At 35.8% G+C, this 125,372-nt stretch overlaps 12 protein-coding genes and 1 pseudogene across 12 annotated transcripts; 5 read left to right on the forward strand and 8 right to left on the reverse strand.

Moving 5' to 3' along the window:
- Window positions 1-527: 527 nt before the first annotated feature.
- Window positions 528-7,706, forward strand: LOC120348578 (baculoviral IAP repeat-containing protein 7-B-like). Its single transcript, XM_039418737.2, has 11 exons — window positions 528-762; window positions 2,184-2,258; window positions 2,597-2,756; window positions 3,157-3,371; window positions 3,753-3,826; window positions 4,047-4,129; window positions 4,570-4,755; window positions 5,141-5,433; window positions 5,708-5,807; window positions 6,241-6,485; window positions 7,091-7,706. Exons 1-11 carry the CDS (start codon window positions 663-665, stop codon window positions 7,282-7,284), a joined length of 1,725 nt encoding a protein of 574 aa, XP_039274671.2. The 5' UTR covers window positions 528-662; the 3' UTR covers window positions 7,285-7,706.
- Window positions 7,707-9,612: 1,906 nt separating this feature from the next.
- Window positions 9,613-14,697, reverse strand: LOC120325406 (death-associated inhibitor of apoptosis 1-like). The gene is made up of 6 exons (XM_078112368.1): window positions 14,363-14,697; window positions 13,181-13,270; window positions 12,083-12,242; window positions 11,133-11,316; window positions 10,518-10,659; window positions 9,613-10,217 (listed from the first exon to the last, which is right to left on the reverse strand). The coding sequence occupies exons 1-6, from the start codon at window positions 14,367-14,369 to the stop codon at window positions 10,051-10,053; spliced, it is 750 nt and encodes a 249-aa protein (XP_077968494.1). The 5' UTR covers window positions 14,370-14,697; the 3' UTR covers window positions 9,613-10,050.
- Window positions 14,698-24,759: 10,062 nt separating this feature from the next.
- Window positions 24,760-28,878, reverse strand: LOC120348002 (uncharacterized). The gene is made up of 8 exons (XM_039418117.2): window positions 28,714-28,878; window positions 28,309-28,386; window positions 27,479-27,638; window positions 26,616-26,790; window positions 26,488-26,557; window positions 25,916-26,009; window positions 25,647-25,798; window positions 24,760-25,389 (listed from the first exon to the last, which is right to left on the reverse strand). Exons 1-8 carry the CDS (start codon window positions 28,766-28,768, stop codon window positions 25,220-25,222), a joined length of 954 nt encoding a protein of 317 aa, XP_039274051.2. The 5' UTR covers window positions 28,769-28,878; the 3' UTR covers window positions 24,760-25,219.
- Window positions 28,879-31,243: 2,365 nt separating this feature from the next.
- On the reverse strand, window positions 31,244-34,442 carry LOC120344556 (uncharacterized). Its single transcript, XM_039413841.2, has 6 exons — window positions 34,225-34,442; window positions 33,860-33,938; window positions 32,987-33,122; window positions 32,623-32,699; window positions 32,095-32,266; window positions 31,244-31,820 (listed from the first exon to the last, which is right to left on the reverse strand). Exons 1-6 carry the CDS (start codon window positions 34,305-34,307, stop codon window positions 31,744-31,746), a joined length of 624 nt encoding a protein of 207 aa, XP_039269775.2. The 5' UTR covers window positions 34,308-34,442; the 3' UTR covers window positions 31,244-31,743.
- Window positions 34,443-35,758: 1,316 nt separating this feature from the next.
- LOC120344543 (uncharacterized) lies at window positions 35,759-38,663 on the reverse strand. Its single transcript, XM_078112374.1, has 6 exons — window positions 38,533-38,663; window positions 38,203-38,281; window positions 37,882-38,017; window positions 37,331-37,407; window positions 36,382-36,580; window positions 35,759-35,898 (listed from the first exon to the last, which is right to left on the reverse strand). Exons 1-6 carry the CDS (start codon window positions 38,613-38,615, stop codon window positions 35,834-35,836), a joined length of 639 nt encoding a protein of 212 aa, XP_077968500.1. The 5' UTR covers window positions 38,616-38,663; the 3' UTR covers window positions 35,759-35,833.
- Window positions 38,664-45,949: 7,286 nt separating this feature from the next.
- LOC120339472 (baculoviral IAP repeat-containing protein 7-like) lies at window positions 45,950-60,801 on the forward strand. The gene is made up of 14 exons (XM_078112337.1): window positions 45,950-46,006; window positions 46,743-46,885; window positions 47,559-47,648; window positions 48,190-48,349; window positions 48,845-49,049; window positions 49,439-49,481; window positions 49,612-49,694; window positions 49,963-50,045; window positions 51,184-51,369; window positions 52,901-53,196; window positions 53,886-53,985; window positions 54,302-54,547; window positions 54,836-55,074; window positions 60,586-60,801. Exons 2-14 carry the CDS (start codon window positions 46,762-46,764, stop codon window positions 60,777-60,779), a joined length of 2,049 nt encoding a protein of 682 aa, XP_077968463.1. The 5' UTR covers window positions 45,950-46,006; window positions 46,743-46,761; the 3' UTR covers window positions 60,780-60,801.
- A 22,336-nt stretch (window positions 60,802-83,137) lies between these two features.
- On the reverse strand, window positions 83,138-85,105 carry LOC144425044 (uncharacterized). Its single transcript, XM_078114198.1, has 2 exons — window positions 84,970-85,105; window positions 83,138-84,039 (listed from the first exon to the last, which is right to left on the reverse strand). The coding sequence occupies exons 1-2, from the start codon at window positions 85,103-85,105 to the stop codon at window positions 83,138-83,140; spliced, it is 1,038 nt and encodes a 345-aa protein (XP_077970324.1).
- A 3,915-nt stretch (window positions 85,106-89,020) lies between these two features.
- On the forward strand, window positions 89,021-90,571 carry LOC144425591 (cell death protein 3-like). The gene has a single exon (XM_078114902.1). It carries the CDS (start codon window positions 89,047-89,049, stop codon window positions 90,232-90,234), a length of 1,188 nt encoding a protein of 395 aa, XP_077971028.1. The 5' UTR covers window positions 89,021-89,046; the 3' UTR covers window positions 90,235-90,571.
- Window positions 90,572-92,055: 1,484 nt separating this feature from the next.
- Window positions 92,056-92,189, forward strand: LOC144429707 (U1 spliceosomal RNA; annotated as a pseudogene).
- Window positions 92,190-93,676: 1,487 nt separating this feature from the next.
- Window positions 93,677-98,188, forward strand: LOC144425817 (uncharacterized). The gene is made up of 6 exons (XM_078115513.1): window positions 93,677-93,706; window positions 94,057-94,161; window positions 94,642-94,734; window positions 95,292-95,490; window positions 95,906-96,051; window positions 96,535-98,188. Exons 2-6 carry the CDS (start codon window positions 94,074-94,076, stop codon window positions 97,368-97,370), a joined length of 1,362 nt encoding a protein of 453 aa, XP_077971639.1. The 5' UTR covers window positions 93,677-93,706; window positions 94,057-94,073; the 3' UTR covers window positions 97,371-98,188.
- A 1,266-nt stretch (window positions 98,189-99,454) lies between these two features.
- LOC144425599 (caspase-7-like) lies at window positions 99,455-100,893 on the reverse strand. Its single transcript, XM_078114920.1, has one exon. The coding sequence runs from the start codon at window positions 100,852-100,854 to the stop codon at window positions 99,691-99,693; it is 1,164 nt and encodes a 387-aa protein (XP_077971046.1). The 5' UTR covers window positions 100,855-100,893; the 3' UTR covers window positions 99,455-99,690.
- Window positions 100,894-104,981: 4,088 nt separating this feature from the next.
- LOC144426632 (cell death protein 3-like) lies at window positions 104,982-106,097 on the reverse strand. The gene has a single exon (XM_078115760.1). The coding sequence runs from the start codon at window positions 105,992-105,994 to the stop codon at window positions 105,302-105,304; it is 693 nt and encodes a 230-aa protein (XP_077971886.1). The 5' UTR covers window positions 105,995-106,097; the 3' UTR covers window positions 104,982-105,301.
- A 5,701-nt stretch (window positions 106,098-111,798) lies between these two features.
- On the reverse strand, window positions 111,799-116,914 carry LOC120339544 (uncharacterized). The gene is made up of 6 exons (XM_078115763.1): window positions 116,571-116,914; window positions 115,823-115,863; window positions 114,181-114,303; window positions 113,725-113,829; window positions 113,066-113,164; window positions 111,799-112,998 (listed from the first exon to the last, which is right to left on the reverse strand). The coding sequence occupies exons 1-6, from the start codon at window positions 116,807-116,809 to the stop codon at window positions 112,841-112,843; spliced, it is 765 nt and encodes a 254-aa protein (XP_077971889.1). The 5' UTR covers window positions 116,810-116,914; the 3' UTR covers window positions 111,799-112,840.
- Window positions 116,915-125,372: the final 8,458 nt, after the last annotated feature.

Consider the following 125,372-nt stretch of genomic DNA (forward strand, 5'->3'; position numbering starts at 1 on the left):
AAACAATGCGCATGCCTTACAATACTATGGATCAATGATGAGTTTTAAGCAGCACAAGTTATCAAATTTTCAGGAAAAAAAAATGATATTTCAGGCAAAGACTTTTGTAACAAATGACCAGTCGAGATCAACTTAACCATAGCCTTACATGGGACTCGGTGTTTTTTTTTATGTATGAGCACAACAACGGCAATGTGTTGTATTCAATATGAGAAATAATGTACCACAGCACGGTGTTACAAATCAGACGTTTCCGGGAGTAATGGCGATGTTGCGCAATTTTTTTTTTCGGCGCCATCCCGCGAGGCACCATCCCGGGGAATTTACTGATAGATTTTCTGGTCTGTTTAAAATTTAAGAGAGAAAATATCGTTGCTATGTGATAATAAATGTTCTAGTCAAGAAGTAAACAGGCTTTTGCTAAATTGTAATTCACTGGCGAGGGAGCATATTTTAACGCATTCGGATAATATTTGTTTGTTTTTGTTATAAATTTCGTTACTTGATAATATTTTTACTTCTAGATGTTCAGTACTTCTTAGTTTGCCATAAATGTAAACTAAAGTATCAATAATCTCACTATTTTGTGAGGGTCGCGATCATTTGCGGCCACTGTGGAAAATTCATCACGTCGTTTGAAATAAGTTGTTCAAAAGGATACAATGCATCGCGTACCGAATGGTCACAGGGCCAATTCTACGGGCACATCACTTGATCGCCATGGAATCTCCGAGAGAATATCTGAAACATCACAAGAAAAAAGTAAGTTACGCAGTTGGTCTTTTCACGCCATATATGGCGCTCTCGCATCTCCGAGTGAATTCTCTCGTTTTGAAGACTTGCCGAGAAAGAAATGCCGAGCATTGTGTACCGGTATCTGTTACACGAATGAAATAACGAAATCACAGAGATAAAATAACATAATACAGAAGTGGAAGTCAAATAGCTTTTTATCGTTTGTGCGAGAATTTTTTACGGCCATGCTCATTTGGAGCGATAAGATTACTTTTGCAGCATTGTCGTTTTATGTCGATTTCAGAACATTACAAATTAGATATGCAAAACGTTTATCAGGAATTCGCCTGGTCGATCCGAAAATATCCAAAATGCTGAAAACGATTCTTTTTAAATCTTAAGCGATTTTTAAATGTTTTCATTATAAAAAAAAATATAAAGAGCATTGCGTATGGAAGTTTGTGATGAACGTCAGAGCGAATATAAATTAAACATAAATGCGGAAATCATCCAAACTAATGCGCTCATAATTAACACGAAGTTACAGTATATTTACAATTCGTTCTAGCCCTGTTTTGTCGTCATGGCGTACACTATTTTATTTTTTCAACAGAATTTGGTCGGCATAACAATCCCGATATATAAAACGCAACATTATGCTGCAGTCATAAAAGTTTTTAAACAACCGTAATCTAATATTACTCTAAACCTAACGGCGGGTTTCGTGAATATTTGATAAAAGTTTGTGCTTATTAAAATCAAACTATTCCGAGAATTTCGTCCACAGTTTTTGTAGATTTATAAAATTAGATGTTGCGGAATTTTTTTACAAGCATTCATCGTCATCTCAACATGTCGCAGTTTTTGTTTGTTTGAAAAATATCAATCTCACAAATTTCGTAATAATTGTTCAATTTACTAACGCATAACAAACACTCTAAGTGAGTTTAAAATAAATTTATCGACTCACCCCATGAGGTCCAAGAGGCAGATTCGTCATCGACTGCGGTCGCAGACATAATGGTCTCGAAAAATAAAAACATAGACTTATAAATAAAACATTGCTAAGTGCGGGTGTTACTAATATTGTGACGGAAGTCTTTCTGATACTTTTATCGAATTCATTAGTTTCCGCTTGAACAATAGAAATTAGCGTTCATTTCGAGAGATTCTTCCATAAAAAGAAAAAAGATCTTTTTTTCGCCTCTCGTTTTATCGTTTTAGGAAATAAGTCGAATGTATTGTGGCGAATAAGCGACACCGAGCGGGCGCTGTCTATTTCGGAATTTACTTCGAGACACCTTTGCGTAGAAGTGATTCTTCGTAATAAATAAAACAATATGTTTACTCATATTCATTGTTTAGCTTTAATATTTAAGATAATACAAATATAAAAAAATTGAAAATATACATTCAGATGGCATATAATATAAGTTGTATTTATTCAGATCGTCAATCAAAGAGGCAGCTGACAGCGATTGAAGCGGATGGAACTATCAACGCAAGGATAGGAGACGCACCAGGTAGACTACATTTACATATTGCATTGTACTTACTAGATTTTACTAGTAGTTTAGTTTTAGGTATTAGTAGTATGGTTTAAATCTTTCTAGTTAAAATATGAGATTTACCCTTGATTGATGGCGGTAACTGCAAGATTTTGATATTAAAAGGAAATCAATGATAATAATCACTAAATGCAAATTTTGGTAATGTTTCCATATCAAAGAGGTCATGCTGACACACTCCGAATGTTTTTCAATGATCCGGTGTAACTTAAACAATGTAGGCTATCCCACATTGTGTATATATTGCAGGGAATTGTCGAACGTTCATTCATTAATTTTTTCATTTCTTTCAGGTCAAAATTGCATCTACATTGTCTCTGGTCAGCACAATGAAGAATTCTATCGTTTAGGAACATTCGCACAATTTCCTCTAAACGTTCCAATCAAACCACCAGATTTGGCCGAAGCAGGATTTTATTTCACTGGCTTTAGAGATCGTGTAAAGTGTTTTAGGTAATTACTATTAACTACTTATTTTTTGGCATCGCATATGCTTATATGGGTTATATATAACAATAATAATACTGTAAGGCAAAAGTTTTGAAATATTAAAAAGACATGTTTTTAGGGTCCACACGTCGGGTGCAATCACTTCTATTCACAATGTAAATGGCGTTTCACAAATAAAATCATCATTTTTAGGCATTATCTGGTATATTAAATAATCGCATTTATCACAGCAAAAGTTAATGCAATCATTTAGTCAATGCGATGAAATTCAAAACATTTTTTTTTTTAACAAATTTCGGAATAGATATCAATACTTCATCCCTGGCTAATGTTACATTCATTTTGCCAATTGCTGTTGTATAACATGAACAGAACGCCATTCAATTTATACATTTTTACTTAGTTGTGGAATCGGCGTTGAAAACTGGATTATGGGTGATTACGGTCTCGATCAAAAATGGCACAAAGAAGATTGCAAAATGAAGTACGGACACGATACTACCAATATTCCAATCCCAAAGCCCAACTTCAGGAGTTTACTTCGACAATATTTGGGCGAACACAAACCTGTACAAGGAATCGATAGTCGTATATTGGGTCACAGAAATTATTCCCAAGGTAATTTTATCGTAGAACAAATGTTTCTGTAAATAAAAATTATTAAATCTTGTTATATTCTCATGATCTAATAAGGTTGTTTTAATATAACACGGATGAATGTTTCCTTTGCAAAAACTTGAAACTAATAATTGAAATTTTGTTATCCAATTAATCATACGACAAGCAAACTTCATAAAAAAATTCAAGAATTTTGTGGTTACTATGGTGTAATTTCAACACCCATCGTTAATATGTATAATCTTCAATGCCCATATTTTTAGTCAATAGAACTAGCTCAGAAAAGTAGCCAACGTCAGCTCTTCGGTATTTTGTCATCATTATGATTTTAATATTTTAATTATTTTTCTTCCATTTGTAAAATTTAATTTCGTTTTTCAGCATCGTCTTCAAATAACGACATTACGGATGTAACCTCGAATTTTAGAGGAATCGAAGTTGGTGGACATTACCCCGTAAGTAAAATTGTTGATTAATTGATAAGAATTTATACCTCATTTAATTTAATTTTTTGAGTAAGTTTAAGTATACAATGACGTGTGTTTTTAAAGAGTGAATAACGCTATCGCCTGCTAGAGAAATATATTTACTTCGAATATTTAATCATCCATGTTTACTACAATCAATTATAAGTAAGAATATGTTTCAGGTTTTAACTATCCATCTTTTTTTCAGTCACTCATTTTGGCCAATATTGTTGCGCCGGAACATAAAGAGTTCATAATGAGAATAAATTTGAAATGCGAAGCAGAACGAAGGTATGGTACATAAGTGGTATTTTATATTTGTTTCGACGATTTTAACTATACATTTTCAGATAAACGTATGATATTTTTTTTTTTAATTATCCATGACGCGTTTAAAATGTCTGTCGCGTTCTAGACTAGCGAATAATATGACCTTGAATATGTATAATTTTTCAAAAATATCAAAATTAATATTCGAATATTTAGTGTTTTCCAAAAACTGCCTACAATTCGCATTCAACGTGAATGAAAGAACAATATTCTTTTCAATATTAAACTTTTCTGAAGTTGTGGAATTGAGGTTATAACTAATAAGCTACATTTATGTGTTGATACTATTGCAATTTTTGTATTTAGTTTGTAAAAAATTTAAAATTAATGATAATATGTTTATAATTAGGTTAAGCCAAGTCACATGATTAGATATTCACAAAACTTTTTGTATTTCACAGACAAACTTTCGCGAAATGGCCGACATATCCCGCGCCTTTATTACCAAGTGAGTTAGCCAAGCAAGGATTGTTTTACTTGGGTAATTTAGACCGGGCTCAATGTTTTTCATGTTCCGGTGTATTGCGTAACTGGTCTCAAACTGATGACGTTTCTGAACAACACAGAAAACATTTCCCAGAATGCAGGTAAGCAGGGGCACATTGGATGAATGTTTAGTAGAGTAGTTTTTCAAATTTATCTGTTTCATGACCTGGTGATTATAAATCTATAACTACGCAAGAGTTTCCGACTGATTTTGAGGTATATAGTACAATTCGTATAAGTCGATAGATACTGCCTAGAAATCTCATTAGATCCTCCAAATCCTCATTCGAACTTGTTGCTTTATCTATTTTTTTACATATCGATACACTAATTCATATCCAATTTTTTTGAAATTCAGAATGGAATTTGGTGCTTGTATAAAGCCAGGTCGCAGCAAATCTTCAAAACTCCTCATTAGTAATTGCTACTTTATACTAGTTTCACAATATCGATACAACAATTCATTTACAATGTTTCGTAATTTAGAATGGTTCGACAAGTACCATCTGGCAACATACCAATGACAGATCAAGAGAGACGGGATGCCGATGAAGCCGACCAGAGAAGAATCGCTCAACTTGCTCCATCTAACCCTGTTGAACCGCCAGACCCATCCGAGGAGGAGCAAAGATACTTGGCCGAGCATTTTCCATGTCGCCATCCTGCGAACCCTCACATGAGAGAATACCAGTTCAGACTTTCTACATTTGATCAAAATTGGCCAAATAGAATCCGTGCAACCCCGGAACAAATAGCCAAAGCGGGATTCTTTTTCCTAGGTTTGTTAATAAAAATGATCAAATTTTTGTAAATCCGATTTATAAGTTAAATCTGCTTGGGCATAAGTTTGTTAAATATGTTTAAAAAATTACCAAAAACTTGGAATTTGCGAAAAGTACAATTTTGTGTTACTTATGTAAACGCCTCAAAATTAAGAAAAAAATGTTATTATATATTTTTCAAAAAATTTCTAGATCTAACATAAAAAAAAAATTTTTAATTGTAGGTGGTGATAGAACAAATATTCCAATATGTATTTTATGTTTTTACTAGGGGACAAAGACAGAACGAAATGTTTTTATTGCAACGGTGGTCTGCAAAACTGGGAAGAAAACGACGAGCCATTTACTGAACATGCAAGGTGGTTTCCAGGGTAAGATATAATGATTAATAATAATAAATTATTGAATAATACCGTATTATATATCCATAAATTGCTTATATGTTGGGGTTTTATTCGTATACAATATAAGACCAACGGTTCAAACCGATACGTGTACTGGTTTTAGTGTAGGCAATGAAGCGCCACCGGAGCCATACATTAGTCGCTTTGGTTTATAAGGAGCACGATCGATTTTTGAGAAAAAGTGGATTTGAATTGCGTCTCGTGGTCCGTAAAAAACAGTAATTGAATTTAATAAAATTTTAATGGTCAATACAAGAATTTAGATCAAACAAGTTATTTTTTTGGTAAAATCGTTAGATTTAATTACACCAAAAAAGTGAGAACTTCATAACTATGCTGCTAATTTATCTTAATCGTTTAATAGCAATGAACGAAAAATTTAAAATGGTCAATTTTCAAGATGTGAATTCGTCCTGAAAAAGAAAGGACATGAGTTTGTACGTCGAATAGCTGAACAAGATCCAAACTTAAACAGACCTACGATTAGAAATGCTGTTTCCTATGATATTCCACCAATGAGATGTGGAGCGATGTCAAACGTCGGAACAGCAAGCGGTCAACCAGTTATTCATGCGAAGCAGGGTGTTCCAATTGAACCAAATACTGTTTCGTCTACAAATGAAGCGAGTGCATCTTCACTTCCAGGTACATAATGTTTTTTTCTGATGTTACTATACATGTATTTACATAGGGGTATCGAACGGAATCCCTCGTTACAGAAAATATATGTACATACATAAGCTGCATTAGTATGAAACGTTATCCATAAATCTAAAACATAACTTTAAAAACACCAAATATAACTCTAGTCGCCAACTGCAGTGTACGTAACCCAACCTATCCTATCATTGGATATAAGGCATTCTTCAGGCAACCAATATACCCCATGATTGGGATAAATAAAATAAGTATAAATGTTTTTTTGTTTTCTCTTCTAAAATATCTTGACAATTTTTTCCAAACTGATCAATTTGCCAAACCCAAACAATTGTTCAAATACTTTGACAACAAAAACGACTTTTCGAATTAATAAATTAGGGGGGTTTTGTGTGTGTGTGTGTGTGTGTGTGTTTACTTTATGTCCATTAGTTCGACGTATTTTGCATTATATTTGAATGATATTTGTCCCAAAGTTTTTTAACAAGAAATGCTGATGATATATAATAATAATATTAAACATCTCACTTTAATAACCTATTTGTATCATCTTATTTTCAAATAAATGAAATATATATTATTTTAATTTTCAGGTGAGGACATTGCAAAGAATTTGCTGGAAATCAAGAAACAAAATCTTTGTCGAAAGTGCAAGACGAGGAATGCTGAAATTGTCATGCTACCGTGCGGTCATCTGTGTTCGTGTGAAGAGTGCGCAAAGAAATCAGAAAATTGTTTCATATGTCACAGACGTGTAACAGACATACTTAAAACGTATCGAGCATAAAGTTATGAGAATGTAATCGGTAGATGATGTGAGAGCGTGTGGTATAGTAAAGAGCGCTTTGCTCAAACTAGGTTTGGCATTGCAGGTTGGAAATATCGAATAGCATCGAAGGTTGTCCAACCCAGATATAACACCTCATTCGAGAATATACAATTGATTGATTGTGTTAAATGCGTCGATATATAAGCAATTAATAATTAATTAATGTCTATCGCTGAAAGATATTGATATATGCTTCGTAATTCAATGCATGCCAAGCATTTTGCTTCTAATCATACTACGTTTTATCAAACCAGATTCGTCAAGTACTGACACTGTGATACTTATTCATTTTAGCTAGCTATTGTATTTTTTTTATTACATTTGCGAAAAGGCAATTCAAGTAATATGGTATTAATTTGTAATTAAATGCATATACTGAATCTGGAATTTAATGACAGGGGGTAGTGAGATATATATATTTCAGCAACATAACAAACTCATGATAATTTGATTAAGGGTTGATTTTAAGTAGATTATATTCATGAAATAACAAGTGCTGTGCATTGTGCAGCTTGCAATGCTGCTGAGACAAAATAGGAAGCTTGTTTTTATGTCGACGTGAAAGCAAAATTTTAAACATAACTAAAAGGCTTATGAGAACCATGAGAACGCTTCTGTGGTAGAAATTTTGTGCGTTTCGTCAATATCTCTTATTTCCAAGATCTGAGTAGGCGTTACTCGTAACAGAACTAAAATAAGAAATAAATCGGAATAAAATTATTGCCTAACCCTAATACGAGAAATTCTGTTAAATAAATTCACCCTTCCATGCAACCTTATCATGTATCTATCACAATATTTTTGGATCAAAACCACAAAACTACTCAAGAGTTTGTCCGTTTTTCGACATGTAATCCAATAGATTTCCTTTGAATTCACTGAAATTATTTGCTTGAATTCGACAAATTAATAATAAAAGTTTAGGATCGCAGAAGTTGGTATTAATAGCGAGTTGCACTCTAAGACATATAGTAAATAAACACAGAGATCGGTTCAAAAACCGCCGCCCGCGTGGTAATTACGTCCCGCGTATCGATTCAATATGGCCCGCCAAACTAAGGTGGAAAAGAAACAATTCAATTATACCCTTACCTTTATTATACGTACAGGTATCGTCCCCTTGTTTGGGATCCTGGCTCCTGCCTTGCAAATATCACTTCGCTTTTCGGTCAATCAATTTTGGAAACCTGTTGTATAAATCAAGGCTGCCCAACCCGCGGCCCGCCCTATCAAGTTTGCGAGCTGACTTTTTAAATTTGTACCGTGTTATATAGGCTCGAGTATTTTGCGTGATTTTGCTGTGATTATTCTCGCCAGAAGCTGTAATAAGAATTGATAATGACTACAATGAGTACAGACCGATTTGTAAAGTAGTGAGAAAGGGCCGCGTTTTTCTCCAGACCTCTTCAATATCTACAGCAAAATGAATATACGGAACATAGAGCAGCATGAAGGTGTCAAAGTAGGTGGTCACAACCTAAACAATTTTAGATACGCGGATGACACAGTGCTAATTGCCGACTCGGAGGAAAATCTACAAAATATGCTTAGAGCAGTCACAACCGAAAGTCGAAAACGAAGGACTCTGAATGCAAAGAAGACTGAATGCAAAGAAGACTGAGTGCATGGTTATCTCAAATCAACCAGGCATGCCTGTTGTAACACATTATGCAAAAATGAGAGAATAAAATGAGTTACCACTTTTAAATACCAGGGGTTCACAATAACTCCCGACGCCCGATGCAAGACTGAAATCTGGAAGATAATCGCTTTTTCAAAAGATACATTTAACAATATGAAATCTATCTTTACCAACAGAAATATAAAAAACTCAATACTAAAACCAGCAAATTGCTATTCTAATATTCGAATATTTTGCTGGCTTTACTCAGTAACCAGTAAATAATTAATAATGTGATTGATTTCATGTTTTAAACTTGCCATCTATATAAATTATGTAAATTATACCGAAATCAGGACTTAGCTAGTATTGAAATTTGGTACAAACACTTGCGGCCAACAACGAATTTCGTCATGTGAATGTGGCCCGCGAGACAAAAAAGATTTGGCATGCCAGATATAGATGATAGGTCAATAGCCCTTTACAGAAGAGGTCATTCAAGCGGCGAATAAACCCTTATATTTAACCATAATCGTCTCTTGTTGATTCTATGCGCCCGAACTTGCAATAGTCATCAACATATCCTATTATAAACTTGCAATTCGTATTCTAATTGGATTTGCCTTTCTGAACATGCCCAACCCTCCATACAATGACTAGAGAAACACAGTTCATACTGAGACATCTTTTATCAAATGACATAACTTCCAAGACAGCGTAATTGAAATCGCAATACATTGAAAGAGTGAATATGAAAAAATATTCTATCGAGTTTTTTTAAAACGTAATGCTACAGCTATTCTATAATACAAAGTATCCACTATCGCGAGATAGAAGATACACGATGACATTAGTATTATCCAGGAAGACCACGTGGAGGTTGCCATCTCCTTCCCATCCTGTTTGTCTCACGACTACGCATTTAAAATTTCAAAGAAACCTATCAACATGCTACGCGAATACGCGAAACATTTTCAATGAAATTTTAGAAATCTAACGTAGCGTGAGACATGATTAATAATAAATCATATATTGATTAAAACTTTAAACTAAGTTAATTCCGACGATAGTTTTCATTATGCAATCTATTTGACCAGTTAACCCTAAATTCTAAACACGTTCATCGTGCTTTCCACTTTGCGGCCACAAGTTTTGCAGATGCCACTCTCAGCTGCACAGTCGTCACACAAGTCAATATGACCACATGGTAACGTAACAGCATTAGCTCGATTTCTCTCGCAATTTTTGCACAACTTATCCATAATAGATCCTGAAATAATGACGAAAAAATTGTTAAAAATACTATGGTAAAGGGTTTTCATTAATTTAACATTCAAAAACGTTCAAAAAATTATTCAAAATTCGAAAAGCATTTTCCGTGATCGTATTGACGTGGACGTCAGTTGTTATACTTGGTACTCACTAAGGCGTAATGTACCACTATAATTCTATTAGCTTGACACTTCAAAGGTCTCAAACATAATAACTTTTTCTTAACATTTGAGTGAGTGCCCACCGGCGACAAATTAGTATACGGTAGCTGTGTACACAAAGTAGTAAAATGACAAACCTTTTGGCGAATCCTTCTCCTTTGTAGATGCTCGATTGTAAAGTCTTTCTGCCAATTTTCTCTCTTCATTGGTGTTCGCAATTTCGCCGTTTCTCACTTTGCTTTCTTCCTTAACAGCTTCTTTACCTTTTCTTTCGGTCACCTAAAATATAATATTATATAAATGCGTTGTCAAAAATACCATCTCCTCGTAATGCACCAAGTATCCTAGAATAGATTATCAAATCAACCGTTCGACAGTACCGTTCATTCTAGGGGTGTGCAACAGGGGGTTCGCGGGCCACAGCCGGGCCCGCCAAGCCATTCAGTGTGACCCTTGTACACTCATATTTTTCCTTATCAAGCATAAAATCCTAATTTGACATTTTTTTTTGAAAAGTCGCTCACGTGAATCAAATACATATTGACTTCTGCTATTTCACTGCTTTAAATCTCTCTCCGTTTCGTCCGATGCTTTTATTACTGTAAAGTGTAAAGCAAACAGATAACCGCGTTCTCTTCTCTTGCGTTTAACGCTAAATTTTTTCTAGATACCGAAAGTTGGTTATATGGCCCGCCGATAAAGAAAAATATGAAATGTTGCACACCCATGGTTTACCAAAAGGCTTTTCTCACCTGGTCAGGTTTCCTCGTATTTTCCAAACTACTCAAGAAAGTCCGTTTAAGAGAATAGAAATTCCGCGTGGGTATAGGTATATTTCTAGAGGCGTGGCCAGTTACCATCTCGCAGTCTTCCTTGTGCCATTTCTTGTCGAAGACAGAGTCTTCTATTTGCCAATTTTCTGTTCCAATACCACAGCTGAAATATAAAAAATAATCGAACCGGGTTGAAAATAAACGAAACTAACTAACCGTATTGCAGGAGCATTGTAAATTGCATTGCTTCATTCCGTGTATATTATGAGCCGCTTAATTAGACTTTCGTTCCAAACAAACGTTTGAAACTTGACATAAACAATAGTTCGATTTACTTGACCATGTATCAAATATAAAATCCTAAGTCAGGGCTTCCCAACGCTGATGTCCAGGTAGACCCCTAGCGGTCGACAGCGAGTAGTAATACTTAGTACTATTAAGAACCAAGTGATTTACTTGATATATTTCCAATAAAAACTTGGGGGCCTATACAACTTTGAATAAAAGGGGTACACAGTGATTAAAGATTGGGAATCTCTGCACTAAGTCGTACCTAAACATGATATTCGAATAAAACAGCCAAGGTTTGCGAACAACTATTTCTAGTTACTATTTTCCGAATATAATGCTTCACATAGACAAAAAAGACTTCATTATCTGAATAAACTTTAAAACAAACCTCAGGTTTGCGATTAAATAGAGTTTCAGGTTTTTATATTTTCTTAGTCGATTTGAAAAATTTGCAAGATTGTAACTTTTTGTACCTATTTTATTTAATAAATAATTTTTTTTTTTTTTTCATAAAATCGTTTTGCTCAGTTACGAAAAGCGATGAATGTGAATAGGTGTACTTTTTTTTTTAAATATAATGTAATATAAACACCAAACTTGAAAATTTCTTTGACTTAGCAAAAAATCAGCAAACATACCCGAAGCATCTAGCACGGTCCTTGTACCCAGTGTAGTAACATCCCGCCGTTGCTAAATCCCATACTTTTACGGTACTATTAGATGGATATTTTGCAAATGTTGCAAGCCTATATACTTCCTCGCTGGTATCTCCAGGTGGAATATAAACACGGCGATCATCTTTAAAAGTAAAGATAATAAATTATTATGTGAAAAATGAAAAGAGAACTTACAAAAGCAGAAATTTATTCTTTGAAGTATAATATTTTGAGCTTTCAAATATTCAAATTGTAGAGGTTGATTTAGGAAGGTATAACCTTCGTTTACATCGTGTGACGAGCGACTCATTTCGAGTTTCTATTCAATAACAGCCTTGATTTTGTTCACTTGGGGAAACTTATACAACGCTACATTGTTGTGTCAACAACACCGCGAAAACATAGAATATAAAGGTACATCAATGGCGATAACTGCATCAAATAATCATCACTAACACTCAACAACAGATATCAGTCAACAGGGAAAGTAATTTTACGAAAGATATGTCTTCACATATAATAAATGCTGGAATCCGGAACAATAGACAACAATTTACAGTGGAAAGATCATATGACAAACAAGATTTTTCCAGCTGTACACACTTCTCATAACATTGTGAACCTCAAACAGGCATGGTAGGCGATGGTTACTCAAAATACCCAAGAATACGCTTGTATCATTGCTGAAGCTGGCTTTGTCTATTGGTTAATAAATAATAGTGTCAAATAACATTTTTCTCGTGAGATTTCATGACGATATCTGTGACGTATACAAGGACGTTTGGAGGGCGCCAAGAATACAAAAGCTTTATTTTAATTACAGCACATACAAAATGGCCGAACGGAGACGATTGTAATTCCTTGAATGTGCTGGTAGCGCTGTGTGTATATATCATCGATGTGACGCTGAAAGCGTTATGTGCAACGTCATAAAAGGTGGAGTTCTGTTGCAGTGATCCATTCAATATAATACTAATTACATATGTTCAATTTATATCAAAATTATCAAGAGACCAATTACACGCTATTCAATATTGTAAGAACATACTTAAGCAAATAAAGTTTTTGTTGATCATTTACCTGCTTCGCCCACGTTATAATCTATAACCGTTGTCACGGCTTCTCTTAACCCAAGATCGTCGTCATCGTCCGTCGGATTTGAAGTCTCTTCTGTGAAAATTTTAAAATAATGATTTGGAATAGGACATGACAAACAGTGTATCCAAATTTTATGGCAATTTGTCAATTTCGTGGTCAAAAACAGAGCAATTGTAGAGTATTTGATATAATAAACAAAAAGCAAAGTCTAAACACATATCCACAGATGTAACGGTAACGGTAGAGCTTGACTAAACACTGACTTAATAAATCGGCGTACAAGCTAAACGGAATAGCGTTCCCATTGCAATAGAAAGTTTTTCTATGACTTCAATTAAATGGCATAATTTTGGATTCCATCTGAATCAGGGGGAATTTGAAGAACTTATTTAATCTTTCAAATCAAAAAGTTAAAATAGCTTGATCTAAGAATTTTTGCCAATAGTAACAGCAACAACATTTTAGCAAAAGATACATATGGACACTTCTACCCAATAACACTAACGTATTTAAATGTTGAGCGCAAGATGACTGTGTTGGATGCAATGACTTATCATTACCGACATTAAGTATTTCGTTACTTTTTTATCATTTATTCATCAGTATATTTCTTTATTATAATTAATTTAAATCATTTAATAAAAACGTAGATGAACCCAAATATTTCAACCAAACAAAACATCATGATCCGGCGCAGCAACCCGATTTGAAATGGAAGGTACGTACGGCAACCAACCGAGACATATGAAACAATAATACAAGCATAGATTTTGAGGCCGTAAAAAGTGGCTTGAATATTAGGAAAATAATAATAATAATCAAGTAACGAAATACACGCTTCCATTAAATAAATATTCCGTATCCCCGCACCCGAGCCTGCGCGGACATCCAAGTCTGGTCATAAACGTCCGTAATGGGCCAAAACGTATGTTAGCCACATTAAACTATTTAAAATTGCACATTTATCGATACCACATATTGTTTTGGCCCTCACACATTTATTGAATGGAGTAAAAATACTTGAACAATTACTGATTGAAATTAAACAAACTTGATTAAGATATACTGAGAACTGACTTCATAACAATATATAGAGAATAATATAATGTATACCACATACATAATATTTTATGTTCTACTTATACTTAATTCTGTTATACTAACCTGACATTATCACTTCTCCTCTATTTTTTGAATTTTTGAAAGTCTTGTAATTTTTATATACGTATATATAGTACTTATAGACTTCTTAAATGAGAAAAAAAAGTATTGCCAAATAAGGAAAATATTTACAATTTGCTCACTTCACTCTGTCGGATATTTTTTTTTGTATTTTGGCCACAGAAAATATTGTAAGATTCTGTTCTAGGTCAAGATATTTTCTGATAGTAAGAGAAAATAAATTTTAGCGCATACTACGACCATCTATGATAACGTTATATACACGGCTGACTCTCTTGTACACACTGTACAAACGAAAATAGAACACGTTGTTGTTGTTGTTGATCCGTCAGTTTTACGACGGTAAATGAAGAGAAAACCGTGTACGTATGTTAAAAATAGCATAGAACTCTCTACTCTCCTTTTGTTCAAAAGCTCACGGGGGACACCACCAGGTCGATCTCTACCACGAGCAAAAAGCGTGATCATGTCGTGCTCTATTCATAGTGTTCACACAAAATCTGAATTTTGATGTAGGAACCATTATAATATCTTCCTATGTTATGATTTTAGTATTTTATTTTGTAGTAGTTTATGTTTACGTACTACAGTATATATATATTATATGAACCTGCGTCCAGAATAAGCATCAGGCGAATACTACGGGAACGTGAATCAAGAATTAGTAGACTGCAACGTGACGTAAACCCGAACCGACGTTTAAACATTGTATTCAAAGTCGTCGGCAAACTTTATTTACCTGCGGGTAGGGTTGGGCGTTTCGAAACACTGTTTCGAAACGGCTGTGTTTCGATTTTCGAAACGGGTATTATGACGTCATGTCAAAAAAATACCTCAAATTCGTCGATGTATCACGTTTGGACTTTAAATGAATTTGCTTGAACCTTTTCACTTATCGATCTTAAGATCGGTAGGTATGTTGATAGGTATTTGTCTGTTTGTTTGTTTGTTTGTTAGATACACGCGATATCTCACGGAAGCGAGGATGAATCCGCTCCAAATTTTGCATATGCATTCATCATATCTCGGATCATAAGCCTATTGATTTTGGATGAATTATGTCGTATAATTAGCGAGGTATAAAAAATTAGTGATGGGACACAAGGTGTCACTATGGAGTAAGAGCGCTGTTTTGAGGATCCCCTAACTTTCGATCGATAAGTCTTCGGTCTCTGACCGATATTCTCGTTTCTGATGTTGTTCGGTTATCAAGTAAATGACAGAACTGACTCTAAAAAAAAAAAAACAAGCGCTATACAACAGCACTTGTTATCACATGAATCAGTGTGGAGGCAATAATAAATTTAGGATCATTTTTTGTTTTATGTATTAAAAGTTAAGTTAAAGTTAAAAATTTATTCGCGGTCGCATTTGGCCCGCGGGCCGCAGTTTGCCGACCCCCTGTTGTATTTTTTCCCGTTCAATTTCGGACCTACAAATGATTCAAATCAGGGGACAGAAATGAAAAATGAAATGCATTATTATCAAAGAGATACGATGAAATGAAAAGCAGGACAAAAATAGAATGAATTTCGCGCAATGGTATCTCATATGAGTATCAAGATGTGCAGATATATTGATAAACCGTGACAGAATTATCGCCATCTCTATATTCTGGTCCAGATCTCTATTCGACATTCAAGTTTATCCACCTACAACACGACATGTTCAGTACATCCGTTTGTGATTTTTAATATATACTAATTTTCTGCGCCGGGCTGGCTAAAACAATTTAACGTATATTGACCATACTCAGGGTCGTGCCAAACTTTTTTGCTGCATGAGAGAGCTCCTGATAATGATGGCCCTCATACCTAACTACACAAAAAATTCGGGGTATAAACAGAAAATAGAGATGTTGTTATACATGAGAACAATCAGTCACACAAGAATTTTCACGTATTGTCAGTTTATACGTAAATAACAACACATCGAGAAAAACATTCGTAATGACGCAAGTTATACAGTTTGGATCTGCTGAATTTAAAAACTTTTTGCCTGGGACAAAACCCCGATCTAAGAAATTCATTGACGGTGAGTCTTATGGTCCGTAAAATACGCTAATCAACAACGTCTTGTTACGTTACTTTACGTTATTTCTGAGGGTGGCGTGTTTTTGTGATTATTTCATTCTAATAACTAAGAAGTCAGTAAAACGTTGCGACCTACCTCAAGCTATAAAAAAAGATCTGACTCCCGTTTGCAAAAATTTGCAATTTCATAAACATATTGTTCAATCTCTCTCTTGTCAAGCCACTTGTTGTAAAAGATGCACTAGATAGGCTACGTTAGAAAAATATAAGAGCTTTTTATAATGTATTGCGAAATATGACAATAAAGTTTTGTAAGTAATACAATAATAACGGCTGTCGGCGATAAACGGCTGTCGGCGTTTCTTTTCAGTTGATATATTGTGAACGCTGTTCTTCCTTTTGTTCCGACCGGCTAATTTTTATCGATAATTGCTTTTCTGTTTTCAGGCGTATTTCGCGGACTTTACTGCACCTGACGTGTCACGCATTGTTTTAATTGTTCATGTATTTTTATATTTCATTCTTATTAACTGCTCTCTAAATTTAGTTGCTCTTTTTATTCTAATAACGTTATCGTTCACGTTACCTGTCAGTTTCTTGTCGATTTAGGCCTTTGGAGCGTTATCATATGTAAGTTCATTTTCTATTAACTTTCTGTTTATGCATTTTCGTTCGGCCCTCATCTTGTGATTGTTTATTGATTATTTCATTTTATTAACAGTCAACCGTTTTACAATAAACGTGTATGACATAGAACATCTGTGTGCCTAAATCTGACAACGGTGACCAGGTACATTTGATGCAACAGAGAAATACAACATAAGTAAAAGTAATAGTGAAAGTTGGGCAGTTAAAGACATATATATACTTGTAAGGCGACTTTGCCAGAGGACCTTGGCGTCCCGATTCGTTAATGACTTTTGTTTCCGAATAAAAATTGCCACTTGCCGCTGACTTCATCGATATATACCGTGGCGTGAAGCTCTGAGCAATTTTCGCCGGGGCTGGTAGTGTCCGGAAAAACATGCTGAACCATGAATAGTGTTAGTCAGTCACTCAGTTCTATACAATATTGCCATTACATGTGTGGGAAGGTGAATTGTTTCGAATAATTTGCGATTACGTATTTTTTGTTCTGCTCCAAGGTAAGGCACTTCTAGATGTCATTGCTAATTCGTCATTGCAAAAACGAAACAATCGTTAACGATTAATCTTAGATCCCATGGGGCGAAGTTCATTTTAAAACTACACTCGATGCTGCCACAAATATTTGCAGATCAAATGCCACTCCCTAGCAGTCGCGCTAATCCAAATAGCAACTTCATGTTTTCGTGCCAACCCAGCGCCTAACCATTTTTGTTGTTGTCTATCCGCTGTCCTCGTGACACATTGGCGCGGCGGTGTGGCTCAACGGGCTAAGCGTTAGGAATACGCTCGCCACAGCACCTCTAATTACTCTGCGTGAGTTCGCAGGTTCGAATCCCATGCAGGGATGGTTATGTGCGAAAGGATTGCTGGACTTCTCTCCGTCGTTGGGTGGTTCACGTAACTGCTGGTCGGTTACGGCTTCCTCCACCACCAAGTCCATGCTTCCGAAAACAAACAATATAACTAATCCCATACCCGACTTGGAATGGTAACCGGACGAGAGGCCGTGGTTCGCCATATGGATAAGCCGTCTTATCGGCTTTTCTCTCCCCGGGATAAATATGTAAATCCCATCCTACATAGAATGAAACAAAAATATGGGAGTCGTTTCGAAGGCTTTGCGATTACACTCTTGAAGTATTTTTCTGCGCTAGTTTAACACGCCAGGCCCGCAATTTATCGCATGTTCAGCCAACATGCACATTCGTCATTGCAAATACAAATCAAGCGCTGGCGTTAATGGCTGTACTCATTCGGTACCTCGTGTGTTGTATACGTGTGCGTGTGTGTATACGTGTGCGTGTATAGTGGCGTGATGTGGCGCCCCTGGATCTTTGCGCGAAATGCCGCCCTCTCAACACCGTCGTAAAAGCTGAATAAAATTCCACACAACAGAGGAATTAAAACATTGAATAGTAAATTTTATCGAAAGTTCCAAATTCAATGTTTAGTTTTGATTGAAGCAAATTCAGAAATTATATCGTCAACGAATAATGTCTCGACTAAATCATTTTCAATGGACTGTATTGCTGGCATAGACAGCCTGCTTGCTCCCATAATCGATCTCAAGTAAAACTTTATCAACTTCGGTTTTGACTTCCTTATTCGCAGCTTGTGAAAGAGACGGCAACAGTGAGATAAAGCTTGAGACTCCTGAATAAATAAGGTGTTGATTCACATAAACGATTTTTGTCATTTTTAAATGTAAAATCACTTGATTGTACTAGTGCAGTGGTTCCAGGGGCTCCCTACGGGAGGCACGAAGCAGTTCGAGGGGGGCACAAGACTAATAATATATTATATAACGACTTCGTTCGCATACTTTTCACGGCAGTTTCATTACTTGAAATTATTATTATTTGCGATCACAGGGTGTATTCATTTTCTTAAGCGTGAATTGTTTGATCATAATAGAATTTAAAATCTACCAATGAACATAGTTCGCCGGTAAGCCGTCTGGTCTAACCCAGTGCCGCGGCGCACCGGTGTGCCGCGAGACGATGCTATAGACGTGCTGCACAGGAATTGCAACTTTTCTCTTCTTTTTACGAATTATTTTTTATTTATTTGCTAATTTTGCGTTAGTTTACTACTCTACTCTACTAACGTAAAGTTAACCTGCTTTTACGTTAGCTTGAGCGACGCCAATTCAAATTCCTGACACCCTCCACTGTGCATTTGTGACGTAACAAGGAGTAGGCCCATATGTCAAGCATGTATATTGTAAAACCATGGTAAAACCTATTGTCGAGGCTAAAACATAGCACGTGTAGTAATCGAATATAAATGAAGTGTGAGTTTGCAGAATCAGTGCCCAGTGGTCTTTGATTAAAAAAGTCAAGGAACGTTAAAGTTTAGCAAAATGGATACATTTTTAAAAAGAACATCTGATACTGAGCAACATATTGTACCTAGCACATGCAACGTGGAAAAAAAAATTGTCAAAAGGAAATACAGGGAAGATTACGTCAAATATGGATTTTCTTGCTGTGGTAACGGAGATGCTCCAAAACCAGTCTGGGTTATTTGGGGGGAGCAACTTTCAAATGAAGCAATGTTTCCGAGTAAACTTATGCGCCACTTAAATACGAAACATGCCGTTCATGCACGCAAGAATATAAATTATTTCCAGCGGTTGTTAAGTCAGAATAAGAAGCAAGAGTGCTCTGTGAAGTCGTCTTTTATAGTGTCCGAAAAGCATTGGAAGCTAGTTATCGTGTTGCGAAATTGATTGCGCGTCACGTAGTGATCGTAATATAGAGCGATTGTGTGTGTTCGGGTTTCTGTCGGAGCAAAAGCCAATTTTTATTATCACAAAAACACAATTTATAAACCGTCTTGATGTTGACATCCGTCTAGCTATAAAAAAAGACTGCGCATAATACGAGAAGCGTATCCTAAGCGCAAGATTCCCTTTGATTGTATACTGGAGAGCGTTTACTTTCTTGCCTGTGGTTTGCTCTTGCATTCCATAATAGGTCGTAAACACATAATACAATCCAACACGTTTCGTTTCTTGGAATGGCGAACACGGAGACCGCGAGTGCAAAAAAGCGCTGGAAGGGGGCCTCGAGCCATAAAACACCTGGTTTAGACGTGTATCTTGTGTAATTTTTTGGCTTCAGTGCCATATTAGGTCGTGTGTGACTGCCTTGGTTCATTTAAAACGTGTTTCCGCTTTGTTTATAAGGTTCTGCCACATTTTGAGGCCCTTCAGTAACGTGCCTCCCCTGGATTTATCCACAAGATCCAATGGGTAGTTACGCCACTGGTTGTATAGCTCGCTTTAGAACTACTCGTGTAGCCATAAATATCTCCCCACTGCCAAACGGCACTCCAAAATTGCTTCATTGCAATAGATAACTCAAATAAAAAGAGACGCCGAATTATACAATCACCGCAAGTAACCGAAATAACGGCCAATCGTTCTTCCTCGTAGAATGATGCAAAACAACAAAAGCTGCACGTAATTTAATGTGTATTGTGATCATACATTTAAGCTGGAACATTCGAGAAAAAACTGCTAAACATTCAAGGGTGCCACTCCGGTACGCGATCTCATTCTCATAAAACTACATTAGTGCGTGATCTCATGCCAAAGTGATACGAATTGTGAGGCTACTTTGTTATACGTTAAATCCAGGGGTTCTCAAACCTTTTTAGTCTCAGAGCCAAATTTCAAACCTCAAAGTTGTGAAGAGCCTCACCCAAACAACGCAAGTTAAAATAGCAACAAAACTTAGCACGTATTTAAAAACACCATGTCGTTGTAACAACAACACACGTAACAACTAGGGCTAGGCAATGTATTCGAATAACCAATCAAATAATAAAATATTCGAATGGAATTTACTATTTTAATATCTGGTACCACGTGACCAAGTCCTTGTCTTTGCGTTATGGTGTTATATGCTTTTTTTGCGCTTAACGTATCGTTTCAATTCTATATTTTTCGAAAACGTACCGACCGTTCCGTAAATTTAGAAACGTCAAACCAGATTAGTTATTCAAAATAAATTTTTCATATTTTAAACTCCGCATGCTTGGTGACATGTCATTAGCCATTTCTTGCATGATTCGAACATAAAATTGAATAAAAGCAAATGTTAAAATGACTTTTCGGCGTTTCATTGCGAAAAGGTCCATTGTAGATGGTCAGAAAACTCGAGTTATATAAATAGCATGGATTTAAAAATGACCAGTCAAAGTTTTTACAAAAGCTGGTATGAGTTACTTGTACATAGGTCCTGCACTGGAGGTAATTCAGACAATCTAATTTCAAAAGAATTACGAACGAGAATGAATGTGTGATATGGACATTTGTAAGCATGGGAGTTAAATTAGCCATTTCTTCAGTTAAAAGCCATCATGATTATCGTACCCAAAAGCCATCATGATCAAAGCACGAAAAGCATTAAATCGACATAACCTCAAACGATATTTATTTCTCGACGCCTGGAATTAATCAGAATAAACGCAGCGATATAAAAACATACAACAATATGCAATCTAATCACGAATCTTGTTTCATTTTTATCTTGAAAATACGGTGTCGTCCCACTTTTTAGCCGTTTCTTTGTATCTTTAATATAGAAATCAAAACATTGCGACAGTCACAAGACGCCACAAAGCGTGATTAGCGTTGCATTGCGTTTGTTTTGGTTTTACGTTGTAACCAGATAAGAAATATCAGGTCATACCCCCGTTAAAGCACTTTCTATTAGCTTTTTAGTGATCCCTTCCATCCTTGGCAAATCAGTCGTGAATTTTGTTGTAGCAATGCACACTGACTCGTTCAAGAACTGTTGCGCCTATTATCATCGAAAATGATTACAATTGGTAAATTTTGAAGCATTTGGGCAGTAATAATTAAGGCATGACATAATCAGAATCATTAAGTGGAGTTGCTGAATTGCAAATTTCGTAAATAAAATTTTAGCATTACTCAGTAAGGATTTTAGCTATAATAACCGTTAAGTTGTTGTTTTGTTGAAAAATATATTAAAACTTGAAAGAATTAGTTATAATTAGCGTCTGACCCTGGCACAAATGCCTTATACCACGTAGAAATGCCTTTATTGCCAATTTATTTAATCGCTATTTAAATCAGCATTCAGGATTCACGCAATCGCAGATTTGCGAGGTTTAACTATCTAATACTAGAATAACACGAACACCATAGAAAAGCATGAGAAACTCAATTATCAGTTAATAAATATCTGCATATCTGTTACCATGTACTTTAAACAGGCACGGCTAATTTACAGGCGGTGATATAAGTAAGATCAAGGCCAAGGCAGAGGATAAAACTCAGAATGAAATTAATTAGGTTTTGAAATCAGTCCTTAATGTCTTTTACAGCTGTCGCTGATGTGAGCGCACGGGTATACTAAAAATATAAAAGTTTGATATCCGGCGACCAATTATACTTGCAAGAAAGGGAAAGGGCGGGTATATAGATTACTATTAAGATATCGTCCCCGAAAAGATCGCGGTGACAAAAACAAGCAGCGATTATTACGAAATTAACCAGTAAAACACGCTTTATTGTCAACTTTTCAATGTTTATATTAATTTCTAAAGTGAGTATCGACCTCCGACGATCTGGATTCCTGTTGTGTATAAAACATATTCATCATTCGACTATTCAGTATTCGTTGAAAATATTCAAATTGATCGATTTGAGAAAATATTCGATTTTGCCCACCCCTAGACTATAACAGCCATTTAATTTGGCTTTGATTTCTAATAAGTCGTAATCGTGGGGGATGCAAGGTGCTTGAGATGATCGGCAGACTATTTTCGATTACTGAAACAAAATTAAAACTCTCCAGAAATTAAAATAATCATTGAGTTATTTGATTTATACATAATATTCGGAAATGCGACAAAAACTAAAAAATCCAGGAAAGCGAGCCAATGATTACAGCCTTGTCTAAAATCCAAGTGAAAAGTGTCCAAGCAGCTGCGAAAACGCTTACTGTTGCGTCACTATTGCACCCTGTGGATTAGTCAACGCTACGAAAATGAATACGGGGGAATCCACTCGACTACTAGACTTCAGTATTTTAATTTCAAGTCAATGATTAGTTTTTAATGGAAAATTTTCATGGAAAGTAATTAGTTTTTAAAGCATTAACTATAGTCGCAGGAAGGGTTGTTGCACCACACCATGTATCCAATGAATTCAAATCATTTGTAGACGAACATGGAGTTCAACATAAATCTACTACTCCATTGTGGCCACAAGCAAACGGAGGAGTGGAAAGACAAAACCGAAGTTTAATGAAAGCCATATAAATAGCCCAAGTAGAAGGTAAAGATTGGAAATTTGAATTAAACAAATTTCTACTTGCATACAATTCTACATGGCATATAACGACAGGAGTATCGTCCTATTATTTGATGTTTGGTCGAGAGATGAGAACAAAACTTCCAAAAAACCGGACCAAAATACAACATATTCGGCGAAAAACACAGATACAGAGACTGAAAAAATAAGCTGCAGGGGAAATTCTACTCCGATTGCAGCGAAGGGGCAATTTTACCAGATGCTGATGGTCGGGGATTCGGTGCACGTTAAGCAAGATAAAGTTGACAAGATGTCAATCAACTTCAATAAATCTCTGTGTGAAGTTGTCGAGAAGGAAGAGAAGTCACAGTCAGAGATGAAGAGGGAAAAGAATCCCGTCGCAATTCAACATTTGTAAAGAAGTACAAAGATGACACTCAAAATGAAATTGGCAAAATTGACAAAAATAACACAGTGTCCCAAATTGCTCCAAATTCGTCCAGGCCAATCAATTGCGAGAAAAAAACTATGAGCGTCTAAGGAGAGAACGAAAACTGCCTTCCAGATTCAAAGACTTAGTCATGAAATAAAAGTCTGATTTAACAACTGCTTATAACAAAAGGAGGGATGTTGTGTTCATGGTTCGATGGTCACTGATTGCATGAATATTTAGTCCTGCGCCATATAAATGCACAAGGATACATGCCAAGGAGAGCAGAAGGACCTCACCGATCCTTGACGGCGTAACTGATCGTGGTTCTAATCTGTTTTTATTCGCTGTTTAATTGTATTAGTTACTTTTGGCTTTTTGCGTGCATATATCATGTGTTGCTTTGGGAAGAGCATAGCAAGATAAGGAACTTTGGAGGTAGAAGCGAGACACTACAACTGGTTGCTATTTATCATTGTATGCATGTAATACTTGAAAAAATGACGGCACGTCTAAGATTCAGTATCCAGACATGTTTGCGACTTGAAACGGAAAGGCATAGCTTGCGTATTCGTATAAAATATATGGATCTCCAGAAGTATATTTAGTTCAGTATGGCAATTTTGGCAGACTGTGAATTGGTTCGCTTGGAAGATACGATTGCTTGGAAGATACGAAGAAATTTATGCGCCGTGATTCATTATTTTTACAAGGACTCCTACAGGGACAAATGACAGACATGGGGCAAGTGGGACAGGACAATTGCGGGACACCAACTTGGGGCGTCATGTGTTGTTTTAGAACTACTCGTCCGGCTACCGCAAATATATACCCACTGTCAAACGGCACTCCTAAATTGCTTTATTGTAGTAAGTAACCCAAATGAGACTTAGGTGTCGAATTACAATCCCCGTGCCTATAACCAGAGTAGTAGTGGCCTATTGTTTATCCTCGCAACACATAATAAGATGATGCAAAACAACAAAACAGATTTATATTTATTGTGATTACACTTTTATGCTCAAACAGTTGAGAAAAAAAACTACTAAACATTCAACTTTGACACTATTGTATGCGATCTCAGAGTCATAAAACTACTTCTATTTCAATATCAAAACGACATCATCCTAGAATTCAGTTCCTAATCCCAACTCTGACATCGTTGGGTTAATACTAAAATCACTAAGCTCACAAAACCACTGTGATCGCATACCAAAATATCTTTCTTTACACATTAACATAAATAATCGAATTTGCATTAAAAACTGCTTTGCCCTAACCATATTAATTACATAACAAATGCATGTATATATTATATACATTCCTAATGATTCTGTTTAAAATAAAACGCTACATTAAGATATATTTCAAAATTATACAAACTAAGCATTCCTATATATATCATAATCAGTTTTTCAAGACGTTAGTTAATTTCATTAAACGTTGTCCTCACTGGTTTTGCCCCAATCAGGGCACTGAGCTGAAGAATCATTGCAACCTGTACAACACGGAAAATGCCCGCAATCTAGAACAGTGTCAGGTTTGTAGTTCTTCTTACACTTTGGGCACACTCTTTCGCTTTTCTGCGATGTACCTGTTGCACTGCCTGTTAAAGGAAAAAAATATCCATGATCAATACTTTAGTACTGTTAAATCACTAAACTCAAGATAATTAAAATATGTTTTCGTGCCAGCCAAAAATACGCACGTTATGTCACAAGGTAACCGCTATCTCTAGAAAAAAAAATAGTTTTAGTTGTGAATGTATAGATAATTACGAGCCACAGATGACTATAATTTCCCGTGTCTTTTCTTTGCAAAACATAATATCTCTAAGTGACAAAATAAAGAAATTGAAATTACCATCTGTCGTTCCAGATCGATGTCTTTTTCGCGGGACTTTCTCATCCAAATCGTCTCCAGTGCGTATTCTATTGGACGGTGCACCAGTAGACGAACGGCGATTCACTGATGGATCCCCTCCAGCTTCGTTGCTTTCATCATTCCCACGAATGCTAGAATAATATATACATAGATATAAATATTCCCTTAAATATGGGATTTCTCATTTAACAGTGCCAGGCTAGTTTTTTTTGTAGCAATATATGATACCTTATTATTATGTTATATACCTGGCAGTCTCCGCCTCCGTGGCCAAGTCGTCGTCTTTTCCCGAGTTTGCAACATTTGTAGGAGTTAGGGGTGTGTTCCCCAGATCGCTCAAATCTAAATGGTTAACAGCGTGTTTGAGTCACCAAAATTAATACTCACGGGCACTATTGTATAATTTAATTAGGAAAGTATTTTGAACGAGGATAAAGTCACTTTTGGTTTTAAAATTCGTTGATTACAAAATTAATGACATTCAAGCAAACACTCCTCGCACTTATATTTGAATTTAATAAATTCTGAAATTAAGTTCCTCAAATCAATTGCCAGATGCCCGTTATGAATTTCTCTCAAGAAAGATATCAAGATTGCAATTGAACAACAATTCGAGATGAGTTAGTTGTTCATTGCCTGACCTGACATCAATGCTCTTCAACTTTAAAGTTAAAGGCATTGAATTGCACTGAGGCGCTCTGTGAAATATATTTTTGGTATGACCGGATCTCGATGATTCAGAGCTTTGTAAACGTCTATTCGGCAAAAATAGTTAAGTATCCCTAGTATAGCCTATCAATATAATAATCTCGACTCCTACCTTCTCTGATGGCATTCCTTGGCAAGCGTTGTATTCCTTCTTCAAGTTGGTGATTCTCAAATGATTGCAACTGTAAAAAGGTGTATTCTTAGGGATTTGATCTATGCATTTAGTAATGTAATGAATACCTGGTTTTGTTTAGGCTTGAACAGCTTAATTAACTCCATTAGTGTCTGACGAGATTTGTTTCGAAGAACGACGTTGTCACACAGTTGTCCAAGGGCCATCTTGCAATCGCTTAGGTGCCATAACGTGCTACATGGATCGTCCATGACAACCCAATTCTCTACCTTATTTCCACAACTGAAAATAAACAAAAAATCATATAAGTAACATATTGACTAAATTTTTGAACAGACTTGAAATCGAAAATTCATTTTCTCGAAACGTACACAACATCGTGAACTTGACAACTCGGCTGTGGCCTCAAGTACGCCTAGAAATCTCTCCTACAATTCAGAGAAGCTATGCAATTTGAGTAGCAATTTGAACCAAGGCTTAGGCTGCTTAACCAACTGTTACCCACAATTTCCAATAGTCAGCTTTTGATTAGTGATCTTATCCAGTGGCTCCCAAACCACGTTTTTGTGTTCTAGATACCGCCAATTGTTGCGGGCCCATAACAATTCAATGGTATCAGCCCCTTCAGCTTTTAATTTTGGTCTCCGGTCAATCAACTGATCAACCACTGATCTAAACCAAGGCCTATTTATGTCTACAATTTTGACTCTTTCAAATGACATGGCACAATAAGCAATTTGGACCACCATACACGTATCTATTGGCTTCATGAACCTAAAATAAACGTTACTTGGCTACCATGTTTTTTGTTTCTCCAATGGACGCCAATGGATTTATACGCAAAAAGTATACTTCCTTTTGAGACACCCTGCATATATATAACTGTCTATGCGTAGAATGGATTTTGTAAAAAGAATATTAGAGGTGCTATTCCCGTACATACCCTAGTTCTAGTGTAAATTACTCTTACCAATAGCATGTCACTCGATCTCTAAATCCCGTGTAGTAGAATCCACAACGTGCCAAGTCCCATACCTTAACCGGAGTCTCCGGCGGATATTTCAAGAATGTGGCCAACCTGTAATCTTCTTTCCAGTAATTACCAGAGAGAATGTACGCCCATACATGATCTAAGTAGTAAAATGAAAAACAAAACTATTAAGCTAAGTATAGGATACGCATACACCATTGGCGCGTGAGCAAACAAGAAAACAATGCTTAAACATACGAAGGCTAAAACGAAGTAGTGTACCGTACCTAGTCTCAGGTGCACCACCGGTATCGAATAACCCACAGACTTTCGCGGAGTCCGCAAAATCAAAACGGAAGACAGCCGCTACGGTTGGCGAACCGTGTTTCCATGAATGAAAAGTAATACTGCGAAATTTTGGATGACATATCAGATCTCAAAGAATATTTAGGAACGAGTGAATATAATAGCCTTCGAGCAAAATATAAAATCTATCGCTGAATATAATATTCAGACGGTAAGAATAAGAATACTGAAAGACACAAGGTCCATTTCGTATCTTATAAAAAGCGTAGAACACCTAGAAACGTAGGTCTATGACCTCTATCTCCTGTCAGGGTATTAACTGCGTCGAACATTATTGTTTTCAATTTAAAAGTGAGGTTTGATTATAAAATCGCTGTTCATTATTTTACGAATGCAAACTATTTAGTGTTTTGAAACTGTTTGTAAAACCACACTATGTATGTACCACGTTGCATGAAGAAAAATATGTTTTTGAAAATCTACAGGAATTTGTCGCATTGCGTATTACTACATAGCGAGCTTACCTGGTGATTCTTCCTGTAGCCCGCTAGCAACTTTTCCGTCAGATTCGACGACGTCATAGGTAGTCTTCTCCCTTAGGTCTGCAACAAAATAAGTTACCACGAGCTAAAACGATATATTATGAAATATAATTCATAACAGGAGTCCTTATGTATATTTTCACTTTCAAATATGTCGATATCGTTTCAAAAGCTACTTTTTTTAGATCTCGTCCTAATATAGTAAATGTATCCGTTGAAACTAACCCCGCTCTAAACCTTGAAATTAACAGCTCAAATGCATTTCGCCTTTAAAGATATTTTTGTTATTATTTCGCTAATGCCGCGTATTTGAATAGCTATCGTTAACTTTATAGCAATCTATTTTAGTTCAAATATTGTATGTATTCGATGAGAAAAAATATTTACCATTAGGTAATTGGCGTGGGATAAACCCTCTCCCTGTACTTCCAATCTTTCGCATTTTGTTTCTTTTTCTCACAGTAGATAATCTTGAGCAAAAATTTAACGGCCGGTCAGTGCCAGCCAAATATTACTTTGAACAAATACGAATAACTAAAAAGAAAAAACATTAATAATTTTTCAGTCATAAACAATGCCCAATTTATTAAATTCAATACTGTCAGTAATAACACCACATTTGTCGCACACCTTGTAAAAAGAGGTAACGCTTAGCGCCGCACGAGCCTTTCATATATGCGGAATGCGACTGTATTTTTTCTTAAAAAAAAAAATGTTCTTCAAAACCACGAATGCTTTAGGAAGGGGTGGAATATAGATAGACCAATCCAAAAGCGCCACGAACTCTATTACGTAATAGTAACTGTAAGTAAGTAAGTCTGTAGCTATATTAAGTCGCAATAGTTTTATTGAAATTTTAGTATAATTTTGAATCCGTCAAATGAATTTTGTTCCATTAAGTTCTAGCAAAAATATACTGCGAACCTTCCATTCTTAAAACCTGTTGCTTGTGTGCAGATCAGATTTATATGCACAGAATAATACATCCGCGTATGGCGAATAAAACCTCGGCATTACATTCTATAAATGACTATCTTTTCTTGCGCATTTTTATAGCAAATAATAAATTCTCTCTAAACTCTCTACCAGGTATTTCCCCAGGTTGCTTGTATCAGATCTTGTTTAAACTGGTTTAAGCCGGGAATGTCTGGTTCGTATGGAGTTAAACGAGAACTATATTTAGTACGATATTACATTCTGCGAAATGAAATAATTTCAGTTTGTTACACAAAAACGCGTCAATTGTCGCAAGTTGTTATGGTTGAGATTTTATTTACATTTTTATCTGCGATAAAATACTAGAGAATCAATGCTTAACTGTGCCAAAATCAGAACTATAAAATTTACCCAGATTCTTACACTTGCGTTTATCAAGTTTGGATAATTATGTTTGCTCTGATACCAGTGTTTACAAACTTTAGGGTTCATTTCCGCCCATACGAATTCCTGTTATTGTCCTGTTAATGCCTCACCACTAAGTCCTGTTTTTACTCTGTCTATCTTACGCAAGGTTAGAATATTGCCTCACCTTTTTTCGTTTGTCTTCTTAACTAACAGGTATGTATACTGGTTCCTATACAAATTTATTATTAGACATCTTTGGTATTAACTTTTTCACATTTTTGGGTAGCACATAAAATAAAAGGTTAATATCATTTATTCCAAAATGAGGTGAGAATTAAAAAAATTTTGATAACCCAGATTTTATTCTTGCTTTTATTGGCCAGCCATGATCACAGATTCTCTTTTTATCAACGGGTGACGTCAGAACTTTCCTTCTTTTCCATCTCTCGTTTTGGGGGCCCTGTAAAAGTGTAAAGTTACGCTTCAGTGCATAAGTCCATGTTCGTTTTCACGTAAGGTTGGTTGTTCCACCAGTCGTACAAGCTGCTCCGAGAGCGACTCCGAACTGACATTTATATAAAATTCTATATGTGTTTGTGCGGTTCATAACATAATTAATCGATAATTTGGATTTCGATAATCAGTACAGTACAAAACATAAGAAACTGTCAAGCAAAGGAACTGTAGCTTGTTTATGTGCTTTTCATGCAATTCAAAGCAGGCATATTTTATTGCGTGAATCTTTTGTACAAAGCCCCCGCCAATAAAAACACACCCACTCACGCTCGAAATAGGAGATTTAGTAATCATGCAGTTTGTGGTTAGGAATGCTGATTGCTGGGAATTTAAAATTTCATATAATTTCTAACCCTGACCCCAACTGGATAATTACCAATTTATTATTCTAAAACGTGACGAGTTGGTATTCTCAAATCTCGCATTTTTGCATTAGGGGCGGGGATACAAAATATCCAAGAGTATTACTAATCCATTAAATGACAAACTCTTGCTTTATGGTATACACTGTTACTAATAATCTCTACTCAAAATTTACTCGACCGCTTCCTAGGGTCTTATCCGCTTAAATACCAATCAGGGCATGCTGACAATACCGTCTGGTGATAAAAAGAATTCTATACCTTTACCGAACCGAGGGCATTTCCCTGGTTGTTAAGCGTTGAGAACTACCTTTTTGCTCGACTAAGCCTTGAAATAACAAGTATTTTGCCCTCTGGGATGAATATTGCTATATTGATTAAATAGGCCGGTAACACCCTTTATCCAGATTTACTAATATTTATTTATTCATTAATCCGGAAACGTTATACAGAATATAACCTGTACCATGTCGGATAGGCTTTGAATCGAGCAAGCAACATAACTTCAAGCGGATATTTCAACCACTGACTTGCCGTTAAATTTAAAAACACTGATAATTGATAAGGGGCCTAAAAAAACTTTTGAAACTTGTTAATATATTCAAATAGCTTTTTCTGGTCAATAAATAACATGTATACTCCTTCGCAATTCTGTCTAATCTAATCCTTTACATATGGCAAAAGGGTTAAAGTAATCAATGCTTTATTTTTATTTGAAAAAGGGCAGGCTAAACATGCTATTTTTTAAAAAAAAACTTTTGCAATATCCGAATCAAGCAAATTTTTTTTCCAAACGAAAAAGAAAATGCTTGGTAGAAAATATATACAATGAATGAATGAAGAATATACAAATAATTTATATTCATAACCTTGAAATGATTTTAATGATCTATCTTTCACTATACATGAAACCATATAAAATATGTGGAATGTTTAAAAGTTTTTAAATGCAGAAAATTTTTGTTGATCATGATTGCCAATTCTTTTAAATATAGCCCAAAAGCACACTGTTTTATTCTTTTCGTGTTTCACTTTCAAAACAACATAAAAGAGTTGAGAAGCCCCCAAGCACTGTCTCTGTCTCTATCATTTCTGAACATATTTTTTTGTTGTCCGATGCTCTAAAATTTAAATAGTTGCATAGAAGGACAACGTTATAAAAAATGTCAAATGAAAGCTTCGTGTGCTTGGGAGATTAAACCGTATTTTCTTCTATTGGTGATTGTTCTTGACGTCCGTTTGGTAAAAATGCCCTTCCTGCGCCCAGGTCATCTAAAAAAGTAAAATAATTAAAAATAGTGGCAATCGATACCGTATTCGCTTTATTAAGATTCTGAAACACGGATTAGTATCAGTAATAAAAAAAAAAAAGATTCATTTGCACAAATTAACAGAATTACCACAAATCCCAATTCATAAGGTGACACATACCATTTCTAAAAGTATATTTAAATTTAATTTATAATGGCGCAAATCAGTAGTCGGCAAACTGTTGCCCGCCGGTCAAAATTCTTATGGCCCTCTAACGGCCTTAGTTTTAACACACCTCTTGAATTCGGCGTCGAGTATTTAGGCAGATTCTCGGAACTGCTCTGGTGGAGATCACCGTCTGGATGGTTCGCTTTGTCACATCTTGTTGCAAGCCATATGCAAGTTACTGCAACTGACAATCCCACTCCCAGTACTAGAAAAGCCCCCATAATCAAGAAGCTGATATCCTAAAAAGAGCGAGTAAATAAGTCAGAATAATTGGGATGAAATATAAAACGAAAAATTCAATATTCAAAGATGTATTTCCCAATTTACATCAAAAGGTGCAATGTTTTGATCGGGAATTACTATCATTCGATCAAAAAACTTGTATTGAAAATACAGTATTTGTTTCTTACATTAACATATTGATGAAAAATGTAGTTAACCGTCCCCGTTGGGTCTTGCAGGCATTATGTTACAAAATCAAATGTTGTGATCATTATAATTTATCAGGTATCAGCGAGACTATAAATTCGATTTTTTTTTTTAATTTAGCAATGTTTCATTCAAATTTCGGAAATGAGAAATTAAATTCACTTACTGATCTGAAATAAAGGTCACTATTTACAGCACGTAGGCTTCGATTTTCAATCTCCAACTCTGAAATTCTCATCGTGTCTGAAATAAAATGACGATAAAAGTATATAGTTTTAGTTTGCTAAACCAGACAGAATGCATAAGCCAAGAGTACTAACAATAGATAGGCAATAAGTTTAAATTTATGTAATATTCCCATAATCTGAGAGAAAAAATATTTCTGATGGCGCATTATGTAAGAAAGCATTATTTGTGATCCCCAACGCGACGCACTCTGAACAGAATTGTAAATAAGGAAAGATATGTATTACTTTCACGAAGGCCAATTTATTTTCTAAACACCGTCTAGCATTCGCCACAATGTTTACCTCTGCACTGGGCCATACATGCAGGATTTCCTGAACATTTGTCATCACTGCAAATGAAGCATTCTTTTTGCTCTAGGTCGTATTTAGCATTAGGTCCCTTAGTTTCAATACAATTGCCGACCTTTTTAAGATGTTCCTGTTAAAGCAGAATATATATGACTTTCCATATACATCAACTACTAAAATAAATTGTTTTTAATTGTGATTTCTTTTGAGTATACGTCATACATTCATGTCCTTGAACTTATATTAAGTAAATAATGCCAGGCTTGATCGTGGTATTGTCATTACCAGTGGTATCCCCTAGAAAACACACTCTGAGATTTAACAGGTATAAATTGTCATGGAATGGAACAGAACATATATATCGAAAATAAGGTCAAATGTCAACCACGATGTCGTAAAATTCCAACCACATATGAACAGAATTATGCCCCGAATGTCATATGAAGTTGTGTATCAAATGCCATATAGAGGCGTCCTATAGATTACAAAAGACAGCTACTTGTGAAGTAAAATACCAGACACTGTATGGTTTAGTGCGAAGTGAATTGAATATAGAAACTTTTTATCGAATGTTTCCTTCTTTGTGTGTACAGGATTGCGAATTCATTGGCCCATCAGGGCGAAACCCGGCAACATGAAGAACAGCGACTATTTAGCAAAGCAATCTGTGGTGCACACTTCCAAAAACTATCAGTAATATAGGAATAATGACGGCAAGATTGACCACATTAAGTTAACCAAAACCCACACTATGCATACGCTTTGCCCAAATGAGCCTAACTAAAAAACAAATAAAGTTCAAATGGAAATCATAAAACAGCTTCAAATGATTCCGAAGCTTGATATTTGATAGATATTTTAGCTTACTTTTTCAGCCATGTAGTAATGATTTTTGAATTCATCTCCGGCTAAAACTTTCAAAACTTCTCTCTGAATATCGTCGACTCTGAAATGTTAAAAAATATATGAGTAATAAAACGACATATTTGCAATTAAATTTATATAATTTGTTTTCGTGGTCATAATTAGCAACATGACTCAAAATTCGTATAATACATTGGCCAACGTTTTTAAGTGTCCCTATATGAATGCAGAAAAAATAAGATACATTAAATGATGGGATAGGATACGCTGTTATTCTCTTCGTGAACACTCGAATTGTAGTGTTATGGAAAAGAACTACGATTGTTTATAAGTTCATTCATTTTCTAATTTAAAAGTAAAGCACGTACTTGATATTATCTTCATCCACGGTTTGGCAGATGACTACGGACATGCATGAAATTCCAAAAATGATGATCGCGTAGTGCTTCATTTTACGTCTAAGTTTATTCAATCTAATTAAATATATTTTGAAAAGATTTTTCCTGAAAATGAATAAATATGAATGATGAGTAGATATCGTTATATGCAGTCAATCTAGTACACATATGAAGCCAACTCAATGTACAACTATAATGCGTATACGTAAGCACAAATAATCAAATTGCTACAAAATGCCATGCATATATGTGACTTAAATACATTTGACGAACATTTGACTCAAATACATAGACAGATAATCAGTAGATTACAGTAGGCAGTGGGTCAAATAACATAATACCCTGTGTATATACCTTTATCTATCAGCAAAACAAATTTAGAGGTAACCGCAAGAAAAACAAAAAAACGCTGAGTCTCTCTATGGCACTTAGAATCGATTTTCTCAAAACTTAATCAACATAAAAACATACCGATAAATATAATAAACATATCTATAATACGACATTCTGAACCCGCTTTTTTAAGTCAAAAATTATTCAACGTAGACTATAATAAACACGAAGTCTATACTATTGCTACTAACCAACCCTTAGAACTCCGGTGGAATGAATGATACGTGGCGCACGACAGCTATATCATATTAGGCGTAAAACTGTAATTTTGAATAAAAGTAACCATGACCAATTTAAGGGTATTCACCCGTTGCTTTTTTGAAGTATATATTTCTCTCGCGATCGTGTAAACACCGGGTCATGTAAACCCAGACATGACACGTCGATGTACCTACCGTGTTCACCTCGGCGATTAACAAAGCATTACGCAATGTCTCGTGCTCTGCTTACTAGGTTTACATTTGAAGAGAATTTTAGGAAGCTTCACGTTAATAGTACTATAAGCAAAAATTTTTGAACACAGTTGAAACAAGACAAAAGTAAACACTCACAATGTTATAATTAATAAATAAATTATGTAATATTCACAAAATAACTGACTCATAGCGCATGGACTGAGTTATTTTGAACAATAATTTATGAGCATTGTAACGCGTTTTTGTCATAATTGGCGAACAAACAATTATAAATATGTACCATGCATACGTCACATCATTTCAAAGTATATCGTAGATTTATGAGATTAACAATATAATGTAACAAAGTATTGTTACAAAAATTTGATAGTTTTCGAATAATTTACGATTACTTTATTTACAATTTTTACAATTACTTATTTACAATTTTTTTATACTCGTTTTTAAACTTAACTCGTAAGCACTACATTAATATTTATACACGAGTACAATACTTGCAAGTTTACAGTGCGATATACCGGCATGTGTTACTAGCTGAGACATTTGATCTTGACAAATAATGATTAGAATAGCTATAAACTTTTCTTTATAAACATCATACAACAACACGTGAACATTCTCTTATAAAGCACATCGCAATAGGCACTTTGTAGTCCACTAGTAGTTCTAACAAAACGGCGATTAAACCGAGAAACACCCGATGTAGGTTGTTGGCATGGTTGAAACGCAATCGTGCGTCACCTCTTCACTCGCAGCGCCATTGAGTCGTATTACAATCCATAATCCACAGAGCGTCCTTCATCGTTTACTTCGGCTTCCACAAACACGCGATCTTCTGCAGAAAAAAGGCGGCAATTTAAACAAAACTAAACTGTAATTCGCATTTATCAATATTTACACTGTATTATCAGAGAAATTTTTATATTTTAGAGAAAATAAAAAAAACATTTTCTGGACAATGCTTGTTAAATGACTAATATGTAAATTATCGAACAAAATTGCGTTTTTTTAAAGATTTTTACTCTACTCTACGTCCCATCTTGTATACTTTATACCAAAGCTATACTCAACTATTTTTTACCGAAGGACCGCTTACAAAACTTCGAAATTACTGGGGTCAGGCTTATTAAGAAAATATATTGTGCATCTGAATATTTTTCAGTATCTCGTCTAAGTTAAAGAGGTATAATATAACAGAAGCAATTCGCTGAAAGACGTGCCTTCTGATCCTCGCTTGTGACCATTTTCTAATGACACCCCAGTCATTTTCGTATGTGTTAGCTATAAATATGAGCAAATTATAAAAAAAATCAAGCACCTTGTGGACTTGGAGCATTATGAGTGTTATCCTCACGAGAATTTCCTACTTCTTCTTCCTTTTGACTTATTAAATCAAATTCGAGTGGTTCTCTCTGGTCATATTTTGCTTTGCACCATTTAAAAAACAGTACGATTATCCGAATCCAGACAAAGAAAAAGGCGAAACAACCGAAAATACCAAAAACAATAGCCATGTTCTAAAATGCAAAAGATAAATATTAAAAATTTAATTAACATTACCACAAAGATCCATCTTGTGTTTTTCATATTTGAAATACGTGAGTTAACAATTCTTAGTGCCGGCAAGTCATTGCTTTTTATTTATACAAAGTTAAACTGCTCACAGAATTGAATACAAAATATATTGCAAAGCAGGGGAAAATTTTTGACTGTAGACAAAGAAAAGATTTTCCACTGACAACAACAAACTTTTAATTAGCCTATGGTATTCTTCTGGAAGACTTTACAAAATCAAGAAGTAGAGAGGAAATGCGAGTTGCCTAAAATAACTTTGATTTGAAAAGCGACCCCATAATTACGGCATTTCTTCTCAAGCATTTGTCTTTCCACAGTTTCTGAAGCATTACAAAAATCGCAAAGACAGCATTCCAATTTTAATTCAAAGCAGCGCTACTTTCAATATGTTTGACGTTTTCTAAAACCTTCACGTGGCTAGCATGGTTCGAGATTCTGTTTTAAGACTATTGACTCCGTTTAACTTTGATTGAAAGCTTTATACTTCCGTGCCAATATTTATTTTAAATTTTTAACACCTTTTCTCTTTGCCCACATGCACAGTTAAGGGACCGTCTTGACTTTCAGCTATACCTTCATATGTGGGCTGGTAGTATTTGTTGAACAGTCACATTAAGATTATTTTGCCAAACCAAGCAATCTTATCATAATAATATGTAAGATATTATATTAGATTATTTAAAAACACTTACAAATTTGCTGTAGAGGTCAGTTATTTGGTCGTCGCTTCTTTGTTGATTAGCTTCGAGTTGAGAAATTCTCAACAAATCTTAATCGAAAATAAAAAGAAAAGTTTTGAAATGTATACCAACCTGTTTTGAAATATTTTTTTTTCTAAAATAGTGAAAATTGCAGAGGTTCACAGTAAAATGCACGTTTTCAGAAAAGTGAGACGTTGATGGTGAAATAATATTAAAAAAGTAATAAACCAACAACTATGTATTGGTGTTTACTACCAGAAATTACAATAAGAATTGTTGAAGTGCGACAATAGATCGTTTTGCTGATTTTTTTTTATCAATTTCGAAATTTTGGTTGTTCTCTTGGCAGATATTGGACCGTTGAATTTAAATTTTTATTTCTCGAAAATTAATAAATCGCTCGAAAGGTCATACTTTTTACAATTATCGGGGAGGGGGGAACACTTTTTGTGAAATATAAACACACCAAAATAGTCGGCTGATGTTTTTAGAAAACTTATTTTACAAATAACAACATATTTCATTCTAAAAATCATTCATACATCTGCATTGTGCTGTGCAAACAATGTTGCCCGCGCATTTGCTAGGCACACATACAAAGCACGTTCTTCTGTCCATGTCGTAAGCTGCGTTTGGGCCATGAAGTTCGATGCATGTCCCGATTTTTTTCTGGAGCTCCTATTAAAATAACACAAAGTCGTAAGATTTCGGTAAAATAACTTTCTATTGTAAAAATTTATCTGAGCCGTCATTTCACTGCATGTGTTCTTTCAGTTCAAGTTTACCGTTTGTATTTGCTATATGCCGGATACTAAACGTACTGTCTTAAATTTCTATATTGCGTAATATATAACCATTCTTACCACTTCTTTTGATGAAACGATGTTGTCAAACTCATCGCTCGTCAGAAATTTTTGTAAGAGTTGTAACGTTTTTTGTTGCCTTTTTAATAAACATGGAAGAAAATAGCAGTTATTATATAATGACAACATTTGCACAGGATTTGATGAATGAATAAAAACATCAAGTGAACATGCTATCTCGATGGTACTTTTTAACACAGAATCGTGCCATAGAAAAATTGAAATCTAAAGTCTGTCTTAGTAAATTTCAACGGTAAAATTAATTGTTTATCCTCTGAAACTCCCCAACGGGCGAGCTGATAAGTGAACTCAAATAAAACCTATACTTACTGTTTATCATCCTGTGGCCGTGGTGAACAGTGTACAAATGTCAGGAATAAAGTTAGAAAAAAGCATTTCATATGGCATTCCATTGCACTGAGTTACGCTAAAGTTACAACTAAAGGGAAAATGGCTCTGAAATAAAAAAAATTATACGTTGAAATAATATTTTTTTTCTATTTCCATTAAATGCATCGGTAAGAGAAACACCCGGAAAAGAACCGGTATGTCATTAAACCTCTTTCTATTATATATAAAACCTACTCATATTGAATTTCCTTGCTATAAACTTACAATGGCTGAGAAGTTGATGATGAATTACTGTGACACCACCTAACTACCACAGAATGAGAATTTTCCAAGGCTAGAACTCGAGTGTTGTCAAAGTTGTTGCAGTTAAATATATCGTCTTTGACTATCAAAATAATATCCCCGATTTCGGTCGAAATTTTGTACTTCAGAAGTATGTGAACCAAGATGGCGGACACCGGAACGTAGCATGTGTACCAGGTTAGGGTTAAGCCATAATTTCAGATACAAATACTACGGGAGTCACTTGGCTTGTCCCCAAACTCGTAATAGAATTAAAACATGGAAACTTGGAATAAAATTATGGCCTAACCCTAACATGGTACACATACTACGTTTCTGTATCTGTCATATTAGTTCACATACTTCGGGAGCGCCCAAAATTCAACTCCGATTTTAGCGAGATTCCGCTACCGATTAAAATCGTGTCAGATAACCTATAAACGTATTCACCCATAAGGCGTTGCTAAAGAGCAAGTTTAGAAATTAAAAAAATTGCGCAATTGAGAAAGCGAATTGCATCATGGCCTCTCATAGAATAAGGTTAACCTTGAATTACGCTTCGGACGCACAGTTATAGTAGCAAGGCTATCCAACTATTTTTATCAAAGATTCGTATACAAAATTTAAAAATTATTGGGGTCTAGTCTTGCCAGCAATATATTTCGCATTACGCCTAAATATATAAACTAAATCTGCATATTCAAAGATATCAGACCGGGTTTTGCCGGATTAGCTGACTCTAAGTTTTACCTTGATGAATATATTCTCAAACTGCAGAAATCTTTCTCTTTTAATATTATCAATGAAGTAACTGGGTATCGGGAATTACACATTACGGAATCCACCTATGCCTGTCTGTTCTCGCGAAATGATGAAATATTCCGTACGTTGCTTTCAAATATTGTAATATTTGTTCCGAATCACAATTAAGGTTGAAATCTAAAATAAGATAACAAAAAGCCGCTTCCGAAGTATGTGCACCAAGATGGCTACCATCTGAACCCTAACCTGGCTGGTACACATACTATGTTCAGTTTGTGCGTAATAAAACGAAAAAGAATACTAGAAATCTATTATATTTTATAACTTCCATTTTAACAGAAATCACTATAAGAAACTACAAGTATTTATAATCATTGTCTAATTACTCAATAAATGTATGCAATGGCTAAACGATAAATTTATGGGTATGTCTTGGTAAAATATCTTGGCAACATTTCGCAATATACGAGTCGTGATATCGCTCTACCTCCGCTTCCACGAGGTTATTTCCCAGGTTTCGCGAACGAGGTGCTACGATACCGCATGCGCGTATATCGGCATACTGTACATTCGCGTCGGTTCTTTTGACTTTTCAGAGAAAAGTTCTCTTAATCAATTAATTCGTTTTTTAATAATTGGAACTATCGTGTATAAAATTACTAAACTAGTATAATACTATTAAACGAAAGCTCTATTCTGAAGTCTCTATTCCTTATTCTATCTACTCTATTCCCTATTAGGCATAAATGCTATACTGTATACCCGCGTCGGCTTACTTAATCTCATTCCAAGAAAAAAAATTTTAATCAAAAAGTTTTGTTTTCTTGTCATCTGGAACTATTGTGCATAGAATAAGTTAAACCGATTACAGACTATCGAACTAATACTCTATTTTAAAAAGTCTGTATTCTGGGAAAAATGTTATAGCTAACTAACCATTTCCTCTGTCATTTTTATTACTCTCTTAATCCAGGCTACAAATAACACTCATGCTTGTGCCGTGCTTGATACTTCAATGGCATCGCCTATCAAATGATAACAAATAGACTCATACATCGGAGGAAACAAGTATTATACACACAGTTCTCTCCTATACTACCAATCGCCAATCTAACTACACCCATCAAAGGGCTCGCGCGCTTATAAAAACCGCGTTAACGCCAAGCGCTTCACCTTGGTTTCCTAACCTGGGGATTTACTCAGGTCTAGCACAGGGTACAGCGCTCGCCGAGATATGTTGTAATCTTTAGCCACCTTGATGAAAACTTACAAAGTCAACCTATGATTCATGAGACCTGATTTGCTCTCTTTAAAATTACGGAATTATAACTTACAAAACATTGTAGAAAAAAATAGATTTTACCGGATGTTCGATGATATTCGTTTTGCATTATCAACATTCTCGAAAATAAAAGAATCGGATTTGTTTTGGCGAGCAAAGAAACATGTTGGTCAACTACAACAACTTTTCGGCGCTATTTCTATACACATCATCTTACGTGGGGATCAACGTAGAATTGTTTATAAATTAAATAACAACAATTTAGCCAAAGATAAGGAGATATTTTAAACTTGTAAGAGCCGGATTAGTTTTCATGATTTGTAACTCATGGTTTTTGGCAATAAGATACAAATGACGATTCGATTATTAAAAAAAGGGGAGCGAAAGACGCCAGTAAACTAATTGTCGCCCTTCGTCCCACCGTATCGAAATACAAATTTATCATTGAAGTCTGAAAATTTATAACTTCGGGACAAGGCACAGACGGTAATATTAGACGCCAAGCGCTTCACCTCGGTTGCCTCATCCCGGGATCCCCTTGGTCTAGCTAATCTGAGTAAAATGTTGAAATTGAAAGAGTTCTGTTGAAATACGCCGCCCTGTTGTCAATTATAACTGATACTCTTTTTGCAACTCGGCAAATTTTTTATTACACAAAGCGCGACTTTGCGTTGTATGAATGAATTTGGTATGAAATATTCTTTATACGAAATATCCTCAAACTCAAAGTTTGCTCACAAACATATTTTCATTTGAGACATGACTCAAAAAACTACCAATAAAATTGGATGACATCAGTAAGTTGGTCGACTTCAACAACATAACATCGATATTTCTAATACACAGTTACGCAATCACACTCAGAATATTTAACAATTGATGAACATAACCTTAATTATAGTGTACTCCCGTAGTATGTGTACCAGGTTAGAGTGAAGCCATAATTTTATTCGATTCTTCTTATTTTAGTTCTATTACGAGTTCGGGGAATATCCTTGTTAGCCAAGTGAATATACCCCGTGCGCATAGGTTTGCCCTCACACAACTTGATGTAGAGTAGCCGAACAAAATTAGTTACCAGGTTTAACGTTTATTCATTGGGGAATTCAATAACAACAATTTAGGTCAGTGTCAGAATGTATTTTAAATCATAAGAGTTTGGGTTATTGCCTCTTTCCGCTCCTACATTCAGCTTATAATATTACTGAAGTCATTGACATTTAATACATATGAACTTAATTGTAATCAGGTTTTAATATCAGACTCAAGGTCAATTGCTAACAATATTTAGTTTGAGGTCAGAATGTATTTCAAACCCATAATAAGAGTTCGATGGCTTTTTATGATTTTTGGCATATTCGATTCTTATAGCGATAGTCAATATATAGCACAGGAATTTATTGAATTGCCAAAAGGGCCAAAGGACGAATCTTCGCCCTCTGTATTGCCTTATTCAATATCTTTTTATTCGATTCAAATAGCACAATGACTCAGAGGAATTAAAATTGCGTATGTGGCGATAAGTAACACTGGGGGATCCACCAGGTTAGCGCTATGAAAGCTTAATTTCAGAGTCCGTGACTACCAGCACAAAGAACGGTTATGTTGTTTCCTGGTTTCAGTGGCCTACATGCTCCATACAAATTATTTTGAAGCCCAGTGAAACTATATGAATCGTTTTACTCTAAGTAAGTCGTTGTTTAAATGTGTCGGAATGAACATATCATATAACGATTTGGTTACATTATAATATTTCAGATGAATTTCAAATTTCGTTTTTATTTTTATAAGTTACAATGATGAAACATGGTACCTTATCGCGACATACCCATTTGTTATCTGTTGTATCAAAAATGAGAGTTTACAATCTAATTCTTGAGCTGTGATAGTAGCGTGTTGCACAATATTTCGCAAGACCCTGTCATTGAGTTAAAATTTGCCTCAGAAGACAAGAATGTAGCTTGATCACAAATTAAGTCGGTCCACAACAGAGTCACTGTCAGTGCTGGAAAATTCCTAATTTTTTCGTCACTTTTAGGTCATTTTAAACCATCATTCATTCAAAGCATACAGAATTGGTATTATATATATATATGTATATTTATGCCTGCTTCAGGGCTTCGTAAACTTCTTTTACTAAATTAGATCCGGAGATAACCTCACTATATGTACATCAATTTATTTATTTGTTAAATTCCAAGCAAGTGATGTAAATATGTTTATTCTATGACATTCATAAAATGAAATAATAGAAAGCTCCAAAGGTCATCCGATCTCCCTTTTGAGAAACATTGCTCGTCAGTTCCAATGAAATCAATCAGTAAACACAGAACCTGAGTATGGCGTTGCCTGGCACGCCAATTGTGCCATACTTTAAGTTTTAGGTTATTCACGTCGGCCTGAAGCATGTGAAAAACCAATATGTAAAGTCGATTCTCGGAAAATAATAAGTTATTCACTTAAACAGGCATAAAATACCGTTTCTCTTTCTTATACTAAAAATATATCAATCACGAAACACAATGTTCCAGCTATGTCTACCTTATAGGCTCTGAAAATTCCCGTAGTTTTTACTGTTTTCGAGTCACGCACAACATCGTCTTTCGCAACACATAGACAAAACGAAACAAATCTCATATATCACCTTATGAATTTATTGTTTTGCATCGCGCAGCTCACCCCCGCAACGGATAAAAATATACCAATCATGAAACGCAACGTCCCGGTTACTTCAAACCTATAGGATCTGAAAATTTCCGTAGTTTTTACTTTCACCGTTTTTAAGTCACGTTCTTCACAATAAGTCATCTTTCACGATAAATTATCAAAATGAGAAATAGACATTACAACATACGATGATAAATGATTTGCTATAAATGGAATCATACCCATCACGTATTGATCATCCACAATTTTTTTAAAAAACATATCCCATGCCTTACAAAAAGAATATGCGGTGAATAATCGCTCAAACGTTGAACGTTGTGTTTGTTGGGATATTCAGGTTGAATGTTTGAATAGAAAATGGGAAGATTATTAAGCGAAAATAGGGTTTTTAAAGTAATGTAGAGTAATATTGAGGTGGCCGGTATGTCAATTTGAAACACGTTCATATATTTTTGTTGATTTACATCTAGTAAAAAGCCAGAAGAAGAATAATTTACTAACATACAGCAAAGAAATCTACGACTAGGATTTAGCTTTGAAGTCGGAGGTTGTGATGTTAATACTAGTACTGTATTACAGTCGGATTCCTGTTTATTTTTGAATTTTCTCAATCCTTGAATGTCAAATACCTTAAAACTTACCTGATTAGAACTGTTAAGACGGATCAGAATTTGTTGAGTAAACATTACAAAAACGACTGAAAATCCTATATTTTTGTCATCCACATTTTGTTTTGAATAGAAATTCGAGTTGGAGACGAAGTCCAAATTATAGCCAACTTGATTAGACTCACAGATGGGTGATTTAGATTCCAGCACTAGAGTCAATAAAGTGAGATAGAATAAAAGCTACAAACCTAAAAAAGTGAAACAACTCACCCATGTCAAAACCTAGATACAAATACGTACCTTAATCTCAATCACACTAATAAAAAGCTAACGTAATATTGTATAATAAGGTTGTGTGTTGTCATATGAATGTTGAAACTCTTATGTAATAAATAAATATGTGTTTGGGGGAATAATCCAATGATAATTAACAGCAATCTTATTACCTACAGCTAAGTTCTCCATTCCCAATGTTAATAGGTAATATTACCATTTGGACATTTATAGATCACTAAGGTTTCCACAAAATTGCTTTACTTATTCTAATGTAATAAAAATTGAAAAAGTACCCCAGTTCCGTACGTCATATCATCCAATAAAGGAGTTTCAGTTATTTCTAATAATTCATGTATAACACTGAAAATCTTTGGGTAAATTTCCTCTTTGATTATAAACGTACATGTTAGGATGAATTTTATTTTCACCAGACTTCGCCGAGTTCAATTGTGTATAAATTTCTGTAACTTGGACAAAAAGGAAACAGGAAACTCTACTTACTCGAGCTTTATAATCGATATGACGTGCAGATGACTGATATAATGAATTCGCCGTTTCGGCGTGTTACCGCAATATTTTACAGTGATCATTGAAAACGCGAATTACGAAATATAAGTTGTATTTACTGAAGTTGTATTTATTGAATTACAAAACGTACAAAAAGTATGATTTCAAAATAAGGTGATATCAGGATATAATGATGATTTATGCATCGAAATTGGTTACCACGTAGCACTTTTAAAACGGCACGACACGATCACGCTTCCAGCTCGTGATTAAAACTGAGACCTGGTGATTCCCCTGGTACAGCTCGAAGGGAAGGAACTATGCGGTTATTTTGTACGGATGACGAGTCGTGGACACACAAAAAACGCATACTGCCTTTCATTTGTGGCGCTCTAACTCTTTTTATCATTTGGTGTGGAACAACCGTCGACGCTGGAACGTTTCACTGTAGTTTTTTGTAAAAATGAGATTGCCAGTTATTAGATAATACTGAAATACGTCACTGTGCTGTGGTGCTTTCTTTCGCCGTCACAAAACGTCACGAGCAAGATAGGTTGTAGTGCAGCAGTAATCAAATTAGTGTACATGATCATGCTTGATCAGTTCTCGTATTATTACAATGAGGTTTACAGCTGATCAATGATGATCAAGCATCAATTAGAAATAGAATGAAGAATTGGCAAACATTTATATAAACTATGGTATATGGTAAATTGATTAGAAGCTTTGACTGGAAATATAAATAATAAACGGATGGACTGGACATGTCGTATGTTAGGGTGGCATGTTAAATTCTGAATAAATATTTATTTTTCAATATACGAAGCTGTGGTGGAGCTGACACTTGTACTTTTTTCGTATTAAATATATTTATGACCTGTATGTGCAATCAGCAAACAATACTTGTATAATATATCCTTCTCCCGTATATGTCGAAAGATGTCTCTCTTATTAATAATGATTATAACGAATTAAAAAAACAATAAAAAACTGATTAACCTTACTTTATATTTTAAGATATTCATATAATATATAATAATAAAAAGAATTGAAGCGAAAAGAGTATAAGGTACCATAAAGTCTTCTTTGTTTCAACTAATATTTTCAATTCAATGATTACGTTGTGTAAATGCGTCTTATAATCATCGAGTCAAATTACAAAAAACACACTTTAAAATCAATAAATATTTTTAACAAACACAAATTAGAACTGAATTTTCAAGTAACCTAATTATCTTCTAATTTCTTGGTTTATTTTGATTTACGTCAATGCTACGAATAACAATATTTGCTGAAAATTACTTTTGTTCAAATCATCTGTTAAATAACTTGATCCTTACATTTTAGTCGCTTTGATTTGTTTTTTTAACAATTCTGTAATGAATTACTTTTGTCGTGACGTGTTATGCTGTCCTCTATTTACTAAATCAAACTTAATATAGGATGATTTACTCATGAAAAGTCCCACATAGATAAATTGGTACTCCGAAACAAGAGTAGCTAATTGGTATTTTTAATCGGACTTATTTTATTTTGGGTTCATTAATGGTAGTTACCTGTTTTCCTGGGTGTATTAAAAAGGGGGAGCAATGTTTTCGAATGCGATTCATAACCTTGTTACGGACAAAAAGTAATGTAATGTGTCCCATATGTACAGTGTGCTTATTGAGTATAAATAGGACAACCTAGTATATTGTGTATGCGGTTATAATTTGCTGCACTGCGTGTGAGCGCAGTTATTTTCCTCAATAAGCACAACGACATCCTTACTCGAAATATTTTCAAGTCGTAATTTTAAATTCAAGAGGAAAGACGGAAAGTACAATGTCAGAAGCAGAGTTCTTCTACACTGCGACGGAAACACCTAACGTAACAAACGAGAACTCCCCACCCTCCGCCCCTGCGTCGAGAAGCGATGTGGGGGCGGCTGGTTCGACAAAACCAGACAGTAAGTAAATCAAAAATATTTAAAAGTGGTTAATTTCAATTTCCATGCTGGTAATTTAACTATATGTAACGGGAAATATGTTTACTCCAATAAAAGCAAAGTGCGATAAAACGAACAACAATATCTTCCATTTTCCCCTGCGTCGCCTAGAAGCTTGTATTTCAACCAATAGGCTTCGACACACCCCATTGACGTAGCTTCAATTTTGAAATATGTTACCATACGAGGAAACGTTTGGTTTGAATCATAGCCCATAATAATATTATATCGTGCCATGTATGGGATAATGAAAATCTATAATAAAACGAGTGTATACATTCAAAATTTGAAAATTTTGTTCTCGATTGGTTCGTGTTAATCAGGAAGTTCGCAGACGCTCTCATATGGCGTTCTTCTTTTTTTTGTCTCTATTTCTCTCGAATTTATCTGGCTCGAATATGCTCAAAAAAAAGATGTTCATAAACTTTTGGTTTAAATACGACGCAGTAAAGTTTCTGTTCAATGTCTATGGTAGGCGCTGGCAAAATAGTGGAATTTACAAACCTAATTTTAAAAAACCATACCATATAATTTGATTTATCCCCCACAATTCCGATTTTAGCCGCCCTTAAAATTGCTCATATATTTTCTTATTTTACGTGAGCATTCTCCATGAATAATATTGTTTTTCTAGTTACTCGAAGATCTGGAGATCAAATTGGTAGTCTTGACGATGAAATAGAACTAGACGGAACAATAAACAGTGGAGCAAGAGATGCGCCTGGTACGTTCACTGATTTAAGCTAAGCTTGACATTAATTTGCCTATAATTTCCCCCGTGAATAAAACAAGAGAGCAATGCTCAAATATATGGACACGAAACGAAGTAGTACAGGTATCTAATTTTTCACTGGTACCGTAGTTGACCGCCATATCGCAATGATTGCGAACGTGGAACCGCCACGAGGGGCGCAATTTTTTAATATTGGTGACGTCATCACACAAAAAACGAATCCTACAGAAATTCTTGAAATAAATAAAATAGTCTTCTACCGACAACAATCTTTAACCACTGAACTTTTCGAGGGCAATTGCTCCTGTAATTAAACAGAAAAGCTATGTTTTCATAACAACAAGAAATACAAGCATAAGAATTCTAAGAACAACAGCAACAATTTTATACCAAAAAGATCTATCTGGACATTTCGAGCCCATAAGCCAGCTGAAGAAGAATATATCTTTTCTAGTGATAACAAGATTTAGGAAGAGAGCACTACGATTCTCTCTTTTATACATATTGTTAACATTATCCGTTTGTGTTCTAGGTCAAAGTTGTGTTTATATCCCATCTGGGCCTCATTTTGATGAATTTTATCGACTGTCAACATATTCAAAGTTTCCACTGAACGTACCGGTGAAAGTTGGCGATTTGGCGGCCGCCGGACTGTATTATACGGGATTTAGAGATAGAGTGAAGTGCTTCAGGTGGATTTTACTTGATATTTTATTTTAAAACCATATAGCGACTGCATTTGCACAGTAGTAGTTCGTCCGCCATCGGACACATGGGGTAATGAAGATAAAGCCGAAGTCTCTTCTAACTTTCGACACAGTTTTATTCAAAAAATTTAATTTTCACGATGCTTGAAATGGTGACCGTACATTTGAACCCACGTACATTTAAACCCATGTGTATATCCACGGGTTCAATCTATATGCGGGTGCTAAAACCCATGGGTTAGGGTTAGTATGAGTTCAACTATCCGAAAAACAAAAAAAATTCCATAGGTGCAATAGCATACAGGTGCAATCGTAATGGGTTCAAATGTACGTGGGTTCAAATGTAATGGAACCCTTGAAATATCATCTAATATCATGTCTTGTAACTCGTAGAAACCCAGGTGCACAAAGTATTCAAACTATGAAATATGCCATAGATCCTCTCCAACAATTAGTACATGACATATATTGTTTATTCAGTTGCGGAATGTCCGTAGAAAATTGGATGTTGGGCGACGATGGAATGGACAGAAAATGGCACAAATCGGATTGTGCAATGGCAAACGGTGGTAATTATTTAAATGTTGCATTACCGACACCAAATTTTCGAACTCTATTGCGAGTATTTAAAGGCCTTCCAAGTACATCGTCGGCGACGATTGGAGGGAGAAAAGACAACTATGCGGTAAGAATAGTATATCTTCATGTCCACGACGCTGAGTATGAGCAAATATAGAAAACTGATTGAAATGAGGCCATTTTGTGTTGAATTTATGTGTCGCAATTCCAATGAATTTTTAAACGATTTTTATGGTTTTTCAAAGAAGCTACCTAGGCAGCATTAATTTTTTTTTTTTTTGGAAAAAACTATGAAGCACCCTATACCAAAATTAATTTTGTCATATTCTAATGCTTTCAGAAAGTTCCTTTTTTCCATCAAATTGTCCGTATAGGCGTCCAAGCTGGAATCTAGCTTCGAGATGCCACCCGAGCTTTGGTTAATTAAAAGTAGTAAATGGATTAACTTTCGAGGTTTTGGTCGCTAAATTATAGCAATTTCAACTTCTTTTTCAGGCAGCACCAAAAAGAGGAAACCAATCGGCAAATATGTTACTGTGTAAGTTAAAATTTCACACACTTATGCATTCAACAATCTTCAGCTGGGTCTCACTGCTGGTTTTTGTACGACAATGCAACACTTTAATCAATTTGGCAACTTATCAATTTTTTTTATGATATTTTCACAGCAAATTCTTCTGCGGCACCTATGGATGTCACTGAAGTTACTTCTAATATGGGTCGAGTGAGATTAAATGAAACGACGCTACCTGTAAGTTATTAATACTTTTCAAACTGTTATAATTCAACTTGAATTTTCTTTTACTTTGATAAACTGACTGGAAAATGATATTTTAATAATCACGTTATCTCTTCTGAGAAATCATTAATGTCGATCCCAAAACGTTTTTGCTAGTTTTACAGTTTTTACAATTTTGACACCACACTATTTTCTTTTATTTCTTTATTTATAAATATCCATAACCTGAGCAATTGGATTCTATTGTTTTTGTTTTAACTTTGACTATATTGTCATACAGCAACTGGAATTTGCAAATATAGTATCTACGGAACATCGTGACATGTTATTAAGAATTAATTTGAAAAAAGAATCTGACAGAAGGTATTTTATTTCAAAAATCCAATTGTGTATTGTAACACTCTTCAACAAACAGGCAAATTTACGGAATAGAGCAGTAATAACTCGAATTTGGAACGACATAAATTTATTACAACCCAGTTCTTAGGTCAAGTAAAAATCTACAAAAAACGTGCTCTCTATCAATGTCTCGCGGATAAAAAAATGAATCACAATTCCGACACACATGCGCCATATAGCGGAACAATTTTTAACAATATATTAAATACGTATTCGAGGAATACCGTTAATAATTGTAGCTTGAATCATAAAACACGATTGATATTCTTTAATAATGTCTGCAGCATTAATTGATTTATCGAATAACAAATGTTATTATTATGGCGCTGTTTCCGTAATTTGATAAATAGAAAGTGGGAATTTATAATAGAAGTATAAGTGAATGAACTTGTTAAATTTTAAATGATTGAAGCATATTTGAAAATAGAATTACTGCCATTTGGAAAACATAGAAAAAGTGAACCTATATATTGTTTTGCCTATATATTGTTTTGTTTTTTGGTGTTGTAAGGGCTATTGTTGTGAAAATTTGCTCATTGATCAATCGATTTTACATTTTCAGTAGGCCTACTACTAATAGAGAATGGAGTCCTGTGGGACGCCATAATTCGTCCGAAATGTTTCTTTTTCCAATGAAAACAATGTTTTGGCATTTGAGTTTTTGTCATTACGTCATGCTAGACTACAGCCCCGTCACTAACTTGTTCATTGATCGTTCGCGTCTATACATTTTGAGCCTTGGTCTCTTGTTGGACACGTAGTGGACAATGGACATAACGATCGTTTCAATATTATGTTGTTGTTGTTGTTGTTGTTGTTGTTGTTGTTCTTGTTCTTGTTCTTTGACACGTTTTTAAAAAGTCGCTTTTCTCTTCGAATACTGGACCAATTGCTTTGAAATTTTCAGTGGTTGAAGATAAAAATTTTCTCCAGAAGGCTATTACTTTTTTTTCGCTATGACGTCATCAAAATTATGTGACTCTACGTGTCCATATATTTGAGCATAGCTCTCTTGTTTTATAATCAGAGAAGATGCCATAAAATATTATACAATTTTAAACAGATCTAGGATATAACGATCTAATCAATTCATTTTGTTCAGATCAACATTTACAAAATGGCCGTCATATCCTGCGCCATACTTACCAAGCGAGTTAGCAAAGGAAGGATTTTTCTACTTGGGAAACTTGGATCGCACCCAGTGTTTCTCCTGCTCAGGTGTCTTGCGTAATTGGACACATACTGACAATGTATTTGAACAGCATAGAAAGCATTTCCCAGAATGCAGGTAAGATTTGTATCATGGACAAGTCCATAAAAAATAATTGGGCACTCTTGAAGTATGAGCACTATTATGGAGATATCTAATTATGTTCGCCTATTTTACATCAGTTTGTGTGAATGGACGGAAACACAAAGGGACAAAGGGGATATTCACTTGGCTAATACTGACAGTCCCCGAGCTCGTAACATAAAAGAATTAATAAAACAAGGAAAATCGGGATGTAATTATGGCCTAACCCTAACTTAGTACACATACTTCGGGAGCAACGATAATTAACATTCAGAACTTTCATTTTGAGATGCATGCGCATGTAGTATGAAATTATATGTCTTCCATTGCTATATGCACGAAAATTCCTTTAAAAAAGCTTATGAGCTGGAATAATGTTCCAAAAATATCTGGCTATACTTTGACAACGTGTTTTTGACATTGATTTGGACTATGCTTATATTCCCGCAATCCGCTTTAACATGTTTACAAGTTGACAACTACGCTATTTAAACTTTTTGTGAAAACGAGTTGAACAAATTAAAAAAAATTGGAATTGCCCAAATCTGTGTAATTTTCTAAATATGAAAAATAAACAAATGGCACGTTTTTTGTTATCGATTTATACTATATATATCTAATCGATAGAAGTCAACCCGACAATCTAATCCGAAAAATTTTATCTGTTCCTAATTTCCAGGTAATACTACTATTACAAATCAAATATAAATTCAGATCCTTTGATTTTAATCTTGGAAATAAATTAAAGTAAATTTTGCTACCAATTGCATTGCATGCAAGAACTGCATTGGAAGCCGTGCGCATATGAGATGAGCAGATATCAGTGGATAACGTGTTGCAAGAGACTTGAAATAATTCAAACAATACTGCCGCAAAAATTGCCAAAAAAACAGTCAAATAAAAGAGAAATTTTTTTGACAATTTGACCCTCTGCTTCAAATTCAAACTGTTTGAATTTTGTGATTGATATCATGATATGATCATTCAATTTCAGGTGCAACATAATTAGTCTGCTTGGCAATTATTTGTACCGCAATCATTCTCAAGTTGAACCATTGCTTCTATAAAAGCAAAGAAGTGTTGCAAACTTTTCCGCTGTGCTAGTTCACATGAGAAGTAACACAAATGTCTGCTTTTTTCAATTCGTTGGGATTTTGGTCTCGATCATCACATGCACAAAGCACATTAATAAATTTAACGATGCAGCAAAGATATTGTCAAATCATTTATGGATTGAGGTCTTAATGAGTTGGAAAGCAGCAACAGTGATTTAAGAACCTTCAGAAACAAAAGAAAAATCTTGGAAGTTGATGGGCTGGTATTTTTTCTAAATGATTCAATCTAACATTTCAAAGTGTTTGTAAAAAAAGTTCTGGCAATTCAAAATTTCTAAAATATGATGGTTGGGTGGACCATTCCCAACTATCATAGCGGAAAAGTGGGGCTTACTTTTTAGCTTTGAATACCCCTGTCGCATCGTCAAGTGTTCAGAGACATATTTTAAATCCCTTTTTGTTATTCCTAGGATGGTACGAAAAGTAACTTCTGGAAATATTCCAATGGAAGAAAATGAAAGAAGGGAAGCCGATGAAACCGAACGGGCAAGATTAGCAAATCTTCTTCCATCTGGAAGTCCACAAGAACCTCAAGATCCATCTCCAGAGGAGCAGCGCCGTCTTGCGGAATTGTTTCCATGTCGTGCGCCAGTCAACCCACATATGCGAACCTTGCAAAATAGAATTGAAAGTTTTCAACGAAACTGGCCGAACAGAATTCTCGCCACTCCAAACCAAATTGCAAAAGCTGGATTTTTTTTTCTGGGTACACACATTATTTTGTTTCCTAAAACAAGGCAGAGATGGTCTATTCTAATGCGTGAGCTTATCAGGGCCAAATGCACAATAGTACAACTTAAAATTGCCCCGAGGTCACAGGAAGTACCTTACAGAATTTAAAATAATGGGCTCGTGAGATATTTTTTATCATCTTAGCTACTAAATTGCTGAGCCACAAAAACATTTTGAGGTGGGCCACAGACAAATTGCTAGTTTTATTTGTGTCGTCACAATAGTTGATTTTGATTGTAGCAGAAATGAATGACAGTGCTGTTTTCTGTTACTGAGTGGTATGTTTCATTCTAATTATTAACGTGAAAATGCACATTTTTGAGGAAAGATTTTTTTCTTGTAGTTTTGCACTTGCATAATAATGGGCCACACAATTTTCGTTAAACAAAAATGGGCTACGAAAGAAAAAAGATTGAGAACCACTGTACGAAACATTTAAAAAAAATGATTTGTTTGATAAAGAAGTTATGCAAATTTGAGTGCAAGTTTGCCATAACAGCATCGACAAAAACAGTTTTCAAGACGATTTTTATTAAGTCAGCTTCATGCCCTATAACTTAATGATGAGTTATTTTGCTTATCATTATATTAAATTCAAATTGTTTGTGGCTACTTGTCACTCAATCAAAAATATGAAATTTAAGACATTTTTTTTTTTTTCAGGTGAAAGCGATAAGACGAAGTGTTTTTATTGTAATGGAGGATTGCAAAATTGGGATGCAAATGATGAGCCGTGGACTGAGCATGCAAAGTGGTTTCCTGGGTAAGATGTTTGTATAGTTTGTGTTACTGCAATAAATTTCCTGAACCTCTTCCTGAAAAGTTCTAAGGTCAAAAAACTCTTCCAGGGTGTTAAACATGTTTTAACAACTTACCCTCAGTTCATCCTAATTCAATTTTCATCCTTCTTCGAAAGTAGAAATTAATTATTAAATGTTAGGTTAGTGTAGCCTACAAAAGCATGTAGTACAACCACCCCATCCCCTTATTAATTTAATTTTATTGGAGAATCTGTGTTTATGAACACAATTCTATATCATAGTAGGCATTACTTATTTTTCTCTTTATATTTGTGCCAGGTGCGAGTTTGTTATCAGACAAAAAGGAACTGAATTTGTCCGACAAATTGCCGATCAACATCCAAACTTGAACAGACCTCATATTCGTAATCCCGCATCTTACGATATTCCTCCAGAAATACGACACTCGACTTCTCCTCAACCTATGGACACTCGAAATCCAAACTCAAACAGTAGCAACATCAAGGTTGATGAGCTTATCAGTATGGGGTTTTTGAAAGAAAAAATTGAGCGCTTAATTAGAAGGTAAGCCGGTGGTCACTATTCTAGAAATCTCAGTTTCGGGTAAAATGTAATACTATCCGGAATTTTTTTTTGTTAATATAACACAAGTATGCGTTAAACTCTGCAGTTTAGAGGAGGGATAAATATTTCCCATTTCAGGTCTTGAGGAGGGAAATTAAACTATCAACTATTCCTTACAAACCCTAGATGAGGATCTTTGTTTGGCCAATTACATCAGCAAAATGTGTCCCAAATTCTGAACGAAAACTACAAAAAATGTCAGCAAACTAACTGGAAAACTTTGTTTAGAAAATCAAGCCAAGGCGGTTACGCAAACATTGAAGAAATCATACAAGATTTGCTGCAAGTCGAAGACAGTGAAGAAGCATCAGCAAGTCCTCAACCAACATTAACACCACTGGAAGGAGCAGTAAGCGCGCAACCTGTTCCGACAAATGCTGGAGTAAAACGCGGAGGTGTCATGGAAGCAAGCACGCAAGTGAAGAAAAACAGAACCTCTTCCCCGGCGACTTCAATAAACCCAGAAGGTGAGTGATAATATATTATTCATTGTTTGTGTCGAATAAAGTAGATAGACCTAGCGATACACAGTGTGATTCAGTTTATTTATGGAACTTGCAAAACATAATGCTACTGAGACAACAGAGGCAATTTAAGTTTCGTGTTGGGGGCAACAGCATTATAACTCCAGCTTGACACAACACGTCGAAATTGGCCAAGATGTACAGGATTGAGATTGAAGTCGGAAAAAACAAGTTCGATTCAAAGCTTGATTGCTATTTTGATTTTATATGTCAAAATTTTCTTGCTTTATGTATAATGAATGCTATTTAATGATTCGCTTCATTGGATCTTATAGACCTTATATGTCTTCCGCGAGTTCCCGACTTGGCCTGTAGTGGATTTCCTAGTTCAGTGATTAAAAAATGTAATTGCTGTAAAGTGTAAACTCTAGGGAAAGAATATACATAGTTTGTAACTTATATAAATATGTAAAAATAAAGTAAAATAATTTTAAATTGCTCTACCGCAGCATGTTTTCGTGTAAAGTTTATCGCTTCCGATTTTCTGGAAAATATTCAGATAATTTCAATTTTTGGATAATTTTATATTATCAATTGTAAAAGGCAAAGTTATTTGTCATTCTCCATTTGAATCTCATCTCTCTCAGCCGAAATGCTATTTCAACTTATATCTCGGTCTCTGATTCAAATTATTGGTAGTTTTCTTTTTTTATTTATCATGAAGCTGTCATTTGTGTGAATATGCCAATGGTTCTTAGTCGTATATCAATGGAATCCACTAACTATCGAGGTTCTCCTACGTCTGCATCAAATAAAAAACGACGTTTGGTACTTGCTGTCATATCAAAAAGAACATTGTGCCGTGGGCAATGGAATTTTTTTTGGATTTGAAAAAAAATAGAAATTTTATAGACACTTTACAAATTTTGGCAAGAGCTTTGGCAATTGCATTTTGGGATCATGTGCGGAAGGAGAAGTTTTGCGCATGTTGTGCGAGAGTTCCATGATGAATAAAGAGTTAGGTACCATTGGAATATAACCATGCATTTAATGCAATTCAGTCCTACAACGGATATATATATATATATATTATTTGTTTTTGTAATACTGTAATTCTAAATTATTGGCCCCAAAAGTTTACGATAACAGCCTTTTTCGAGAATGGACGTGGATACCGATGTTGACATCATCAGATTGAACCGTAAGTACGACCTCAGCAGATTTGCATTTTGAGCTAGAAGAAAATGATGGGTATCCTTCCAGTGGCGGCGCGTCAATAGGGCCATCCGGGGCAATGCCCCGGTTGTTTTTTCGGTATAATAAAAAATATTCGAAAAATACCTCAATATCGGTTGCACAGACTGTCTACACTAGCCATATTTTCCCGACATGGTTCATTTTTCGCTCGCAAAGCCTTCGCCGAACGTCGACGGGGCGACGCCGATTTTGCCCCGGTTGCTTATTGTATTCTCTCTTTTATCTTCCACTCGCCGCGTTTGTCTCGTTTGTTTTCTGTTTCTTTTACTAAATCATCGGGGCCGATCGGGGCTAGCCCAGAAATTATGACGACACAATGCCGACGTTTCTTACAACAACGTGTTGACATATTCACGCATTCCTTCTCGTTCGTTGGTTGCTTGAAGAGTTGATAGTTTCCCCGCCTTCGTTTTTGTCGCTTGTTTCGCTATTTGAATCAGTCAGAGACCTTTAGTCCATTTGCTTTCGATTTTCCACATTCCTTTTGAGCTCCTCACTTCTTTCCGGCTTCGCATTTCTTAGCCTTAGACCTCATAATGAATAAGGTTGATGCACTACTTCGCACTCCGTTTTCGCAGCTGCCGCTGGAACAAAAATTAGAGGTACAACGTCTTGGGCCTTATCAACCAAACAATTGTTCACTGGAACAATCCCATGACGGAGGAAAGCGTCGGCGTACATTCTGCGCAGGAACTTGGTATAAAAAACACGATTGGTTGTGTTACAGCGAGGACAAAAAAGCACTTTTTTGTTTTTATTGCCTACTTTTTGCTACCGCCCGTGACTCACGTTGGTGTAAATTTGGTTTTAGAGATCTTAAACATCTTTCCGAGCGTGCCAGGGATCATCAATCTTCTATGGAGCATCTGGACAATGCAGTAAAATACCGAACATTCGGAAATGTTAATATTGCAGCACAGTTGGATGAAGGACGCGCGGTTTCTATTCGTCGGCACAACCAAAACGTCGAGAAAAACCGCCATGTTCTCGGTCGATTGATAGATGTTTTGAAGTTCATTGGTTGTCACGAGCTGTCCCTCCGTGGGCACGATGAACGGGCTGGCTCTTCTAATAGAGGGGTATTTTTGGATATGGTGGAATACACCGCATCCCTAGATACAGTATTGAGAGATCATCTTGATGCCGCAACTGTTTCGAAAGGGACATCTAAGGATATCCAAAATGATTTGCTCGACTCAATGTATAAAATTTATTTACAACATTTGGCTCTGGAAATTGAGAATTGCCAGTTCCTTTCGATTTAGTCTGACGAGACAACTGACATCACGTGCGTTTCCCAACTGGCTGTGATTTTTAGGTTTGTGAAAGATGGTAAACCTACCGAGAGATTTCACAGCTTCGTACCAATCGTTGATCGCACGGCTTGCGGGATATCGGCTGTACTGAAAGAAGTGTTACAGCCTTACAACGCGAAGTCAAAATTGATAGCTCAAACTTATGTCGGCGCGGCAGTCATAAGTGGGTCGAAACATGGTGTTCAAGTTTATATAAAAAAGATTTTCCTCATGCGCATTTTTTACATTGTTATGCACAACAATTCAACCTCGTTATTAAAAATATGTGTCTTGATACCCCTCTCGTCCGTATATTTTTTGCAAATGTTCCGGGTTTTCTTCATTTTTTTCCGTTTCGCCGAAGCGCTCTGACCTTCTTCGCCAGATATGTAGCCGCCGTCTCCCAGCTTGTGCACCAACACGTTGGAACTTCCAATCACGCGTGGAGCAGGGCGTGTCCGAAATTAGGTCTGAGCTCATTGAGTGTTTCAATGGCATTCAGAGCTCTCCGGTTTGGGACGAACGCTCTGTGAGGGAGGCTGCAGGTCTAAAGCGTCTGCTAGAAGATGGTGAGTTTTCATTTTTTCTCGCTTTTTTCTCCATAATATTCTATCACGTGGATGTATTATACGGCGCATTGCAGTCAGGGCTAATGGATGGAGCGTCTGTGCAGTCGTGTATTTCAGACTTCTCAGATGCTTTATCTCGTATCCGGGAAACAATAAAATACGACGACACATGGAGTGCTTCTTTACGCCGCGGGCAAACAACGCAGCGTTTGATTTTGTCTGCAAAGGAATGCTGTGACATTCTGGTGAATCAAATAGGCGATCGTCTGAACACCTTGCCGCGTTCTCTTTGATGAACCCCAAAATTTTTTCAAAATTTGCACGTCAATTTCCCATCCATTTGTTGGCTACTGTCTTCAAATTTTATCCCATGATAAACGTGGGTAAATTGGAAAATGAATTGCGATGTATATACACCAATCAAACTTTTTTGAACATCACATCAACTTGCGCGCTATATGGGTTCCTCATAGATAACACTCTAGTAACTACCTTTGCGGCGTCTGCAAAATTTCTGGACATCATTTTGACGACGCCTATTTCTTCCGCCGACGCAGAGCAAACATTCAGCACGCTGAAGCGTATTAAAACGTATCTCAGAAACACAATGAAGCAAGATAGATTAAATTCCTTGGCTGTTTTATCCATTCACAGAGACGTTATTTCTGGGATGCATGACTTTAATCAGCGCGTTATTGAGCATTTTGCCTCCAAGAAACCGCGGCGTGTTGCATATATGTTCAAGCAGTAGAAGTCTAGCAGCATATATATCTATGAGTGAGCGACGCATGTCCTTATCTTTGCATTTTCTTTCCTTTCTTCATAGTAACGTTTTAAACCTTATTTTAGGTTTTGTCTGCTTTCCCGAAGTTTCTGTTAATATGACATTGTATTTATCTGGGTAAATATTGCCTTTCCTTTTGAAAGAGGTTTCAAAATAAACTATGTCTATATTTATTAATCCTTTGACTTGGACCGGTTTTAAAGACACTTTCTTATCGTTAAAAATTGTCGCTTTTGCCGATTGGTTGTTACCGATGGAATGTTTTTATACTCATAAAATGATGGGAGAACTTACAGCGCTCATCCTGTCCCCGTAGATGGGGGTGACTTGGTCCCGCAGTAGCTTGCCCCGGTTGTCAAAATGACCACGCGCCGCCACTGTATCCTCCTATGGTGTGCAATTGCAATTAACAATTTCGGATAAAAAGGAATTCACATTGGAGCTATAACTGATGCGATTTGTGCTGGAGAAAATGAGAAGGAGCCAAACTGTGGAAAATGACAAGTTGTTGTTGAAATTACTAAGAGACTTAACGTTATTTAATCCCTCGGTTTGCACGAATTCCTGCCATAACAAGATGATGAAGGAGGACACAAATCATAAAAATAAATCTTCCCATATGACTTTTAATCGAATGAAGAATAAAAACCTGGATAGCAAAAACAGCAAAACAACCGATTCTACGGAAACAGGAAGATAAAGTGGAGAAGTAAAGGAGAATAAATGGCGGATACTACACTGAAGGTCTAAAGGTTAGAAAGCGGATTGCGAAGACGACTGTGACTTGCGTATTTTCATATTTACAAATTGAAAATTTACATCTGAAAGTATTAGTTTAGAACACGAGATTTATCGTTGAAGGAAGAGAGAGAGAAATAGGCAAAAAAACAATTGGAAAAAAGTGTAAAATCTACTTATTTGTAACAAAAGTAATGGCTGAAAATCACCAAGATAATGACAACAAAACAAAAAAAAACGTGAATGAAGTTACTGCAATACCATCTTTTCCTTTTGATTTCGAACGAAACGTCAAGAACAAGGCTTTTTGATCTTGATCTTTGATCTGAAACTGTTTGATAGCTCTTTTGAACAATAAAATTACAGCAAAATGTTACAAAATGATGTAGTGTTAGTTTGATTAGACTGAAGTCGCATTTTGCTTAGCCATTAAAAATAATAAACAAGCATCCTTTTATTTTTTGATTATGTGATAATAATTTTTTTACTTTTACACATATATGTTATTGTCGAAAGTGTACCATAAACAGTGAGATACAATCTTTATGAAAATCATTCAGTCAAGTTACTTGAAGTTGGTTGCTCATTACTTGGTGTCCAAGTAGGCTACTTGTTGTTACATTATTTAGGCCGATGATTAATTAACTGTGCCGTTTCACGGAACAAACCATATTTTAAAATAGCCAGAAAACTTGAAAAAAGACTTTAGAGGAAGATTACACTGCGTATCAAACAAAATGACAATTTACCTTCGAAATATTCCCTTTTTACGTTACTTTGCCAATGTTTCAGAGTATGCTTGAAATGTAATTTCCGTATTTAAATTACCAGTATTTACCTTAATTTTAAATTTGTTCATTTTTCATTGCAGATATCGAAATGGCGAGAAGTTTGAGAATCATGGAGGAAGAATCGATCTGTAAAATGTGCAAAAAAAACAAAACAGAAATCACATTCATCCCGTGTGGCCATTTATGCGTCTGTGAAGAATGCGCTAAGAAATCAAAACGATGCATTCTATGCAAAAGTAAAGTTCAAAGCACGTTGAAAGTCTACAGAGCGTAGCCATCTTCAATCCAGGGGAAGCGATATAATAACAACAACAAAAAAACCTAAAAAAACAAACAAACTATCGCTTTCCTGCATCTAGGGGCGTGTCAAACTTTTCTGCTACCTGGGGCGAGGTTCTGATAATGATAGCCCTTATACTTCAAGAATAATTTGGGGATAAATAAATCATAGATGTTGTTTTACGTGAGAATGAATAATTTAAAGGTCAAGTAAGAGTGAAATGTTTGTATTATATTTTATTTAAATCAACAAACCACGCAACAATTCACCCCCGTAACGTACTGACCCCCCACTTAGACACGCCCCCGGCTGTATCACTACTAAATTAGAAGGGATTGAAGATGGCAACCTGCACGTGGTCTCTCCTGCTTTTACTAATGTCATCAAATAAGAACTAAGCAAAGGGACGTTAAACATCATATTGCCCCGCGCTTCAAGATGCCTTATATTAAATACAGACAATGTCCCGATAGAATATCATAAGATAAATATTATGAAGGTCTTATAGAACTGATAGGACATTGTGACAGTTGCCAGTAAAAGTTAATGATCATACGCCAACAAAGCAAAGCAGACTCCTTTATCTTTGATGTAGTGATAATATAATTTACGCCATTGTCAAACAAGAGCTCGAACAGTTTTTCCAAATGATTAATTTTTAACTGGAGTAGCCAAGTATCCATGCTCACACCAGATGGGATTCAATGATGACGTTTGAGCAATCAACCAAAATCGTTTATTAAAATAAAACTTATACGTTTTTCCAAATATGAAATGTTCCTCCTCTCTCACCCCACCCGCTCCGAAATATCCGCCTCGCTTTTGATCTTGTTCTTTATGAAACTTTACCTTTTCAAACTTAATACGAAACTTAAATGTGGGTTTAAAAAAGAAAACGTGAGAATTTGGTTACCAAATTTGTATTGTAGTAAAAACTATTCTCGCTTTTGTTTGAGAAATTAATGTAGTAAGATCTTAGTCGCATGTATACAGATATAGAATATCATGTAATCCATACTATTGTAACAATATATTTATGTTACGTCTAGTCATTCTACGCAATGATTATTACAAAAAACTTTCATTGATTTTAGTCACCACCTATTTACCTAGCTCCTCGTTTTATAGGAATCATTCATTCTTCAGTTTACTAGTGACACACGTGAAAAAGTATCAATGTGCTATCATATATCAGTGTGCTATTCTTTCAAAAAAAATTATGCCAACAGATGATAAATGCCTAAAATACTCATTTTAGTTGCAGATAAATGCTGAGGTAGCACTCTTGCTTTGTTAATCTTAAATTTGTAAAAATTCTACTATTTTTATATTTGAAGTGGCGTAAAAGCATAAAAAATGCAAATTTTATCAATGTTTGTTAATGGAAATACAAAAATTACGTTGTGTTTTATTCTATTTTTCGTTTTTATTTGTAGACAGAACAGGATTTTTACTGAATCACAAGTAATGTTAATACTTCTCTAACAATTTTGAGATGTAATATTCTATACCGTGACCGCCTATGTTTGAAAGTATGCAACAATTCAAATATCTTATATGAACTGATGGTTTCGTGGTCTTTTGGTGTTACTTTAAATTTCTAAGACTTCTGGCGCAAGAAATCATTTTTTCCATGTTTATATATTTCAGTACAAGTATGAAACTCATATTATCCATTAGCCATTATTACGCTTTCTATCGGAAGGTTAAGAAAACGATATTGAGATGAATAATCGAAATACAGTACTTAACGCAGTGTCTTTATATTCCAGATAAACTGATCTGGGATCTCAAATTTAAATCTTTTCTTTTTGCAGTGATCAGGGTATAATATTTGATAGATGATATGAAACGCAAAGTATTTCATTTCTCGACCCAAGCAGTATCTGTAACGCGTAAACATGGTACAGTCAATTAGAGCAGGGGTCACCAAACTTTTTTGACCGCGGGCCGGGTATGACTCAAATTGTGTTGAAACGGGCCGGATGAATATTTTTGTCAATGCAATACAATAAATTCACAAATGTTGGGAATATCGCAGAATATAGATCGAGAACATCCTAGGAAAAAAAATTAACAAGATTTCTATATCTAGACAACTATCCTGAGTTTAGCTGTTATCAAAACGTTGCTGTCATGAATTAGAAATGTTACAAAATCCGCGGCAAAAATTGTACGCATCACGTCTGCTAAGTACCGTTACGCCGTGTTGAAATACCGCTCATAAAAACGACTGCCTGCTGTAGCTTGGAATTCTATGAAATTTTGACATAATTTAGATAAAATGAACAACTATTATCTGGTATTTGAATTTTTTCATTAGCGCATAAATTTCCCAACATTCGACGCTTTTAAAAATTACGCTCCAGTTATACGTAGTGCAAATTATTGATATTGTCTATGGACACCAATAAAATTTATGTGGACGTGTGCATTTCTTGTCTAACTTGATACTTACCAATTTTTATGAAGTTCGTACAATCAGAACATCGTTAATTATTACCCACAATGAACCACTGTCAAACTATCATGCACAACTCCAGCGTTTATTTGCGACGATCTTTCGGCGGTGTCAATGACTGTTGCCAGAATAAAATCCTGAAATTATCTCAATATACCATAGATGTGACGCACATCGAAAGATTAGTGATTGATATGTGTTATTTTTCCATATTTAGTACATTTCTTATCAAAAAAGTAAGACAATCATTATGGAAAAAATTGGCTGTCGGGCGGTACTAAAATTCCGATATCTCCGTTATTTCTTGACCGTTTATTCCAAACTTGGTATTGTTTTCTATTTTTACTCAGATCTTTCCACTGGAGCAGTTTTTATTTAAATCGGATTAACTTCCATTTTTTTGTAACATACCTACATGAATATCCGCATTGAAGCAGTACAAAAGTTAGTGTGTCTTTTGAAATTGGAGCAGTACGCGAGGGATTACAGTACTGTTAGCACAAAATGCACATTCGACGTTTATTTTAGCACGAAAAACAAACAGTTTCGTCGAAAGCAAGCGCCACGAGTGTACAAGTGTATCGCAGAAAACGTTACGTACTGGTAGCATTCAAAGTCGCAAAAACGAAGTTTTGTTTACAACCACGACTGAAAATCTGTCAGGGTGACAAAAGTGTCTGAGCGGATGCGGAAAGGCCTATTATTACGTCACTTTTCTGCATCTTGCCGATTGGCCAATGTTACGAAATAAACAAGGACGACGATGCTCGTGAAAATCTTCCTTGGAAAAAAATTTAGCCATTTTTGCGTGTTATTGCGGACCGGATAAAATGACGCCGCGGGCCGGATAAAATGACGTCGCGGGCCGGATCCGGCCCGCGGGCCGTAGTTTGGTGACCCCTGAATTAGAGACATGGTCCCGATCAGTGTTCCCTTTAAGGTGTGCGCGTGTGCGCGCGCACACAGCTTTCAGAGGGTGCGCATACGCATAGATTTACTGCGCACAGACGTATTTCGATGTAATGTAACAATGTGCTCCGTTGGCAGATTGAGAAAGTCTGTTGTTGGCCCACTTATTACCCGGTTAGAACGCCTAAATTTCTTTATTGGTTTTTGCACAAATATTAGTTATTTCCAAAAAAGTGCGCACATACCAAAATTTCTGCGCACCCATACTACAAAAAATTAGAGGGAACATTGGTCCCGATGTATGAAAAGGAGACCGTACTGCCGTTTTCCACATGGCGAGTTGTTGGACCCCTTCACTCTGGGGCAGCACGCGGCTCAGTTGTATTGCGTTTCATTCCAGTAAAGAGTTGGCATACTATGCTTGAGCGTTGGTGGGAACTGTGGGTACAGTGGGAATTGCGACTGCCTGTAAAAAGTAATTGTAATAATAATGGGCAGATATCGGTGCTTTTATCTTTGGTACGTGTTTCTAAGTACAATATGTGTCACTAATATAGTATTTATGAATATAGTATCTATATTTGTGTATTCGGAACGTTACTGCTCCAACCGCAATTGCATCCCAGAAAACTGTTAGCAATGAACATCTTTAAGTTTAGTATATATCATAATATTCATTTTGTATGTGTCTCGTTGGGTTATCGTCAAGATACCTAGAGGCGTTGCAATGAACATATGAATACTCAAGACTTCCAAGAACACAGTTGTTTTGTTAAATACACAGTAATAAATACAAAACAGGATAATAGCAGCACGCAGCATCAACTCATAAACTCCAATGTCTATCGCGCATGCCTTGTGCGCATGTTACAGTTCATTACTTATGACGTCATAGATATATTTGCGCAAAGCATTATTACGACATTAAATTATTATATGACATCATCACGATACAGTATGATACATGTTGGTTACGTAATTATATGCAAATGAAATGCAAGTCTAATGTTGTATATTATAACATATAGGAGAGGATTGAACCTTCATATCATAACGGTCAATAGTGTTCAGTGATCTGGGAATCCAGAAAAGAATTCCAGTTTTCAGAATCACAGAATCACACGCCGTGACTACTTTCCCGAATGTGTCAGATCTCTTACTGTTAACATTTTCATGAACTTCCCTCATGACCTCAATCATATTCTTGGTGGTCGAGTATTTCTTAATAGCGTCGCATAATTCTTGGATGAACCAACTTCCCTTCAAATTGTTCAATATTGCAGCCCGTCCTTCACTACACGCAAAAGAAATCAACATGTTTGGTTTTTGTCCGGCGTAATGTTTCGCGGGATACTCAGTTGTGTCTTCACCTCTTGCTCTTGCTCCAGCTTGATTCTCTCCTAAGTCATCATTCGGACCAACAATTTGACAACCTGGCAAGGCTGTACGAAGATTATCCAGTAGTTTGTCTTCAATCGACCCGAGGTTTAAAGTATATTCCCTGGGTTCGACGGGCGCGGCATCAACTGCATCCGTATTAAGTTGAGCACGGGTGATCTCTTGAAATTCACTGCGGCCTTTATCGCCTCCACGGCACATTTGAAAAAAACATCATAACGGGAACTTCCTTCCACTCTGCCTTCGATTTGAAAAGTGCAACTAGTTCGCTGACGTTACAGCGACTCCCGTCATTATCACATACAATATCGTACCCGCCAATTTCTCCATCACCATGATACATTATTACAATTGCCACAAAAGAGGATGTTTGTTTAACGAATTGAACAAACAATCGCAACTGCTCCATCATCTCTTCTGCTGATAAATTGCTAAGTAGGTTAACGACTTGAGATCCACGCCTGTTGCCGCCTAGCTGTTTGAACGCTTGCTTAAAATTTTCCACATCCTGTTCCGAACCATTTTTTCTATTTTGTTTTGGATCATGAATAAAGCCATTATTTATCACAAGAAATTTCCCTTTTGGTTTCTTTGACATGTCAAAGTATTCTCTCCTGTGTTCTTCATACCTAGCCCTTAATGCACGATTATTTTGAATAGTAATTTGGGAAGTTTCTTCGGAACTTGGATTTTCGACCTGAAGCGTTAACTAAATATATTTTATCATCGAAATTATTTGTTAATCAAGGTTTCGACTGTTGATGGGCTCTAGATAAGTGGTTCTCAAACTAGGGTTTGAGAGCCACATGCGGCTTCAACAACCTTTCCTGCGGCTCTTGTTAATTCTTTAAAAATTAATTGCTTTCAAACAAAATTTTTCATTGAAAACTAATCACTGACTTGAAATTAAAAAGCGGAAATCTATTAGTTAGTCGAATGGATTCCTTCGTGTTTATTTCCGTAGCGTTGATTAATCTACAAGATGCAATAGTGACGCAACAGTAAGAGTTTTCGCGACCACCCGGACACTTTTCACTTGGAAAGATTTTAGGCAAGGCTTTAATCATTCATATTGCTTGAATGAATGTATATTATATAGAATAAGCGTTTGCTGTGTATGTACACCACTCAAGTGGTTGTATATGTATGAGCTGACACATATGGAAGTGGCTGTATATGCATATAACATTGCCTGCACTGCACAGGATTGGCAAATTTAGGGCATTAGTAGAGTAAAGTCTTTCTGAACTCTTTCTTAGTTTATCTTGGAGTGAATATATTCATCAACGGCATTTGGTCCAGTGTAACATCTTCCCGCTGTCATTACCTTGAGAATGTGCTATCATTAACTGTTTCTCATATTGTATATCATCTAATTAATGCAGTGGTTCCCAACCTGTGGTACGCGAACCACTAGTGGTACGCGGGAGCTTTTCAAGTGGTACGCGAGCAGATTTGAATTATTGCAACAATTAACCTTTCAGTTGGCTAAAATATGCCGGCAACGCTTTATCTTCCTTACTGTATGTGTTCGCTGAACAGCGTTTATGGATTTTCCCTAAGCATCAGTTTCCTTGTTTATTTCCGTAACTATAACCAATCAGCAATGAGTCAATAATGACGCAACACGTAACTATTGCAATTTCTGCACTCAGCCGCTCAGGCACTTCTGTCGCTCAAACAGATATTCAAGCATGGTTGCAAACATTGCCTCGTTTTTGTAGTTTTGAGTGGTATTTGTCAGTTTTCAGTTGTGTTTCAAGAAAATAATAGTAAATTAATTAACTTAATTGTCATTATGTCTTCCGCGGAGCTTTATTTAGTTGCAGTGATAGAAATTGAATCTCGCAAATGTTGCAATGGACAAGGATAAACTTAGCTATATCAGTACCTGCAAACGGCACATGGTTGATTAATTTTTATAAAAATTATGGTTTCAAACACGTAAATCAGTTTATATGCGCCAACATACCAAAACACTCTCAGAATAAAGTTTGCCATAGTAAAGTATAAGAGTAATTTTTCCGGGGTCAATGGTCGGGGAAACGTCCATAGCACTGGTGCGCTATCGGTCTTTGTCTTTAGAGATCGCCCTCGCCCGCTATTGCCCACCTTAAATGAAGCGATATGGGCATGTTTTTGTTCGCTTTGCGTGTTACGCCACGAAGGATGTAGTCCAACGTAGGAAGGTCGAAAGTGCTGTCTACTGGGTCGTATTACTAAGGCCTCCTATTAGATTAAGGATGAAAAGCAATCGAGAAAATATATTTACCCAGATCATTTCAATTATTTACGTATAACCTCCAACTAAGATCTCATATCATACAAACGAGTATAGACGATGGCAATTTCAGACTACCAGATAGATTATTTCGACATGCTTATGAAGAGTATATTCAGAATGAAGATGTGGTGCTTGCATAGACTATTCATATTCAATTAAACCTGATATATCTGAAAATTATTTTTCATTCAAATTTTACATTCGAGAAGCAAGTTTTTGCTCAACTTTCGTACACGCAGTTGTCGCGGTAAGTGGCGAGCGAACTATAAGCTTTAAGTCGCTTTCTGCCATATTACTACCTTAATCTAAATTCGTTCACGGTTGAAATTCAAAAAGTTACCGTTGAAGCTTCATAATCTCACAAGAAGACATGTTTTGTATATAAATACCTTAAAATTATAATTCTACCACGTTCCAACTCCAACCAAAAGTACCTGATTGGTAAAAGACGAACAAGAAAGGTCACCATGATTATGTTGAAAATTAAATATAATTACAATATGATATATCTGAATAGAGAGCATCAAAGTCGATGTTAGTTGCAGAAGACATCTTGTTATTTATCACTACATTTATTTATACAAAAGAATTAGTATAATGCATGGATGAATATTTGTTTTGTGTTACCTTGCAAATATTCCATCAATAGTAGATATATAAATCTACGTTCGTTAGATTCTACTATTATCTGTAATTGTCAGGTAAGTCTTAAGGTTTTCACATGTCGTAAATGAATTCGAAAATATATCATAAACCTCCTATCGCAGTCGTAAACAATGATGGGATGCGGACAGTGCCGGATTTACCATTACACAAAGCAGGCCGAAGTTTAGAGGCCTCAAGTTCTGGGATCTCCAATTTTGAAATACTGATCATTTTTAAATTGTAAGAGCTTGTTCCAGAATAAAAATGGTTTTACGAAACTTATATTTGTTTAATTTTCAATCGGGTTGATAATTCTTGTACCAAATATGTATCGTGTAGAACGGTAAAACATTATTCACGATATAATAAATAAATTTGTAAAGCTTTACCCCTCTAATTTTGAAACAATTATTTGAAATCAATTCAACAGTTTTTACAATAATGAAACTTTTATATTTCACACAGTTAAGAGAATAAATATATATAGCTATATACACTAATTTATCTAAGTAACAACGAATCTGAGAATTCTTGTAATTTTACTATTTCTGATCTTTTTTTTTATTGTAGAAGCGTTTGTCTCTACAAATGTATTCAATCTACTTGAATAGTAATAGTAAGTGTATGTATCTTAACTGTAGCTGAAATTTCGCTTTTCACAACATTTTGAAATTTAGCACTGGGTATAAACGATGTGTCTATTTCGCTTATTACCGCTTTATAAATGATTTTCTCAATTGTAACTTGACGAGAGCTACTATGGTTTTTCAATCTATGACGTTACAAATCGTCTCGTCTCGTCCAACTAAAATTTGCCAAGTCGCCACCATATGATCTTGAATAAAATTGATCTGACTCATAAGGCAAACATTTATTTTATTCCTACTTTTTTGAAGGCAAATATTTTTGATGTTGTTAATAATTACCTTCATAGGTCAATGTTCATCAGGCCAAAGAGCAATCGGTAGTTTTCCAGACGCAAAACTAAACAGAATAGGTTTGAATAAACATTAAATTTTCAGCACACATTGTACTTCAATATCATCATGCAATCTATTAGACTAGTGACCGCAAGTTATAAATTAGACTGACGGCCTTATGTTCAACGTAAATCAAATGAAGTTCATGGCAGCCCAAATCACCAACCTAGACACGTATTATCTATATAATTTGTGATGTAACAATGTGCTCCCGTCGGTTCTTCGCGTGCGTAAATGACATTTTATATTTCAGGTGCGCCGCGTTTGCATTGTTGTCTCCGTTTGAATGTTTTATCATTTATTATATTAGAGTTTAGAATCCCCGACTTAGGCTATACACCATTTGTATACCCATGATCAGTTGTATACCCAACTTATGGTCCGATACCCGGTTGAGAGCACTGCTCTAGTCTAGATTACATGGCGTGGCGGATATGAGTCGGTTGGTTTACCTCGCTCATTATGTCTTCACTATTTGGGATTGTATATTGCATGGATGAATGCAATTTTGAAAAAAAAAATTTGAGCGACCAAACGTTTTACGAAGGATTGAAAAAGATAAAGTTTCATCGCCGACTCACAACAATTTCCACACTTTTGTGCGTCAAATTGCTCCCGATACCAAAATCAAACACAGTCGCGTAGCCAGGAATATTCAAAGTGTGTGTGTGTGGGGGGGGGGGGGGGGGGGGGGGGCTAATTTTACATTTTACATTTCCAAAGGGGGGCGATCTCCAACCCTCCCAAATAAACAACGAAGATCATTCTAGCACAAAATTGACGCTATTCAAGACAATCAAATTTTTTTTAAAACACGAACAGTTTTTGATTATATTTATTTCTGCTACAGTAATGGAAGGTTTGGATGAACGCGACCATGATTGATTATTGATAATTTGTCTTCAGCACTTTACATTGGTTTGATTATTTTGACATAAGAATGGTAGTTTTTAATATTAAAATCAGGTTTCAAGCGCCAAATACAAAAACCCTTTAAAGATAATCATACATATCGCCTTTAAGCTGTACAATTTCTTTGAAAATGACTAATTTATCGCAAATTCATCTCCCGTGTCGTGAAATTCAAACGAATATCACTAATTATATTGGAAACTTCAAAAATAGTGGAAATATTTGAAGTACTAGCATGGCTGGCTATAGCCGATTAAAAAGTATGACAATGATGACTTCAGAATCAGTTTCGGGTCAGAATATATTGTTCATGATTTTATTGCAATATTCGATGTCTTGCAACAAGCGCATCTGTCACAGGAATCTATTAGCATATCGACATTTTCGAGAAGTAGGGACGAACGCTTTGAATTAATAAAATGTATGGTCGTGTTGAATACACTTTCGGATGGTACAATCGTATCACATCGCACGAAACTGATAGAGCTGGTGAGCTTTTGATCGCAGTTGATGTTATTTCTTTATGATATCTCAAAGCACATCGAGGCATTTATTGACGGAATTGTTTTTGCTAAAATACTTCCATATGCCCGAAATACAGTGCATATCTTTTTCAGTAGGTTGGCCATGAAACTATCACGTGAAATTGCTCTGGAACCATTGTAACGTAACGAGAATAAATTATACGTTAAACGTATTACGTCAAACGTCACGCTGCGGTTAATCTGTTAACCGTTCAATTTAACCCGGTTATCGGTAAAAATGTTTTTCCTAAAATTCCCAGCCCTTCACACACTTCATAATTTAAAAAATCAGATTCGGTAACAGACTTTACTCCATATTTTTTTCAAGATTATTATGTTGCATAAATCTGTCAAACATTAGTTACTTGTTCACAATAGTGTTAAATGATTTCACCCTTTTTTCAATTTTTTTTTTATATATTAATACTAAAATCAAGATGATGGGAAGTTGTTTAAACGACTCGAATTTTGAGAAGTAAATTCAATTTCAAAATGTAAAATTCAGAATAAATTCATCGATCGTGTTAGCGAAATAACTAAGTATATTATGGACATTATCATTTTGAAATCATTGCAATTGTCTCTCCAAAACGCTCATATATAAATACCCTATTTAAAATAGGGATTAGGATATCACATACAATGTCGCAGCCGACAATTTCAGAAGAAGCTGCTGATGAAATTTAGGTGAAACTTGTTTCTCGGTTCACAAAATCGTGAGAAATGAATGCACATGCAAAATTTGGAGCAGATTCAAACTCGCCTTCGTGAGATATCGCGTGCATCTAACAGACAGACAGACAAACAGACAAATACCTATCAACATACTTACCGATCTAAAGATCGATAAGTAACAAGAATATCGGACGGAGACCGAAGACTTATCGATCAAAAGTTAGGGGATCCCCCAAAAGAAAACTGCGGTTTCGATTCATCCGCTCTTACTCCATAGTGACATCGTGTGTCCCATCACTAATTAATTAATAACTTGCTAAATATACGACATAATTCATCCAAAACCAATAGGATTCTGGTACGAGATATGATGAATGCACATGCAGGTTCAACCTCGCTTTCGTGAGATATCGCGTGTAGGCTTGCACGTAATTTACGGATTTACGGAATTACGGAATTATTTCGAGTTACGGAAGGGAAGTTACGAATTACGTAAAGTCGTAATTATTGGTCGAGCGCTTTCGCGATTGAAACGAGCTCTCTTCAGAGCAGTCAATTCCGTCGATTGTAAAAAATTAAAGTTTAAGTAAAAGAAGTTAGAGTTTCGGTATTCGCAGCCGTTTTTCTCTCTCTTGTTATGCAGATGGGGAAGGCATAACGCGTCATTTACTAACCTATTATCAACTTATCTAGGATGGCCAATGTACATATTAACCATAGATAAGGAATAGAATTGTGTTGAGACCGATGGACATCAACACACCTGGTTTCAACTTCTTCGCGTGAAATGACTAAAGAATGTAAGAGATCAACTTATAAAACATGGTCTATGATAATTAATGTCGCGCTTATCAAACAGCAATATAAAGACGGAAGAGAAATTGCGTAATGAACCAACGCAACTTAGTCTTCTCGGCATCGGTAAAGCGATTGAGACGGCAGAGAAACAACAATACGACGGGATTTCCCGTGTTTATTCTGCGCGAGATCCATTTTCTATTACAAAATCTTGATGTTCTGTTATCGCTATCGTTTATCGTTATATATCTGTCCGGAATATGTTTTTCACAATGCCTCGCAATATGTCGGCCAAATATGATTACCTGTCTTTACCAAATGCGGCAACTTATTTTGATTTATCGTCGACTCTAATACCACCGGCACTCGACCAAACTTGTGTCAATCTTGGCAAATAGGACTAATTTAATATTTTCATGAGTGCAAAATAAATGTCACAAAATGCATTGTTTTGCGATATAACTTTGTATTTTCGGAGAAGGCATGTCATATAAGTAGGGTATTTTAAACAATGCGCAAATAATTAATATTTGATTTAAATTTATCGCAAATAATGTTATAACTTTTAGGCCGCGAAATGATTTAATGTAAAATGAAGCATGGAATTCGGAATATCGTCAATAAGTCGGCATCAATAATTATTATAAAATGCTAACTAAGTAGTAAAGTCGGATATTGTAAAAAACGGTGAAATAACAAGTCTTCGTCGCGAGGCAAGCGAAAGTATAATCAAACGAGAGAATACGCTTGTAGTTGATTAATAAATTAGCAACCCGGAATTTTTATTTAATACGAAAGTCGTATTAATACGTTAATACGATTTTAAAAAAGTGAACTATCGTTTCTTAAATATATTACCAGTGTTGGTAATGATAAAATTGATCGCATAAAATTTGTTTATAAAGTGGATAAAAAAATCAAACCTAATACAAAAGATAAAAATCAGAATAAAATTATTTTGAATTCACTCCTTGATATTTGTCTTTAACATCTGTCGCCGGCGTGTAGTACTGCCGGGAATATTAAAACCAAACTTCGATGTCCCATTCGGAATAGAAGTGGATTAAATTGGTTGTTATGATAGGTTTAAATGTGTGAAAAAAATATCGCAATTACGGGGTCATTACGTAATCGATTTGGCCGTAATCACGGAATTGATTTTTGTCAATTACGTGCAAGCCTAATCGCGTGTATCTAACAGACAGACAGACAGACAAACAAACAAAAAGACACATACCTATCAACATACTTACCGACCAAGATCAATGAGTAACAAACAAACAGACAAATACCTATCAACATACTTACCGATCAAGATCAATAATTAATAATAACAAAACGATCAATAGGTCAACTCAGTGTCCAATAAAATAAATACACGCGCAGCGTCTGTTCTAATCCGTGAAGTGCGGCGAGCGTCTTACGGTTACGCAAGGAAAATTATAGATATTCGTGAAGCGCGGGAAAAATATGTCACTTGTTACGTCACTCTAGATATGTACAATGTGAAATCATGAAGTGGTACTAATATGAAAGTGCCCAAATTTAACATATAAATCCACAGACCTCATTATCCTAAAAGTAAAACAAAGGGTATAAATTAAATACTTAACGCAGTTCCGTGAAGTGGGGTTGCAAGCATTTTGTACATCTAATAAAAACGGCTTACAGACATTTCGGCTCACGAAGACTCGAGTTCGCTAATACGTATAGCAATGAAATTGGCAGATTTTTGACGACCACTTCCATCTTTATGTGCTGACAATTTGAAATCTATTGGGCCGAGACTTTCAAGTATTACCACTCCCGTATCGAGGCAGATCTTATGAAACAAAAATTGGAGAGATTCATCTAAATAACGAATATGCAGAATCAAAGTCAGACATTAGGATTAAAGGAATGTACGTTGTTGTAACTTGCGAGTATGATAATGTTTCTGCGAGGTTCTTTCGCGTCAGTGTTGATTTTTTCTTTCTTTATTATATAGGTTGTCTATGAGTCGAAGTAAGTGAATGCGTGTGAAAGGTTGTTATTCGATGCTGCGTCTACGACGCGTACTTTATTGTTTGTCAAACAAAGGTTTCTGTCAAGATAATATACTGTAACAAAGAATTTCATTGCTTGGAAAAATAAAATTTGATTCCGAGACACAATGGATGTCATTATAATAAATATATCTTACAAATAATCTGTCAAACGTTAGTTACTTATTCATGATAGTGTTAAATGATTTTAACCCTTTTTCATTTTTTTTTTAACTATATATTAATACTAAAATCAAGATGATGGGAAGTTGTTTAAACGACTCGAATTTTGAGAAGTAAATTCAACTTCAAAATGTAAAAGTCAGAATAAATTCATCGATCGTGTTAGCGAAATAACTAAGTATATTATGGACATTATCATTTTGAAATCATTGCAATTGTCTCTCCAAAACGCTCATATATAAATACCTTATTTAAAAAATAGGGATTAGGATATCACATACAATGTCGCAGCCGACAATTTCAGAAGAAGCTGCTGATGAAATTTAGGTGAAACTTGTTTCTCGGTTCACAATATCGTAAGATAAATTTTTTTCGGGTAATGCCTGGATTCAGTTGAATGCTTAACAAAAACCCTGCTAATGAAGTTTGGGTGAAACTCGTTTCTCGGTTCCAAAAATCGTGAGAAGAACTGTTTTTAGGTCATGGATGGATTGACTTGAATGCTTTGCCCAATATTAAATACACTCTATATAGGTACCACGTATCCGTTCTTATTGTTAATTGTGGCAAAATTTTTGTATGAAAGGTAGAAAGAAGTTAGGTAGAATATAGTGTCAGAAACCAAAATTTGAGTGCTATCGTGGTATACTTACCAGGGCATTTTCCTTCGGATACTTTGCATTACTGTCCCCACTTTGGTAAGTACAGTTCTGAAGCGCCAAATTCTAATTAACATGGTAACAATTTGCTACAGCAAATTTTAATAAATAAATTCGTCCCAGTTGATGTTTTTACTTTGCCAACTAAAATATTTCTTTGAAATCTTCAATCTGATTTTCGGAAAAGTATCAGCACTTTTATCAATGGGCCCTTTGATAAAATAATATCCAAATGCGGCGGTTTGTAGACTTTTTGCCCAACGGACGATTCTTTCCAGACGTTTCGCCCCTCGGGTTAAGTTTTTCGAGTCTGATTCAGGAAAGAATCAGTGTTCGAAAATATGTGAGATCCGAATAAAATATAAAGAATTCACAGAGAGCTGTATAGTAAGAGGACTCAGAATATCGTTGTTTCCACATGAAGTTTTTAGGGCATATCAGGAAACAAGTACAATATCTTTTTACCGTAAAAGTGTGTGGTGCGACTGCAAACTCGGCAACCGTTTAGTGCAGGGCGTAAGCTGACTACTACCCTGTCAGATACTTTGCTATGCACACGATTTATTAGGGCAATGATATCTTCGTTTTGTGCATGCTCAGGGAATACGTCACACATAGCTTGAATAAACCAGCTCCCTGTACTTCGTCTAAAAGACTTGTATCTTTTCGTTTTCGAAAATGATATCAGCATGTTTGGTTCATCTCCAATTTGCTCGGCACCTGTTTCATCCGCATCATCTTCCCCCGATATTGCATCCTCCACATCCTCGTCATCTAGGTCTCGCAGACCAATAAATTTTCCTGTTGGTAAAACGGACGTCAGCAGTTTACGAAGCCATTGATCATCTTCGTCATCGTCGGTCGCATCGTTTTGCGAAGATTTAGATATTGTGTGTTGCTCTACACTATAGGGGATGGGTTAGTTATTGAACTGTGCATTGTGGAGCTTCGATTTATCGTTTTCGCGTAACCATTTGAAAATATAAATATTTGAGCGAACTCCAAACGACGTTTACAAGAATATTCACATATTTGCACTTTTACACCACTTTTGCGTTGTTAGTTGTGAGCAAATAACAAGGTTTCACTTTTAACGCTACATTGATGAAGCGGATGATTAGTTCTCGTTCAGCATCACTAAAATGAGAGAAACTCAGTATTGCATATACTTGCGCTCATCAGTACAGCATAATATGCCATATTTCGGAATGAGAAATACTTTTGAGACATGCTCACTTGAAATATAGACTGCAAATTAGGTAATTAAGTTAACAATTGAAGTTGGTACCAATAATCATCCTAGCATTCTGATGAATCTGCGGTATTATCGATTGAGATGGGGGTAACATAACACCAAGGGGTTTTTAAACCATTCAGTCGCAGGTAAGAGGTCCGTTCTTGGTTTCGAAAATATGTTGTCATATCAAAATTCACATGGTGAAGAGTGAATTTGGCTAAACGTCAAAGGGGAATATTTTGGAATGTTTATACTCGGAAATGAAAATGAAATAAATATCAGTACATGAATAAGAAAATTAAGGGTGTATTTAAAAACTTGAAAAAGCCCTATATTTTTTGTTGTATGTGTTTCGTTACTAACCCTACTTCTTTTCTCTGCAACTTATTGATTTCTAATTTTCTTTAAGGTGCAAGTAGTCGCCAGAGGGTATTGTTTTAAATATTCAATTTTTTTGAGCCTTACGGGACCCGATATTTTACAAAATATTTCGCTGTTTTATTTTAATCAGAGCCTAGTTCATAGGATGGAAGGTTCTACCTAGGTCAGGAGTGTAAAATCAGGGGCCGTATGGCCGTTGAAGGCAATGTGTTTGGAAATAAGTATAAAGATTACCTACGATCCTATTAGTTATTATTTATCTAGAAATTAGAGTAGTTAGATTACTTTTCCTTACTTCGTGACATCACACCGCCCTGTCTAACCTCTAGATCGCGATATCACAAAAATGATAAGAAAATTTGTATTTGTTGGTGTTTGCGCTTGGCTGTAGTGACAAATCAAAGAAGTAATTGTATTTTTTATTTGGGAGTAGAAAATAGATTATCGGTACCATCACTATGGTGGCCCATCGTTGTCACGCGTAAAATTAAAAAAAAAAAGAAAAAAAAAAATGAGAAAAAGCGAAAATAAAAAAAAAGTTGTGAAAAAACATAAAAATAATTGAATAAAAAAGAAATGAAAAAAAAAAAATTAAAAAAAAATTAAAAAAAAAAACGAGAAAAAAAAAATTAAAAAAAAAAACTAGATCAAAAGAAAATAAAAAGGTTGACAACGATGGTCCGCCTCGTTGCCCATCGTTGTCACGCGTTTTTATTTTTAGAAAATTTGATTCTGCTTGGGACCAACGTTGTCAGGCTTAATCCTACACGCACAAATGTGTTCCCTGGGTTTGTCATTGGCATGGTGGTCAATATAATATATTTTGAAATATCGCAGACATCGATCCAAAGTACTCAAGCTCTAACCATATCACGCATTGTCTCTTCTTAGAAAATTAAGCATTCCTTGTCTTTTTAATCCTTCTTTAACGTAACTCTTCACCGCAGCTTCCAACTGCTCATCATGTTTCCACTCGTCAGACATTTTTAGATATGATCTCAAATGTACCGGTACCGGTATATCTGTAAGTCTTTTAAATAAACAATCAACATGTTATTAAAGTAGTATATTCACTCTTGATATGAAACCATTAGGCCTTGTACGTTGCCATAATATTCAAGCCTGTTTGTTGTCTACTAAAGATTATCACATCAGACATGCAGACATGTAACACAAGAGTGAGTTTGTTGGTTAATTTGAATATTGATGTTCAAACATTCAAATATTACGGTACTTGAATTTATTTAGTCTCACGCACGGTAGGTAGTCTATCTGTCTATAACAACATCTAACTTATAATTTATTTATCCCCAAAAATTTATTTTGAAGTTAGGTTTAAGGAGCACCATTATCAGCAAAAAAGTTTGACGCTCCACCGTAGGTTACCGGTACCGTACCCTCATGACAATTACAATAACCGGTACCATGCTGGTAATTAATATTACGCACAACCTGTAACTGGCTGCGCTCAATCCATCCCTCGATTCAGTATATTCTACTAGCTAGACTATCCGTATCTCCCATTCGTTTCTTGAGTGATTGCATGGGTACAGTTACGGTCAGACGGTACCGGTATCGCAAGAGTGTCCGGCCAGCTGAGCAGCATTCTCCAATTTCCGTATTTTCGTACTCAATTCTATATTCTCTTATCATTATTATAAATATATTACTTCTAGTTGAAGTTGTAGCATGGAGAATTTATGAATTTATAGAACATTTTCGTTTAGAATTTATTAAATTTTGCTCGATAAAATCAGTAGTGAGTTAGAAACCCAGGAAACACCGTTTGTACGCGTAGGATTATGCATGACAACGTTGGTCCCAAGCCGAAGCAAATTTTTCTCAAAATAAAAACGCGTGACAACGATGGGCCACCAGGCGGCCCATCGTTGTCAACCTTTGTATTTTTTTATTCACGTTTTTATTTCAATTTTTTTTATAATTTAGTTTTTATTTTCGTTTTTATTTGAAATTTTTTTTTTGCATTTTATTTTCATTTTTTATTTTATTTTTATTTTATTTTTTTTCATTTTTTTTTTTTTATGTTTTTTCACAACTATTTTTTTTATTTTACTTTTATTTTAGGTTTTTTATTTTATTTTTCATTTTTCAATTTTAAGCGTGACAGCGAAAACTTGCAATATGCTAAGCAAAGCAAAGGGTGCATAGCGAAAATTGAGATTTATTTAAAGAACGCCTACCGTGTTTCCCCAAAAATAAAACAGGGTCTTACTTCAATTTTCTTTCTAAAAATTACTTCAGGTAATTGAATTGAAATCATTTTAAACGAGTAGGAGAGATCTCTTGCTATCGAATACGTAAAAAAGAAATTCGTCTTATTTTCGGGGAAACACGGTAAGTGTTTAACAGTCCTGCTTTAAATACGAGTGTATAACCAGATCTATGGTGGCCCATCGTTGTCACGCGTAAAATTGAAAATAAAAATAAAATAAAAAACCGAAATAAACAAGGAAATTAGAAATAAGAACGAAAAAAAACAAAAAAAAAAAAAAAATTAAAAAAAAATTAAAAAAAAAAAAAAAAAAAATTTGAATAAAAAGAAAATAAAAAGGTTGACGACGATGGTCCGCCTCGTGGCCCATCGTTGTCACGCGTTTTTATTTTTAGAAAATTTGCTTCTGCTTGGGACCAACGTTGTCAGGCATAATCCTACGCGCACAAATGTGTTCCCTGGGTTTCCAACTCACTACTGATTTTCTCGAGCAATATTCAATATGAAAATGTTCTATAAATTCTCCATGCTACAAGTTTAACAAGAAGTAATATATTTATAATAATGATAAGAGAATATAGAATTGAATACGAAAATTCGGAAAATTTGTATTTACGTGTAGAAGGTAATTTAATTGGAGAATGCTGGTTAACTACTCAGTTGTCTGGACACTCGCGATGCCGGTACCGTCTTACCAAATACGGGTAGTCGGTTATAGTCGCTTTGCGTCCGACCGTACCGGTATCCATGCAATCACTCATGAAAGAATGGGAAATACGGATAGTCTCGTAGAATATTGACTACTGAAACACTCTCTGCGCCTGCCCCATACCGTACAGCCGTAACGTACCGATCCAGACAAATGATAAATCGCCCGTGCTCAACCATTTATTTCAATCCATACCTCGACTCACTATATTCTACTAGGATTGAGGTATCGATTGAAATAAATGGTTCAGCAGACGGTACCGTACCGGCATCGCACGAGTGTTCAGACAACTGAGCAGTTAAGCAGCATTTTCCAATTAAATTACCTTCTACACGTAAAAACAAATTTTCGTATTCAATTCTATATTCTCTTATCATGATAAATATATTGCTGGAGGTTGAACTTGTAGCATGAAGAATTTATAGAACATTTACATGTTGAATTTATTGAATATTGCTCATGAAAATCAGTAGTGAGTTAGAAACCCAGGAAACACTTTTGCGCGTGTAGGATTAAGCCTGACAACGTTGGTCCCAAGCAGCATCAAATTATCTAAAAATAAAAACGCGTGACAACGATGGGCCACGAGGCGGACCATCGTTGTCAACCTTTTTTAATTTCTTTTTATCCAATTTTTTTTTTAATTTTTTTTTTTTTTAATTTTTTTTTTTTGTTTTCATTTTTAAATCTGTTTTTATTTTTAATTTTTTTTTTCACTTCTATTTTTTCAATTATTTTTATGTTTTTTCACAACTATTTTTTTTATTTTCGCTTCTTCATTTTATTTTTTAATTTTTTTTTTTAATTTTACGCGTGACAACGATGGGCCACCATAGGATGTCATTATAATATATATATCTTACAAAACTAAATAAAAGAATTCATAGCGACGTATTGTTTTCTCCGACTCGAAAAAACACTCGAAATTTTTTCAATGATAAACATCTAACTTTAGACTGATAGAAACATATATAGTATAGTTAGGGATGTGTCCCCGACCCTTGACCGCAGAAAAATTCTTCATCTGATTTTTTGCCATGGCAACAGTTTCGCGCGCGCGCATTACTTGCATGCATGCGAGGCGAGCCTACAAAGTTCATGTTTGATTCCAGTACGACGATTACTGCCTAACACGACGATTGGTTTCACTTATTCTTCGGTTTTCTCCTTATGCAATTTGATATCTCCAAATTTGGTCCACGGATGAAGCGAATACAAGAATTTTGAAAATTAATCCACAGGCCTAGTTTGTCAATTGCGAATTAATCCAAAGCTTAAATTTTGCATGTGTCCGTTGCAGCAATTTACATTCGTTTCACTCTTGAAATTTTGGTGCCCTATTTTGTCATCCGTTCAGAGAATGACAAAACGCTTACAAGATCCCAAGATCGATTTATTTCAGGCAAGTGATCATCTTGATGGGCTTAATAGAATCATTGGTCTGAAATCTGAGAACAATAATAAAAAACATTATTAAGATCGGAATCCGAATACTGCGACTCGCAGTCTGCGAGGAGTAGAATGTATCATTGACAAGAGTCAGGCGAAGAAAAATGATGCCTGGACAGAGTGTGAAAGACTGTTGCTTATCAGCAATTGAGGAATAAAAAAAATTATGAATGAAATCGCAAACAGACTGAAGACCACAATTTCAGAACGCTCGGGCAGCATTAGCAGACTCGCTGACAAGTTTTCCTCATTTTTAAAAGCTGGACCATTTTGAGACTGACGTAAACTCATCCTCTCTCTACGAAGAAATCGTTTATTGCATTACGCTTTTCCGAAGTGAAAACACAAATTTTTCAAAAAATGCTAAAGATTTTCTTGCTCCATTGGTTGGGCTTGACTGGGATGTGTTTCCAACTTTTTGCATTGGATTTCGTTTGTTACTCACAATTGGCTACTCAATTGCTAGTTGCGAACGATCTTTCTCAAAGTTGAAACAGATAAAAATATATTTGAGGTCTCCAATGTCGAGGTTATCTTCGATACCCATCGGAAAAAACTTCCCGACAAGTGAGGTGTAAGATGTCAGATTTAGGCACACAGATGTTCCATGTCATACGCGTTTATTGTAAAACGGTTGACTGTAAATAAAGTGAAATAATCAATAAACAATCACAAGATGAAGGCGGAACGAAAATGCATAACCAGAAAGTTAATAGAAAATAAACTTACATATGATAACGCTCCAAAGGCCTAAATCGACAAGAAACTGACAGGTAACGTGAACGATCACGTTATTAGAATATAATAGCAACTAAATTTAGAAAGCAGTTAAGAAATGAAAGCAGAATGAAATATAAAAATACATGAACAATTAAAGCAATAAATGACGACGATGGTCATATGGGGCCCCGGTTACGATACCCTCACCACAGTTCTACTACCTAACGAGACCAAATGCCACCCACACGCTAAGTCAGTAAAGCGGATAATGCGAAACCACACCACTGACACCATAAGATTAAACAAGAACGTCCTACGACGCGTAAAGTCGAGATGCAAGAGCCACGCGTGACACGTCACGTGCAGTAAAGCCCGCGAAATTCGCGTCAAAACAGAAAAGCAATTATCGATAAAAATTAGCCGGTCGGAACACAAGGAAGAACAGCGTTCAAAATAATAATCAACTAAAAAGAAACTTCTATCGCCGACACAGCCGCCCCCAATAACCCTTCAAGGGGTTATTCATTTGGTCACAGGTCTGGTTATTTCCCCATTTGTTGTTTTAACGGTTGCGACACGCACCCGGTTATCTTTTCCAGGGAAAACTTTGATAACTCTTCCTAGTAGCCAACTTCCTCTTGGCGCGCCGTCATCTACAACAATTACGATATCATCTATCGATAAATTCCTATGATGGGGCAGATACCAAGTTCGAGGACCCAAAGTATCCCGTTCTTTATCGGTCAGTTTTCGCACCCAGCCACGTTCGATATTTTTCCTCATAGACGTGCAATACATGTCTCTCAGGCAGTCATTTTTCAAAAGTCGATATTTCAGATTTTTAAATCTAGTGCGGGCAATAAGACTGTTCTCCGGCATAATGGAAGCATCGTGAAGCCACAAAAAGCCAACTTGATAATGCCCATCAACAATGGACGTTTTAGCTCTAATTATATCCGCAGTCACGCGATCTTCCACTGATTCGGCTCGCTTCATGTTGTAAACCATTCCTATCGCGTCCGTACTCCAAAACTGCTTAACTTGTTCTTGCAAGATATTGTAATCGTCGTGTAATAAATGACAGTTGGCCTGAATTAGGTCGACTTCACCAGCGCGTTTGTTTGCACCTAGCAAAGTCCACCCAAGGGGCGTTCTGATAGCAATAGGCTCGTTATCCCCCCCCTACACGTCTTTCTAGTTGAAAGTGGGCAAACGGATGGTCCGCACCTATGAGCAACATAACTTCCTTTTCTTTAATATCAGGGAGTGGTATTCCGCGTAAATGATGGAAAGTTTCAAAATCCGTTTGACGTCTTTCAGGGTGGGGAATTCTATTGTCACATACGAAAACTGATTTTAGAGCTAGTTCTTTGCCATCGGGATTTAATTTGTCACGTACAAAACATCCAACCGCTTCTGAATCATATGAAATCCCAGTTCCCGCCAGGGTGGTTAACATAAGCTTTCTACGACATCCACGCAAATCCAATTTAGTTTCAAGTTTAGGATGAATGAGAGAAACCTGACTTGCCGAATCGAGCAAAGCAACGGTATATTCGGAGCGTCCATTAGCTCCTCTAACCAATACAGATAGCAACTGAAATTGAACCCTAGTGGTTACCGACATCGCATTGTTTACACCCTGTCGGTTTGTTGGTCTTGGGACGCTTTCAAACATGCGAATTCCATGAATACATTTATGATGTTTCCCACTGCATATACTACACTTGACATCACATCTACACATAAATGCACGATGGCCCGGTTCAAGACATTTAAAGCAAAGTCTGTACTCTACAACAAAATTACGTTTTACGTCATCGGTTGCACCGTAAAACACATCACAACTTCTTAAAGAATGGCCAGCATTGCAGAATTGACAACGTAGTGCGTCACTGCATGAGGCAATAACGGATTCCGAATTTGTTAACGTTGAAAATAGTGACGTAACTAACTGGCGACGACCGGTTTTGGGCCTCTCATTGTCAACTCTATTGGTGACATTGCAAGTAACATCAGGAGAAAAAGGATTGGCGATTTCCTCAGTTCCTTCCCACAACCATTGCTCAAAGTCTATTAATGTCGGATTAGAGTTCTCGTGAATAAAACCCACAACAAATTTAATCTAACTCGAATTCAGTTCTTGAGGAATCCTGTTTGAAACTCTTCTTACATTCTCGACACTACTGATGTCAGCCAAAAAACACATCTTTTTTAGATTCACCACGCAGTCACGCACGTCTGAGTGAAAATTAAGTAATCTATCGGCCGAGAGAGGCGAAATACGCTTACCGTTCACAACACGGTCAAGCACGGCCCGTGCAATAAATACAGACTGTCGGTAGCGGCGTTTCAATTCTTTCAAAACCAGTATGTAACGACTGCCGGCGGTACCCAATCCCTCAACGCGACGCTTCGCCGAACCCGACAAATATGAGGACAATCTCACCATGCGTTGGCCATCGTCGTCCAACCGTGAATGCACATTTTCATAAAACAATTCAATGAAATTAGGCCAATTTATAGCACTACCATCAAACGGACTTATTTAAACCGGCGGCAAATGATGCTCAGCCCACATTTTAGAATTTAAACTCAAAGATAAACACGTTTGCTCAGCTAGAGAAATTTTATCATTTACCGTTCTAGATCCTGCTTGATTTGGTTGGAGATTATCGATCCAGGAGTCTACCGACTGGTCTGGCAATGGCATCTGGTTTGCTGGTGAAGGATTTTGATAATGTCTTGAAGTGTAAGAAATCGTATATTCACGACGTGTATCTGTCGTAGTAAAAGTCTCCGGTTCAAAGCGGACACTTTTTCTCCGAGTTGATCCTAACATATCGCGTTCGCCAAAGTCATTGAACCTGGTGTTCATAAAGCTACTCTTTGGGAGAGATGGTGTCTCTCGACGATCATCGTGTTCTCGTCTTTGTGGTTCGTGGGTTACGTTCTCCGCCAAGCTAGACTCTCGTAGTTAGTCAATCGCCGCCCCCATTTCACCATTCGGCTGTTGGGCCAGAGCTGGCTGATTGTTATCTTTCAGACTTCCGCTTGAAACATTAGAGTTCTTTTCGTCAGGTGCCACGCACGATGTTTCAGGTTCGCGGTCGATGTAACTATCAATTTCATCGATCATACCTTCAACTTCAGATATCACGCTCCGAACGCCTTCTTCGAAAGCAGCTTTTGACTCTGCATTGCGAATTTGAGGTAATATGTTCGATATAATTTGATTATAAGCGGCCAGTTTAAAATATAACTCTGCTTTAGGGCATGCCAGTTGCGATCTTCGAGCCTTTTCGTTTATCAAATTCCGGCTATTGGTCAACAATGATTTAAGCTCGGTCTCTATGTTGACACGCTTTTGTCTGAGTGTGGTTAAGGATGGCAAGCTCTCAATTATATTATCGGTTACGGATTTACTTTCTTCCATACTCGTCGACGATGAAGCCACTGTTGCTTCAGATTCTTCAGTATTTGGCGACTTCTTCAACAAATGCGTCATATTCAACTTTGTCAGATTTAGGCACACAGATGTTCCATGTCATACGCGTTTATTGTAAAACGGTTGACTTTAAATAAAGTGAAATAATCAATAAACAATCACAAGATGAAGGCGAAACGAAAATGCATAACCAGAAAGTTAATAGAAAATAAACTTACATATGATAACGCTCCAAAGGCCTAAATCGACAAGAAACTGACAGGTAACGTGAACGATCACGTTATAAGAATATAATAGCAACTAAATTTAGAAAGCAGTTATGAAATGAAAGCAGAATGAAATATAAAAATACATGAACAATTAAAGCAATAAATGACGACGATGGTCATATGGGGCCCCGGTTACGATACCCTCACCACAGTTCTACTACCTAACGAGACCAAATGCCACCCACACGCTAAGTCAGTAAAGCGGATAATGCGAAACCACACCACTGACACCATAACAAGATTAAACAAGAACGTCCTACGACGCGTAAAGTCGAGATGCAAGAGCCACACGTGACACGTCAGGTGCAGTAAAGCCCGCGAAATTCGCGTCAAAACAGAAAAGCAATTATCGATAAAAATTAGCCGGTCGGAACACAAGGAAGAACAGCGTTCAAAATAATAATCAACTGAAAAGAAACTTCTATCGCCGACAAAAGAGGCTGTCGTTCGGACATTTGTTGACAGCAAAGTATCGATCGGACATAGAAATAAAAAAAATGGCTTACTTTTTGTTAAGTTTGTTGCTTAGCTTGACGATTTATTTAATAAAACAAACGTTTTTATCTTACCTGATCTTTATTTCATTTATTCTCATATATAACGACCTCTTTGAGCTATTTGACCCCCGAATTATTTATGAAGTTAGGTATGAGGGGTAGCATTTTAGAAACTTGCCCCGGGCAGCAGAAGAGTTTGGCACACCCCTGGCCACATCGCATGTCAGTGAATGCGTGACAAAGGTTGTGATTCAATTATGCGTTTACCCGTACTTTATCTATTGCTTTGATTTCCGTCAGACTACGCTACTCTTAAAGGAATTTCATTGTTTAGAAAATGAGACGTTTGTCCCGTGGCACAATTGGCATCATTATAATATTACAAACTTTTGCCATTGTTTCATCTTATACACGAAACCGAGTTTCTTTTATTCCTTACCAGTTGACGTCGCAAAAAATAAGAAGTTTAAACAGATGACAAACAGTGGGGAAGGTCGCACTTAATTTAGTTGCCGTGTATTCCCCCTAAGACATAGAATGTGTTGTTCCTAAATGAGGTTATTCATAAGAATTATCCACCTTGTTTACTTCCGTAACATTAACTAAGCAGTGAATTAATTAAAATCGAAAATTTAACAATTGATATCGCTCAAACACTTTTTTTTCTTATTTTTGGGGATTGTCAACAAGTATTTCCTGGTATTTGTGGTTTTGATAGAGATTCGTCAGTTTCTAATTGTGTTTCCGGAATTTGGGTATTAAATGAACGACCAATCTGTACATCTAGGAGTTTTAGTTTAGTTACAGTAAATAAATGTTAGTTCCGAAAAAAGCTGCGACTTACTAAAATTTGCTATCAGTATTTTTAGATGACAGATGGTTTAACTGTGTGGATGGATAAGATTTTAAGCGCCAATTTGCGCTTTCATAATATATATCTATCATTTTATTGGATAGGGAAAACACATCAGATGTAGAGGTTTGTTGTCTTAAAAACTAAGCAGGTGGATTATGAACTCTTATATGAAAGCTACCACATCAGTAACCAGGAATAGTATTCAAGTGGTATGTTGAAGATAAAAAAAAATAGAAATATGATAGAAGATAGTAAGCAGAGCACCCCAGCGCAGATGTCAAACCTTTTAGCATGTCGAGCAGATGGAACTGCAGACTGCGTAGTAATCCGCGATCAAAAAAAACATTTACGGTTTTGGTAAAGTCTGGTCCATATCTACTACGTCTACATCCACACCGAAAACAATCATCCCTCTGAGTCTGTGGTAGATGCATCTCACGGTCTAACTACATCTTGCAATTTTAGTTTAGTTCACTGAATTTTTTTTTACATTTGGAATGGTGTTGCGGGTTTCTATTACCCTTTTATATTTACCATAAACACGTCATCAAAATTCAATTGCCCCAGTTGTGCCCACCACTTAAATGAACAGCGCGTGCTAATTAGCACTAACTGAAAATTTATCTACTAGTTCCGACTTGAAGATCTGTCTTGCAAATTGACAAAAAAAGAATTTTGGTTTGTGGAAGCCTCTTCTACCTGATGCTCATGTTCTTTGGAAGTCAATCTTGACTCTACTGTCTTCTCCTACACATACAAAAGTGCCAAAAAGTCGAAAAGATTCACCAAAGCATATGAAAGCTTTAAAGTTTACATTTGCAGTGGGATTCCAGCGCTCGTACTATTTCACAAAAATTTCTATTTCCCAGAGTCATGTTACTTTGTTCCACGGCACTCAATTATTAGCTTCTGCGACTCTGTTACAAGACACCAGTTGTCAGTTGTAAACACTATTTCAACGTGCATTACTCACCTGGGTGAAGTTAAATGCAGCAGACCAAAACAAACATATAATTTTTCCGTCGCCCTTCGCCTTTCTCAAATTGTCACATTCCATAACTATATATCAGTCTCTTTTTTCTTTGTTTCATTCTAAACCCAATTCTATTTGTTTCACTTCTACTCAACCTACTATTGACATCATGTTTTTTGCATCTGTTTTTAAAAGCAAGAGAGCAATTTTCAAATACATGAACGCGAAAGCCAAAACGCAGAGTCAGAACGTAGTATCGAATCTTCTACAGTACCGGTTGTCAGATCACCGAGATGTGATCACGGAACCACGGCACGCAATTTTCAATTTGGTGACTTCATCACACAAAATTTTGGAGGGAAGAACGAACAAACATTTTTGAAATAAATGAACGTAATAGCTTACTAGCGACAGCAACATTCTTTAACCATTGAAAATTTCAAAGTATCGGTAAAACCAGTAGAGAAAAGATATATTTTCACAATAACAAAACGATTCATGGGACCATTTCGTGACCAACAAGAATAGTAGTATTGTAGTCTTCTAGTCTTTTAGCCACTGCAACCGATGAGGCCGTAGTATTATGCTCATTAAATAAAGTAATTTTGTATTTGGTTGAAAAAAAAATAAAATTTTAAGGAAGATTAATATCTTGTACAGATTTTAGGGCGTTCACGAAGTATGTGGACCAAGATGGCGGACACCGCATTTTAGTTCTATTACGAGTTCGAGGACATAGCCAAGTGACTACCGTAGTATATATTTGTACCTGAAAGTATGGCCTAACTTTAACCTGGTACACAAACTACATTCCGGTGTCCGCCATCTTGGTCCGCATACTTCGGGAGTGCCGATTTTAATTTTCGGTCCAAATTCATTACTGTGTACTCTACCAGGACTGGGCCAGGCGCATTTGGCTACTGTGATTCTTTCTTGTGTGGTTAGATGAGTGAACTTTATGGCAAATATATAAATGACAGTCACATAACTCACAATATTTTGTATTTTCAGCAAGAAGTACTTACAGCAAATTAATTATGACATATCACAATTCAAAAGGCGATGTATGTAACATCAATGTAAACGTACATTTTTACGAAGGCAAAGTTTCTGGAGAAAGTAGTCCTCGGATTCGGAAAATCAACTCTACTCCTGATGTAACCATGAAACGTCCCCGAATATCTCAACAAGAACTACACGAATCAACTGTAGACGGAGGCCTTGATGTAGAACTCGGTACATCCCAAAGAGAGAACGGCTCCGCTGATATCCAGGCAATGCGCCTTTACAACGAACACAAAGGAAAAGATGATTATTACCAAATGACCTGGTATCCAAAAGGAAGAGTGCTAATCATCAACAACTACTTTCGAGGGAAAAAGGCGAGAAAAGGGTCACTCAATGATGTTCAGAAATTACAAGAGCTTTTCCAATATATTGGTCGCTGTTCCGTAACACTCGCTCAAGACTTGAGCGCTGAACAGATTGTCGCAACTGTTAAGTCATTTGCAAAATCATCAACTGCGCAAGGGTTTTGTGCAGTTTTTATTATGTCTCATGGAAGATCTAATTCGACTGGAAGACTAGATGTATTGGTTGGGAATGACAATTCAACTGTAAATGTTAACGATCTAGTGGCGAGCTTCAAATCTGAATTCATTCCTCATCTGAGGAATACCCCTGTAATGTTGTTTTTCCAGATGTGTCGTGGACCTTTGGCTGATCGTAGAAGAGATCATTATGTTCCTGTAGAGCAACACATTATATCTACATCTTCGCAAAACGATGCGGCCGACGATGACGAGGACGATCAACGGATTCGTAATCTGCTGTCGTCTGTTTTACCAAGAGGAAAGTATATTGGTCTGCTAGACGTAGATGACGAAGATGTGGAAGATGCAATCTCGGCAGAGGATGATGCCGATGAAACAGGTCCCGAGCATATTGGAGATGAACCAAACATGCTGATATCATTTTCAACAATGGAAAGATACAAGTCTTTTAGACGAAGTACAGGGAGCTGGTTTATTCAAGCTATCTGTGACGTATTCCGTGAGCATGCACAAAACGAAAATATCATTGAATTAATGAATCGTGTGCATAGCAAAGTATCCGACCGGACAGTAAACAGTTCACGCCTTGAAATAGACGGTTGTCGAGTTTGCAGTCGCACCACACACTCTTTCGGTGAAAAGAGATTGTACTTATTTCCTGGTCTGCCCTAAAAGTTTGTCGTTTAGTCGTCTCAACAATATGCACATTCGCCATCTTTATCAAGGGTACTGTGCATATAACTCCCAGTAAATGTATTCTGTTTTATAAAATTAATTCGTTTTTTTTTCAGAAGTTTAAAGACACATTGCTCTGAATCTGACTCGAAATGTAGCTTACGTTTGCGATTTTGCTATTTGGCAATTATAGATTAGCTTAGAATATGTAGAATGTTGGATATTTCTAATGAAGCAGTTATTCATACATTCTATCACCAACTGATATAATTTTTATGATAGAAGTTTGTAGAAATTACACAAAACATATATTAAACTCGTAACTGGCAATGTGTTCGTTCGCTGGTCTGTTGTTTTTCTTCGCAGAAATATCTGTTGATTCTGCTTGTGCTGGGAAATTTTCGAAAGGAAAGTGTGAAAGTTTTGACTCGAAGATATTTTTGTACCAAACATGACAGTTTGTAAGGTTAAGCTTTGACAGTACCTTTTTGGCAATCGATTTATTTATGATGCATTTTTGTAGCTCTGAAAATGTTGATAAATCACGTAGTGATTTGACGATGTACTAACAAATACAAACCCTCATCTCTGCACAGTTAACCACCCCGATCCAGTGGTCAGCATGTTTGACCAAATTATGTTGGATCGCACCCTCAGGTTAGATATCCGAGTTCAGGCATACGCTCATTCTTACCGGCCGTTTTGAACAAGGTTCTTGTAGAAGTATCCAATGATATCCAACAATTTGACTCGAGATGTGATAAACCGTTCTGACGATTTTAATTAAGCTACATTTATGATATATATGTCTTTTGATATATTAGATCCTTGGAAAATATGAGTGTTCCGTAATATTTCCACTAAGCAATGATTCGAATAATTCGTTAACGACCGACAAAAGACTGATGGGCGACATTTAGCGGACGAATGTTAACCTTAATTTTTAAAACAATGGATTGAGACACAGTTCTAGTATTCCGGGGAAGTGCATATCATATAATACATATCTGTAGAAAACATTACAATATATGGAACAGTTCGGGAAACACAATTTTAAGGCAATGGCAAGCTTAAGGTCTGGGTCGATTACAGTTTAAAAATTTATTTATTCCACTATACCCTAAGATGGACGCGTTTACAATAAACTAAGAAGAAATTCTTCGCCATTTCGCATCCCAAGTTTGGTGCGATGGGAAAATTTAGAAAGATGGCATAGCGATTCGTCGGCTGGTGTAATCAGAGAGTTTTTCATTTTGCCTCCTCTCTTAAAACCCAGTAGTTTCTATTCATTTAAAAGTAGGTTAAACTGATTGATATGATCAACGATAAATATTGAAAATTTAAGTCGATAATAGCATAAAAGTATGAAATGTCACAACAAAAGTTGAATGAGGTATTTCGTCAAAGAGTTAATTAAAAATATTGAAACCAACCCACACATCCTCCAGGATCATCATTCATCGCTATTGTGAGATTTGCGAAAGTAGCGTACAGTGGATGATTGTACCGTATATTTGACTTGGCCAAACAAACTACAATACTCGTAGGTCTGAAAAAATGATAATTCAAAATCCACTGACTTTAATTATTCACAAATGGAAGATCCCGTTGAAGACTTTATATATTTGATATAACTAGTATGCAGTTTCAGTTGAACTAATTATTATCAATATAAAACTAAACAAGCTGGTGTTTGTTGGCCCTATGACAATTCTTGCTATGCAATAAAATTGTGGAATGTAATTTTCATGATAATTAAAGGAGTGTTTACGCAAGTTGGCGTACCATTCTTCTTATCATTATTCCCCAAAATAGTCAAGACTGCCCGCAGGCGGTTCTGCCTAGGCGAGGCTTGGCCATTGCACTTAGGCCAGGTTGACCCTAGCGATTATCCCAAATGTGGATAACTCGGTCGTGTAATTTCTGTTAGTGGGGACTGCGTTCGCGCTAGAAAATAAAAATAGTCAAGACTGCCAATAAAAAGTACCGAAGAGAAATTTCAAAGAATTAACTCGAAATGGTCGTGGGTCGGCGATGAATATTTATCTTTGGTAATTTTGCGTAAAACGATTGTGTGCTCAAAAGTTATTTTTGTACACTATATTCATCCATGATTTATATTATCACAAACGGTAACAGCTTATACACATAATAAGTGAGGCAAATTGAATCCAACCTACTCATTTCCGACATGATCAACACAAATCTATAAATGAAGCGACGTTTGTGGGATCATTGCCATTGATGCAATACCAAGTATGGCTGACCGAAAATATGGTAATATATAGCTTGGGATATAGATGAAAAAACACATATTCTATAGGCTAAGCACTTCCGCATATTAAGCACAGAGACCAAATAGCTGCATATTTCATTGGGAACTGCATATAGCTTTGATTTTAGTCAAGGACTGAGACCAGATGAACTGGTCAGCCGTATGAAGTAGAACTCTACTTCCACCTTCTACTTCTACAGCCACTTGAGTTGTTTAAAAAGTTGTTAGAAGTTGAAACAACCATAGCGGTTTTGACATTCTGGGACCCATTTTTCAAAATTGCGATTTCTTGAGATACTGGATTCGGACCTATATAGTCTATGAGGCAATTGCGTGAAGAAACCAACAACCTTAGGCTATATTTTCAAACCCATTATTTCTTGAATGCCCATGAATGCTTCCGCATGTTCAAATTCCATCGTTTTTAAGACGGTACTCACAAGAATTTAACAGAAAATGACTGAAACCAGGAAATCTCAACATTTGTCAAAGTCAATCCCTAAATTGATACGACATTGTTTTGATCAAAATTGAAAAACCCCTACTAATTTGCATTCTGAAATAGGGCATTGTAGAACACGAATGAATAAGTATAAGAATATAAATATAATATATCCACATACTCGGCTCGTAATTTAGGCAATCATTGTAAGGTATGATTCGAACAAGTATGTTCCATAGACTGAGAACATTATCTGACACTTATAAACGCACGTCAAAGAGCATATCGTATTTCGTGAGGGTCTCCACCTTTTGTTGTTTATTACAATTCGAATTCTGCAGACTACAAAATCTGTAAACAAGTCGTAATCAGGTATAAACAAACCACCTGCGCCTCAAAGAACCTCTGTTGTCTTATATTTTCAAAACCGCAAAGTGATCAAAGGAAGAAAAATAGAGGAATGAAACCTTATAATATTTCCGCTCTAAATGAGTTTCTAAACAAGTGATTTTCAACCGGGATTCTGCGGTACCGCATGATTCCGTAAATTTCCTTCCATATCCGAGAGTCTATATTATTATACGTACATTTTTAAATCTAATCAAATACCATTAATATTTAACTTACAGTAGTTTTTTGAGCCTCCAGAACAGAGGACTGCAACTGGCGGCCGCCATGTCAATTAGTGTGGCCCTTGTCACCCCCACCCCCACCGACCGATTTCTTAACTGATGCAACCAGAAGTAGTCTTGGTAAAATTGTTCAAATTCTATTTATCTTGAAGAGGGTGTTGACAATTTTATTGACTCGATTTTCATAATGGCAATAGTAAAAGCATATATTCAAGTTGGTATACTCGAATCACAATACCGCATATAAAGACGAATTTTCCAACAACCTTAAAAAATATAGGGGTATTACATTACAGTTACATTGGGTCAAAATAAGTAAAACTAAAATATGGAATATGCTCCCCCAGAAGATTCACGATTTGTGGGATTTTTTATTAATATCTCAAATTATCAATCTAGAGTTTTATGAGCTACTCAATGCACTTTTCACCAAATTTATTATTTCTAATGATACACATTGCTATTTGCAGAAAATCCAGAGACCTACATGACCAATGAGGAACCGCCAAATCGACTGTTGCCAGAAAGAATGTTTAATCAAAGTACGATCAACCACGAAGAAGAAGAGTTTACCGGTAAGAAATCAGAAATCAAGCGCTTGGTGCTCTGATATTATTTTGAGGTATTTCAGCGTTCTCTCGTTCTCCCAGCCCTACTTCTTTCAGCACCTATGTGCTAGATTAAAAAGACGGAATCTAAGAGATAATAACCGGTATGGATATGGTCTCAATAACTACATAATATAGTCCAAATATTTTAATCTCATTTTTATTTTCATAAATTTCTTACTTTGTCTGTTTTGAAACTCTTCATCACCCTCCCTCACTATACTGTGTACACAAAGCATTGTTCCCATTTGCTGTTCAATTTCGAAGTGATCATTTGCTAGTGTTACTCGCAACTCTTATCCTGGCTCTTGCACAGTTTGCATTGTTCACAATGTGTTTATGAGCACGTATCACAGTAATACCAACTACCCGGAGTTCTGCCCGACTGGGAGTGTTAACATAATACATTTTTATGTCTCATAAATACACAACAAAACATTTGTTTAGATGAGCAGAGTAACCAAGACAATGAAATAATTAGTGTCAGGAGTGCAAGCCACAATGAGAGGGCTCGGTCAGAATCAGATGTGACGACTCGTGGTAAATATAGTTTGGATTCATTAAATTAATTTGATAATGATGAGCTATGACTATATACCTAAACTTTTCCAGATATTAATTCGCCAGAAGAAAAGAGTAGTGAGCAAAGGACACCGAGTAGTGCTCCTCCATGGGAGATGAATACGAACGAATTGAATTGGAGTAAGTGTCGTATCGTGTTCCTTCGTACATGCCGTGTCATGAATGCACGTATTATGTGTTGGTTTTAACCTATTTATAGATATTCATTCTCAAAATACTCAGTCTATTCACCTTATGTAATATTGCTCGAATGAACTCAAAATTTTGTTCAATATTGGTTTAGCTCTTCAAAAGCAATAACCATTAACGGAATCCACATACAATTTTAAAATGGGGAAATTGCGAACACGCTTACGTTTATTATTGAATACAAAATCTACCTAACGATCGTTTGTTAAATTGTTGTTGTTATTGTTAGAATTCTTAAAAAAAATCGCCATTTTTTAGCTACTGGACCTATTAGCGGTTGCAGTAAAATTGTCACAATACAATAAACTATGTGGCTAAATTTTCAGATAACCCGAGGGCAATTTATCCTACGTTCACTCCAAAGATTCCTTCAGCACCGGCAATACATAAGTCTGAATCAAACATATCCCTGCAGGTCCGGACTGTTAGTTCGCAAACAGACCAGTCCAACCCAATCGATGAGATACAAGCAAATGAAAAGCAATATGCAAATGATCAAGATGCAAATGATACTAACGAATCGGGGTAACTATCAATCGTTTTTGGACACGAAGTTGGCTCATGGATATTTTATTGTTGTTGTTTTTCGTCTGTTTGTTGTTGCTAGAAGACTATTACTTTTATTTATTTCAACAATTTCTTTGGGCTCTATGGCATTAGTTTTCTACTTATGTGAAATGAGGCCGTGATAATTAATATTGCGATTCCGAGTTCGCGGTGCGGTGGTCAGTCGAAGACGAGACGACTACCGGTTCGGTAAAAGATTTGATGACGGAACTACTTCGTTTTTCATATATTTGAGCATTGTTATCTTGTTTAATGTAATGAATTACGCTTTCCTCGTGGGCTAACTTGTACTCTGAATAGTATGTATAGGAATTCTGTATTTCACATTGGTATTCATTTTGTAATATTTAATTATGTTATTTTTGTGTTATAGATTACAGAATGTAGCAAATGTCTTGACAGAAATCAATACTAAATTCGATGTCAATAGAATACTTGGAGACGCGTACCAGCAACTTGAATATAAAGAAGAACAGATGAAATTGAATAAAAGGTTCATTAAGAAATATGCAAAGGAAGGTACAAAAAAGAACTTTTTAAATAACCCAAGGTTTTAGAGGGGCTATAAAATAAGTCATTTCAGGCATTTGGTAAATGGTCTAATATATTTGATTTAGTACTCTGCTCCTTTGCTCTGAATAATGGCGTTGTTTCAATTAGCAAATTTTCGTCTGCGTGTGTAAACAGTTTCGTTTATGTGGAAGCTCACAACAATGTTTCAAGCAGTCTTACGTAAAAAAATATACCTTCGGTGAAGTGATGAAAAATACACTTGAATAAGTAATGAATCGCAATTTATTTGCATTTGAAGTCTTAAGTCTTTAACAAAGATTGGATCAGAAGTTATTATAGGAGAATATTACTTGATCAGAAAATGTGAATTGAAGCTATCTTATGTCACTCCATCCATCAATAAAAGTGCTAGATCAAAGCCAATAAGAAGACATTCTAAAGTCACCGCATTTGCTAATTTTCATTAAAAACTTTACGTTATTTTAACAGAACGATTTCTGAGAGAAGACTTGAAGAAGCAATACGCAAAGTTAGGCCCGATATTCAAAAATATTTGGGAACCAAGAAAAAGGGAAATAATGTTGGAAGCGTTTAAAATTTCCCAAGAATCACACTCGAACACTGCATTAAAGCTGCTGGCTCAGACATGCAGTATTGTCACAACCATCAGCCTGGCATATGAAGAAGATACTTTGCAAATGGAGCAGTTCATCAGCAGAGTCCAGGACGTCTTCAACATTGGGGGGATATTCAGAGAAGAAAAGAAGCCAATTCATGCGTTTGCTTCATATTATATTGCTTCAAAATTATACAGATTTCAAAATCAAGAAGAATTTTCTTTTTCCGGTATTCAAAATTGCATTGAGCAGGAACACCTCGTTGTGAAACAAGGGGGTAAAAAAGAAAAATATTTTCATCATTACTCAATTCCAATGTTGTGTGAAATGCTCGAGCTTTTATTGAAAATAGACAGCCGGGATAAAACTGTAAAGGTGCGAAGTCATGCCCAGTGTGCATTGTACATCGGTGAATGTTATTTCGAACTTGATGACTTCCAAAAGAGTTTGCTCATGAACGAACAAGCTGTCGAAATGTTTCGAGCAGAGATCAGCGAACCAGAAAAGTACAATATCTTTGGAAAATGCTTATCAAAAATGGGGAAAGTGTACAACAGAACTGGGAAGCCGCAAGAGGCTTTAGAATATTACGACTTGGCATTTCAATCTTTGCAAAAAGCAAATGATTGGAAATCAGATTCTGAAAAAGTTGTCTCAATCCGCTGCGTAGACTCAGAAAGGGAGAAATTGAGACGAATACATAATTAGCACGAAGTGTACAGTTATATGTCGCCTGAATACTGATATAACTTGTTTTGTGAAATCGCTTGTTGTTTGTTAAAGCTTGGCAGAACATAGAATGAACCCAAAATAATGTGTGAGAGAGTCCCTACGAACCCCAAGCATAATTATTCTCGGCTCCGTATATTAAGACCAGGACCGGGGAGTAGGGGTCGGAGCCTAGAGCCATGGCATTTTGGTGGAGCCGGAGCCAAGCTTAACATGTTAGAATGTTAGATGGAGCTGAATCTGGAGCTACGAGAAATTATAGTGGCTCCAGCTCCGAACCATCTTATTATTTTTTAACATTTATAATTTTCTAATTCAAATAACAAAATCTATCTTTTTCAGTTCCCAATTTTTGATAAATTTCAATTTACAATATTAAATTAAAATCTCAAGTTGTATATATATATTTGAAAACTTCAATTTTGAAACTTTGAACGGCCTTATATCATACTTCGAATCTCGCTTCCCCAAAACTGCACTTGGTATGGAACCGGAGCTGAAGCCCAGCTCCGGAGTAAAAAAAAATGAAGCTCCGGAGCCGGATCCACAGTTCGATATATTATGGCTCCGGAGCTGAAGCCAAAGTCACTGTTATTTCGAGCCAGCTCCCCATCGCTGCTTAAGACTGGGGTATGTCTCAAGCTGGTACTATGGACGAGAGTGAAGTCTACCGATGTATCTCGAAGAAAATGTATTTTTAACATGTATACAAATTCAATAGATATATATTCGTAATATTTTATCTGGAGGCGTTAATAGTTCAATTTAGAATATTTTCTCTTGCAATTTCCCTAATTCTATAAAAAAATGATAGTGGTCCGTCTTTTAAAAGAGCAGAAACACAACTCTAGTTACATTTTGATCTTGATTGAAGTTTTGTGCAAAATGCAAGCCATTATTGTTGAGGATTTATCGTATTTCCCACTAGGAGAAATTACGCGAACTAGTTATCTAGAAATTGCATAATCACTAGTCCAAATTTTACTTTTTCACATCGCCTATTCCACTAGGTCGTGGATGACTGTACCGTCATACAAGCTAGGCTAGAACATAGTGCAAATCTATGCAATACATTTAAGGTAATATGGGGGCTATGATCAGTATATATCAGGAAACCGCATAACAGATTACATCACTAAAGAACTAAAAACACGACCGATCTACATCCCGACGGCCGGAGAAAAGGGAGCGAATAATATAGTTTTCCGTGATCTGACAAAAGAGCATTAAATAAGGGTCGACATAACTGTTTATAAACATAAAAATATATATACACACAATATAAACGCGGACGCTATATGGTCCGCGACGCAATGTCAGCCACTTATTCAATCGTAACATACCGTATCTTATACGGACAATACGGCGTAGGCGTAAATACCGTAGCGTAATTTAAAATATTTGAAATGTTAATGAAATTGTTTGTTCTTTGGCTATTTGAGCGGGACCAAAGCAAAATTAAAAAGAATAAATATAAGCTTGCAAATACATACGGAGGCGATTTTTCAAGAACGGAACAATATCGACACACACAGCTATAAAGCACTACCTGATCCATACATCAGACGCACCGGCTTATAAGGCGCATGATTTTCGAGAAAAAGGATTTGAGAATTTGAAGTTCGTATACTCGAATACGATACTCGAAAAAGCTTTAAACATAAAAATATCACATGCAAAAATATCACTATTTACTATTACCCAACCAGCACATATTTCGCTTCCCAGCTTTTTAAGCTTAGTGACTCATGTGCGCATTGCATGTTCAGAGCAAGTTAGGCGACCTTGAATCTTTACGCTACCCAACCCGGGGTCGCGACTAGTAATTTGGGCACCACTGGGACAGAGTGTAGTTCGAATCTATGCAATGTGTGAAGGACTACTCTAAATATAAGAGAGCGCTGTTCAGATATGTGGACACGAAAGTCGGCATAGCGAATAAACTGTTAAAGTACCATTTTCACAATTTCGCCATGACCTGTTCTCTTAAAACTCATTTTCAGCTGTTTTCTTGCAAGCTGAATGTTTTCATTTCTGTGCCACGCTACCCAAAATAAGGTTGACATTAAAAACACTATGTTGGTAGTCTATATATATATACATTTATAATTATCTTTCATGATACGTATTGAACACAAATTGATTTAGTCTATTTTAAACAATTTTTTAGGATTACTACTTTAGGGCTATTATTAAAAACAGCATATTATCATAACAGTCTTGTAATATAAGTTTAAATCACATTCTTGAGATTCTTGTCATCTTCTGTGAATGATTTTCAGTGTGTTCCGCCTCTAGTCTAGTTCTCTGGGAATCCAGGAAAGAATTCGAACTTCTTTTCGAAAGTATGAGAAGAATCACACGCCATGGCAAAGTTAGTTAAGTTCGGGTTTTCGGATGTTCTTCTGTTAACCTTGTCATGAACATGATTCATAATTGCAATCATATCTTTCTCAGAGGAGAAGTTTTCAATAGCTTTACATAATTCTTGAATGTACCAACTTCCGTTCAAGGTGTTCAGAACCGAAACACTTCCTTCACCAGTCGCAAAAGAAATCAGCATGTTTGTTACTTGACTGGCGTAATCTTCCGCCGTTAAGTCAATTTCGTCTTTACCTTTTGTTTCTGCTCCCATTTGATCCTCTCCCATGTCGTCATTTGGACCAATAATTCGACCGCTTGGTAAGACTCTACGGAGGCCAATCAGCAGTTTGTTTTTAATCGACTTGGAGCTTGTAGTATATTCCCTGTGTTGCTGGAAAAAGGGCGTGGAATCAGTTTTATCCGTACCAAGCTGAGCGCTAGTAATCTCTTGATATGCACTAGGGCCTACATCGCTTCCACGGCACATTTGAAAAAACATCATAACGGGAACTTCCTTCCACTCATCCTTGGATTTGAAAAGTTCAACTAGCTCGCTGACTTTACAGCGAGTCCCGTCATTGCCACATACAATATCGTCTCCGTCAACTGTTCCAGTGCCATGAGACATTATTACAATTGCCACAAATGAAGGTATTTTACTCGACTCTTCAATAAACAATTGCAGGTGAGCTTTGATTCCTTTTGATGATAAATTGCGAATTATGTTAATATCGACTTGAGATCCATGCGACCTGCCCCCCAGCTGTTTGAACGCTTGCTCAAGATTTTTAACATCCTGTTCCGAACCCTCTGTTCTATTACGATCTTTATCATGGCTAAAGTCATTATTTATCACAAGCACTTTTCCTTTCGGTTTCTTTGACATGTCAAAGTATTCTCTCTCGTGTTCTTCATACCTAGCCTTTAATGCACGGTCATTTGGGATAGTATCTTGTGGCTTGTCTTCGCCTCTTATTTCTACCAGAAGATCGTCTCTTCTTCCATTAACTGTTGCATTTACTTCGTTGTTCATCAAGTTAAAAGTGATGTCCAATTTAACAGTATGAAGAACATGTTGTACATCTTTATGGTCACTCATTTATATATTACTCCGTTGTCTAAAAATAAAATGCTTCAATCTGAAAAATAAAATTTAGATTATAAAGTAATTATTTATTTTACCAGCGCATCATAATTATTTATTGATCAAACGAAATTGACGATAACAAAACATTTATAAATTCCTGTAAGCTGAGTTTGCAATTACCGATCTGTAGTGTTTAAAGATAAACTATAGCACAGATATACTGTGACAAATCATATTTGCTTATTTGCCATCAGCACAAAAAAAGACATAGGCCAAATATTTACAACTGCTTTTTTTTCTGTTTTGTCTTGTAAAATTTTAGGCTTCTTATTTGCGTCCCACATGATAATTTTATCAGGGGTTCAAAAAAAGTATTCGTAAAGTTGTGCATCTGTATTCTAAACGCCCCGAAAGCTATAACGGAAATCAGAATAAAGACATCTTCTCTCAAAGAAGCTGGCGACTAAAAAATCCATAAAATATTCTACACCTTTACCGTTGGCGTTGATGTCATCAATTCCACTGGAAACTCTTACAAATGTCGACATTGGCCACAGTCGCGCAATAAACAAATATATGATGTTCGTGAAACTTGTCACTGCTTATAAACAGCACAACTCAAAATAATAAAAAACGTCCAGCCTATGCTAGTTCATAACCTATCACATTTTAATATAATTACAGTGACTGCACGCAGCTGATTTATTACTATAAATGATTTAAGTAAACTATAATTAATAAATTTTTTTGTCAAAGATACTGTAGCCTATATTTCCATATCTTAAGATTTCGTTAGATATCTGGGGATGCTCATATTTGGCCCTATTTGGAGCAAAAGACGCGCGCCGTATTAAAAAATTCGCCTGTTCATTTAAAATTTTTAGTCTGTTCATGCTTCTGATAGACGCGTGTAAGTAGAATTCTACCTCATACGGCTGATCTCTGTATTTGGCTATTTGATCTCTGTGACTAATAAAAGGAAGTACTTTTAAAATATTCTGCCTGTACATATTCATCTATATCCCAAGCTATATATTACCACATTTTTAGTCAGCCATACCTGGTATTTCATGAATGGCAATGACGCCACTAACGTCGCTCATTTTAGGGATTTGTGTTGATCATGGCGGAAATGAGTCGGTTGGTTTAAATTTGCCTCACTCAATATGTGTATAAGGTGTTACCGTTTGTGATTATATGATGCATGGATTAATATAATGAAGGAAAATTAATTTTGAACACACAATAGTTTTACGCAAAATTAAGATTACAACATGATGATTTTAACAGGGGTTCAATAAAAATATCCGTGAAGTTGTGCAATTCCATTCTTAACGCCCAGAAAGCTATCACGGAAATCAGAAAAAGACTACTTCTCTCAAAGAAGCTAGCGACTAGAAAATCTATAAAATATTCTACATCTTTACCGTTGTTGTCGTTATTTCCGAAAACTACTGACTTTTGTAAAAATGTCGACATTGGTCACAGTCGCGCAATAAAAAAGTATATGATGTTCGGGAAAAATTGACATTACTTATAAACGGCACAACTCAAAATGATAAACAATTCATATAATATATAATAATTCATATAATTACAGTGCCCGCAGCTGATTTAATACTATAAATGACGACCTCCAGAAGTATGCGCACCAAGATGGCGCTCAACCTGAACACAGTATGTGTGTACCTGTTAGGATTCAGGTTGTGCGACATCTTGGTGCGCATAAATCTGGAGCACCATAAATGATTTACGTAAACTATAATAAATAAATTTTTTGTCAAAATATTGTAGCCTATATCTCTATATCTTGAGATTTCGTTAGATATCAGGGGATGCTTATATCTGGCTATGTTTGGAGCGAATGGCGCGAGTCGTATTAAAACTTCCCCTCCTCCCTCGAAAATTTTGGTCTGGTCACGTTTTTGATAGACGCTTGTAGGTAGAGATCTACTTCATACGCCCGACAAGGGAATCTGGTTTTAGTCCTTGACTAAAATCAAAGCTATATGCTGTTCCCAATGATTTGATCTCTGTGATTAATATAAGGATGTGATTTTAAAATACTCCACCAATACATTTTCATCTATATCCCAAGCTTTATATCATCATAATTTTAGTCAGCCATACTTTGTATTACCTCAATGGCAATGATGCCACAAACGTTGCTTCATTTAAAGATTTGTGTTGATCGAGACGGAAATGAGTAGGTTGGTTTCAATTTGCCTCACTCATTATGTGTATAAGGTGTTAACGTTTGTGATTGTATAATGAATGCATGGATTAATATAATGCAAGAAAATAAATTTTAAACGCGCAATCGTTTTACGCGAAATTAACAAAGATAAATTTTCATCGCCGACGTACCACCATTTCGACACTTAAATTAGTTCTGATACTAAAATCAAAATTTCCTAAATAACGAAGATCCTTCTAGAACAAAAATTGTGACAAAAAATCCAAGAATATCACTCTTTCTCACGCAAACAGTTTTTGGTCACCTATTTCTGCTAAAGTAATCGAAGGTTTGGATAAACATGAGTAAACTTCAGTCTTCGAAAATTTGTCTTCAGTACTTTTTATTTGCAGACTTGACTATTTTGAGAGAATAATGATAAGAAGAATGGTACGCCAACTTGCGTAAACACTCCCTTTAATATCATGACAACTATATTCCCCAATTTTATTGGATAGCAAGACTTGTCATAGGGCCAACAAACTTCAGCTTGTTTAGTTTTATATTGATAATTAGTTCAATTGAAACTACATACTAGTTATATCAAAGTTATAAAGTCTCTAAAGGAATCTGCCAGATATGAATATTTAAAGTGTATTTTTAATCACCATTTTTTCAGACTCATGAATATTGTAGTTTGTTTGGCCAAGTTAACTATACGATAAAGTCACCCACTGTACGTTACTTCCGCAAATCTCATAAAGGCGAAACCTCATGATCGTGGGTGATGTGTTGGTTGGTTTTTAATATTTTGAATTAAGTTATTGACTAAATATCTCATTTGAACTTTTGTGACTCTTTATACTTTTATCGTCCTGAAATTGTCCGTTCTTAACGGATATTCATATCAATTTTCGGTTGATCCCAATTTTTTATCGAACCAATTTTTAAATGAATAGAAACCATTGGTTTTGAAGGGCAAAATCGAAATCTCTCTGATTACATTAGGATTCTTAATGTAAGGGAGACTCTTCAGTTGATCCCAATTTTTTATCGAACCAATTTTTTAATGAAATCTCTCTGATTACATCAGCCTACTACTGTTAATTGCAGCCTCGAATTGCAATGCCATCGTCTTTCTAAATGTCGCCTCCATATTTGTCTATTGTGGAATCAATAAATTATTAAACTGTAATCGGCTCAGACATTAATCTTGCCATTGTCGTGAAATTGTGTTTCACGAACTGTTCCCTATATTGTATATAATGGTTTCTACAGATATGTATTACAAAGCATTCCCCAAGAATACATAGAGCTGTGTCTCAATCCATGTTCTTAAAAATTAAGGTTTACGTTCGTCCGCTAAATGTCGCCCATCAGTCTTTTGTTGGTCGTTAACAAACTATTCTAATCATTTCTTAGGGGAAATATTAAAAGACATCTATATTTTCCAAGGATCTAATATATCAAAAGACATATCATAAATGTAGCGTAAAACATCAGAACTGTCCATCACAAAAATTGTTGGATATCATTGGATACTTTTACAAGAATCTTGTTTAAAACGGCCGGTATGAATAAGCGTTTGCCTGAACTCGAATATCTAACCTGTGAGTGCGATCCAACATAAAATGGCCAAACGTGCTGACCACTGGATCGGGGTGGCTAACTATGCAAAAACGAGGGCTTGTATTTGTTAGCATACCCTCAAATCATTCCTTGATTTATGGACATTTTCTGAATTACAAAAATGCATCATTATGCATCATCGAAAATGCATTAAGAAATCGATTGCGGAACAGGTACTGTTAAAGATTAACCTTACAAACTGTCATGTTTGGTATAAAATATCTTCGAGTCGAAACTTTCACATTTTGGTTCCGAAAAAGTCTCTGTACAAGCAGAATCAACAGCTATTACTGCAAAGAAAAACAACAAACCAGCAAAAAACACAATTGTCAAATATGAGCCTAATATGTGTTTTGTTCTATTTTTACAAACTTCTATCATCAAAATTATATTCGTTGGTGACAGAGTGTATGAATAACTGCTTCATTAGAAATATCTAACGTTCTACAAATTTTACGCAAATCTATAATTGTCAATTAGCTGAATCACAAATGTATTTCTATTCAAGAAAAACTACATTTCGAATCAGATTCAGTGCAATGTGAGTTTAAACTTCTGCAATGAACAAATTAATTTCATCAAACATAATGCATATGCAGAGAGTTATATAATAAGGTTACTTTGCAAATTGCTGAAATGACCCAACAACATTTTTTACGGTAGACCAGGAAACAAGTACAATTTCTTATCACCAAAAGAATGTGTAGTGCGACTGCAAACACGGCAACCATCTAGTTGTCGACTTGAACTGCGTGCTACACGGCCATTTACTTTGATATGCACACGTTTCATCAATGCAATGATATCTTCATCATGTGCATGCTCACGAAATACGTCACAGATAGCTTGAATAAACCAGCTACCCTCGCCTTCATTTCTAAAAGACTTATATCCCTCCATTGTCGAAAATGATATCAGCATGTTTGGTTCATTTCCAATATGCTCGGAACCTGTTTCATCGGGAACATTGACTGTTTCCGAAGGTCCCACGGGATTGGCATCCGCCACATCCTCGTCATCTTGATTTTGTAGACCGATAAATATTCCGTCGGGTAAAATGGTCGACAGTACATTACGAAGCCATTGATCGTCATCATTACTGTCGGTGGTATCGTTTCGCACAGATGAACGTACCCCGTGTTGCTGCACACGCTTATAATGATCCCCACGTCGATCAGCCAAGGAACCGCGACACATCTGAAAAAACATCATCACTGGCGTGTGCTCAAGGTGGGGATTGCGGTCCGACTTGAAGCTCCCCACCAGCTCGTTGACATTAACAGTTGAATCGTCATTCCCAACCAACACATCAAGTCTTCCATCTTCATCGGTTCTTCCATGAGACATAATGAAAACTGCGCAAAACCCTTGCTCTGTTCGCAATCTTGCAAAAGACTCAACAGTTGAGACTATCTCATTAGCTTTCAAGTCTTCTGCGGTTTCTATGCGACAGCGAAAGTGTGGAGATGGGTATAATCTTTTCCACGCTGTTCAGATGGGAATGCGCGAATATATATAAGAATTGCTAATATTGGTTTGCAATGCGATGAAATCCCATCTTGTCATTTCTGCCTCTCGAATTGCTGCGTATACTTATAGGGGAAGTTCTGTGGCGTGGTTATCAAATGAAAAAAAAAACATGGGAGTATTTTTTCTCCTTCTCTACTACTATCAAACCTTTTGTGAAAACTTTTTTCCAAGCAACCTTTTTTTAAAACATCCCCAGCAACCACAATTAATTCTGTTATTAAACTTCCGAAGCAAACACATAAAATCATCAACAGATGCATATCACCAAGTAGATGTTTCTGAATTGATCTTTATTTCACCATTTTTCATGTAATGCTTTTTGGTGAACCTGTTATCTATCGTAAATACAGCATATTTGACAATGTTGTAGTGTGACTATTTTGGCCTCACATTTTTGATATTTGTAGTTAGAGCTTTTGGGGCTCTGTCAAACAAAGTTACATACAAAATATTGGTTGTAAATTGCAAAACATGATCATGTTGTTGGAATAACTTGGCATTTTACCACCCGTATATCATTCATTGTTGAGAATATTAATAAAATCATAAAATTTAAAAATCCGTTTTTGTGAAATTTTTGTTGTAGCTGAATTCCAGGGACAGCATGACAACAGGCAAGAGAAGCACGGTCGCCTCTTTTAGTTTGTGACAGGTTTTCTTAAAAGGGGACCCCGTCCTCCTTGGAGGGCACTGATCGGTTATCTGGGAGCACGAACAAACAGACGGAAATGCGGATATATAATAACAATGTATTTTTATAGAGGTGAAGAAGCAAAAGTGTTGATAGTCTTTGGTAGTTTGAAAAGCATTGGCATGAAACATAAGAATGAACTACATTATTTCCCAGGGATATACTATAAAATGTAGCAATTTTCTTATTCTTGTTCTCGTGATATCATTATCTTTCAATGCGTCGTCGTGATCATCCCGCTGCATAACAATTCTCGCTAACAAATAATTGACTGTTCTCTACCGGGTGTATATGCACTTGAACCACTGGCGACTGCATTAGCAGGCTTGTATTGTTAATTGCAACAAAAACGGGTATTTTGAAATAGTACTCTTTATTTTACGCGTATGTTTCGACAGTATTCCCATATACTGTATATGGGTCGCGACCCAAAGCTGGGCTCAAAAAACACCTAAAAGCGCAATGGGCAATGACCCCAAGATGAATAATCACAAATAAAAAAAACTTTATGTCTGAAATCAAAATTGGGCCAAAAAGGTCCCCTTATCTGCCGGACTATATTATCTTGACACAAACTTTTGTTTGACAAATAAAGTACGCGTGGTTGCAGCATCGAATCACAACCTTTCACACGCATTCACTGACTTTGACACAAAGAAAACCTATATAATAAAGAAAGAAAAAATCAACACTGATGCGAAAGAACCTCACAGAAACATTATCATACTCGCAAGTTACAACAACATACATTTCTTTAATCCTAATGTCTGACTTTGATTCTGCATATTCGTTATTTAGATGAATCTCTCCAATTTTCGTTTCATAAGATCTGTCTCGATACGGGAGTGGTAATACTTGAAGGTCTCGGTCCAATAGATTTCAAATTGTCAGCACATAAAGATGGAAGTGGTCGTCAAAAATCTGCCACTTTTTTTGATATACGTATAAGCGAACACGAGTCTTTTTGAGCCGAAATGTCTGTAAGCCGTTTTTATTAAATGTACAAAATGCTTGCATAGCCTTGTTATGGAACTGCGCTAAGTATTTAATTTATACCCTTTGTTTTACTTTTAGGATAATGAGGTCTGTGGATTTACATGTTAAATTTGGGCACTGTCATATTAGTCCCGCTTTATGCATTTACATTGTACATATCTAGAGTGACGTAACAAGTAACCTATTTTTCCCGCGCTTCACGGATATCTATAATTTTGCTTGCGTAACGGTAACTTTACGGATTATAGAGGAAGCTGCACGTATATACATTTAATGGACGCACTGGACCTATGGGACGTTTTGTTATTATGTTGTTGTATTTTCTTTCTTGTTGTTTTGAAATATCGCTTTTTATTTTGATCCATAGACCATATTTTTGAAAATTTTTAGTGGTTCTTCTCGCTAGAAGACTATTATTTTTATTTATTTTTAAAAATGTCTGCGGGTTCCAAGAGATTTCTTTTTTGTGTGCGATGACGTCATCAAATTTAAAAAGGCGCACCTTGGGACGTTTCCGCGTTCGTTGCTATCAGGTGGTCAGGGGAAGTCCGGACTACGGTACCGGTAGCGGTAGTCTACTGTGATGTAAAAGATTAGATATGTGTACTTCTCCGTTTTGGCCTACCCCATTCAATTCTCTTTCTGATGACGACTTTAGATGAAAAGCAATCACGAATAAATATTATTCTCAGAGCATCTCATTCATCTAAGTATAAACCCAACAAATATCCCACATTGAAAACGTGGCTGTATACGCTATTCAGGCATCAAGCACAAATAGTTCTTCTCTATATTTTACAATCGAATCCATAAACAAGTTTTGCCCAACTTTCCTACGCAGGTAGTTGTCGGGGTTATTGGCGTATGAACCATAAGCGTTCGTCAATAGCTGAAAGAGTGTCATCGCATTTTCTGTTTTGCAACTATGGCATATGGATATCTTCAAAATCACAAAACCGAAATCGTGCTCGAAAAAGATACTATTTAAGTTTTATACCCATACAAGCTGCCATGTTCTGTATTCAGGTATCTTTAAATCGCATATCCCAAAACCTTAGTTTCGTTGTTGTATCTACAGAACCAATTACTGTTTTTGCCGTGAAAATCAACAGACCAGACAAATAAGCAAAATTGTCGATTACAAGTTTAATACATGTTTTGTACACTTTCTACAAACTTCTATCAAATTTATATCCCTTAATTGTATATTGTATTTATAACTGTTTAATATGTGCTACGTTGGAAATATCTATTCTAACGTTCTACGAATTCTAGGCAAATCTATAATTGCCAAATAGTAAAATTACAAATGCATTTTTTATAAAGCAAATGTACTTTGAGTTTGATTCAAAAAAATATGCTTTCAAAAATATGTGAAATCTGAATAGAACCTTATGCATTTTCCGGGTTCTATACAATAAGATGACTCAGAATATCGTGGGTTCCACTCAATGTTTTTACGGTAGACCAGAAAACAAGCACAATTTCTTTCCACAGAAAGAGTGTGTGGTGCGACCGCAAATTCGGCAACCATCTAGTTCAGAGCGTGAGCTGACTACTACCCGCTCAGATACTTTGATATGCACACGATTCAGGCAATGAGGCAATTTGGAGATGAACCAAACATGCTGATATCATTTTCGACAATAGAAAGATACAAGTCTTTTAGAGATGAAAATGAGGGAAGCTGGTTTATTCAAGCTGTCTGTGACGTATTTCTTGAGCATGCACGAAACGAAGATATCATTGCATTGATGAATCGTGTGCATATCAAAGTAAATAAAGAGCACGCAGTTCAAACCGAAAACTATGTGGTTGCCGTGTTTGCAGTCGCACTGCACATTCTTTCGATAAAAAGAAATTGTACTTGTACTTACAAAACTTGAATTGTACTTACAAAACTGTATAAACTCGTCATATTTCAAAGTCTACAAACTGCTATTGTTTTCGTCATATTACAGGGTGGTTCAAGGCTGTTGGCTCCGCGGGCCACAAAATTATTTTTGCATTGTTCGCGGGCCACAATAGTGCAAAGAATAAGTAAACAGTGCAATGAAAAACAAACACTTTTATTGTGCAAACACATAGTTGCCAGACATATAGCCATTCTAGGCTAATAAAATCCGCATTCGATTATTAGTTTTTTATGATGCCTATATTATTAGCATATATATGTTCCCGACCAAAACGATAAAAAGCCAGATAATAATTTAGACTGCAAAGCACATCATTCAACTTCGCTAGTTGCCTCAGCTAGCCATAACACTAGTCAATTTAGTGACATTAGTGATGCAACAATATGTTAAAAGATTTTCCTGATTGATTACATTACGAAACAACACGAAATGTTATTTATTGATTACTCTCCAAATGTGACGCTGGCCACAGATAATGAAGCGGCGGGCCACATATGGCCCGCGGGCCTGGGTTTGGACCACCCTGTAATAACACAAATGATGGTTTCCCGCATTGGTATGCTTTCACCTTTTTCATTCCACTACTTTTTGTTTACTTTTGTCCAAGCTATCCATTAGTATGCATTCATATTCAATGAAAAGAATACTAATATACCTGTCGTTGCATATTAAAATAGAGGTTACAACTTTTCGTAAATTGTGAAACAAAATGTTCATCAAGTGAGAAAAAATTTCACTTATTCATTCGCAACTGAATATACATTCACTCATTATTACCTTTAATGTTTATTTAGTAAATTGTGCAACTTTACTGCTCTAACGTTATGCTTGCTTGCCTATACCAGTCCATGAATAAAATCGAATGCAGTTCTCAGTGAAATCTGCAGGTTTTTAATCTCTGTGCTTAAATGCACAGCCCTTTAGAATATTCCGCCGGCTTTTTTTTCCTCTATATCCCAAGCTCTATATTATAAAATTTTTAGTCAGCCATACTTGGTATTACATCAATGGCAATGATGCCTCCTCGAATTTCATGATTTGTTTTGATCATGGCGGAAATGAGTAGGTTGGATTCAATTTACCTCACTCAGCATTATTTGCATGAGGTGTTACCGTTTGTGATTGTATAATGCATGGATTATTATAATGCAAGAAAATAAATTTCAAAGACACAATCGTCAATTAACAAAGATAAATTTTCATCGCCGACGCACGATCATTTCCACACTTTTGTGACTTAAATTAGTTCGGATACCAAAATCGGAATACCCAAAAAACGAAGATCCTTCTAGAAAGAAAAATCGCAACAAAATTGGCGCTATTCAAGACAATCAAACTTTTTTTTTACACAAGTTTTTGATCAATTATTTCTGCTACAGGAAACGAAGGATCTGATATAACATAACTACACTTGAGTGCTAATAACTTGTCTTCGGTACTTTTCATTGATTGATTATTTGGGAGAAGAATGGAAATTTTTAAGTTGTAAACCAAGTTGCAAGCGCCAAACTGCGTAAACACTCACAAAAATTTATCATGAAAATTATATTTCACAATATTATTACATAGCACGACTTTTTACAGGGTCAACGGTTAGGGAAACATGAGCTTATTTTGTTTTATATTGATAATTAGTTCAATTGAAACTGCATACCAGTTATATCGAAGTTTATAACGGAACCTGCCAAAGAAGAATAATTAGGTAGGTGGATTTTAAATTATCATTTTTCCAGACTTATAAATATTGTAGTTTGTTAGGCCAAGTTAAATATACGGCAAAGTCATTCACTGTACGTTACTTCCTCAAATCTCATAAAGGCAATGACTGATGATCCTGGAGGATGTGTGGGTTAGTTTCAATATTTTGAATTAACTCTTTGACGAAATACCTGATTCAACTTTTGTTGTGACATTTCATACTTTTATGCTATTATCGATTGAAATTTTCAATATTTATCGTTGATCATATCAATCATTTAAACCTATTTATAAATGAATAGAAACTACTGGTTTTGAGGAGGCAAAATGGAAAACTCTCTGATTACACCAGCCTACGGATCGCTATGCAATCTTTCAAAATCCCCCCCCCCCTCCATAAGAAGAATTTTCAAAGGATCTATTCTAATATATCAAAAGACATATCATAAATGTAGCTTAAAACAGCAGAACGGTTTATCACATCTCGAGTCAAATTGTTGGATATCATTGGATACTTTTACAAGAACCTTGTTTAAAACGGCCGTTAAGAATAAGCGTCTGCCTGAACTCGAATATCTAACCTGAGAGTGTGATCCAACATAAATTGGCCAAACGTGCTGACCACTGGATGGGGGTTGCTAACTATGCAGAAACCAGGGTTTGTATTTGAAAGCACATCATCAAATCATTCCTTGATTTATGGACATTTTCAGAATTGCAAAAATACACCATAAAGAAATCGATGCGAAAAAGGTACTGTCAAAGCTTAGCATGACAAACTGTCATGTTTGGTATATAAATATCGATGAGTGGAAACTTTTACACTTTCTTTCCGAAGAGGTCCCAGCACAAGCAGAATCAACAGCTATTTCTGCAAAAAAAAACAACAGACCAGAGAACAAACACAATTGTAAAATATGAGTTTAATATAGGTTTTGTTCAATTTCTACAAACTTTTATCATCAAAATTTTTATCAGTTGGTGATAGAATGTATGGATAACTGCCCCATTAGAAATATCTAACGTTCTACAAATTCTACGCAAATCTATAAATGTCAAATAGCTAAATCACAAATTAATTTTTATTCAAGCAAAGATACATTTTGAGTCAGATTCATATCAATGTGTCTTTAAACTTCTGCAAGAAACATTTGATTTCATAAAACAGAATCATATGCTGAGAGTTATATAATAAGGTTACTCTGCATATTGCTGAAATGACCCAACAACATTTTTTACGGTAGACCAGGAAACAAGTACAATTTCTTTTTATCGAAAGAATGTGCAGTGCGAATGCAAACACGGCAACCATCTAGTTTTCGGTTTGAACTGCGTGCTCTTTATTTACTATATATAAATAGGTTAAAACCAACACATAATACGTGCATTCATGACACGGCATGTACGAAGGAACACGATACGACACTTACTCCAATTTAATTCGTTCGTATTTATCCCCCCTGGAGGAGCACTATTCGGTGTCCTTTGCTTACTACTCTTTTCTTCTGGCGAATCAATATCTGGAAAAGTTTAGATATAATAGCTCATCATTATCAAATTAATTTAATGAATTCAAACTATATTTACCATGAGTCATCACATCTGATTCTGACCGAGCCCTCTCATTGTGGCTCTCATTGTGGCTCCTGACACTGATTGTTTCATTGTCTTGGTTACTCTGCTCATCTAAACACACAAATATTATGTTGTGTATTCATGAGACATAAAAATGTTATATGTTAACGCTCCCAGTCGGGGGAGAACTCCGCCCCAAAGAGAAATTTTGCTGTTTTTGGAAGTAAATTTTAATTTGTATGTATTGTAGTTTTGTTGTTATTGTGCGGGTAGTTAGTATTACTGTGATACGTGCTCATAAACACATTGTGAACAATGCAAACTGTGCAAGAGCCAGGATAAGAGTTGCGAGTAACACTAGCAAATGATCACTTCGAAATTGAACAGCAAATGGGAACAATGCTTTGTGTACACAGTATAGTGAGGGAGCGGGATGAAGAGTTTCAAAACAGACAAAGTAAGAAATTTATGAAAATAAAAATAAAATTAAAATATTTGGACTATATTATGTAGTTATTGAGACCATATCCATACCGGTTATTATCTCTTAGATTCCGTCTTTTTAATCTAGCACATAGGTGCTGAAAGAAGTAGGGCTGGGAGAACGAGAGAACGCTGAAACACCTCAAAATAATATCAGAGCACCAAGAGCTTGATTTCTGATTTCTTACCGGTAAACTCTTCTTCTTCGTGGTTGATCGTACTTTGATTAAACATTCTTTCTGGCAACAGTCGATTTGGCGGTTCCTCATTGGTCATGTAGGTCTCTGGATTTTCTGCAAATAGCAATGTGTATCATTAGAAATAATAAATTTGGTGAAAAGTGCATTGAATAGCTCATAAAACTCTAGATTGATAATTTGAGATATTAATAAAAAATCCCACAAATCGTGAATCTTCTGGGGGAGCATATTCCATATTTTAGTTTTACTTATTTTGACCCAATTTAACTGTAATGTAATACCCCTATATTTTTTAGGGTTATTGGTATTTTTAGTCTTTATATACGGTATTGTGATTCGAGTATACCAACTTGAATATATGCTTTTACTATTGCCATTATGAGAAACGAGTCAATAAAATTGTCAACACCCTCTTTAAGATAAATAAAATTTGAACAATTTTACCAAGACTACTTCTGGTTGCATCAGTTAAGAAATCGGACCAAGCAATCTTGGGTTGTGACCTTGCATCGACCAATTCCGTTTGTCGTTCTATTGCCTTTGCTTTGTTCGGTGTAGTGGCCAACTCTGAAATAGCAAACATCCTGAAGGTTAGAAAGTTGAAAAGAACTTTGTCACGGTTTAATGATCTAGGTTCGATTGCTTTTTACAGCAATTTACATATCGGTAAATATTTGATCCTCTCAAATATAATAACAAGAAACAATTTGTCTGAAAAATATTTTTCAACCAAACATTATAGATCTAAAGCAAACTTCAGAGCGAGCCACACAAAAAAAAATTCCGTGTGCACAACGAATTAAAAAATTAGCTAAAATCGCGGGAAAGGCAATATAAAAGGATGCAGATATAAGCAGCAACAATAACAAAAAATCATTATGTATTTTTACCGACGTGAGCGACTTTTAATTAAAACTCTCTGATTAAGATTTTATGATTGATGGGGGGAGTGTTGACAAGGGCCACACTAATTGACTTGGCGGCCGCCAGTTGCAGACCTCTGTTCTGGAGGCTCAAAAAACTACTGTAAGTTAAATATTAATGGTATTTGATTAGATTTAAAAATGTACGTATAATAATATAGACTCTCGGATATGGAAGGAAATTTACGGAACCATGCGCTACCGCAGAATCCCGGTTGAAAATCACTTGTCTAGAAACCTATTTAGAGCGGAAATATTATAAGGTTTCATTCCTCTATTTTCCTTCCTTTGATCACTTTGCGGTTTTGAAAATATAGGACAACAGAGGTTCTTTAAGGCGCAGGTGGTTTCTTTATACCTGACCTTATTACGACTTCTTTACAGATTTTGTAGTCTGCAGAAGCGGATTGTAATAAACAACAAAAGGTGGAGACCCTCACGAAATACGATATGCTCTTTGACGTGCGTTTATAAGTGTCAGATAATGTTCTCAGTCTATGGAACATACTTGTTCGAATCATACCTTACAATGATTGCCTAAATTACGAGCCGAGTATGTGTATATATTATATTTATATTCTATTCCTATACTTAATCATTCGTGTTCTACAATGCCCTATTTTAGAATGCAAATTAGGAGGGTTTTTATTCAATTTCGATCAAAACAATGTCGTATCAATTAAGGAATTAACATATAGCTTCGAAAGCGAGACCACAAAACAAATGTTGAGATTCACTGGTTCCAGTCATTTTCCGGTAATAAATTATACTCTGGTAAGTACCGTCTGAACATGCGGTCTGAATACCGTCTGAATTTGAACATGCGGAAGCATTCATGGGGAGTCCCAGTGCGTGCACCGAAAAAGAACTAATGAGTTTGAAAATATAGCCCAAGGTTGTTAGTTTCTTTAAGCAATTGCATAATAGACTATATAGGTCCGAATCCAGTATTTCGAGAAATCGCAATTTTGAAAACAGGGTCCCAGAATGTCAAAACCGCTATGGTTGTTTCAACTTCTAACAACTTTTTAAACAATTTAAGGGGAAAGAACGATTATATCTAGGAGCCACGCTAAAAGGTATATGTAGGCTCTTCTTCGAAAAATATCTAGAAATCAATTGAACTACAGATATCAATAAAATTATATCTAGTCGATGCCTACCTTCACTAAATCCCACTGTACCTTTCTCCATTTCAAAAGACCTGTAATTTTAATTTCAGGATTTTCCAAGTTTATCAACAACGTTCAATCTCTATTAAGGGTATTGATTGAATCAATATAGGAAATGTCCAAGGCAAAATACAAAATTGTGAGTGTGGATGTGCAACATGCTAATGCGCTTTGTCAAACAGAACACGTAATGGTTTAAAACAATGATTCTCAAACGAAAGGGCGCACCCCACAAGGACGGCATAGCCAGTTTTTTTGAGGGGTCGTTAAGCTAATCGAAGATATTTGTTAGATTTGATCTTGCCCGCCTTATTTTGGATATTTACATTTCTTTATTCTGTATATATATTTACGTTTCATCCACGTATTTTCAACGTGTTTTTTGAATAAAACATACTTTTGCTTTACTATCTGTTATTTGTAGCATATTGTTAGCTAGGTATTTCTGAGGTGGGGGGCGCGAGACTTGACAAATTCTAGAAAGGGGACGCGGCATAAAAAGTTTGAGAACCACTGCTTTAAAACATCGATACAAAAAATAATTTATGAACTCAAATGGAAATATTAGAAAGTCAATCTGCAATACTTTGGCAGAGTACCAGGTTTGATATTAGCTATTTAACGCAAGAAATTTATTGAGTTAATACGCATAAGCAGTACTACCAAGTAAAATTTGAGCGTTCAATTTGCAACAGAAGCTGGCACTAGCTTATTTTTTTTTTTTTTGGATATATCTTACATGTCATAATCGAGTCTTTCCGTGCTTCTACTTCTGAGAAACGTATTGGGAGCAATGTTTTGATGTTCGCCGCCATAACTTAAGGAAAACACATCGTCTGTTGTGTTGTCAATGAAGTCGACGTCCAAATCTGATAGCGATTTTGATAGGTGCGAGGCAAATTTCCCTGACTTCGCTTTTTGTGTTTCCCGAGTAAAGTATTCCAGGCACAAACTTTTATAAGGTTTACATTCAGCCATATTTTGTGATCCTCAACGTAAAATAAACTTGAAATTGTTTGCTGAAACCTCGACAACTCGTTATTAGTCCAGAGTAATTTCAGATACAATCAACGACCTCCACCCGTACGCGTATGAGGTAACCAAAATAATAGCTCGCTAATGATGTTGCGGTATCGTATTTGTAATTTAATACCTTGTTTTGAATCTCATGTAGCTGTGATATTGTTACATAAAATGTGGTGACCTATTCGGAGGGTGTGACATATTATTTCGAAGCCCGGAGGCGTGACCCTTCTGCAAATTTTGGCGTTTCAGAAATATGTGTATCAATACGGTGGTAACTAATTTTGTTTCGCCTACTTCACATCTAGTTGTGTAAAGTGACGGAGCTATATGGGCAGGGGTATGGTATGGTATATTCACTTGGCTAACACAGACAGTTGCCGAACTCGTAATATAACTGAAATAAGAAAATTCGGAATAAGATTATAGTCTAACCCTAACCTGGTACACATACTACGGGAGTACCTAAATTTTTTTGTAACTTCTGGAGTGGCGAATTTCAGACTTTCAAGAACGGGTTCTCGTTTGTATCAAACTCACGCAGACTATAATGAAATACCAAGAAAAGCCGAACCACTGCATCTCACCGCTGGACTACATGCTGTATGAGCCAAACAAAAGTAATAAAAAGTTCTACCTCTACTACTTCAGCTTTGCAGTCGATGATTTATTGATTTATGAAACTCCCGACAACTTCTAATTCCCTGTGTACCATTCGACAGTTTTAAACATGCACCATGCTAAGCGCAAACAAAACTGACCACCCTGGGTATTTTCATATAAACGAATAATTTGGCCCCACGTTCATCCGACCAAGGAGGAATTCCTTCCTAGGTATCAAATTTGTCGTTTTTGAGGAATTTGCATTAGCTGTTTCATTACAATATTTTACTTATTTTAATCGGTAAGCATGTTGATTTGTAGGTATTTGTCGGTTTGTCTGTCTGTCTGTCAGCTTGTCTGTCTGTTAGATGCACGCGATATCTCACGAAAGCAAGCAAGATTAAATCTGTTGCAGATTTTGCATGTGCATTCATCATATCTCGTACTAGAAGCCTATTGATTTAGGGCGAATTATGTCGTATAATTAGCGAGTTATCAATTAATTAGTGATGGGACACAAGGTGTCACTATGGAATAAGAACGCTGTTTTGGGGATCCTATAACTTTCGATCGATAAGTCTTCGGTCTCTGACCGATATTCTCGTTTAATTCTTTATTATTATTAATTCTTTGTCTATGTTCATTTTAAACTACTTCAAGCTGCAGTACCGCTTGCGAGTAACACTACCGAAAGATACATCGAATAGCTTATGGTACTTTTCATGCATACTGAGGGAGGAGTAGAAAGTTCCTAAATAGGCGGCGTGTAGAGGGGAGTTTGATAAAAAACTGTTGGAAACACTTGATTTATCAACAAAACTCATAATATACTTGAACACAATGTTGCGTTTCTCAAACAATTGGGTCATTTTCCAATCTCTTTACTGAAAGAAGTCCCTCATTTTATTCCTTGTCATTGAAGAACTATTTTAATAGGACTAGAATGCGCCGAAAATTTCACGTGTTCATTTACTCTGCTTCGGTGTGTAGCACTTCATAATCTTTAGTCATCATTTTATGTTTCTATACAATCTAGATGAACACGCAACTCTCATTCATGATTGTTGGAACAATAAGCGAACATACGCAGAGAGACGCAACAAACCCCAACGTTTTAAACTTTTATTATGGCAAGTGCAAAAAAATTTGTGTTGTTGATGAACTGCCATTTTCTTTTCTAGTTTTCAAGACATTTTAGGAACAAGTAAATTTAATGAAAATTTTCAATGCATAAATAAACACTGTACGGGTAAGCAACTTGCACTTAAAAGAAATGTTCTCCAACTAACATAGAATCTGTCACTGAAAATACCCCAGTTATGATATTCCGATTGGCAGTAAAAAGCTCACTTTCATTTATCTGATTTTATCAGATAAGTTTTAAATTTTCCGTTACTGGGCAGAACGTTACTCCAGAAAATTACTTAAAATGCCAAAACTCAATAATCTCGGAGGAAATGCTGTTGCTATTGTTTCGGGAATGATGTTGTTTCCTCGTCATCTGCGACTTGCTGAAATCTTGTAATATATCTTCGATGTTTGCGTTTTCGTCGTGGCTCAATTTTCTAAACAAAGTTTTTCAGTTAGTTTCCGAAAGTTGCTATCCAAATTTTTCGTTCAATATAGTCTCATTCTTTAAGAAGTATTTATTCTTCAAGTATTTATTCTTTTTTTAAGTTAATTCCCAATAACATGTCACGATGTTCCGTAGATATTATGTTTGCAAATTCCAGTTCCTAAATAAAAATAAAGTCAAGCTAAAACGAAAACAATGGAATCTAACGCCTTCAGGTATGTTTATTTGAAAATAAAATATTGAATGGAAAAATATTAAAATTAAAAATTTGTGAAAATAATTTTTTCAGTGGAAATAGTTTTTCAAACATTATTGACTAATTAATATTTCTCTGTCAGTTCATCAAACTAAAGGAAAACGCAAGTTGAATCATACCAATCATGAAAGGGAATGATAACTTACTGGTAGCAACGAATCCTCTATTCTCACTCGATCAGGGTTGGGAGTAACTTCAGTGACATTCATGAGTGCCGCGGAGGAATTTGCTGTAATGATAATAGAAATTGGGTGAATTAGTCAAACTGATGAAATTGTTGTAACACATCCAAGTAGATGAAAACTGTTTTAAAGCATAATACGTGAGTAAACTTTTAACTTACACATTAGCATATTTGCTGATTGGTTTCCTCTTTTCGGTGCTGCCTGAAAATGAAGTTTGAATTGCTATAATTCAGCGACTAAAAATTAGTATGTTAATCCATACATTACTTGTAATTCAACAAAGCTCGGTTAGCATCTTGAATCTAGATTTCAGCTTGAATGCCAACAACATGGGTAAAAAAGTAAGCTTCCTGAGAGCATTAGGATATGACAGAATTAATTTTGTTATGAGGTGCTCCACAGTTTTCACTCGAATTGTGACACAAAAATACAACGCAGAATGGCCTCATTTCATTTCAGGTTTTGATGCCTACTCATACTAAGCGTGGTGGACATGAATATTTGCTATACTTACTGCATAATTGTCTTCTCTTCCTCCAATCGCCGCAAACGATTTGTTTGGAAGACCTTTAAATGCTCGCAATAAAGTTCGAAAATTTGGTGTCGGTAATGCAACATTTAAACAATTGTTACCATTTGCCATTGCACAATCCGATTTGTGCCATTGTCTGTCCATCCCATCGTCTCCTAACGTCCAATTTTCTACGGACATTCCGCAACTGCATTAGCAAAATAAGTGATGATATGTTGACGTAATGTAAATGTGCTGTTTCTAGACACGAAGTGGATCGTTTTGCTAATTCGCTGTTGGAATATTCTCCGCAAATGATGCACTGAATGATTTCAGTACGTATTGGCCGACAAAGCCTTCAAAAACTATTGATTTCGTTTTATTTTAAATTTCCAAATTTCTTTCATTTCTATAGGACACGCTATTTTACCCAAAATTGTCTTTGGGAACAATTGAATTGCGACGTACGGAAAAACTTTGTTCCGTTTCAATCGTCTGTCGAGGTATTCTGCAAACTTTTTACACAATTTGTGGCAAGGGGCCATTAATAAACCTTTTCGAATACTGAACAGATGTTTTTTCTACGGATTTTAGGTATTTGAGTTATGAATGATATTACGGGTTTCAAAGTTATATGACACACTTGATTTCCTCTTGGTGTCCGATAGGCTCGGTGGTATAAATAAAACACTAAGCAAGTGCAGTTGCTTTTTTTAAAGAATAAGATATAAGTAAACGATTTGAGCCCTTGACATTGCCAACATTCATGCGATGTGAATATATGCAGATACCGATATTCATGAATAATTTAAGGTAATAAACGTTGTGGTATCTATATCGTTTGCGGAGCTAACTTTAAATTTGAAATCGTTGCTAAGTAAGATTGGGGATCAATGTCTCATGTACCCAATCAAATACTAAAAAAACAAAGCAAATTCAATTGCATTGTGTTTGAAGAATGAAACTATGAAGTAAAAATTACCTGAAGCACTTCACTCTATCTCTAAATCCCGTATAATACAGGCCGGCGGCCGCTAAATCGCCAATTTTCACCGGTACATTCAATGGAAACTTTGAATATGTTGAGAGTCGATAAAATTCATCATAATGAGGCCCAGATGTGATATAAACACAACTTTGACCTAGAACACAAATGGAAAATGATAATAATATGCATAACAGACAGAATCATAATACTCTCTTTTTAAATCTTGTTATCATCAGAAATTATATATTCTTTCTCAACTAGTTTTTGGGCACGAAATATATCTATAGATGGTATTACTAAATTATGTTGTTGTTGTTCTTAGAATTCTTTTGCCTTTTTTGTTGTCATGAAAAAAATCGCTTTTCTTTTTAATTACAGGAACAGGTCTAGTGAAAAAAGATTGTTGTTGTCGCTAGAGAGCTGTTTCATTTTTTTCAAGAATTTTTGTGGGCTCTTTGGGATTCCTTTTTTTATGTGTGTGTGTGTGATGACGTCACCAAAATTAAAACCATTGCGGTCAATCGAAGTCGGGATAACTATCTAGTAATTAGCTATGCGTACTACTTCGTTTTGTGGTATTTAAACATTGCTTCCTTGTTTTATTTACAGGAGGGCAAATTAGTGTCAAGCTTAGCTTAAATTAATGACCGTACAAGGCGCATCTCTTGCTCCACTGTTTATTATTCCGTCTGATTCTATTTCTCCGTCAAGACCACCAATTTGATTTCTAGATCTTTGAGTGACTAGAAAAACAATATTAATAAACTTATATAAAATAAGAAAAGATATGAGCAATTTAAATAGCGGCTAAAATCGAAATTTTGAAGAATAAATCAAACCACATTTTCTGCTTCTTTAGAATTAAACTCGTGAATTCAATAATTTTGTCCGCGCCAACCATAGACAGCAAAGAGAATCTATGTCATATTCAACCTACGAGTTTATGAAAATACTTGTTGTGGACATTATCGAGTGAGATAAATTCGAGAGAAATTTAGACAAAAGAAAAGAACGATATCGAACCAATCGAGAACAAATTTTCGAATTTTAATTGTATACCCTTGTTTCATTATAGATCTTTATTGTTTCATATATCGCACGATACATATTATTATAGACTGAGATTCAAACAAAACATTCCCTCGTATGGTGAAATAATTTAAAATTGAAGCCTACGTCAAGGGGTGTGTCGAACCTATTGATTGAAATTTAATGGCGCAGGGGAAAATGGAATATATTGTTGTTCGTTTACATCGCCTTTGCTTTTATTGAAGTAAACACATTGCCTAACCTAATGCATATAGTTAAATTGCCAGAATGGAAACTGAAATTAACCGCTAATTTTGTATTACTTACTGTCTGGTCTTGTAAAGCCAGCCACACCAGCATCGTTTCTAGAAGTAGCGGCGGAGGGTGGGGTGTTCTCGTTAGTTACGTTGGACGATTCCGTCAAAGTGTAAAAGGAGTCTGCTTCTGACATTTTAGTTCCCGTTTTCACTCTTGAATTCTTGCGACTTTCCAGATTATTTAATTTGACTCAATAAGCACACTGTACATATAATACACATCACATCATTTTATTGTTCACAAAAAGTTCATGCAATGCATCCAAAAACATGTACTTTCTCCCCATATTTTTCTACACAGAAAAAAAAGGGAAAAAAACATCAATTGACCCAAGGTAACATAATTTATAAAGATGAAAGAATGCATTTCAGTGTGAAAGGAGACGCGATAAACCAGTGATGGTTATCGAGCAGCGTCACCTATGAGGGTGTGAGTCTAATAAATCATACTGTGAAAACATAGCACGTGACTGTACTGTATGTCATTAGTGCGCAATAACTGAGCATAAGTAATTTTACACGTTGAACTACAGTACAGTAGAAACTCGGAATTTGCCGGGACAAGACGTTGAAAAGTGGGACTGTCCCGCCTAAAGAGGGACGTATGGTAAGCCTATAGGCTGAAATGATTTTACAGTACCAACTCTTATTAACGAGGTCACATGATCATCGGTTAACTTTGATCGTTGAGAATGTTTGATCAATTTCAGGAATTCCTCCCTTATTTGTAACTTAGCATCACAAGCTCGGATAAAGTCCGCAAGTTGTGCAGTACCTGATATAGCACAAATTTCGGCAATAACTAAGGAAACATATTTAAAGTCAGCTGAAGCAGTTTTCTTTGTTCTTGAATTTGCACACATCTCATCAACTCTAGTAGCAACTAGAATTGTCAATGATAAACTTTTGAAAAAGTGCGTTTTCACAAAGCAATTTTATATGAAAGATCTATCAGTATTAGAGGCCGTCCGAGGCTGCAATCATCTGGCTAGGTTCATAGTTGGGTATAACAGTGGCAACGTTACTTTTAGAAATTTTTTTGAAGGTTTGTTGTTGATTTAGCTGTGCTGCTAACAGCAGAAGTTTCGTGGTTCGAAGTTGATCTTCAAATTTGTCCTATTGACTGTTGTGCTTGTCATTATAATGCATACAATTTATTCATTGTACTGAGGTGAAATGTGACAAATTAATGGTATGCTTCCAAATTTTGAGAAGAAACACAGAAATTGCAGAAATATTGCAACTCCCATTTTTCTTGTAAAATGCGACCTTCTTCATGTCCTTTGCATTTCTTCTCAATCTCTGAGGTGTTTTTTCTTTAGTATAAGTATTTTTTACTAGCTTGAGGTGTATTCATAATTGAGTGAAAATGAGAACAAAAATATTTGTAAGTTCTCAAAACTACCTTCTGCAAATTGTCGTTTTCTGCGTGAATGATCAATTTCACTTTGAAAAGTTTGAAAATGTATTAAATTAAGAAAAAAAATTACAAAATCTCAAAATTATTGTTAAGCGTTCGAGGGCCTCATTGGAAGTTCGCTGAGGCCCGCGGGCAACGAGTTTGACACCTCTGTTCATTCGAATCGGACATTTCGGTCTTTCATATGTATAAAATCTTACGTTGGTCGAAGCAATGTTTCTACGAAAACGTTTTTCATATGGAGAGCGTTTCGTAGCTACAGTTTCTTCTGTAATCTGAAAGGCTCTTGCGTTGACAGTTGTTTATCCGCAAAAGATATGTCGCTATAATTTCAGATGTTCTTTTTGCCGTGATCATTCGATAAAGATTTGGTGATATGTAGCCCCACATGTGAAATGTGACAAATTAAATGGTATGCTTTCGAATTTCGAGAAATGCAGAAATATTGCAACTCCCATCAGGGGCGTAGCCAGGAATTTTCAAAGGGGGGGTTCTGAAATTTAGGTGTGTACGAAATGTCGCCCAACTTGAAAATAGTATGTGTACCAGGTTAGGGTTCAGGTTGTGCGTCATCTTGGTACGAATACTTTCGGAGCGCTGAAATTTGTAATTGCCAAGTTTGACAGCAACAGGTGGTCTATGTGTGATACAGAATGTTTCTAGAAATCGAAACTGAATATGTCAGGATTTGCCAGGAATAAGGGAATCAAATGGAAATTGCGGACTGAATGGATGTTTCTCCGAGCATCGACTTTCTTGTTTACTTCGGGACATTGGCCAATCAGCAAGATGCAAAGAGTGACGTGATTTCGCATCCGCTCAGACACTTTTCTCGCCGAGACTGATTTCAGGCGTCGTCGTACACATTACCTCGTTTTCGCGTTTTCGAAATCTATTCGTTAATTATTAGTTCTGTTTCGGATATTTAAATGTAAATCAAATAATTCAATGATCACTTTGCCTTCTTATAAGTTTCAGTTTAACTGCAGTAATAAAAAATTAGTGTAGAAATAGCTGTAGTGTAGCTAGTGTAGCAATAGACTATACTAGGCTAAAATTCTTCACCGGTACTTTTACAAAACAGATTGTTGAATGCTATGAATCAGAATAATGGTTTGAAGCAAAATACCCCATTTTACAGGCGCCAACTCGCAAAACCACTCTTTAAATAAGCACCTAAAATTTTGCGATGGTAAGGTATAGGAAGAAATTTACGGGGGTCAAAGGTCGGGGAAAGGTCCATAAATCGCCTTATTCAGTCACAATCACGTCGCTTCTACTTGACGGCATCCGGAACCATAAAGTTTTATGCGCTTATTCGGCGCGTGGCAAGTCGCGCCGCGCCTATTAGTCGTCGTTTTCACACATTCCAAAGGGGGGGGGGGGGGGGGTGCTGGCTTTCTATATTTTTGGTCGGGAGTATATGCTAACTAAATAGGTTTAATAAAAAACTAAAAACGGAATGAGGAATCTATTACCCTAGGTTGGCTCTCGCTGATAACTAATTATTAATGTTATGGCCGAACTATATAATTCCTGTCGGGTGTTTTTTTGCAACCAGCCAAACAGTATTACAAAAAATGCTGCCTATATGTCAGAAAATTACACTCCCGTATCTCAAAATTTGGTAAAA

Source organism: Styela clava, chromosome 1 (assembly GCF_964204865.1).
Source record: "Styela clava chromosome 1, kaStyClav1.hap1.2, whole genome shotgun sequence".
NCBI classification, from domain to species: Eukaryota; Metazoa; Chordata; class Ascidiacea; order Stolidobranchia; family Styelidae; genus Styela; species Styela clava.

Coding starts and splice junctions, on each gene's coding strand:
- LOC120339544 (XM_078115763.1), bottom strand. CDS start 116,809: ATGGCTGAATGTAAACCTTATAAAAGTTTGTGCCTGGAATACTTTACT. Junction 113,830..114,180: donor TGCAACCAGAAGTAGTCTTG/GTAAAATTGTTC, acceptor TGCTATTTGCAG/AAAATCCAGAGACCTACATG. Junction 113,165..113,724: donor CGAAGAAGAAGAGTTTACCG/GTAAGAAATCAG, acceptor TTGTGTGTTTAG/ATGAGCAGAGTAACCAAGAC.
- LOC120348578 (XM_039418737.2), top strand. CDS start 663: ATGCATCGCGTACCGAATGGTCACAGGGCCAATTCTACGGGCACATCA. Junction 3,827..4,046: donor AAGTTGGTGGACATTACCCC/GTAAGTAAAATT, acceptor TCTTTTTTTCAG/TCACTCATTTTGGCCAATAT. Junction 4,756..5,140: donor AAACATTTCCCAGAATGCAG/GTAAGCAGGGGC, acceptor TTCGTAATTTAG/AATGGTTCGACAAGTACCAT.
- LOC120344543 (XM_078112374.1), bottom strand. CDS start 38,615: ATGGAATGCCATATGAAATGCTTTTTTCTAACTTTATTCCTGACATTT. Junction 38,018..38,202: donor TCGTTTCATCAAAAGAAGTG/GTAAGAATGGTT, acceptor TTATTTTAATAG/GAGCTCCAGAAAAAAATCGG. Junction 36,581..37,330: donor CTGACCTCTACAGCAAATTT/GTAAGTGTTTTT, acceptor TTTGCATTTTAG/AACATGGCTATTGTTTTTGG.
- LOC144426632 (XM_078115760.1), bottom strand. CDS start 105,994: ATGTCTCATGGAAGAACCGATGAAGATGGAAGACTTGATGTGTTGGTT.
- LOC144425044 (XM_078114198.1), bottom strand. CDS start 85,105: ATGATCGATGAAATTGATAGTTACATCGACCGCGAACCTGAAACATCG. Junction 84,040..84,969: donor TCTGGCCCAACAGCCGAATG/GTGAAATGGGGG, acceptor CGACATTAATAG/ACTTTGAGCAATGGTTGTGG.
- LOC120344556 (XM_039413841.2), bottom strand. CDS start 34,307: ATGAAGCACTACGCGATCATCATTTTTGGAATTTCATGCATGTCCGTA. Junction 33,123..33,859: donor ATTACTACATGGCTGAAAAA/GTAAGCTAAAAT, acceptor CTGCTTTAACAG/GAACATCTTAAAAAGGTCGG. Junction 31,821..32,094: donor CTCGACGCCGAATTCAAGAG/GTGTGTTAAAAC, acceptor TTACTTTTTTAG/ATGACCTGGGCGCAGGAAGG.
- LOC144425591 (XM_078114902.1), top strand. CDS start 89,047: ATGACATATCACAATTCAAAAGGCGATGTATGTAACATCAATGTAAAC.
- LOC120325406 (XM_078112368.1), bottom strand. Junction 10,660..11,132: donor ATACGAGGAAACCTGACCAG/GTGAGAAAAGCC, acceptor ATTATATTTTAG/GTGACCGAAAGAAAAGGTAA. Junction 10,218..10,517: donor GGAGAAGGATTCGCCAAAAG/GTTTGTCATTTT, acceptor TCATTATTTCAG/GATCTATTATGGATAAGTTG.
- LOC144425599 (XM_078114920.1), bottom strand. CDS start 100,854: ATGAGTGACCATAAAGATGTACAACATGTTCTTCATACTGTTAAATTG.
- LOC120348002 (XM_039418117.2), bottom strand. CDS start 28,768: ATGCGAAAGATTGGAAGTACAGGGAGAGGGTTTATCCCACGCCAATTA. Junction 26,558..26,615: donor TCAAGCCTAAACAAAACCAG/GTATTCATTACA, acceptor ACCTTTTTACAG/TTGCAATCATTTGAGAATCA. Junction 26,010..26,487: donor AAGGAATGCCATCAGAGAAG/GTAGGAGTCGAG, acceptor TTAACCATTTAG/ATTTGAGCGATCTGGGGAAC.
- LOC144425817 (XM_078115513.1), top strand. CDS start 94,074: ATGACCAATGAGGAACCGCCAAATCGACTGTTGCCAGAAAGAATGTTT. Junction 94,162..94,641: donor CGAAGAAGAAGAGTTTACCG/GTAAGAAATCAG, acceptor ACATTTGTTTAG/ATGAGCAGAGTAACCAAGAC. Junction 95,491..95,905: donor AATGATACTAACGAATCGGG/GTAACTATCAAT, acceptor TTTGTGTTATAG/ATTACAGAATGTAGCAAATG.
- LOC120339472 (XM_078112337.1), top strand. CDS start 46,762: ATGTCAGAAGCAGAGTTCTTCTACACTGCGACGGAAACACCTAACGTA. Junction 47,649..48,189: donor TGGAGCAAGAGATGCGCCTG/GTACGTTCACTG, acceptor TTTGTGTTCTAG/GTCAAAGTTGTGTTTATATC. Junction 49,482..49,611: donor ATCGGCAAATATGTTACTGT/GTAAGTTAAAAT, acceptor ATATTTTCACAG/CAAATTCTTCTGCGGCACCT.